The 144,179-nt window shown below is 36.9% G+C and overlaps 3 protein-coding genes across 3 annotated transcripts; 1 reads left to right on the top strand and 2 right to left on the bottom strand.

Moving 5' to 3' along the window:
- Nucleotides 1-42,782: 42,782 nt before the first annotated feature.
- LOC111510748 (prostaglandin reductase 1) lies at nt 42,783-126,282 on the bottom strand. The gene is made up of 6 exons (XM_074170387.1): nt 126,046-126,282; nt 94,162-94,264; nt 76,359-76,541; nt 75,996-76,269; nt 68,277-68,376; nt 42,783-43,057 (listed from the first exon to the last, which is right to left on the bottom strand). The coding sequence occupies exons 1-6, from the start codon at nt 126,149-126,151 to the stop codon at nt 42,828-42,830; spliced, it is 996 nt and encodes a 331-aa protein (XP_074026488.1). The 5' UTR covers nt 126,152-126,282; the 3' UTR covers nt 42,783-42,827.
- On the top strand, nt 46,881-49,330 carry LOC111510749 (uncharacterized). The gene is made up of 3 exons (XM_023166687.2): nt 46,881-47,283; nt 47,604-47,701; nt 48,743-49,330. Exons 1-3 carry the CDS (start codon nt 47,214-47,216, stop codon nt 49,178-49,180), a joined length of 606 nt encoding a protein of 201 aa, XP_023022455.2. The 5' UTR covers nt 46,881-47,213; the 3' UTR covers nt 49,181-49,330.
- Nucleotides 109,102-116,861, bottom strand: LOC141480440 (uncharacterized). Its single transcript, XM_074170386.1, has 2 exons — nt 116,707-116,861; nt 109,102-111,366 (listed from the first exon to the last, which is right to left on the bottom strand). Exons 1-2 carry the CDS (start codon nt 116,718-116,720, stop codon nt 109,467-109,469), a joined length of 1,914 nt encoding a protein of 637 aa, XP_074026487.1. The 5' UTR covers nt 116,721-116,861; the 3' UTR covers nt 109,102-109,466.
- Nucleotides 126,283-144,179: the final 17,897 nt, after the last annotated feature.

Here is a 144,179-nt window from a genome sequence, read left to right as displayed (position 1 = left end):
TTTATTACCATGGAGTCAAGATGTTCAATCTCTTGCTCTCAGATAAAAGACAGGCAAATTTGTCCAACAAAATGTTTAGAATAAGAGTAAAAACATTTTTGGCTGATATTGTTGGGGTTACCCACACAGCACCAGATATTCATAGAATATTTCCTGTAAGTCATAAAACGAATGTATATATTCCAAATATTCATAGAATATTCTTGGAATATATACATGCCTTTAGAATATTCATAGAACATACTTGAATGAATATGGCAGGATTATTCCCGAAAGAATGTGCATAGAATGTTTATAAATGGATTATTCCCCCTTGAATATTCTAAGAATATTGTCGATCGAATATATCATATGGTATATTCTTAGAATATATCCCCGCGGTATATTTTGGAATATTCTATACAATGGAATTTTGAATTATCTTATAATAACGTATTCAAATAATTCAATATTATTAAAAACAAAAAATATTTGAAGATCTTAATCGAATGTATAACCTAATGTATATAACCCTGATAGTGTTAACCAGTTTTTGAACTCAACGAACTCATACGAACGTCAACTCTCAGAAGTTGAGAAACTTGTGCGAGCTAAGGACTAACGCGGTCTTACCTTTTAACGTGTGATTCCTAACACGGTTGCAGAATCATTCCAGCTTCAACCAGATAAATTCTCTCGAGAAAAATATCTGGTCGAAGCGGAAATCGAACACACGACCTTCCGATCGTGAGTCGAACGCACTACCACCGCGGCCAATTCCACAACAAATGGGCCAATAAATGAACCAATTGCATCAATAAATTGGTTAATTCTCATCCTATTTGTCTTTGAAATTATTCAATTACAAAGCAAAAAATCCTGGCAACAGAGAAATGGGGAAGTGAAGAATTGGAGTAAACGTTTCTTATTGGTCAATTGAGGTATAGCGACAGTCGAATAAGCTCTATGAAAGCAGCTGTCCCTTAATGCTTGGTACCTTTGCCTTAAATTCGACATTTGATTTAACATGGCCTTTGACGTGGCAGGTTCGCGTGTGTAATGCATGGGGTATTGGTGTTATTATCAAAGTATAATTCTTTCACGTTCAGTGTACCATTTATAGTTTGGGGTTGTCCAATTTGCACTACAGCGAATAGTTTGATTTTGGATCTTCAAACAGGAGAGTTGCATATATTCAGTGTTATAGAGAAAAGTAAGCGAATGACACATTCTTTTGTATAATTTGTTTTCATAATTTTTATCACTCGTTTTCAAGATAGTATCAATTTGCCCAAAAGAAAACAGAGTGGTACCTGGAACAGGCAGGTGCGCCAAGGAACTGAAAACGTAATGAGTACTTTTCAACAAGACAATGCAAGTTGCTCTCCAAGTCATAAAATGTTGTAAATGTTCATGAGTAACCTATGCGAAAAATATCTATTTGATTTTTATTCCAGTTTTATTGTGCCACTTTCAAATAGTGATAATGAACGTTAAGGTACATTTTGTTCCAGGTATTACTATTGAAACACTGGCTGATGCATTGTTGGACAAATATAAGGAAAACTATTCTGGTGAGCAAAGTTTGGATAACTTTAGGTAAGTGAAATTCATTGAAGAACCCATCATACCTCTCATTTTAGATACTTCATTTGTGGGTTTATTTTTTGAAGTGAGAAACCTAACCTAACCTATGTCTTGATGTAATACATTTTTTCTTTTTCAATGAAATGATATATTTATTAATTAGTGCTGATGAATTCACTGAGTTGTTATTTTAGTAGGAGAGTAGGAACATCCTAATTTGAATACATTTCTAATATTTGTAATTTGACAGTATTCAGGAATATTTTATTCAGTAAATATTTTGAATTAGATTTTTTATTTTCCATATTGGTTGAAACGTCAAATAATTCAGTGTTTTTGAAATATATTTGTTTATAAATATTATGTGTTTTATTACTTGTGTGAATCTTGCATCAAAATGCATCATATACATGCCTAATAGTGTTTACTCGTCACATTTTTGGAATATTCCAAATATTCCTAGAATATTCATAAAATATATTTGAAGAATATTCTGTGGTGTTTCCCTATTGTATATTGCTATATATTCCTACAATAAACTGAGAATATCCTGAATACTTTATGAATATTCCTCGGGTTCTATTCCTGGAATATTATTAATAAAATATACCTTACTATTCTAAGAATATTATAAGATATTCCAAGAATATTCCCAAGGGATATTCTGAAAATATATCAAAGGTTCGCCAGGAGCACTTCCAGGGAATATTCTCCAGAAGATATATATATATATATATATATATATATATATCCATGGCATATTCATAGCATAATACAATATCCTTAAATGTATATTCATGAAATATACCTGGAATATCTATTGCTATGTGGGTATGCAATTATGATGTTTTATTCAACATGCCATAGGTTTATGGAATAAAATAATTTATATGAATATACGTTTTATTAAATGATATAACTCTAGAAACGCGCTTCACAACAATATAGACCCTATTATAATTTGTAAGAGTTCTATAATAATAAATTTACGTGACAAAATGTGCATATTTGAATAAAGGTTGAATAAGATTTTTGTTTATATTCTTGTGTGGATATAAATGTTTGATTGTCTGGTGAAATGGGTGTGTTTATTTATGTTTATATGTCTATTATGTAAGAGTAGATGAACAAGGTCAGTCCAAGCACAAAATCCCATGTATTTTCTTATGGAGCTGAATTTTTTGCAATTTTTGGTTCAAACAGGAGTGGGTTAAACGTCTGACGTCATCGACGTAGTATGGAATGAGTATCGGAGTGATTCAAATATCGTGGAACTCCGCCACTAGGCCCTTTGCGACTCCGCTTCTCGGGCTCCCTTGTCATGTGATTCTTATTAAAAAAAGTATACATATAGGTATGACAATCGAACCCCGGTCGTCCGCGTGGTAGACGTTGTCCTTAGCCTCGACACCAATGTAAATTATTGAAAATAATTGCGAATGGTTGGTATTTATAGCGTTTGTTTTGTCGGGATTGAAATCGGCTCATTCATTATACTATTACTTGACCGCATTTTTTTATTTCCGTAGAATGTTAGGGAAATTGTAATCGCCATTTCCTTGTGAAAGATAGGAAAATATACATCGATTTGTCCTACAATTCGCGAATGGTTTTTTGATACTTTTCAATTTTATTCAAGAAATCATTATCCATCGTTAAAGTTTCTTCGTAAAATAAATGATACTTTTAATTTAATTTCTCAATGGTATCTTCTTTTTGTACACTTTCAATTTTTAGCTCTTCAATGAGTTTAGAATAGAACTCATAATTGTTATCGTCACTGTCCATATTAAAACTCGCACATTCTTTGCATATGATTTTATTATTATTTGTGTCTATCCAAAGTTCAGCACATTTCTTCAATGGTTTTGGCAGCATCACTGAATCTCTCACAAAAGATGTGTGCTGTTTGATGATGGGGATTTGCGTTTTCGACTATCAATAGAAAAATGGAGAAACAGAGACTCAGGAATCGGAGCAGAATTGGTTTTTAACGGAGTGCGAAAATCTTGACATGTCACTTTGACATGTCAAGTGACATATATATTATATTATCCTTTATGTATCTGGGGGTATCAAAATTACTGGTACGAAACCAGATTAGGATATGGACCAATAAGAAGCACACAGAGTACTGGACAAAAGTATCTGGCAACAAACACAGTAGAACCTTCATTGTGGAACCGTCCGAGAAAAGAACCGAAGAACTACTTCAATATAGTAGAGATCGGCTCAGAATAATTACAGGGTTACTAACCGGTCATTGTCCGCTCATAGAACACCTGAATAAAATTGGGCTGTACAATGGAGACCTCAGCTGCAGATTATGCAACGAAGGGATAGAAACAGCTCTACACAACTTATGCTAATGTGAGGCACTGAATCACAGGAGGCAGGCAATATATGGTTGTATGAAATTACGTCCAGAAGAATTAACGAATATCCAACACGGAATCTGCACAAACTAGTACAGTGAACGAGACTGATGGAATGGGTGTCATGAGAAGATGGGAGAACAAACGCAATAAGCCCAAGAGGCTGCAGTGTTTCCTGGAGACTTGGACTAAATGGACAAGTCAGACAGCACCCAAGGCGGTCTAAGCAATGAAGCGCCATCGCCGAGAACGCGACTCGAACGCGAGCAGAACCGTGAGGGCAGACGTCGTTGACGGTTGTGTTAGTTTTGCGAATTTCTTTATAGGTAACAAATTCGCTCTTATATTAACGTACAGTCGAAGCTACTGAATCTAGAATCTTGATATATACAGGTAGTTTATTTGTATAGCGTGAATAGTCATCATGAAAGGGAACATGGAATTTTCACCCCCAAAGGGAAAAAAGGGGTTCAATGATTGTATTGAATTTCGTCAGTTTTGAAGTTGGAAACCTGAAGTTTTGAGTTGATGAAAAAATATTGTAACTATTTATTTAAAATGGTCTGTCACGGAACATAATGTGACAAAGCAAAGCCGCAGACAACAACTAGTCTTAGATAAAGTACAATCAAACTTTTGTGGAGTCTAAACTACATTGACATTGTGTTCTATTTTTGTTATTATAGAAATATCGTGGGAGCATTTTGATTTCTCATTCAGCATTGAGCCGTAATAATAGCCGGGGATGAAGTGAATTGCACTCGTTAGTGGAAAATTCAATTACCAAAATCTGTACATCCGATGGTTTCACATCGGAAGTGGTAGACACGATTGTGAGTTATATTCAAGAAAAATATGACAAACAACATGAATCACTTACACAAATAAAACAGGAAGCTGAATGATCAAGTGAAAAGTCGAAATGAGGAAACACTATCACTCAAAGCTAGTCAGAATAAATTACGTAATACATCCTCAGCATTACTCAAAGAAATGGAAACTCTAATGGAAAAGGTGAATAGTCAAGGCATTTCGATAAATGTATTGAAACATAGTCAGGACCTGACGAATGAAATACAATACAATATGGGTTTTTATGATTCCATTTTAAATATTCAAGCAGCACTAGGGCAGTGGAGGTTTAATACAACTATTTGGTTTGTGTGTGCATTTTTATCTTCTTAAAAAAGTTCCTTATCAAGAATACAGTTTCTTTTCTATTAATTCATTAATTCTTGGGCCTTATTGATGAATAAGTGACGTGCAGATTACTAATGGGAAATTTAAATGTGAGATCTATATTACCATCATTTCAAACAATAAAATCAATAATAACTGATGATAGCTATGATCTTTCGACAATTTGTAAAACTAGGTTGACAGGACAAATCCATAACAGTTCACTTCGAATTCCAGCTTACTCATTATATAGACTAGATAGAAATAGCAGATCAAGCTCATCCTCAGTTCAATCAGGTTGGAGCCTAGCTTTCCTACCCTTTTAGCTGATTTTCGTCAGAAAGACAAAATGGGTTCATGACTAAAGATATGGTGGCGGTATGAAAGTCCTCAGACATCAGTACCGCCCTTCACGGGGTACCCCTACCTGGCTGGGGTGGGATGGATGAAAAATTTGTTCATCTATTAACGGGGGACATGAGGGCCTCATTCGACAGAGTGTCGGGGCCTTCTATATCGTGAGAGGTCGTCTACAGCATAATCTATAGCTTCCCTAACTAACAGATTTTCGTGAGTTTCTACGCTATCAAAAATTCGCCGATTCCTCGACTGCAGGCAGCTGCAAATCACTGTGGATGGCTTCGTTCCGCACGAACCACGGAGCATTCACAATCATCCGTATCAACTTATTTTGTAATCTCTCCAAGATGGAGATGTTAGACGGAGCCGCTTGTCCCCAGACGCCTGAAGCATACATGATGACAGGATTGAACATCATGTTGTAGATGGTAATTTTGTTTTTAAGGCTCATTTTTGATTTTCTGTTGATCAGAGGGTAGGTACAGACTAGCTATGCGACCCTCGATCTTTGATTTAACGTACATAATGTGCGGGTTTCAGGTGAGCCTACGGTCTGGTCTATTAGAAGACCGAGGTACTTTACCCGCACCTGCCATTCGATCTCCCTTCCAGAGATCCTCACTTTTCTGGCAGGAGAAGATATCGTTCTTCCCATGGTTATCGCTTTAGTCTTTTTTGGATTCACTCCGATCTTCTATTCAAGGTACCAGCGCTCGAGGTCGTCCAATGCACGTTGCATGTAGATGATCCCGAGCTCCCGACCCATGGAAGATGAGAGGAGAGCCGTGTCGTCGGCGTGTAGAGATATCTTCACACGCTCAGACCTCGGAAGGTCACTGGTGTAAAGTGAGTACAGCGTGGGAAAAAGCACGGACTCCCGTGGCACTCCAGCGAGGATCTCTCTGTTGTTAGACAGAGAGCCCTCTACTCTAACCTGAAATATTCTGCCTATCAGATAAGACCCAATCCACTGGATCAGGCCCCGAGACAGGTCCAACGCAACTAGCTTATGCAGAAGACCTTCGTGCCATACACGATCGAAGGCCTTCGAGATGTCTAAAACTACGACATGGACTTTTAGATTATGATTTAACTCTGCGATGGTGTTTTCAACCAATCTCAGTGTCTGTAGCTCAGAGGAGTGTTCTCTCCTGAAGCTGATTTGTTCGTCAGGCAGAAAATTGCGGTCCTCAACTTCTTCGTTGAGTCTTTGCAGAACGACTCTTTCAGCCAGCTTAGCTGCCGACGAGACACACACTTATCGGGCGATAGAAATAGCAGGAGTGGTGTCTTACTTATATATCTGAGAAGTAAATTTTGCTCTGAAGAATAGAATATACGGGGTGTATATTATGAGCAACTGTGGGTGAGAATAAGTATCAAAACTGAGTCAAGAGCACTTGGATTGATATATCAACTTCCTAGTGGGGATATAAATGATTTTTTGAGAGAATTTGAGGACACATTGAGTATAATTTATCCAACAATAGATAAGGTTATCTATACAGGTGATTTTAATAACGATGTTATTAGGACACCTTTCGACTACCTGCCGACAACAACAAAAACGATACTGCTACAAGTGTGGTTACCAAAATGTCACGGTGCGCAATTGCCCACGTTGCAATAAATTGCAGGGAAACGATCAATCGAGGCGCTAGGTACGGACCAAGCCACGCCTCCAAGAGAAAAGTTGGTCGATGATTCGTGTAATTCGGTCAAGTTCGTTTTAGATTTTGTTTTATCTCATGCTAATGGTGATGACCGACCTTATGTGAATGTTTCAATTTTTGGAAAAAATTTGCTTGGGTTCTGGAGCAAGCAGAATAATTGTAGGGAATAAAGGGTGGCAATTACTCAAAAGCATTGGCTTAATTGATATACAACCTGCTGAGTTACAATCAGTAACGGTAGCAAATGGAAACAATTGCAATTGTCTAGGAGTCCTTAGGGTTCCTATTAAACTTCGGGAAGTTGAAAAAATTATAGATGTTTTGGTGGTTCCCGATTTGAATCATACCGTAATTCTTGGGATAGATTTTTGGGTTCGCATGGGAATTATTCCTGATCTACGATCAAATGAATGGAAATTTGGTATTATTGACGCTGTTGATACTAGTCCATCTCAAGAAACTTTACGCCTACTTGGTTGTTTGACTCCGGAGCAATATAATATTTTGAACAAATTAATTGAAGACACCTTTGAAAAGATGGGTGATGGTATAGGATGTACCGATGCTGTGGAACACAATATCGAAATTCTTAATAACGTACAGCCAATAAAGCAACGCTTTTATCCAGTATCTCCAACTCTGATGAAGTACATGGATCAAGAATTACAGAAAATGCTTGAGCAGGATATTATCGAGCCGTCAAATAGTCCTTGGAGCAGCCCAGTAGTCATGGTGCGGAAGAAGGATAATTCATATCGATTTTGTGTGGACTACCGGAAGGTAAATAGTGTTACAAAGCGTGATGCATATCCGCTCCCGTTCGTATCAAGTATTTTGGATCGCCTCAGGGATGCCAGATTTCTATCAAGTTTGGACCTTAAATCAGCCTAATGGCAAATACCAGTTGCCAAGGCATCTCGGCAATATACGGCTTTCACTGTACCGGGAAGAGGACTTTTCCAATTCAAACGACTACCATTTGGTCTCCATACTGCATCAGCTACTTGGCAACGACTTATAGATAGGGTTGTAGGAGTGGATCTTGAACCATATGCTTTCGTTTATCTGGACGATATCGTTGTTGTCTCTGAAACGTTTGAGAAACATGTAGAAATACTTTCTCAGATTTTTAATAGGCTCATGTCCGCTGGTTTAACACTAAGTAAGGAGAAATGTCAATTTTGTCGCCCAGAACTACATTACGTTGGATATGTTGTTGATGTGAATGGACTTCACGTAGATCCTGCGAAAGTGCAAGCAATTTTGAATATTCCTTCGCCCACTAAAGTGTCTGATGTTCGTAGTATCATTGGTACTGCCTCATGGTACCGCAGGTTCATACCGAATTTTTCCTCTCTAATTCAACCTTCGACAAAACTTTTGAAAAGAAATGTAAAATTTTGCTGGACAGACCGACAGGAGGACGCGTTGAAACTCATAAAGGAACGACTGATATCAGCTCCTGTGTTGTCATGTCCTAATTTCGATTTGGAATTCGTCATTCAGACCGATGCCAGTGCCTATGGAATTGGAGCTGTCCTAACTCAAACATATCCTGAAGAAGGTGAAAAAGTCGTGTGCTACCTTTCGAGGTCTCTAACTAAGCAGGAAAGGAAGTATTCCACGACAGAGCGTGAATGTCTGGCCGTGTTGTGGAGCATCGAGAAGTTGCGACCATATATCGAGGGCTCTCATTTTACAGTGATCACCGATCATTGGTCATTGTGTTGGTTGAATAATCTTAAGGATCCGACGGGACGTTTAGCGAGATGGGCGCTGAAACTTCAACAATATAATTTCACGCTAGTACACAGAAAGGGAAAGGAGCACGTTGTCCCAGATATGCTTTCGCGATCTGTTCCAGTTGCAGATACCGTCGAAGAATCTGACATCAAAACTGATAGGTGGTACTTGAAAATGCTCGATAATGTTTCAAAAAATCCTCTTAGATTCCCAGCCTGGCGTATCGTGGGTTCGAACCTTTATAAGGCTGTGGATGCCAAGTGTAAATCTTCGGAACTAGTAGATGAAGGAGACAGATGGAAGAGCGTGTTACCCAAAAATAGTAGGAAATCAGTGTTGAAGAAGTGCCACGACGAACCAATTTCTGGTCATCCTGGTGTATTCAAAACTCTTCGAAGAGTTGCGCAGTATTACTATTGGCCCAAAATGAAATCGGACATTTCTAATTATGTCCGAGAATGTGTAATTTGTTGTCAAAATAAACCGGAACAAAAGAAACCTGCTGGTTTACTGGTTCCCCGCAAGGTGGCTGACAAGCCTTTTCAAATCGTGTCTTGCGATCTCATAGGACCGTTACCTAGGTCGAGTCGCGGATTTAAATTTATTTTAGTTATAGTAGACAATCTAAGTAAGTTTACCATTGTAGTTCCACTTCGTAATGCTACTTCAAAGTTGGTATGTATGGCAATCGAAGAGAATCTTCTCTTAATGTTCGGGAAGCCGGAAGTACTCATAAGTGATAATAGCCCCCAATTCAAATCATGAGTCATATAATATTCGACAGTCTTTTACTGCTTTCTATCATGCTCAAGCGAACCCTACAGAACGTGTCAATAAGACATTAGAAACAATGATCCGGTGTTATATCTCTGAAAACCACCGAGAATGGGACAAGCATATTTTTAAACTGGCTTGTGCATTACGTACGCAAGTTCATGAATCCACGAGACATACGCCGTATTTCACTATTTTTGGACGAGAAATGCCATCGAACTTATTTTCCCAACAGGGTGAGCAGCCACCCATCTGCCAAACGGAAGGAAACACATTAATGCAGGATAGGAGTAAAATGTTTCAGGAACTCTATGCAGATATCAAGAAAAGATTGGTTAGAGCGGCAGAGAAGAATAAACGTCTTTATGATTTACGTCATCGTCCCGTCACCTATAATTGTGGGGATCGTGTTTATCGAAAAAATTATGTCCTATCAGATGCGGCGAAGAATTATTCGGCCAAGTTGGCACCAAAATACCTGGGGCAATTTATCATTTCAAAGAAGGTCTCAACCTGGACATATGAGCTGAAGGACTCCGATGGAAGATTCTGGGGAACTTGGCACGCCAAAGACTTGAAGGCGTCACCTTAATAAGTTAGAGTCATTTTTTTTTATTTATTTTTTTTTAATAGGTTCAGGTGGAATTTGTAACGGCTAGTTTGGCTTTACAACAAAATGAGCATGACTATTCAGGAACACCCTGTACTAGCCATTGAACAAAATGAATTTGTGGTTGTCTACTGACAGTTGAAGATTGTAGGAAGTTCGGCAAGCAAAACATTCTACGCACTCCACAAAAAGTGTTAAATGCCAGGGGATTAAAAAAACAACAAACAAAACGAGTTTTCGAAGTTTGAACGATAGAATAAGTCGAAAAAGTAGCGAACGGTTCACGAAAAATTTGAAGTGATTTCTTTTCATCCAAGTTTTGGGCTTTTTCTTTGCTGAATCTTATGTTACACTAGTTTTCATGTTTTCTTGTGTAGATACGTTATAAACGTATTCGTGACATTTGGTTGAAAACTAGTACCTTGAGAGGGATTTACATTCGCTGCTTGTTCCCGCAAAATCGCAGCACTTTCCAACAAAATCGAGTAGCTGCCGAATTTCATATATGATCGGGGACCCTCATCAAAAGAGGTAGTTTTACTCTTATTAGTAATTAAGTAATAGGTTTCAATTTATTTTGTTGTGCATTCTAGGGTCTTACTCAAGGGTCTCACTCTAGGATCGTACTCTTACTCTTAGTCTTGAGTCAGTCTCAGTTAGTTGAATCCGTGACACAATTCCGATGTACCTCGATGAATTTGAATGAAATACCTTTTGTGTAGTTGGATTGGAGAGTGCAGTGATGCTGTTCACCCGCCGGTTACCAAGTTACATCTGAACCTGAATCCTGAATTATGTGACAGATAAGATGCATGATATTTGTTTGTGACTGTTGAGAAAACATATATATTTATGATACTTACATTTATATCTATTATATAATTCTCCATATTCAACTATATAACACCTTACCACTCATATATATATATATATATATATATATATATATATATATATATATATTTTATAGCTACATCACTAACCCTATTTTGACTGATAGGAATTTCATATGTGGTAAACTCATAAGTAATCTCGAGTATGATACAATGCTGAAATCAGTATTTACTCGTTACTATTAGTAATTAAACTTCTTCACTCAACTCACTCATAAATTAGAACCTTAAAGAATTTTAGTGTACTTATCAATAATATTAATATACCTATTTTTTTTGTCATCCAAACATATATCATTTTTTTAATTTTTTTCTTTTTCTTAATAAATAAGTGGTTCAAGGTGAAGCTTGCTATCTGTCTCTCCCGACAAATCATCATAGTCTTTCCAAACCAAATAAGCATAATTGTACTTGTATCCAAGTTTTCAAGGTATAGTACAGGACCAAATCCAAAAGAACTGAAGGTTTTTTTTCTTTATATATATATGTATATATGTGTATATATATATATATATATATATATATATATATATATATATATATATATATATATATATATATATATATATATATATATATATATATAGCGCGTTCATGCATTTCGTCCTGGGAAAGCTGTTGAAAATTCAGCCGTTGCAAACAGATCATAAGATTTCATTTTATCCCCTAATTAATTTTTTTATGCTCTTTAGAGCTCTTCTGCCACTTTCTTTAATGTTTTATGCTTTCAAGCGCATTTAAATGATCATTGCATTTTATGCTCTTCAGAGCTCTACATATCTCTTTGTTCTTCGTGTTAACCTTCAAGTAAGTCTAACAGTTCATCAGTACTGTTCATCTCACTGTCAGACTCGCTGTCTGTTATCATTCCTCCTTTATACTTCTTCAGTTGATCAACTGGTACTGTTGCTGTGTATTTCTTATACCCTTTCATGCCCTTTGAAGAAGTTATCTTATATCGATCATTCTTCTTTACTGTAGATATTCCCCTAGGGCCCACCAAATTTGACACCTGTTTTTCTCGCGACTTCTTTCTGAGAAGTTTCGCTGCCTTTCCACAGTACCAGATCACCAACCGATAAATTCGGTGCTTGCTTTCTTTTTTTGGCAAACAACTTTTTCATTTTCTTTGCTTGTCTGTCCATTTTCATTTTGACTATTACTCTCATGATCTCTATCTGTTGCAATACTATTGCCTTGACCTAAGTCCACATATCTTGCTTGATCAAAACCAAACATAAGTTTATGAGGTGTGAATTCTGTGCTAGTATTAGCAGTATTGTTTATGCCCCATACTACATCCGGAAGTACAGAATACCACTCGCATTCGTCACTTATACTAGTGTTAATTGCCGATTTTGATGTTAAGTTATATCTTTCGACCTGGCCATTTGACCTAGGTGATGCAACACTGTTCAAAACGTGTTTGAATTGATATTTGATAGAGAAATCTTTAAAACTTCTACTCGTAAAAGCTTCACCACGATCAGATATAATTCTTTTGGGTACCGCAAACATGCTAAAAGATCTTTCAAAATATGTATCACTTCTTTTGATTCACTAGTTTTTGTTGGCCTGGCAAATAAAAATTCAGAAAAAGAGTCAACGATCATAAATATGTAACAGTATCCGCCAACACTCTTGACATATGGACCCAAATGGTCAACATGCCAGGTGTGCAGGGGCTTTGAGGGCTTATCGATAGAATACAAGAAACCGTGTTTCTTACCATATTGGTCTTTTTTGTACACATATTTTCTTATAAAACGAGTCATACCCTTAAACCAAAATATACTCTATATTAAAGAATCACATTTGCGGTATCCAATGTGACCAATATTAAACATATATCCTTGTTGTCGGAGGTTTTCCTGTATAATCTATTGTCTTTAATAATATATGTATTTTTCAATTCTACATCACAATTTTTTTGTTTGAGTTTGTCAAAAATTACTTTCAAGGTATGATCTTGGAGTTGAATGCACAATATCCAGTTATCAAAACTATTAATTTTTGAAACAGTATACGAGGGTGGATTTCTGCTTAGGGCATCTACATGTTTCATTTTGTCCCCCGGTCTGTTCTTGATTTCAAAATCAAAATCTTGAATTACAAGCCACCATCTTGCAACGCGGGCTACAAGATCACGTTTTGTAAAAGTAGAACGTACAGCAGCACAATCAGTTACAATAACGAAATGTATTCCCATTAAATAAACACGAAATCTCTTAATTGATTCCACAATTGCAAGGGTCTCTAGTTCGTAAGAGTGATAGACTGTCACATCCTTAGAAGTCATTCGACTGTAGTACATCACTGATTTGGAATGCCCCTTATGTTTTTGTAATAAAATGCCGACTATTCCTTTACTACTGGCGTCCGTATGCAACTCAGTTTCGAAAACTGGATTATAAATACTAAGTAAAGGTCTAGACGTAAGACGTTTCTTAATTTCACTGAAAGCAAAATCTTCTTCCGAAGTACATTTCCATGGCACTGATTTTTTTAAAAGTTTTGTTAGGGGGGCTACAATGAGTGCATGGTTTTTTATAAATTTTCGGAAATAAGAACTAAGACCCAAGAATTGTAATTCGTGAAGATTTTTGGGAATAGAAAATTTTGAAACAGCTGTCACTTTGTGCTGGCTTGGACGTATTCCATTACCATCTATTTCGTATCCCAGGTAATTAATAGTGGTTTCAAAAAAGAAGCATTTATCTATGTTTAGTTTTAAATTGGCATTTTTCAATATTATGAATACAGTTTCTAGCAAATGGAGACCTTCTTCGATTGTTTTTGAAGAAATGAGAATATCGTCCAAATATATAGTAATATTTTCGTGACGCGGTTCGTAAAACAAGTCATTCAAAAATCTTTGAAATGTCGCTGGATCGTTTGAAAGCCCAAAGGGCATTCGTAAAAACTCGAATTGTCAGTCCTGCGTTACGAAAGCTGTTTTATCTATTGATCTAGAAGCAACAGGTATTTGGTAATAGCCTTGGGTTATATCAAGACTACAAAAATATTTTTTTCCTTCAAGACGCCCGATTTGATCCTCTATGTGAGGTAGTGGATACCTGTTCTTTCGTTTGATAGAATTCAATTTTCTGAAATCTATGCACAATCTGTGATCACCATTTTTCTTTTTGACCAAAATAGCGGGACTCGAACAGTTTGAAAGAGATTTTTGTATGATCCCATTTTCTAACATCTCTTTGATCTTACTACGAATTATAGCTTTCTCTTTTTCAGAGTATCTATACGGTTTATAGAAAATAGGTTCACATCTTTCTGAATTCATTTCGAATTCTATCAAATTAGTTACACCTAATTCGGATATACCCTTAGCGAAACAGTCTTGGAACACATTCAACATATTATAAAACTGCTTAAAGCTTCTAGATTAACTTTGACCTCACCTAAATTAATAGACCACATCTGTTTGATGTCATTGGACAAAAAGTTACTAATTTGCAAAAAATTCACTTCCACATCCCTTGTCAAAACTCTACCCTTATGCCAAACAAGTGTTTTCGAGCCTGAATTACGTACTTTAAAGAACGAAGAACGTTTTTAAAAAGACGAAATATTTTTATTTGGACAAGTTGTTCGTACAAAAGTTACATCAAGACTGCTTTTTAATATATAAATATAAATAGTGAGAAATTATAATGTTGGCTTTTTCTGGAATGCCGGCTATTTGATACTACAGCGTCGGCGCTCCTTGGCCGGGTCGTAGACCTAGTCGGCTGGTTGAGCGTACTTATTCGGTACGTAACTCCTCCCTCCTAAGATGAAGTTTTAGATGGGACAAACAAAACTTCTGGAGACTGTTGGTATTTTTCCTTGGTATTTTTCTTGAATCTTCTGAACTTGTTCAGACAAATATAAATGATCCCTATAATGGCGAATATATATATATATAAGAGAATCGTCCAGGGGTGGTGGCTGGAAGAAGTTGAACCTGTTAAGTCTAGGGGTTGAAGTCTATTTCCTTGGAGTTGCACTTCACGTAGTTCGTCAAGTGAGATATCGTCGACTTGGAGTTTGGTTTTCTCGATTTTCTGTTCGTGTATTGTAATTTCGGAAGAAATAATGGTTTTCCCTTGGTTTCTCCCTTCTCGTTGGTGTATCCATGTCCGGAGGTTTCGATGCTGCATTGGTATGGGATTTCGATGAGGAAGGATCCTTTCAGCATCACGAAGTCGGTTTCGTCACATTGGGTTTGGACTTTTTCTTGTTGAGGGAATATGGCGATATAATTCGATTCGCTGACTTCCTCGATTAAGGGCTTGTTCACCACTATGGTTGCTGTTTGGCATACAGCTTCGTTGTATTTCACTTGTAAAATTGAAAAAATACAATCGCTTTCCTGGGTTCCATCTATCAGGTAGTTGCTCGGGCACAGGTAGTTCGGGTTCAGATAACGACATGGTCCAGAGTCGCATTGGAACATATCATTACTCATTGTGAAAAAGGAGTTCTTTGGAATAATTGTGATAAAATTCTGAGTGGGTATTGAATAAAGGTGGTAATGTGAGAAGGTTTCGGGATGCACTAAAGGGATATGCAATGCAAAAATGAGTTTTGTATTCGAAAAATATGCGTCAACAGGTGTTATATCATATTGTTCATTGCTGTCCTCGATTTCTGAATATACCAATTGATCTTTAGAATGATACTTCAGAAGTGAATCGAGTATTGATTTTATATCGTCGATAGATATTATACTTTGATGTAAGGTGCCAAGTTTAGCGAAAGAAATGGCGTTTTCAATCTTGGTGAGGTTGTCCTTCAGGTTCGTTATTTGTACGTTCTTTGATGATGTTAGGTGGATTATCGTCAAGAGTAGGAGGGTCCTGTAACAAATTCGACTTTGTTACGATTTTTCGTGTTTTTTTGAAAATGTTTTTGTGGTAGGTATTACGTTTTGTTTTTAGTTTTAGTCCTTGATCGGTGACAATAGTTTCTTTTATGAATGGAACGTTCAGTTTTTTCCCACGAGTTTCTACGTTATGTCTATAAACTTCGCCATCTTCAGGATAGCTGACCGGGTTTTCGCGAGTGACATTTTGTTTTTCTATTGTCTTTTCTTTTTGTTGTTGGAAAGTCTCGTAAATGTAATTGAAAATCAATTGAGTTCTGTCTTTGTGTTCCTGAATATAATTATTTAGAATTTCGTGGTTTATATCTATATCAAATGGATCTTTTGTATCGATATGTCCACTCACAACATCTATTGGTTTTTGTTTTGTCAAGGAATGTATGGAGTGGTTATATCCAAAAATAGCATAAGGCATTAGGCTCGTTACTTCAGAACGGGGATTTTCAATTTTCAAAACCCTCAAATGCTCAAGCAAGGTTGAATGAAGGCGCTCTACGGGGGCGTTACTAGTTGAGTTTTTTGGGATGATGAAATGAATGTCAATTTTGTGAAGTTTTGTGAAGTCAGTCAAAGTAGAGTTTTTGAATTCTGTTCCACTATCGGCTATGATTTTTAGAGGTAGTCCATTGAACGACATGAATGTGATGAGACTTTCAACAATAGAGGAAGCGTTTGCGGATGTAAGAGGAAAAGCCTGTGCATATTTAGAAAAAGTTTCTATTATCGTAAGGAATTTTTGACCGTTGGCTTGAAAAACATCGATATGAACGATTTCAAATGGTTTTTTGGGTGTTGGTGTTATTTGAAAATTAATTTTTGGTGGGTTTCTATCATATTTAGATATTTGACATACTTCGTATTTGTTGATATAATTCCTGACATGATTAGCAATGTTGGGCCAATAGTACTTTTTCTTAATTTGTTGTATGGTTTCTTGAATTCCGCGATGGTTTGTTTTTGTTTCATGATTATAGACTAATAGTTCTTTCTGTCTGTCATCGTTTGTTATATTTTCAAGTTTCAAATTGCATTTAATTAATTTGAATGTGTGGTTTTTGAAAGTTTGTGTCATTAGAGTGCAAAGATTTTCGTACATTTTGTTTGATTCATCATCATTGAAATAAAATGCATAAGTTTTTCTAGGCTGACCAAAATCACTGAAAAATGTTATGATTGGAGAAAGGTCATTGTTTACTATGTATATGTTCCATATTTTTTATGTTTGGCTCCCATAGAGTTTTTCTGGTTGTTTTTCTTGGCAAGGTTGATTTTGATATGTGGATTTGATTTTGAAAGACATTGATAGGTGATTCACTTGGGTTGATTTCTTGTACGGGATTTTCAGCATTTATATGTACAGTTACATTATTTTCTTCGGGTTCATCAGGTTCCTCGGGGTTTGAAATCAATTCTTGAATCTTATTTTCTTGTACTGAGCTCGATGTGTCGGTTTCTACTCCGATTTCGGCTTCGTTCGGGGTTTCGTCAAGGTTGTTAGATAATGAGATGTTGTCTTGTTCTGGGTGTTTCTGTGTAATGTTGAATTTTTTCATATATTGTAAAAACGGGAAGGTTTCTTCAATATCTTCTAGATTTGTCCTCGCACTGCATGGCTGTGGTTCTACTTCATTGGCGTGGATTTCAATTCTTGAGAGGGCGTCTGCATTGGTGTTTTTTTTCTTTTTTGTACATAATTTGATAGTCGAACTCTTCTAATTTCAACTTCCAACGGACGAGTCTTGAATTTGGTTCTTTCAAAGACATCAGCCATTGAAGTATAAATAAAAAATTTTCTACCAAAAATTTAGGGCCGGAAATACTTCGTGGCCCATACAATAGCCAAAAGTTCTTTTTCTATTGTGCTATAGTTATGCTCCGCGTCGTTCAGTGTCTTAGATGCATATGCATCGGGACGGTCAGAACCAATAGGGCCCTGTGATAAAATAGCACCAATTGCCGAATTTGAGGCGTCTGTAGTAAGGTTAAAAGGCTTGTCAAAGTCTGGGTACTGTAATATTGGGTCATTTGTCAAAAGAGTTTTGCAATGGTTGAAAGCTTTGATGAAATTTCCATCATGCTTGATTGTGGCGCCTTTTTTCAAACAAAGTGTAAATGGTCTTGTTATTTTGGCAAAGTCTTTAATAAATTTACGGTAGTATTCCAAAAGTCCAAAAAATGATTTTATTTGTTTCGTAGTTGTTGGGATGGGATATTACATAATAGCTTTGATTTTATCCGGATTTGGTTCAACACCTTCTGATGTTACAATGTGCCCAAGAAAAGAAACTTCTTTCTTGAGAAATTCTGATTTGTCAACTTGAATTTTCAAGTTTGTTTCGAGTAGCCTCTGAAAAACTTTTTTCAGGTTGATTATATGTTCTTGTAAGGATGTTGAGTATACAATAATATCATCCATGTACACTAAACAAATATCATTCTGGAGACCTTTCAAAACGTCGTCCATCACCCTACTAAGGGTTGCTGGGGCGTTTCGCAACCCGAACGGTACCCTCAGGTACTCGTAATGGCCATTCTCGACATTGAAGGCTGTTTTTTGAATATCTTCTGGGGCCATCTCTATTTGATGGAAACCACTTGCCAAATCTAATGTAGAGAAATACTGGCACCTGCCCAGTTTATCCAATACATCGCTTATATTTGGCAGCGGATACCGGTCTTCAATGGTTTTCTCATTGACTTTCCGGTAGTCCACCACAATCCTTCATTTCTTTTCCCCACTGGCGTCCGGTTTTTTGGGTACTACCCAAATAGGTGAAGACCAGGGCGAATTACTAAATCGGATGATATTTTGATCTAGCATTGAATTTATCTATTTTGCAACTTCTACCTTATGGATAAAGGGATATCTGTAAGATTTAGTGTATACAGGAAGCTCATCTTTCGTTTTTATTTGATGTTTGACTAAATTTGTGAAAGTAAGCTTTTCTCCTTCATGGTGAAAAATATCTGAATATTTTTGGCATAATTTCACAATGTGCAGTTTTTCCTCATTATTCATATGCTTAGTTCGAACGAGATGTCGGATGTCATGTTTGTCTGTTTGTAAGGGGTCAATATCTGCATGGTAAAGTTCATAGTTTTGAACAGGAAATGAATATGTATTAAGTGGCTCAAACAATTCAATTTCACAATTTTGATCGTTCGGATTTTCTAGCTCTACCATAGCGTATCCATTATTGGCTCCAGTTAGTGTTTCTCTGATGAAACATCCATTGATTTTTGTAGGGGGTACGATTATATCACCTGATAATTGATTCACAGGGATTTTTATTTTGGTCCCTGTGTTTGGTTCCAGTTCGACAAAAAATGATAGCTTTTTCTGGGTCTCATAGTACTGAATGTAGAGTTGAGAATTTGGAGTATATAAAATTGAATTTGAGAAATCGATTTTAGCATTCATTTCTTTAAGTATATATAATCCATCGAAATATTGATGAAATTCAAATAAATGAAACTCCAAATTTTGCTCTGAGTTCAACTCTTCGAAAGATGGAATGCTAGCACAATAATCACGCTGTGATTGTTGAAAAACTGATGTAACTACGAAGTGTTCTATAAAAATATTTTTACAATACATTTTTGCTATTTCGGGATTCAGGAAAGATTTGGTTGCTCCCGTATCTATCAAAAGTTTCATGAGTGGATTTTCGATTTGAATGTAAGGTAATTCTTTTTGTCATATATGGTATTGAGGTCGATTATGTTTCGTTTGGGTTTGGCCCCGTTTCGTGAAAATTTTGATCGTCAGTCTCGTCATAATAGGAGAATTGTTGAGTTTCGTCAATGTATGGTTCGTTTGAAAACTCTCCCTGTGGAAAATCACATGTTTCATAGTCTTTATCGTATTCAATATTATGAAGTTCTTCGAAGACGAAGTTACGTCTCTGATTTGGATTATTCCGGAAGTGATTTCGAATGGGTTGTTGAAAGGAAGGTCTATTTTTCGAAAAATTCTGGGTACTGACAATGCTCATCGGGGTTGGTTGGGAAGTGGATGGCCTATTGTTGGGTTTCCAAACATTTCGCGGTGTTCCGAATACTTGGCTGTTGGTGAAGTATTTTTTTTGGGGCACATTTTGACGAGGTTGTATTCGAATTGGTCCTTTAGGAAATTGAGGTTGGTTATAAAAATTTTGATTCTGTTACAGTTGTCGAGGAATATTTTGTTGCATTTGGGGTCTGTTCGGCTGAAAATTCTGAGACTGTTGAACAAAATTGAAATTTTGGGGATTTGATATGGTTGGTGACTTTTGAGGGGTGAAATTATTGAATTGAGATTTTTGTAAATACCGAATGTTGTTATCTTCGATGATATATTGTTGTGCTTTAGCTAAATTATTCGGTCTCATTGATCTGATCATTGAACTTTGGGGTTCTCTCAAACCAACAAATAATGTATGCAATGCATGTGAATCATAGAGTAATTTTTTGCTTATTTTCATTTGCTCGTTTACCTCGTGTGAATTAACATAGTTTGGATTTTGTCTCAAGGAGCCTAAATGTGATAATAAACTACCTACTTTCATTTCTCTGATCGCCAAAGTGAGTGATCAATACATTTTTAATGGTGTTCCAATCGTTACTACCGCTAATAGAAAAAAATTTCTTCTGCCGGTCCAGTCAATTTGGAAAAACTACTGTTGAGTAAAAGTTTATTTTGTGCACAATTATTATTTGCGGGAGTGGCGTCCCAATAGGTGTTCAATATATCGGTACATGTTGAAATAAATCGATAAAGTCTGCAAGGGTTACCATCAAACTCTGGTATGATTTGCAAAAGTTTCAAATCAAAAACTGGTGTTACTGCCATGATAAAATCGACTATATTTCCTAATTGTCTAGTTTGATTATTATTTATACTAAGAGCTTCTAGTGATTGACTTAAATCTAACTCAATTTCTGCACTGATTGAGGAAAAATTGAGGAGCTTGATATATAGGATCACAAAAGGGAACAATGAGTAACTCACGAAAAATTCCTTTCCATCGTCTGGTGCTGGAGATTTCGGGTACTGGGATCCGCCTCTGGAACCGTAGTTGATCCGATGATGATACTTTCAGCTTCAGAGTTTTTTCGTTGCCGAACGACTCATCCTGTTCTTCTCGATGAAGAGTTGAAACTAAAGGATATCTAAATCGATAGATGCCTTCGAGAATCCTACGGACTGCGCCAATTACGTACTTTAAAGAACGAAGACCGTTTTTAAAAAGACGAAATATTTTTATTTGGACAAGTTGTTCGTACGAAAGTTACATCAAGACTGCTTTTTAATAATGTAATATAAATGGTGAGAAATTATAATGTTGGCTTTTTCTGGAATGCCGGCTATTTGATACTGCAGCGTCGGCGCTCCTTGGCCGGGTCCTAGACCTAGTCGGCTGGTTGAACGTACTTATTCGGTACGTAACTCCTGTATTGATAACGCGAGGAGCATTGTCAGTTTCGAACAAAAAACAAGATGGAATTGAATAATGTTCTAAAAAATCATATATTTTCGACAGTACTAGCAAACATTTGTTTCTTTTCGAGCTTATAGGTACTAAAGAGGTTCAGTGAGGTTCAATTGTGACATCCTCGTCTAACATTAATGAAGAAGTGTTTCCATGACTCATTTTGCCAATATATATTTTGTTGCCTTGGATCTGCATTATTATATCTTTATGAATAATAATAGGTTGACCTATTATTACGTCAAAGTCGCCTATTTCGGCATCAACAAAATGAATGACAGATTCTATTGAGAAATTTTTGAAGTTAAATTCACATTCCCTCGGGGGATATTATGCTGTTTCCGGAACCTCGAACCACAATTTGAGATGTTCCCAAACCTATATTCAGCTTTTTAATCAATGAAACATCCGCTACATTTATTTGGCTTTCGGTGTCCAAATATCCTCTACAGCTAATATTATTTAAGTCAACATTCACAATGTAACTATTATTTGGTACTTGCCTTTGTAATAGTCGTACTTTAGCAGAATTCAAATGCCAACATTCCTCTGACCTTTTCGGTTGCAGTGAGTACACTCCTTCAATTTGGGTTTGGCACCATAGTCGTTATTCCCCTGATCTCCAGTTTTTCTTGACGGTCCAGGTGATCCGACGTTGGCATCTCTGAGGAAACAGTTCCTTGCGATATGGCCACCTTTTTTACAAATGAAACATATGATTGAAATGTATTTTGTAGGTTTTTCACGTTTTTGTGGCTCAGATGTACCAGTGTCCAGTTTGCACAAAAATTCTTGAAAGAGTTCTTCGGGAGTTTTGAAGCTTGCAGATTTTGCGGTTCCTTGATACTCTTGTGGAAGTCCATCTATTATGCAGGAAGTTGCGTTCAGATCCGATATATCACATTTCCTTATCAGAATACATTTGGAATAATGGTAATGTAGCATCGTTTCAGTTTTCTGTTTTTTCTATCCAACATCTGCTTCAAATCATCGACGAAGTTCTCATGATGCGATGGAAAATCACTCAACAATTCAGCTTTCCACTCTTCCCACGACTTATTGTAATTCCTAAGACCATTATACCAGAGTTTGGCAATTCCAAAAAGCTTGAATTGCATAAAAAATTATTTTGTAGCATCGTCCCAGTAATGAATTGAGGCGAGTTGTTCGATTTTGTTGAGTCAATTTCTTGAATTCATATCCCCGACTTCAGGGTTAAAAGTGGGTACAATATGCTGATACTACTCGATTTAAGTTGATGCACAGGATCATTTGCAACGCCACTATTAATTGTGGGCTGCATTTGACTCAAAATTTCACTCATTTTTGAGGTAATTAGTTCCTCTATTCTGCGCTTTTTAGCCGCTTTTCTCCGATCAACTCGTTCATCCTCCGATCAACTCGTTCATCCTCCGATAAACTTGAAGAATCGTCAGTCACCTCTTGTCTGCGTGATTTAGCCTTCGTACCTCTCTCCATGTAATCGTTGTGGTGGAGGCGACGTCGCTTCGGAGATTCATCACTCCCAATATCACTTTCCATTGCAGTCACACAACACGTGGATTACAAAAAAAAATTTAAAGAAAATCTCACTTCTGAAATGTAACAGCGAAAAATAAATTAAACGATGTTCGATTACTCACGTTTACATAAGAATATAAACACAAAGAAACAAAGCGTATGTCTGACTCAACCCTAAATGACTAATCAACTGGAGTAGAATAAAATATACAGGATCTTCCGTTGTTCTGAATAATAACAGCTTGAATAAAAACAGAAATAGTGATAACAATAATAATGGTAATGTATAATGTAATGTAATGTATACTCAATCAATAATCAAGTAATTTCGTTACACTACCTAGAAAATTTGCCGCTGGTTGATCATAGAAATGTATTCTACCAACACGATGGGCAGCCTCTCCACATAATGACCATTTAATCAATAAACAGCTGCCAAATATGTTTTATGATCAATGAATATCCAACATTTTTTTTACCTGGGAAACGGTCAAACTGTCAAGGAAGATTACATGCGGAGGATCAGAACTGCATTTGAAGAACTCAACTCTCAGTCAGAAAGAAGAGCCACCCATGAAGAATTACTAAGTAGGTGCGGAAAATGTCTAGATAGTTTGGGTCACAATATCCTTTTTTTTGGAATTGTCCATGGGCACCGAAAATTATGATCCAGGGCTAATTCGATTGGGAATGACCTCTAGCAACTTTTTGAAAAATTTCAAGAGGGGCTCGAATAAAAAATTTTGTGAAAAAGAGGGATTTGGTATTTGCAAATATCTCGGAAAATTTTGAAAATATCCGAAATTTCAAGAAAGACCTGTAAAGAAAAGGAAATTTACTAAAAAAAAATCCCATCTCCCGGAACTCTCTCACCAATATTCATAATTTTGATTTATAGGCGGAAATAGAGCTGAAAGCGGGCGATGCGCGTCCCGCACGCGCTGACCGATACGGACTTTTGAACAATAAAAATTATTTCAACCTATCAAATATAATTTTTAAGAAAAAAATATCACATACCTTCTAGACATATGAATAAAAGGAAATCCATGTACAAAAATGTTTTACTGGGATTATTTCATTAAATATACTTTAGTATATCTAATATCGGTAGCTAAGGGGTTCGGCGTGGGTGCTTTGTTCACTCACTCGAATTGACTGCCGTGTTGGTCGGTGGTTCAAGCCCTAGTCTGAACGATAAATCTTCACATGCTATCGTTCAACCCGTGTTAGGAATTACACGTTAAAAGGTAAGACCTCGTTAATCCTTAGCTCGCACAAGTTTCGACTTCTGAGGGTTGTCGTTCGTAGGGGTGCGACAGCTGGTTAACGGAAAAACAGATTTTTTTAAAAACAGTTAAGCAACTGATTTTATTAGTTTTGAACTTACATAGAAACCCTGATAATTTTCAAACTAAAAACTTCAAATACTGTTTTTCTTAAAAGCCCTAAAAAAATCCCGTTCGGAAAATTGAAAAATTTTGATTGTTCACTTTATTATTAATAATCAAAAACGTTAAAAAGTGAAAAATTCAATTGAAGCAATGACCAATTTTTTCTTCAATATTAAAATCTATTCGTATTTTTATTATTTGAAGTTACATAAAAATGATTTTTCATAATTTTTAGCTCTGTTTGTTTAAAAAATTGTTATAAACAAATGTATTGTTAATTTATTGTTTATAAGATAGATATTTGGAATTTTTTGGGAGGATTTTTATCAGTGATTAATATTATGATTTTCAGAAACAAAATTAAAAAACATTTTTTTTGTTTGCTTAAAAACGCATTTGTTGATTTACAATTTATTTTGCTATTAAATATGAATACTAAGGAAGATTTTTTTACCCATAATCTCTATTTCTCTTTGATATTCTCGAAACTTTTTTCATTTATATTTTCTTTATTTATTTAATAAAACATTTGTGTGAAAAAAATATCGAAAAATTTGTTAAAACATAAACAAAAAATTTTTTACACAAAAAGTTACACATGGTTGGTTTTGTTTGGTTTGGTAGTATCTAAAAAAATATATCGTGAAAATTAATTTGTTTAAAACAAATTGCTTATTGGATGAATAAAAAAAATAGAAATAGAAATCATGATTGGGAAAAAAATAATTCCTTAATATTAATATTTAGTAGCAAAAAAATTTGTTAACCAACAAATGCGTTTTCGAACAATAAATAAGATTTTTTAAAAACGATTTTGTTTCGAAAAATCATAATATTCATCACTGATAAAAATCCCCTCGAAAAATTTCAAATATCTTATAAACAATACATCTGGTTTTTTTTATTAATAAATACAAAGTGAAAAATCAAAATTTTTCAATTTTTCCTACGGAAATCTTTTTTAAAGGCTTTCAAACAAAGCTCTAAGGAGTAAAAAAAAATTGAGGTTTCTAGTTTAAAAATTATCAGGGTTTCTATGTAAATTGAAAACTTGTGAAAATTAGTTGATTAACTGAAGTATATCTAATAAAATAATCAGGGAATAAAAATTTCATGGATTTTCGCTTATTCAAATGTCTGAAAGGTATGTGATTTTTTTTCTTAATAATGATAATTAATGGGTTAAAATAATTTTTATTCTTCAAAGGTCCGTTTCGGTCAGCGCGTGCGGGGCGCGCATCGTCCACTTTCAGCGTTATTTTCGCCTCTGAATTGAAATTATAAATATTGGTGACAGAGTTCCGGAAATTGAGTCGCAAATGTATCGCATGCCCTTGAAATAACTTTATCACATTCTCCGTAAATAATAAATAAATTTAAATAATCTCCGTTTGTGTAATTTATTCGTCCCGGCATGATTTACTATTGACAATTCGCAAATGACAAGTAGTGATATTATATTATCAATTGATTGTTTTCTAACGCCGGGCTGTCACGACCAACTGACAGAATTTAATAACACTATCCTTATACAAAGTTACTTAATACGATTAAATCATGAAAATTGGGGGTTTCCATTTGAAAAAGTCACTTTGGAAAATGTGTCGCAAGTTATTTCCCACTATACAAAGCATAAATTAATTTCGTTTGGTCGATCCGACCAACCCATAGACCGGTTTCGGGATGTTTGCCTCATCATCATGTTTGCCGCCTGATAGCGACTCTCGAGGGTGGTCTCTGATTCTGCTTAGTTGGCCACCTGTGTTTGTCCCTCTGGGGCATCCCTGTTCAGTGCATTGTGTAGATCGCTTAGCGCTGGGTTGTCGTGCGCTCGAATTCTGTTTTTTCATATATGCGTCTACGTAGTGTATGTTCAGGTCTAGATCCCGGAATATGTACCTGTTCAGTACATATTTCGGAGTGTTTACGGCGGTCCTTACGAACGCGTTCATAAACGACTGGATCTGTCTTCTGTATGTCGCTGCGCACTGGCCCCAGGCAGGGCATACATACAGGATTATCGGTAATATTACGGTCTCTATCATCAGCAGCTTCACTTTCAATCCCATGTTGCTTCTTCGACCTATTATTGGTAATAGGTTTTGTTAGGCAGATCTCGCCATTCCTATTCTCTGCCATATGTGAGACCTGAACGTTAATCTTTTATCTAGGTTGACTCCCAGGTATCAAGCTTTGTTGGTATACAGAATCTCTTGTCCGTTAAAGGTGACGTTCCCTTCTGGGTGTACCATCCGGCGGGTGAACAGTATTGCTTGACTCTTGTCAGGGTTTATACTGATCTTCCACAGGTTGGCCCATTCCTCTGAGCTATCTGCCTGTTGCTGCAAGTATCTGGTGAGGTGCGCTTGGCTCGTTGATCTCGCTAGAGCGCCGCGTAGAGCGCCAACTTGTTAAAGTTGTTCTCCGGCTTGGGCACGTCTGCTGTGTAAAACGAGAAGAGGTGTGGCGGAAGGACTGCACCTTATGGGACCCCTGCTTCCAGTAATCGCATGGTTGAGAGTTATTGTTCTACTCTGCAGCGGTATTGCCTGTCAGCTAGAAAAGACTCGATTAATCTTACCACTGGTTTGGTGTAGCCCAAGTGAACGAGACGTCCTTCTCTCTATACTTCCTTTTGAAATTATCCGCAAATGCTTTGGCTTTCTCTTGGTCCTTGTACACGATTCCTTGCACGGCGTGAATTGGCGGGCATGGCTTTCGAGGTCCCTTCCTAAGAGTTTTCTGTATTCTCTATGCAGATGTGTCTTCGGTGTTCAGTTCTTCCATTCTTCCGGTGTCCATTGTAGATTTCGGATTGCTTTTACTTCTTCTCCCAGTATTCTGCCGGCTCTTTGCATACACCTTTTTTTCATTGGTGCGCGAATCCGTTGATATCGTCGTTTTATGCGTTTTCTGATTCTAATGAGCTCCGTTGTTTCTGGTAGAAGATGCTCTTGTAAGTTGAAGCGCTGGGTTGGGACTTTCTGTGCGCTTCTTTCCATTGTTTGGGTGATCGCCTATGGTAGCTGTTGTGTGGCGTTCTCCAGATCAATCTTTGTTTCGATGCATGGTATGTCTCCTATCGCATCGTGAATGGTACGCTGAAATCTTTTCCAGTCGATGATTATCTTCGTTGGATTATCTGGTTCCACTTCACCTCTTCCTATTGGGGGTTGTGGTCTGATGATCCTTCGTCTAGTACTTCCATTTCCGTTGTAGTGATGTCCTGCACTATCGCGACGTCAAGAATGTCTGAGACTTGGATTTCTCATGGGTAATGTGTTGGGGATTCTGGTGCTACTACCACGATGTCCTCAAATTCTTCCAGTATTCTGGCTAGATGTCTGCCTCTTTGATTTCTATTCCTGCAGTTCCAGTCGCGTGACTTTGCGTTGAAGTTGCTTATGGTAACTGTTGGGTGAAGATCTGTGAACAATCCTGCTATGTCGGTTCTCTCTAGTCTTGCGGAGACAGATATACCGACGAAATTCACAGTTGTTCGTAGCATTTCAGTTTCACTCTGACCGTTACTGCTTCTTCTAATTGTATTTCTGGTTTTCTATCTTCATGTTGCGCTAGTTTGACTTTTACTAGTTATACTAGTTTTACTAGTAGCAACGTTCCCCCTCGCGGCACGATGCCCCCCTGGCCGTCTGTCCTATATAGTTTGTATTCTGGGATGCGGTAGTTATTTTCACTCCTTATCCTTGTCTTCTGCAGTGTCATGACGTCTATGTAACGCGCAGTTGCGTGACAACATCGTTGAATGAACGAATGAATGAAAATCGTTTATTACAAATTTTTACAGGTTTTTGCAATTTTAGTCTGTGTGTGTGTGTTTGTGTAGGACCCTGCTATAGGCTTATGCCTCTTCAGGGTGAGTGGGTTGTGTGTGTGTGTGTGTGTGTGTGTGTGTGTGTGTGTGTGTGTGTGTGTGTGTGTGTGTGTTGTGTTTTATGTTGGTGTTTGTGTTGTGTGTTTTTTTTGTGTTCCAGTTTTCTTCATTGTTTTTAACTTGATCCATGTGGTAGTCCGGGTTCGTTGCGGTGGTCAGTGGTCCAGATGTTAGGACTCGGTACGGGTTTTTTGGGCCGGGGTTGTGTTTGTTAGGATTTCGGTTTTTTCCGGGACGCTGCTATCAGGTATCCGCTATCTGTATCCCAGTGGGAAATCCTCTAGGATGTCCTGAATAGGCTCCGGTGGGTCTTCCATTGCTCCCAGGAGTCTAGCTGGGGAAAAGGGAGCTTTTTCCTGGGTTTCCTTCGGGATCCTCCACGGGGGATCCATGGCGATGTGAGCGTGTCGATGGCATCGGTGTTGTTGCTGCTCATCGTTCTGGTCGCATATCGTCCTTGGAGTTCCTGAAATCTTTGGTTGATTGGTGTAGTATTTATGAGGTTGTATAGGTCTAGGGAAGGGTATCGGTAGTGCAGGTTGTGTTTGTTGCGTAGGATTCTTCTCTCGGTCGTAAGGATGCGGTGGGACAGTCTCGGAGGAAGCGTACAGTATATCATTGCTTTGTAGTTAAGGACTGGTCTTATAAAGGTTTTATAGGTATGAAGCAGAGTTCTACTGTCGCATCTCCCAATCTTTCCTCTCAGAGCCTTTAGTAGGTTAGCTCTCTTCCGGACTCTGTCCAGTGTCGATCTCCCAGTTGAGGGTCCTCGTGAAGGTGACCCCCAAGTAGGAAACCGAGTCCTGGAGTATGAGGTTTTCCCACAACAGTCTGAGATTTAAGTTGTCCGGGTTTAGTTTGGGACGGCTAGAGGTGTTAGGATGTCGGAAGAGGATTGTTTGGGTTTTTGTGGGGTTGATTTTGATACGCTATTTGTTGCACCACTGCTCGAAATGGTCGATCATATTTTGGGCTTGAATTTGCAAGCGGCGGGTGTTGGGGGCGGAGGAGTATAGGATGGTATCATCGGCGTATTGAAGGATTTTATGGGTTGTGGGAACGTCATGTGCATAGATGAGGAATAGGGAAGGGGCGAGAACTGATCCCTGAGGGACTCCGGCTTTTGGGGAGAAAGGGGTGGATAAGGCTTCGCCGACTTTAACGCGGATATGTCGGTTGGATAAGTAGGAGGCAACTAGTCGGATAAAATGATGAGGCAGATTGATTTGGATAAGCTTCCAGATCAGGCCCGCGTGCCAGACCTTGTCGAAAGCTTTTTGGATGTCTAAGGAGATTGCAATGGTGCAAAAGGATGCGTTGATATTTTGGGATATGTGGATGTGTAGTTCGACTAGTGCGTTCTGGGTAGAATGTTCGGTCCTGAAACCATGTTGATAGGGAGGGATAATGTTGTGGAGTGTGAGAAAGTCATTCAAACGGTTATTCATCAATCATTCCAGCAGTTTTCCAAGGCAGCTAAGCAAGCTGATGGGTCTGTAGGAGTCGGGATTAGTAGGATCCTTGTGGGGTTTAGGGATTAGAATTGTGTTAGCCTGTTTCCAGGAGTTTGGAAAGTAGGCGTGTGCGAGACACGCATCTAGGATGTGTTTGATGAATGGGATTGCTGAGACGGGGAGGTTTTTCAGAACACGGCGGTTAACCGAGTCTGGTCCAGGAGCGGTATTTCTACCGCTGTGGATGGTATTGAGGATGTCTTCCTCGCTGAATGGGGATTTTAAGGGACAGTTGGCGTCGAGGGGGATTTGACCTGGGTGACTGCCCAACTGCGCTGGCACCTGTTGGTGAATGTGGTTAAGAAATAGGTTGTCGAAGTGTGGGTCTTTAGGAAGACGGAAGGTGTTTTCGAGATTTTCACGGAAAGCTTCGGCTTTGTCGGGAGGGGTGGAAATGATGTTACCGTCAATCACTAGGTGACTGTCGGTTTTCCGTTTTTGTCCTGTTAGGACTTTAAATTTGTTCCAGAAAGCCATTCCATCTTGGTAGTCTAGTTTTTTAGTCTCCTCAATCCACCTTTTCTGGGTGAATTGGTTGATGAGGAGGCGTATACGAGCATTAAGACGGTTTCACTCGGTTTTAAGGACAGGATCCCTGGTACGGACGAAAGTTCTATATAGTTTGCGTTTATTTTTGATGAGGTTAATGAGGTAAGGGGGAAGTGGGGATTGATCTATTCGTCGGGTGGTGGTAGGAGTGGATAGGTCGTTAGACTCTGAGATAATTTATTGAATTGATTCGATTTGGGAGTCAATTTGTCTGGAATAGTTCAGTGGAGGATTGTCGAGAGTAGATAGTTTTTGGTTAACGAGAAGTTGGAATTGTTTGACGTCTGTGTATCTATGGTTTTTGTATGAAATGGTTTCAGGAGTGGAAGGAGTAGGGAAGTTTAGGAAGGTTTTGATGATCAGGGGTAGGTGATCCGCCGTAATAGTGTCCCCGATATAAGCCAGTTCATCGACCATCTCTATCAGGCTCTCAGAGCACAAGATGTGGTCGATGATAGAGGCCCCGCGGTGGCTCAGAAACGTCGGGTCGGGGCAGGGAATTCTATAAAGGTTGTGTTCTAGAAGAAGGTTGGCTAGGAGACGGCCGTTGGCATTGGAGGTGGAATCTCCGAATTGAGTGTGACGTGAGTTGAAATCGCCTATTAGGAATGCTCTAGGGAGAGAAGATGCATATTCAATTAAGTCTCTGGAAAGAGCTTGGGTTGGATGATTGTAATAGGTTATGACAGTTATGTTGCCAGTGTTAGATAGAAGATCTATCGCTAGACAGTCAAGTTCAGATAGGATAGAAGGAAGGGTGTGTTGTTTGTGGGGAAGTCCTCGTTTAGTTAGGATAGCGATGCCTCGGGAGTGAAGATCTTTTGGACGGTGGGTTGTATTGAAACCGGAGAAGTTAAGAGGGTTTTTGGTCAGTGTATCGGTAATACACAGGATTTGGATTTTATGGATATGGAGGAGTGTTTTAGTGTGGTATCTTTTTCTGTTGAGGCCCTGGGCGTTTACAGTGCCGAGGATTAAACTCCCGTTATCCTGTGAATTTGGTCCTTCAGCCATTAAGCTCGGTTACCAAATTGGTGAACGTGTAGTCTACTTTATTGCCACTGGCTGTGGCGAAGAGGGAGTGACCAAGAACTATTTTGCATAGATCGTTGGTGAGGGACAGAATTTCTGTTCTCATGGCAGGTATGAGATTGAGTAACAAGGTTATTTGTATTTTGATAACAGCCTCGATCTGTTGTGTTATTGTTATGATTGTATTGGGAGTTTGGACCTTGGCAGGAGCAACCTCCTTGGGATTTTCGGGGGTTGTGACCCTTTTAGGGCATTTTAATGAGAAGGCGGGATGGTCGCATTCGCAGTTTGGACATATGGGGGTGGATATTTTGGCACATTTGGTGGGAGGGTGTGCTTCCCCGCAGTGTGGACACTTGGGCTTGTGAGTTGGACATTCGGTGGCCGAATGTCCAGTTTGACTGCAAATACTACAGTACTTGGGTATGGGGGGAAGAGGATTTAAGTTGGAGGCCTCGCATTCATGTGTTCGGCCGTATATGTTGACGGCCGTGAGTCAGACATTTGGTGTATTGGTCATTATTCGCGGTGATGATGCGAATAAGAGGGGTAGGTTTCGAAGTTTTTTTGTTGGTTATTCTCCAGAGTTTGAGTACTTCAATTATGGCGGCTTCTAGGAAGCCACTTATTTCTTCGATTGTGAAGTCAAGGTGTACACCCCTAATCACAAATGATAGATGCGGCTCTTTAGGAGCCGTAGATTGAGGGCTTCTTGGTCTTAAATCGACCACTTTGAAAGCAACGTGACCATTGCGGTCACGTAGTTGCTTTTGGAGTTGTTCCGCAGATTTGGTGCAATTGGACGTTTTGAGAAGGGCGGTTTTATTGAAATTTACTTTCAACTCCGTGATTTGTCCACGGAGCAATTCGTTAGTGTTCAAAGTGCCAGTCAAAGTGCCCTTTGTGTCAAAGTGCCCTTTGACTGGCTAGGTCATCGGGGATTTCTCGGATGTTGAATAGGTTATGTTTAGATGTCTGAACTAGTGTGGATGTTGGAGGGGGGATCATAGATGGCTGGCGCTCGGGAGACGAGTCGGAAAAGGATGGAGAGGGATTGGTGAAAGGGATTTGAGTGCGTTTGGATTGGCGAGTTTGTCTCGCCATAGTTTTTTAGTAAATTAGTATTGAGTTGTACAACCTCATGCTTGGAGATCCTTTGATAGTAGCACCTCCAGGTGCTGTCTCTGGGAGTTTAGCTGCACCTTCGCCTTCTGGATTAGGCTCTGGTGTCTCTATCGGAAGAGTTTGATTATAATAATCAGTGACTCCTCACGCCGGTAGACACTTATGAGGTAATCCTCTGGGTTTAGGTACTCACTTCACTTCACTTTACTTCACTTCACTTTACTCCACTCACGCTTTCACTTCACTAGTTAAGGTTTCAACCTTTGCAGGTCGAGCTCTACCACTTGGAATGTGACAACATCGTTCACGACCAAACAAATCTAAGTCCAGTTAGTCATGGAATCTCAGTGGGATGTCCACTGCGCCACCTGCAGACAAAGCTAGGAAACAACTTCACTAGCATACTCCGAGGTGGGTGTCGGAATAATGATTAATATTCCGGAGAGGTGCATTATGACATGCTCAAGGTTGCCCTGTTCCTCTCATGCAGACCTACGACTTTGTAGGTACGTGTGGCAGATACTATGAAAAGCCCAAATTAATGTCGCTTGGTCGATCCGACAAACCGATAGAACGGTTTAGAGGGGTGTTTGCCCCATCATCAGTACCGGGCATGGTCCCTTCAGAATGGTGTGAACCGTCTCAGTATCACGACCAAAGAAATATAATTTCAGCTAGTCATGGAATCTCTCTGTAGTTGATTCAGTGGGATGTCCACAGGTGCCTGATGGATTTACTTCAACTCTCTGAGCGGCATTAGCTGGGTTAGTTGTTGTTTTTCCTTTGAGTATCTGCCACACGTACCTACAAAGTCGTAGATCTGCATGAGAGGAAAAGGGCAACCTTGAGCATGCCATAATGCACCTCTCCGTAATGTTAATCTTTATTCCGACTCCCACCCCGAAGTATGCTTGTGGAGTTGCTCCATGACTCTGTCTGCTGGTGGTGCAGTGGACATACCACTGAATCAACTGCAGTGAGATTCCATGACTAGCTGGAATTATATTTATTTGGTCGTGATACTCATACGTTTCGCACCGTTCTGACGAGACCATGCCCGGTACTGATGATGGGGCAAACATTCCGAAACCGGTCTAGGCTGTTACAAAGAAAACTCTTTGTGATATGTCAAGCTTTCGATATATTTCACTCCTTCGTCAGGACAACTACAATAATAAATGGTAAAAATGATGCAATATTCATAATGTTTAACTGTTGTTGAAGAACTTGCTGAATCTTTGTGAAACAACAAATCTGATAATTTTAAATGAAATCAACTCATCTGACAAATTTCTAAACAAAATATTTTTAAATCGAGTTCATACATTCAAGGAACGGAATTTCTATTGTTCCCTGACCTATTTCACAGATATCAAACAAAAAGGCAGCAAGTTCATAATATATAGAAAACTTGAATGTTACTTCAAGTCGCTCAACACACATTTTTTTTTTCAATAGTTATTCCTTTAACTATGGTGGACTGTTCAAATATGCATAGTACAACTACAACTAATGATGCTTTTTTAGATTGTCAACAACAGATGATAACTCCCCTATAGTTCATACGGCTGACTGTGCTGATGGGGGAAAAAAAGTTTCAAATTCTCTCTCCTTTTGACATCAAAACATATAATGTATTAGTAATAAAATGGTAAGGTTGTATGATGTGTTTAATAGCTATGAAAAATTTGATGTATTGTTAATAACAGAGCACTGACAAACAGAAACACAACTAGATGTTCTGAAATTGAGAAATTTTAGCAACTGTACTTCATTCTGTCGAATGAAAACCCATGGAGGTGTTGCTATTTACAAACATGACGAGTTGATAGATCATGTTAGTCAGTATGATGTAAAAGAATTTAGGGTCGAAGGAGTCTTGGAGTGCTGTAGTATCAGACTAGCATCGAGGAACATTATCGCTGTGGTTTTATACAGACCACCAGCAGGAGACTTTGAGGAATTTTCTGAATTACTTGATGGTACGTTAGAAAAATGTGTAGCGAAAACCTGGATATAATCATAGGCGGAGATTTTGATCTGAATTTTATGCTCCCCAGCATAATTCACTCAATACTAACGGACTTGTTAGCATCCTATAATATTGAGGTTTGTGTGAAAACTGTAACTAGAGTAACTCCTCAGTCGGATACATGCATTGATAATTTTCTGATCAGATGTAACAGATGCTTTGAAGTAGTGGTGGAGGACCTGCATCTGTCTGACCATTTTGTGCAGTTTGTGTACATGAAAGATGAGACCGAAAAAGATAAGCATAAAAACCCTTACTATTACCGCAGGGACTATTGTACAGAAAAAAATTTCAATATTTCAGAATAACTTGAAACAGGAAGACTGGTCTGGAATGTATGCAATAGAGTGCCCAAATCTGGCGTATGCATAATTTTCTGAGACTCTTCTATACTATTTTGAAGTCTCGTTCCCAATGAGAAGATTTTCTATTAAAAAAAGTAAAGGAAATAACTATATCATGACACCACCCTACTGTGTAGGGTGTTGAGACTGGCCTGAACGAATTGTTCTTTTAGATGATTTGAATGTTACTTTAAATCGCTCAACACACTTTTTTTTTAAATAGTGGACTGTTAAAATATGCAAAGTACAACTACAATCAATGATGCTTTTTTAGATTGTCAACAACAGATGATATCTCCCCTGTAGTTCGTACGGCTGACTGTGCTGATGGGGGAAAAAAGTTTAAAATTCTCTCTCCTTCTGCCATCAAAACATATAATGTATTAGTAACAGAATATTAATGCTGGATGATGTGTTTAATAGCTATGAAAAATGTGATGTATTGTTAATAACAGAGCACTGGCAAACAGAAACACAACTAGATGTTCTGAATTCGAAAGATTTCAGCATCTGTACTTCATTCTGTCGAATAAAAACGACCCATGGAGGTGTTGCTATTTACAAACATGACGAGTTGATAGATCATGTTAGTCAGTACGATGTAAAAGAATTTAGGGTCGAAGGAGTCTTGGAGTGCTGTAGTATCAGACTAGCTTCGAGGAAAATTATCGCTGTGGTTACATACAGACCACCAGCAGGAGACTTCGAGGAATTTTTTGAATTACTTGATGGTATGTTGAAAAAATGTGTAGCGAAAACCTGGATACAATCATAGGCGGAGATTTTGATTTGAATTTTATGCTCCCTAGCATAAATCACTCAATACTAACGGACTTGTTAGCATCCTATAATATTGAGGTTTGTGTGAAAACTGTAACTAGAGTAACTCCTCACTCGGAGACATGCATTGATAATTTTCTGATCAGATGTAACAGATGCTTTGAAGTAGTGGTGAAGGACCTGCATCTGTCTGACCAATTTGCGCACTTTTGTGTACATGAAAGATGAGACTGAAAAAAATGAACCCTTACTACTACCGCAGGGACTATTGTACAGAAAATATTTCAATATTTCAGAATAACTTGAAACAGGAAGACTGGTCTGAAATGTATGCAGTAGAGTGCCCAAATCTGACGTATAAAAAATTTTCAGAGACTCTTCTATACTATTTTGAAATCTCGTTTCCAAGGAAAAGATTTTCTATCAAGAAAAGTAAAGGAGATAGCTATATCATGACACCAGAATTGGAAGAACTGAAAAATAAAGTAACATTATACACCTCAATTACTAGGTATGATGACACCTATAAAGAAATCAGTAAATATTCCAATAAGAGTTATAAAGAAAAATTGATATGAGCAAAGAAGGAATATAATGATTTTCAGATTCTGAACTCAATAATCCGAAAACTACCTAGCAAATTATCAATAATATACAAAAAAATCCAGAAGAGAGAAGGAAATTGTTGTCAAGAAAAACGAGGTCATTATCGAAGATACAATACTAGCTGAAAAATTTGATTAAAATTTCTTGAAAACACGAAAAAAACACAAATGATTCAAAATTCCTTGAGAATAATGTACCGTCAAACGTAAACAGTTTCTTTATTACCGCCGTTTGTGAGAGTGATGTAATAGATCTTTTTGCCCAACCAAAAAAACTCTAATGGCATATGGATACCACTATATTTCTAATAACCTGCTGAAAAAATGTCGAAATGAACTCTGTACCTCTTTAACTTTCCTCATGAATTTATCATCTACAAAGGGAATTTACCCAGACAATTTGAAACTCTCAACAGTTCAACAGTATATCCCATTTATGAAAAAGGTGATGAGAACGATTTAGATAATTACAGAGCAATCATTCTGCTGTCAAGTCTCTCCAAACCATTTGAACTAAATATAAAAAAACAATTAACCAACTTCTTTGAGAATAATAAAACTCTGTCGACATCGCAGCATGGGTTCACAAATTCAAAAGCACAGAATCGGCATTATGTGAGTTTCAGACCAGAATTATCAATGCCCTGGACAGAAAGAAGTGTTTTCTAGGTCTCTTGATAGACTTCTCTCGTGCCTTCGACTGTCTAGATCATGAATTGTTACTCTCAAAACTATTCAGATCCGGTATAAGAGGAGTACCACATGACTTAGTTACATCATATCTTAAAGAAAGAAGACAAAGAGTATATGTTGGCAAATGCATTAGTAGTGAATCTGAAATTAGCCAGGGGGTACCTCAAGGATCTAGTCCATTATTCTTCTTGGTGTTTGCTAATGATCTCATAACGTTTATTACCAATAATACCACAACATATGTTACTAGTTACGCACACGACACCAACATACTAATAATAGAAGAAAACATGGAAAGCTTGAGGAGAACCACAGAAGATATATACAGTGAAATGAATCTTTGGTCGAAAAAGAATAACTTGAAACTCAACAAAGACAATACCAATATCATCTTATTCTCTAATCGCAGCCTAAACAACGTGGAGATATATTTAAATGATAAATTGATAAGCCCAGTTGAAACAGTAAATATGCTGGGAATTGTTCTGGACCGAAAACTGTCTTGGCATCCCCATATTGACGCACTCTGTACTGAATTGAAAAAATGTTGCCTCTCCATTAGGTTCATGTCTAATCACTGGAGTATCAATGTATTGAAAACTTTGTATCAAGCCAATTTTAATACCCACATTCGTTATGGGATTCTGAAATCGGTCACTGGTGCAGCTGTGCAGAGGGTATTCCTAATTCAAAAATATGTGATATGAATAATTGCTCAACTAGGTTGTAGGGAGTCATGCAGGAATGCATTCAAAGAACTGAATATTCAGACAGTCGCCAGCACATATACATTAGAGAATCTTGTGTATATGTATTTAGACATGAATCTATCTTTCAACCACATCAACATGTTCACAATACTCGATCAAAGGTTCTCTTGGTGGGGTAAGTGATTATTGGGTCTGAGAATCATATTCCCTGAGCAAGTGCAGTGAGCCAAAAATGACAGCCTTCTGCATCTGTGTGGCTAAGATTTCTGCCTTAGTGCGGCAAGCCGATATGATTTTAAGATTCGAGAGTAGAGAGGGCATCATTCCACCAAGGACTTCAATAATCAGAACAACCATCTTGACAGAGTGATCTGGACAGAGTCTACGGGGTTCGAAGAGAAAATCTCGATATTTTATCCGTTTTTCCTCCTCTTTTCTGACGATATTCATCTCGCCAGGAGCTGAAAACTCCACGACAATATAATTGTTTTTTTTTTCAGCTATTCATTTTTATTCTTCTTTTTCAATTTTTAATTTGTCTTTTTTAGTTCTTTCTGGGATTTCAGATCATTTTGTATAATATCGGCTACTAATTAAATTCGTCATGAAACATTGTCAATCACCTTCAAACAAATATATTTTTTCAATACATTATAATGGATTTTCATCAAATATCGGTCAGTTCTATCATATTTTTGAAGTTGTACAAGATGACTAATCAGATTTCGAGAAAGAATTCCTTGATGAAAGAGCTACACGAAGTGAAACGAATAGTTGGTTTAAGCCGATTTTAAAACCTCCCATACCACTTTTAACCTTGAATTGACCTCTACATACGTCACACGAAGTAGCCAAGATGACTTTGAGGAGGTGTTTTGAGTTTGACCTTGAACGACCTTGATCTACGTAACACAACGATGTAGGCAAGGTGACTTTGAAGTAAAGTTTTTTTTTCAACCTTGAATGACCTTTATTCACTCCCAATTTCGACTTCGCACACCACTTCAAACCTTGAAATGACCTCTATATACGTCACACAAAGTAGTTAAATTGACTTTGAGGAGGTGTTTTGAGTTTGACCTCGAACGACCTTGACCTACGTCACACAACGCAGACAAGGTGACTTTGGGGTAGTGTTTTAGGTTCGACTTTGAATGACCTTCATTCACTTCCAATATTTTTAACAAGGCGACTTTGACTTTGACTGAACTCGAGCCAGTTACGTGACTTTCTTGAAGTTTTGAACCTACACTTTACAACGTAGACAAGGTGACTTTGGGGAGTATTTTGTGTCTGACCTTGAATGACCTTCAACTACGTCACACGACGGAGACGAGGTTACTTTGGAGTAGTGTTTTCGGACACCCAGCTTGTGGTAAAGAAGTACCCCCCTCTCCTTCAACCAAGTTCTATAAATGTTCGGAGGATCGCCATTTCACATTCAGTTTGAATAACTCAAAGTACTCGAATAGATGATCGAAAGTAATACTGCAAAGTGACAGAAAGTATTACGTCAGGAGTATACACAGTAATCCAGGTGAACATATTTTATATTTCCATACCATAATTCCACTATATTCGAAATGGATCTTATGAAATTCAATATCGAAAAGATCGATTCTGCAATAATTCAACAAACTGAGGCTATGGAGCAGGGACCTTTGATATCTTTAACTATTGATTAATATTATAAAATTGAGATGTCGATGCTGTCCACGCGATATGGTAAATTCATTCAAGTAGTTTTTTTGGACGAGGAAAATAATACTTCTTTTGAATCATGGCTTCCAAAACGTGCCACAGAATATTTCACGGAAAAAATTATTCACGAAGTGACTTCATCCAAAGCCAAATTGATTTATAGATATATGGGTCAAAGTTCTCAGGATTATTCTGGTGTCAAAATTCGCTCCTTAGTCCGCTCAACGGCCACTTGCTCTCCACCCATTTCATAGCGAATTCCGTCGAAGAGGAAGGTGAGGGCCTTATTGGATATGTAGCACTGCTTCGTGACATCAGATGGTGTGAACTTCCCGTCGATATAAATGTGACTGTCTGCAATATCGAGTACATGATTTCGAAAATTGATTGGGATATCACTTGTGGTGATGGTTGCCATGTTAATACTATTTTTTATATCGCACCTTCAAGCCAGTGGATTTGAGAAAGTTTAGACTACTAGCGCTCAGCCTATATCTTGACCGTTTGTCAGGCATACGTGGAATGAATCGACTTTTAGATTTTCTCTTCTTTAAATGCCCATGATCATATCCTCCACCAAATGCATTACGATTATTCATTTGCTGCCGCTGCCACAATCGCTGGCTATTGAAGCACATCCCCATTTTTAGAAACAATTATCGTGAAATTTTGCATTAGCTGATCAATTGAGTGATGTGGAAAAGCGAATTGGTGTTATAATCGAGTTGGTTGATACTTTTACTGAGCGAGTTATTGAAGTTCAACAGTCAGTCGTTAAACCTGCACGTGAACAGTAGCGAATTGAATCCTCATCTTTATCACTTCGAAGAAGCCATATAGAAGTAATATGAGTAATGCAAAATGACAGGTTGTGAAGGAAATACACAAGCCGGCGTATCGAAATACAATAATAACGGAATTTTCTGACTTGTGGCGAATGGATTTGATGGAAATGCAACCATATGCTAAAGAAAACGACGGTCATAGGTACATCCTTATGGTTATCAACTGTTATTCGAAGTTTGTATGGTCAAGGCCATTGAGGAATAAAACTGCTGATTTATTTACTGTAGCTATGTAGCTATGGCGAGTGTGTTGAAAGATGCAAAGCATGTCCCGAGGAACTTACAATCTGATTACGGTACCGAGTTTTATAATTCAAAATTATCATCGCTAATGATGGAGCACCGTATCAATCATTACTCAACATTTAGCACATAAAAGGCTGCAATTGCGGAACTAGTTTATCAGGACGTTGAAAAGTTGGCTTTATAGACAATTTTCACTTTAAGGTCATTACAGTTGGTTGAATATTCTTTCTAAAATCACCAACCAAAATAACAACAAAGTTCATCGTACCATTGGCATGAAGCCTCCAGGGGTACAACCACCATGGAAAACGTGAAAAAAAAATTGGAGATATGGTAAGTAGGTAAAAAGGCGTATTCAAAAAAGGTGTCACGGTAAACTTCACAACTGAACTTTTCAAAGTTGTAAAAGTAAATAGAACAGAGCCTATAAGTTATGTGCATGATCCCAATACAATACTGTGACACACTAACCGTGGGCCTTCTGGTGAGAATAAAACAGCCCTTTTCAGGGCTACATTATTCATACAAATAGTAGAAGACGACAAATTTTGTCTGATAAAATTGAAAGTATTTTGAAATTTGGTCGAGCGATGAGAGAAATTTTGGAAAATATCGCATAAAATCAATACATCTGATTTCAAATACAGATCTGAATAGTCTCCTAATGTTTCACAATCGAACAAGGACCATACACGTTTTGCGCTCTCATAATCATCGTCAGATATATGTTTCTCATTCAATTGATCATGAAAATCGGATTTTGATAGAAGCTCAGTACAATCTAACGTGATCAAGTCTTTAACAAAACTGTAGGGAAAAACTCTTTTCTGCCTCATCAAAAGGATTTTTTTATTTTCCGGAAAACACCTTCGTGTTTTCATCACTGTTGCAGTGATGACGCCATTGAATCTAAAGCTATCGATAAATCTCAGCTTCAGGAATTGTTTTTTCAATTCACCAAATGTATCTATTTTGGTACTCAGCAATAGATGCTTAGTGAAAGTAATGTGATTTTTCTTTGTTTGACCGATAACATCCACCTTGTTTTTAGTAGTGCATAACTATTTTATGAACAAGTGGCTGTCATAGCCGGTAACTTGTAATTCAAATTACATCGAGAATGTGCAGCTCCATATCTTTTCCTTCCCGTCAAGTGACAATGATCTCTCACTCTGACATCACCCAATTCGAAGGGTTTCTCAAAAATACCGCAACTATCTGCAGTTGTAAATTCATTCTCCTCTCGGCGCTCGGGTCAGACTTCAGTCCGGCTACAAATACTTTGTAGCGATATAGAACAAATTTGGAGGCTGAATCATCGAAAGAACAATGAATTCGGTATGAGAATGAGTATGGCTCGTGAATAAATGATTCATTTGTGAAGGAACGTGTTGGATCCGGTTCATTTGTATGTATAGGCTTCAGAGTTGATTCAAAATCATCAGCATATACCACGAAGGGGACTACCACATTTATCAATCTTGATTTGTGTTGTCGAAATGGTGGTACAAATAAAATTGCAATCATTCAACTGAAAAATACATCAAGCACTCATCACAAAAATACATCCTATGCCTGTGGGATGAAATTTGTGATGAAACTAACCTTGATAGATCTTTTATCCAGCAATAGTGGCTATTACCAGATTCATCAGTGATGATGACCTATTAATGGTCTCTTATCATGAAAATAACTTAGTCATTACCCTAATATGAATGTGGATACTAACAAGCGAATTATCGATTTGGAATGTATACTTTCATAACTTATTCATTTTTCTTGTATGGTCATCTCCCTTTATGAAAACGCCATCTATGGGATCGACTCAGTCGCAGAATCGAAGATAAACGAGATTTTGACCATATTATACTCCTAGTGTCTGATTACTTCATTTTATGTTCAGATTATATTTTATATTGCATTACCATTGTACATTTATTTCGAGTCACCGAGAAAAAATAGATTAGTCCGAGGATTAGTTTCTAGAGGAAAAGACGATGAACAAATGAATGCGACAATTGAAGTATAGTGTTCAGTTGTAATTTTGAATAATTAAATAACGTTATTGAATTTGAATAAGCATACTACATATTTTTCGAGAACACATAGGTATTCCATTGGTGACAGCGATAACCAATAACATTATTATATCCAAGGAACAACAACAGTTCATAAAAGGTATAACAGTTTATAATAGGTATTTTTCAGAATGAATACTGAACACAATATGCTCTATGGTTCATTGAAAGATTAAAAAAGAACAAACATTAAGGTTTAAATTTTTTATTAACGTACAATGGAATTTATAAAATCTATACTTTAACAACTGCTTTTCCAAAATTTTTCCCACTGAGCATATCCGTGAAAGCAGTAAACATGTTTTCGAAACCCTCAGTGATAGTTTCTCGGTATTTGAGTTTTCCTTCTTTAATCCATTTCAAATTTTGTTTGATTCCTTCGTCCCACCTATCTACCCATCTTGCAACCAAAAATCCTTCGAGAGTTAGTTCATTGCTGATGATAGGGCGGTAAATAGATTTCACTGAAGGAGAATAAATGAATCAATATTTCATTGTATTAATAAAATATTCAGTAAATTGGCACTCAGTAAATAGATAAGACAAGTTGTCAAAATTACAGTTCTTGACAATACTTTTTCAATGATATTTTGGTTATGATTATATTGAGTTTTATTGTATTAGTTTTGAAAATGTCCATATAGGACTAAACTGCAGTAACGATAGTTACAAATAAAAGTGGTGCAACGGAAAAAAATTTCAACAGTTTTCCCAGGACGAAATGCGTTAACGCGATGCAAAATGAAGTGCACGGCGCGCAGTCGGAGAGTAGGCTGGGCTTGAAATATGTATATATAAAAAAAGAATAATGAGAAAATATAGAATGTTGAGGGCGCCACCAGTTTATTTTCGCAGATTTGAACTGGGGAACCTCCAGTTCTTTTGGATTTCGTCCTGTACTACACTTTATAACTTGGATATACAATTATGCTTATTTGATTTGTAAAGACTATGACGATTTGTCCGGAGAAACAGATAGCAAGCTTCACCTTGAACCACTTACTAATTCAAAAAAGTATACGTTTGGATAACAAAAAAAAATAGGTATATCAGTGTTATTGATAAGTTCACTGATATTCTTTAAAATTAAAATGTATAAATGAATTGAAGAAATAAATATTATTACTAATAGTAACGAGTAAATACTGATTTCAACATTCTATCATACTCGAGAATATATATATATATATATATATATATATATATATATATATGTGTATAGATATTTTACTAATTCACTTCACTCAAACTGAGATGATAGCACGACCAGAGTTTTAAAGCTCCAAATCTTTTTTGAGACATATATTATTAATAAAATAAAGGAAAATTGGTTGCATCATATATATATATATATATATATATATATATATATATATATATATATATATATATATATATATATATAGTCACAAACGAATATCATGCAAATAATTCAGGTTCAGATGTAATTGCATTACTGCACTCACTAATCCACCTGCACAAAAGGTAGTTTGTTCAAATTCGTCAAGGTACCAACTTTGAAGTTGCATTCCGAAGTGGAACTATAAGGATAAATTTACTTAGATTGTCTACTATAACTATAATGTATTCAAATCAGCGACTCGACATAGGTAACAGTCCTATGATGTCGCAAGACACGATTTGTGCGGGGAACCAGCATGTTTCTTTTGTTCCGGTTAATTATGACAACAAGTTACATATTCTCGGACATACTTAGGAATGTTCGATTTCATTTTGGGCCAATAGTAATACTGCACAACCCTTCGAAGAGTTTTAAATACGTCAGGATGACCAGAAGTTGGTTCGTTGTCGCATTTCTTCAACACTGACTTCCTATATTTTTGGATAACACACGCTTCCATCTGTCTTTTCCATCTACTAGTTGAGAATATTTGCACTTGGCATCAACAGCCTTATAAAGATTCGAACCCACGATACGTCACGCTGGGAATCTAAGAGGATGTTTTGAAACATTATCGAGCATTTTCAAATACCACCTATCAGTTTTGATGTCAGATTCCTCGACGGTATCTACAACTGAAACTGATCGCGGAAGCATATCTGGGACGATGTGCTCCTTTCCCTTCCTGTGTACTAACGTGAAATTATATTGTTGCCTAATGCCGTAGGCACTGGCATCGGTCTGAATGACAAATTAAAAGTAAAAATTAGGACATGATAATACAAGAGCTGATATCAGTCGTTCATTTATGAGTTTTAAAGAATCCTCCTGTCGGTCTGTCCAGACAAATTTTGCATTTTTTTTTCAAAAGTTCCGTTAACGGTTGGTATGAACCTGCGGTACCATAAGGAAGTACTAATTTTACTACGAAGATAAGACACTTTAGTGGGCGCAGGATCTACGTGAAGTCCATTCACATCAACAACATATTCAAGGTAATGTAGTTCTGGGCGACAAAATTAACATTTCTCCTTACTTAGTGTTAAACCCGCGGACATCAGTCTATTAAAAATCTTAGATAATATTTCTACATGTTTCTCAAACGTTTCAGAGGCAACAACGATATCATATGGATATACGAAAGCATATGGTTCAAGATCCACTCCAACAATCCTATCTATAAGTCGTTGCCAAGTAGCTGATGCTGTATAGACCAAACTGATTGAATTGGAAAAGTCCTCTTCCCGGTACAGTGAAAGCCGTATATTGCCGAGTTGTCTTGGCAACTGGTATTTGCCAGTAGGCTAAGTTAGGATCTAATAGTGGATAAGAACGGAAACGGATATGCATCATGATTTGTAACACTATTTACCTTCCGGTAGTCCATACGAAATCGATATATCGTCAACTTTTTTGAATATGTAACGGAATTTTGCACGAAGTATCTTGTACTGTATTTGATTTTCTATAGTTCTCTGTCTTCTATATTTATTAAATGATTTTTTAGCTTGTTTTAGCGCGTTTTTACAGTCATCATTCGAACAGGGTATGGCAGGACGTTTTCTATCATATGATGTTTTTCTAATAGCTTGTTCTACGCATTGTAGTATTATATTTGAAAATTCTTTTAGAAAATCGTTTACATTAGGGAATTTCAGATGATCGAATTCTTTATATTTTTCGTTAGTTAGTGCTGAATTAGCTTCCCTCAAACGCCATTTTGAACTTGCGATATGAGGTTCTATGTAAGTGGTATTGCTGATAAGTACAGGAAAGTGGTCGCTGTTATATAGATATAGGAGAACTTCCGAGGAAAGGTTGACGACTGTTGAAGCGTCGCATAATGTGAGCTCTATGTCGACTGTCTCTTCGGAAGCAGAATTGAAATGTGTGCCTTGTCCATCGTTAAGAAGAACAATATTGAAAGTATCTGTTGCTATTTCGATAGTGCGGCCAAATATGGTGGTCTTCTTTGAACCCCATATGTCGTTGTGAACGTTTAGATTTCCAAGAATAATGTTAGGGGTTGGTATTTTTTGAAGGAAATTGTGAATTTTTGTAGTATCAGGAAAGGAGTTCGGACCTTCAATTGATATTGCGACGGCTTCTAGGTCAGTTTTGTTTTGTTATCGATAGGGTTCAGCATCAATAACTAGTATCAACAATAATTATTGGAATTTATTTCAAGACTCCATCAGCTAGTTGCACCGACGGTCGAGCCTCGAGGGAGAGCGAGGTGCCAAGGTCCCTATTATGACAGCTCACCTTCGCCGTGTCTCTGAACCCACCAAAGGTATCACATCTTGAATGATAGAACAGGTTAGAAGTTGAATAGTTTTTACATCGATTGAGACATGTACGTAGATAGCCATCCCATCGCTTGCATGATTGGTATTTTCTCTATTTTTCTACAAGCACTGATAGTTTTTCAGGTTATGTGCTGTTCTTGAAATGTATTTCAAGAGAAGAGCTATTACATTTGGGTTGTAATCTGATAAAATGCATTTTAGCATATCTAGATGGCAAAAATAGCCACCCGGATTCCATTGTGAAATTGATTTGAATTTAAAAAATAAATTTAAGGATATAGGTAGATTTTAGTATGTGTTGTCAAGAGATGATTCGCTATCTTCGTTTTCCTGAAATTATATTTGATTTTTGAATTTATTTTTTATTTCAGTGCATATAGTTTTCATTTTTTATCTGTGAAAAACGGGTATATATCTTGTAACATGTCTAGTAGTCCATCTATATTGTCTGTATATATTTTTGCTACACTAAAGGTGCGTACCTATTCATTTGCAACAAAACAGTCCGAACGAACAAAGCGCAGAACAAATTTCCCTAATGAGTACGTCGCGCCGAACGCGCCAAACATTTTCCGAGATTTGTCGGTAAATGCGGTTTGCACTAAGGAAATTCATTCGTTCACCGGTCTTCAGTTAGTACGGGAGTGTGGAGAATCATGCGCGTTCGTGGTTTTTGCTTGAGTTTTTGCTAGTTATATTATTTTATTAATTTGATATAAATAATATTTTAAAATTAATTGATATGGATTGGAGTAACCAAAAATGTTTGGAACTGACAGATGAGTATGAAAGACAACTCGTGTTATGGGATCCAAAAAATAAATGTCATTATAATAAAATAAAAAAGCATGATGCTTGGGTGGCGATTTCAAATAAAATGGGGTGTCCACAAAAGAGGTGGAAACTGAAATGGAAAGTCTTCTATCGAGTTTTCGACGGGAAAAAGCAAAAGGGATAGAATCCATTGGAACCGGAAGAGGTATTTATTCCAATTTTTTTTAAATTCAAATGTTATTTTGAAATTAGTGTAATTTTACTAAGTAAATGAAATAAAAAAAACTTTTGATATACAGATATGTTTATATTGATACTTAGCTATCAATATGGAAAACTTTTTTTTATTAGTTTTACAAGAAAGGTATTCTTTATGAAAAGTTTTGTATACACAGGGTGTTCCATAAATTTGAAAATCTTTAATAACAGATAATAATATTTCAAATTAATAGTAACGTATAGATTCAATTTTTTGTTAAAATGTGATTTTTCCCCTTTGTATGTAAATATTGTCTTTTTTTGTAGGAAGAGAAGAAATATACATATCAAAATGGTATGCTTTCCAACGTATGGGTTTTTTGTTAGATAAGGATAAACCAAGAGAAACAATAGATTCAGTTGAGGTATGTAAATCTAATCACAAGTCATGTTTAAAAATAATATACTTCAATTTCAAAACTAATTCATTAACAAATATTGAGCAAAGCTATTACGGATTTCTTTAGCTGTAGATGCCGATTTTCTTGGAATATTTTTAAGAGGCAATACTGATGTTTCAGAAGGTTTTTCCTGCCTCCAACTGCCAGGGATAAAATTAATTGCCTTGATCGTCTTCTTGATGTTCAAAACTTCCCGGAGGAGTGTAAATATTATTGGATTGACGGCTTTTCCTCAGATAATTATATAAACAGCAAGCCGCCATTACCACTTTTAGTGTTTTTTCAGGGCTAAACAATATTGGCTTTCTTAGGACCCTAAATATTGCTGATAAAATTCCAAAAACGTTTTCCACTACCCTTCTTGCGCGGCTTAGTCGATAGTTAAATGTTCTTTCAAGATTGCTTTCTTCATGTATTCCAGAAAAGGGCTTCATAATATGATTCGTTAAAGCAAATGCCTCATCTGTTAGGAAAACGTAGGGCATTGGTTTATTCGAATTGCACAACGAAGAATATTCTGGCAAACCTAGATCATTATTTTCTAATTTTCGGTAAAGCGTTGTATTTTTGTATACTCCTCCTTCTGATATCCTTCCTTGGCATCCAATGTCAACAAATATAAAATTGTAGTCGGCATCAACAAGGGCAAGTAAAACTATATTGAAATTCGATTTATAATTATAAAATTCACTTCCACTGTTAAAAGGGGCCTGTATTGTAACATGCTTGCCATCCATTGACCCAACACAATGAGGAAATTGCCACTTTCCTTCATACTGTCTACTAATCTGTAACCATTCTTTGGAACTGCTAGGCATCTAAAAATAATTTTTAACGTAAAATAACTCCCTTATTTGGCAATTTTTATATAGGTAATTTTTGATCTTTCAACTTCTTTTGACGAGTTCTACAAGCCATTAAAATAAATGACTCAACTTTGAAAACATCCTGTATCGACAAAAGTATATATCAGGCGAATCGTCTTAACAATATATTGTGTTTTAGGAAAATGATAATGCACAACCTTCTGAAAGTGATGAAGGAGATGTATCCACAGAAGCCACCAACTCACAAGAAACCGAAATACAAACTGAAAATGCGCCGGTATCTCCAAAACCACGTACATCTGCCATTCCTGTAAAGCAAATCCAAAAACGTAAAAGATTAGTTGAATCATCGCCATCGGTAGGAACTTCAAAAGTTGACCAAGCTTTAGGCTTTCTTAAAAATGCAGCAGCTGATAATGACCTTAGAGACGAATGTGGAGTATTTGGTCAACATGTGACTCATAAGCTAAGGAGCTATAATAAAATAACCAAAGCTATTGTGCAGCACCACATAAATAATATTATCTTCTCAATATTCCAATCAATCAATGCCAATACAAATTTCTGGGCCAAACCCTTCATACTCTCAATCTTATTCTCATCAAGCCTCCCCTAACCTTACTTCTTTACCTAGTCCTTTCCCACAATCACAATCCATTTATTCAGAGCAGCCCTCCCCGAATTTAATTTCTACTCAAAACTCACTGCCACACTCACAACTTTCCTTCTTTAACCAACCCCCTACTTCTCAAAGCTATTTAAACGAAAATCAGGATTTTTTTTAATAACATTTTGTTTTCTGAATAATGTTTAAAATAAATTTAATAAATATGAAAATGTACCTTTATTTTATCCTTAAGTTCTTGAACGAGTGCTTTGCAGGTTTCAATTGATTGTTTTGAAATTCTAAATAAGTATTGTAGGCTATTGTACGAGTCCCCTGTTGCTAAAAAGCGAAGTGTGACTGTCAGACGATCTTGCACCGGAATTGCCTTTCGAAAAAGTTGTGTCTTTTTTGGCTATTTCAGGACCTACTAAACATATCAGATTTTCAAAATCTTCTGCACCCATCCTTGTGAAATTTTGCATATGCATATGATCTAGGTCATTGAGTAATGCCATATTTTGACGACACAAAAAAGGCGCCTTGCCCACATTCTTCGTTGTTTTCCTTTTTTATTTTTTTAGCCTCCGTTAATGCCTCTATTATTAAAAAAGCACCAGCGGCTATGGAAATATCGTTTGCATTCATCCTAAACACCAAGAGACTGATTACTAAACACAGAAATTAAAAGTATAATCGCAGCGAACAACTCAGGCAGAATGCTCCGGGCAAAAATGTTTGTTGCAGGTTGTCCGGCGCGCGCTGAAAAAAATATTGTTGCAGAGGGCACGCGCGCTTTGTTCGTTAGGAGTGTTTTGTTGCAAATAAATACGCACCTTAAGGTTTTGTGAAGATCCGTGAACGTTTTCGAAGAATTCGGATATTTCTTCGAAGGTCAACATGTATTTTTTGTTTTCGTCTGAGAACATTCCTCTAGTTGATTCCATTGATTCTGTGATTGATTATGGATTTGGCTTCGGTTTCTTAGTAGATGCTATGGTAGTCGGTGAAATGAATAGAGGATAGTTTTTGGTTTTAGGTGGGGGAGTTAATGTTTGTGAATATGTTCTTTTTCCAGGATTTTTGTCAGGTGTTTGTTCAGAATCTTGTGAAAATGATGTAATTATTAATGGATTAGATGTTGGTTGATTGGCGAAGGTGGATGGGATTTTGATATCAGATGAAATTTTTGCATTGGCTATTGTTTTGGTGATGGATGGTATTTCTACTGGACTTTGGAACTCATTCAATTGGGACTGATTGGAAGTATCTTCATTAATTTTAATTGAAAGTGGGATATTTTCCGTGGAAAGAAGTGTTACACCATTCGACACAGTTGGGTTGATATTTGAAGGAGCGCATTTTGAGGCTATATGCCCATTTTGCTTGCTTTTGAAGCTTATATGATTGTCTAATGATAGAAAGATACGGTAAGTTGTTTCTTCATGTGTTACAAGTACGGAATCGGGAATTGTAGCATTCGGCTGAAGAGAAATGTAGGTTTGCCTGCCAAAACTCAGGATATGTTTATATTCAGCATTAGAAGTGCCTATTTTGATGAAGGTTATTGGTGTCATTGATTGAAGAGGCTTCTATGATAGAAGGAACTGAAGGACTCACATCAGATTAAACGAGCCTTTCATGTGGAGAGATCAGTTTACGGGCTCTCAAAGAAGTATTGCCTATGTTTATGAGCCCACATTGGTTGATTAAAAAGTCTTCGACAACTTCTTCGTTCGATAAGTAAATACAAATTCTGTTATTTGAAATTCTCGATGAGAATATGTTTCTTGGCTGAATTTTGTTTTCCAATGCGATCAGGTAATCTTCAAGTTTGGTGTTGTCTAAAGAGTCTAAAGAGTTGAAAATAATAGCTTGTATTTTGCTTGGGAATTCAGGTGATGATATGACGGATGAGTATGATGGTTGTTGTGGGATCTGATTAGGTAGATTTTGGGAGTTTTCATTTCCAGAAAACTCCATTGTGATTCCATGATATGTCGATCAGGTCATCGACTTCCTGAATACGGTTAGGTGTGCCTGATGAGCTTATTACTGGGTTTGTTGATATTTCCAGCAGGAACTATTCACAGGTAAATAACGTTTGATACATGTATAAAAAACTCACTTATTATCTCCAGCTGTTCAAATACACTTGAAGTGGATACTGATATACTATATACTTGTAATTACTCGCTATTAACAATTGAATTTGAAAATATTTCGATACTGGTAAAAGGTTCACTGTTCAGTCACCAAAGCCAGGGTCGAACTCCTGATATAATATTTGTTTAAAATATTGGGTATATCACAGATATCTTTGATGGTTTTCTGTACGGAAATTTGAATTTCATTTAAACACACGTGTTTTCGGTTTTGGGTACCATTTCTTTCAATATTCTCCACATTTCATTAGGCCCACTCCCATTCTCCATATTTGCATTTTCATAATAAAGCTTTTTTCGCGCCTCATCCTTTGTTCAGCTACATTTAGATTTTGTTTATATTATTCCCAGTTTTCTCGGCTTGAAGTTCACTCTCTTTCTTATAGCTTCGGCAACACATCCGTTTCACCACACTTTGAATTTTGGATATATTATCATATTTTCTTCAGGTGCAACTTCATCGAGAATATCCACAAGTTTTTTCTGAAAGTACTTATATTTATCAATAATATCAACCAGTCTAAAGTTTCAATTAACCTCTGCTAGTTTTGAATTAATTGTATAAAAATCAATGTTCCTTCCTCGACTTTTAATTGTTTCACTTCTCGCTTATGATCAATATCTATATAGTTGATATTTATACTGAAGTGATTTGTTATTCTGGGTGGATCTGTGATTTTTTTTTATATTTTCATCATTTGTTCATCATTTGATTGAAATTTGTAGAATTTGTAGGGCGAGTACATTCACAACCATGTTTTTGAGACCTATATCATAAATAAAATTTCTCAACCTAGTACTATATGTTGAAATTGAGAGCTAGTCTATACTGATATCACCTGTGATGATCACATTATAGTTCACATCACAAATTGTATTATCACATCAATCTTTAAAAAACTGTAAAAAGTCTATACAGCTTCAACTTGAAGAATATTACTGGAGTTTTTCCCCCAACACCAAATCGTTATTTTTAACACCTCGACACGTGTTTCGATCACCAAGTGATCATCTTCAAACAGTGAATCATAAGTACAACTTTAAGGCCAATATAAACAAATCACAAGGCATACTTTTTTTAATAAACCACTAACTTACACTAACCAATGAAGTAGTACTTCAAAATATTTTAATGTAAATGACTGAACCTCCTGTATGCCTTCTATCACTGTCAGCCTTGTATATGTTATACTCAATGACAGGGGTCGGCAACCTTTTAACAAAGAGGTGTCCATGTGCAATTTTGAACAAAGTCAAAGTGACACTATGAAAAACTGTATAATTTTTATACAAAAATTGTTGAAAGTAATGAGGAAGGTGACTGTTGAATGAAAAAATGATCAGCATTATTTCAGAAAATTTCACTCAAAAAGAAACATAGCAAATGAAACATTTTCAATGTGATCCTTGCTCTTGTGGTTCCCGCGAAAGTTTTTGTATTTCTGGTTCATGTTTAGTTACTTTTAACATTACACACGTCTATACATTTTCTGTTGTTAACCGGCTTCGCTATGGATTCAAAATTATTTTCATATGCTCTCACATATAGGATGATCCGAATACTGAAAGCATTTCAAATGCCACTTCTTTAAGACAAATAAATGTATCTGGCAACCTAGCCTAACAATTCAGTTTTTTGTTTGATTTATCCTGAGGATAAATACTCTTCCTAGTTTCACAAATTTTGTCTTCCATGTAGTTCCTAAATTCGATATGCTGAAGCTCAAAATCTTGATTTTCCATTCATGCGAGAACCATTAAAAGGAATGCTAGTAAAATCCATCGAGTCGGGTTTTATCAAGAAGGAGGATATGTGACCATGTTTATCAAAATCTCTTTCAGCAAATTCTTCTTTCAGTGAAGTCACATAGTTTAACATTTATTATTAAATGCAGCATTATCACAATTGTTAAAGTTGGATAAGTATGTTTTTAGATTTGGAAAGTGGTTATATGTATGGGAGGAATTATCGCCAATAAATACATTTATTTTCATTTCAAAAGACTACAGGAATCATACCAATCTAGAACAGTTTCACCCGATCTTTGCAACTTAAGGTTTAGTTCACCGAGATGATTTGTAATATCAGTTAGGAACATCAACTAACAAATCCATTCTTTATTATCTATACTCGATTTTGATTTTATTTTAGCAAAAATGACCTAATTTCTCCCAAACATTCCAAAAAACTGAAAAGCACTTTACCGCTACTAAGCCAGCGTATATTGCTATGTAATGGACTATTTGAATATGCTCTTTCCATTTCTTGTAAAAATGACTTGAAGTTGTCTGTGAGTTAATGAAGAACGACCAGCAATGTAGTTGACAACTTCAACAATGTTATCCATCACGGATTTTGAAGTTCCGCTCGAGATCTACGCGCATAAACTTTCTTGATGAATGATGAAATGAAATTTCAAAAGTGGTCGACCAATGAGAGCAGTCCTGTGTCCCGATCATAGCGGATGCTCAATCTGTAGTTACGCAAAAAAATCGTAGTTGAGTCTAATCTCCGTTTTTTTTGTCGTTCCTTCCAATGGAATCAGACATATTAGTTCTTCATATATAGGGCTATTGTCAAAGTACAGCGCAACGATTGCCAACCGAGAAATGCCATTAACGACGACACTTTCATCCAACGAAATATCAAATACGATGGCGTCGCATTGGCGTCCATGTTGAAGCACTAACTAATGTCAGTGCTTCAACAAACCCGTCAATTCAGACGTAATTCTGGAATAACTCTTTTCATCAGAAGCGATCTCTCCTGTCAAGTCACGTTAGCTGTCAAACTGACATACAGAATATTTTTCGCTGCGATAATTTCGAAGGTTTTTTCCACAAATACGACTATTTCTGGTGGATGATCAGCCATTCACCAGTAGTTACATATCTCATATTAGTAAGTGCGTTGGTTGTAGTGCGTAAGGACCCTCGAGACTAGAGATGAAATGGATAGTAGTTTGGCCGGATACCGGATATTCGGCAAGCTACTAGGCCGGAGCGCCGGATATTTGGCCCTTTATTGCGTTGACGCGATCAGTTTGATTTGAATATTGGCGCGGTGAACGAGATCGGAAATATTCACGCGCATTCGGGTCGCACGTAAGCGGAGATCGGGTCGACTCGGGGGCGTTCGAGTGTTATCGCGCGTGTCAATTTGTGTTTGTTTCTCAGTTCGTTTGTTGTTTATCTCTCTTTATGTCGCTGAACATGACACACTCACTAATTTGACGATACAACAATGGGGCTTAATGGAGCAGTGCATAAATCTTTTAAAACCATTTGAAGAAATAACGAAAATTACAAGTTCTGGCCTTTCCTGTATATCCGAGGCGATTCCGCATATTTCTGCATTGAAAAAGTATTTAGACAAAAACGAGACTGCACAAAGAACACCAGACTTAGCTCGTATGAGAGCTTCTTTGAAAGCTGAATTGGAAAGTCGTTTTAAATCCTTAGGAGACAATCCAAACTACCTAATTGCTACCTTTTTAGACCCAAGGTTTAGGAGTTCTTGAAACTGAAAAAGCCCGACAGAAAATCATGATAGAGTATATAACAAACTCTTGCGAGGAATCTTCTTCTGACAGTGAAAGATCATCGCCGTCTTCAACACCTGCTAAACGAATGAAAGAAGATGAAACTGGATCCAGTTCACACGTGAAGCTCATGACACTTTTTGGAACTGTTTCAATGAAGTGGCAAAGGATAATAGTAGTGATTGTCGCGATCAAGAAAAACAAAATCCAATTGCTAACAAGATTGACTTTTTTTTTAAAGACATCTTGAATCGATCGCAATCACGACCCATACATTTGGTGGTCAGTTAATCTAAATCAGTACCCGCAGTTGTCAAGGTTTGCTAGAGTTTATCTTTCAGCACCTGGTAGTAGCTTTTACAGCGAAAGGCTATTTTCAGAAGCTGGTCTGGTATACGAAGCCAAGCGAAGTCGCCTCTTAACATCAAACGCGGAAAATTTGGTATTTATTCATCACAATTTGCCACTTGTTAATTTTGAGTATTAAACTGATAATTAATAAAACAAACATTTTTGATGTGCGATTATAAAAATAAACGGTGTCCATAACCTATTGGAGTATGATTTGCTATGTGTAAAATTATGAGATTTTTTTAAATTTTACTATCCGGTATCCTGCCGGATACTGTATTACTATCCGGTATCCGGCCGAATAGTTAAAACAAGGCCGGATACCGGATAGTTACCGGATATCCGTTTCATCTCTACTCGAGACTTCTGGTGAGTGCGTTCAAACTATCACTTTCACGGAACTGTTCATCGCCTACCCTTGGGATATCAAAGGGTGTGAGTTTTTCGACAGCAGTATGGAGGAACTGCTTGACAGCCTGATGGCCAGGGACAAGGTTGAAGTAATTACCTTCATGGGTTTATTGCTTGATCGCCTGGGCCTGAGTCCATCAGAATTGCTAAGAGGCAGCCCCGTGGCGGCAGTTCGGGAGCCCTCTGGCCCTCTACCAGGGGCCAAGGAGCTTCCCGAGCGTCCGTCACGGAATGTATCCTCCAGAGATATTCCCGTCGGCACCACCCTCTCTGCTCAGTCTGAGAGGAACAACGACAATACGATCAAGCCTTAAGAACCGGCCTTAAGAACCGGCCAGAAGAGTTTCCTCCTCTTCCATCCAAACCAGTCGCTCCAGTAAACAAAAATACCGACAACAAGCCCAAAAAAGTGGCTAAAAAGATGTCAAAGCTCCGGGACGAAGCCAAGAACGACAATTCAGAGTCAGAACTCTCAACAACAGAGTCTTCCGTCGAAGGTGACCATGAAATGTTGGTTGACGACAATAGATCTGAAAAATCAATTTCGACTATACAGGGTGTCCCAAAATAGCCATCCCGAAATCTAAATCAGGTTGAAAACTCCAACAATCAGGAAACTAGCTTCCCTCCCCCTCCGCGTCCTGAGATGCCCCAAAGCACCAGACAAACACGCCTTCCCCCAATTGTCGTTCGCCAGAAGGATAAGTTGGTTCAATTCACAAAGCTGGCTACCTTCCATAAAGTGAATTTTACCAAGGCAGTAAACATGGCTGAGGGCATCAAGGTTCAGCCTTCTTCGGCCGAGGACTACAGGAGTATGTCCAAACTATTGGTGAGGGAAAAAATTCCCCACCACACGTATACCTTACCTCAAGATAGATAAATCAGAGCCGTCTTCAGAGGAGTCCCGGAACATCTGGAGACCGCTGACATCGAGGACGCCTTGGTTGAAAAAGGTTTCCAACCATCATCCGTCACCAGGATGATGCGAGGAAATCGACCGCTCCCCCTGGTTTTGGTTCAAGTGAACCAAAATCAGAAGCATATTTATGACATCCGGGATCTCCTTAACGTTAAAGTTAAGGTTGAGCCCCAACACCAAAAAACACTGGTAGGGCAGTGTCACCGATGTCAGCGGTTCGGGCATAGCCAACGGAACTGCCTAGCTATTCCCATTTGCGTCAAATGCGCCGGCAGACACCTTTCAGGTGAGTGCAAGAAGCCACGAGCAGATCCGCCCAAGTGCAATAATTGCAAGCGTGTGCATACTGCAAACTACCGCGGTTGTACTGAGTTCCCCAGGGTTCGCAGGAGGACCAAAGTAGCTTCAAATGCCACCCGAAGTGCACCCACACCTGGAAAGCATCCTGCCGGAGCATCTGGCACACGCCCGGGAATGAGCTACGCAGGAGCGGCTAAGAGCGGTAACTCCTCCGCCAGGCCGACCGAGGCGCCCAGTAGTCCCCGCCAGTCGAAGGTTAGTGACATCTTTTCCGCTCTGGACCAGATGAAGAAACTCTTCATTCAGTTCCCCGTACTCGAAAAGATGTTTACGGTGAACACCAACGTGCTAACTGGAACCTGTTAATGGCTAGACAACCAACATTGCCTAGTTCTCTTAAGGTTGTATTTTGGAATGCCAACAGTATTTCAAACAAAAAATTAGATTTTGAGAATTTTCTAATACAACAAAACATCGATGTTGCACTGGTGCAGGAAACCCACCCGCACAATGAACCTTTTGTTATTCCAAACTACCGTTTTTACCACAGAGAACGCGTTGGACGTGCTGGAGGAGGAGTTGGCATTTTTGTCAAACGTAATCTTCCTCACGTACAATTCGGCATTGACTCGGATCAGTTACATGGCACGGAAGCCGTGGGCGTTGAACTCCAACTGAGAAGAGGTCGTCATAGACTAATCTCAGTTTACAACCCTCCGCGGAATCGTCTACTCCCAGAATCACTGGATGAACTGCTGATGTCGACAAATACACCCACAATTGCTGCTGGTGACTTCAACGCCAAACACAATCTGTGGAGCAGACTCACCAATGCGAACGGCCGAGCGCTCCATGCGCATGCTGACAGGCATGAGTATCGAGTGATGGGTCCAGATGAGCCCACGTTCTACCGTGGGGATTTAAGGCCTGACGTGCTTGATATCGCACTGCTCAGGAACGTCTCCATGTCCTGCGAAGTGTACACTTTGTCGGAACTTGACGCAGATCATAATCCAGTCATCCTGATGCTGGGTGATGATCCCCCTCCCCAATAGTATCGCATGAAATCATCCACGGATTGGGAAGCGTTCAAGGCTCACCTAGTGGAGACACGTAGAGACCGTGAGGCGCTTCAAACTCGCAACGGTCTCGACGCGGCAGTGGCGGATTTCGAATTGTCTGTGAACATCGCTTTCCGCGCAGCCACAACCAGGACAGAGTGTCCTCTGCGGAGCTACAATGAGTTTCCTCCCAGGATAAAGAACCTTATCCGGGAGAGAAATCGACTCAGACGAGTTTATCAGCGTACTCTCTACCCTGGAGACAAGGCTGCGGCTAGCAGGATGAGCAACCAGGTTAAACAGGCCATCACTGACTATAGAAACGGGAGGTGGAGCGAGTGTTTGGAATCGCTCGAACCTGGGGATGGCGAGCTCTGGCGAGTCATCCGCAGGCTTGAGAAGAGGAAAACCGCTCCCTCCCCTCTTCATGGACAGCGTGGCATCTGCTACTCCCCCGCCGAGAAGGCGTTGGCCTTTGCAGACACAATGGAGAGTCAGTTTCGACTTAACGTTGATCCGGATGATGATATTGACCGTGATATCCGGCAGGAACACCAGGTTCGGCGCATCCTTAGGGAAAATGATGACGACGTGATCCGTCCAGCTTCAGAGGAAGAACTGAAGGGGTACATTAGGGCCTGCAAACCCAAGAAAGCTCCGGGAATTGATTCAATTAACAACAGGTGTTGAAGCAGCATCCGGAGAACTTCATCAGATACCTGCTGGACATTATCAACAGCTCAATCACTCTCAAATACTTCCCTCGAAGATGGAGGCATGGCGTAGTTGTTATGATTCTGAAACAGGGCCAGAACCTGCTGTTTAATCACTCCTAAAAACATAAATATAACCCCTTCAAGTCATACATTATTATGTTCTGACGCTTCATAACCCCACCATCGTTCTGATGACGATCGGGAATCGACCGATCGCCGTCACGACAGATCGCGTCCCGACACACTGCACTTTAGTAATATAATTCTAAACATACTAAATGTATGGATACGATACATTTGTGGCTTCAATCGCGCACTTGTACGTTACAGGTTGATAAATAATGTTATGATTACCTATCCTAGGTCCGTCCAATAACAAAACCTGGTGAAACTTTTGCCACTAAACTTTTATTTCAGAACTTATCTTTGTAACAGCATTACTAACTGAAATACTCTAACTGAATACACATTTATATTGTAATGAATCTGAAGCCTGCCCTGACCGATGTCTCAGTCAGCAAACGCATGACGCATCGTGAAACAGCGCGAAAGGTGCGAATGGGTCCCGAAATCCGCAGAGAGATCCGGAACGTTCGTTGACGATATAAAAAGGTCGCTCTCCGTCACGAGGAGTAGTCTGTTCTTAGAAAGTGAATCGTGCGTTTAAAGAAAGGAATCTAATTGTGAAGATAAATTGAGCGTTAGTTACTAAGTGTTGTATATACATTAGTTGTGATAGTGAAATATTGTTAAAAATAAATTTGATTAGGACAGTTGATTCATTAATTCGTTACAATTGGTGATCAGAAGTGGATTTTCAAAATAAATTTGTGAGCGCTTGGTGGACAATTTTTGTATCACAGTGAAATTGACTATAAAACTTTCGCACTTTCGCGCAGATAGACTGGTGATTCATTGTGTTTCGCGAAGCGGACAGTACCGGACGACGGAATTATAAACTGATAGACCTTTCTCGCGAAAAATAGACTTGTGAAAATAAATAAGTGTTTCGGACTCCATTAAATGAGTGGACATATTCAGTTTTGAGTAAAATAGACAGTAAGAGATAAAATGTGTTCAAGGAAAGTGCGCCTAGTGGACTTGAAAGTCGCTGAATTGAAGCAAGAATTGGAGGAAAGAGAACTAGATTCTTCCGGAAAGAAATCGGTACTCCAGAAGAGACTATGGGATAACTTGATTGAGTCAGGAGAAGACCCCGAAACATATTTATTCGAAGTTTCTGGGGGTGATTTGAGTTCAATAATGAGGAAACTCGATGGACTTCAACAAAATTCGAAGTGCCTGGAGAATTCGAATAGCTTGAAGGAAGAACTTCTAGAAAATGCAGAAGGCTGGAAGAAAGAGCTTTGTAGTGTGGCAAGCCTACTCGAAGAAAGGATAGGAACCATCGAGACGAAGATAGACAAAATTAGAGAGGAAATCAAAGGGGAGATCAAAGATGAAATCGGAGCAGAAATGGGGAAAATGGAAAAAAAGTTAGGCAATGAAATCAAAGGCGAATTTGAGGCAGAAATCAACAAGATGAAGAAAACAATTAGCAAGTTGCAAAACCAAATTGTTAATTCTGCCCACCCCACAGAAACGGTTACTGAAAACTCAATTTCGGAACTGAAAGATGTCAAACTCAGTTCTGAACCAGGAAAGCTCCCTATGAAACCGCCCCAGTTCGACGGAAAAACTCCTTGGGCAAATTACCGCCGACAATTTGAAGCTGCGGCCAGAGCGAGAAAAGGCGGTAGCATTAACATTGGCGTTGCGTGGAGAAGCAACGAATATCCTGCAAACCCTCACGGCCCCGGAACAGGAAGACTATGGCCAGCTTGTGAAGTATCTTGAATTGCGGTATGGACAGGCCCACCTAGAGCACGTTTACCATTCACAGCTGAAGAACCGCTGCCAGAAATCAGGAGAATCCCTACAGGAGTTTGAAGCCGACACAGCTCGATTGGTCCATCTGGCATATTCTGCTACACCCGAAAATGTAATGGAGCGGTTAGCAGTTCAGGCATTCTTGGATGGACTTCGCGACCAAGAAACTAGGCAGGCCTTGACGCTAGCTCATCTCAAACATCTCGTGGATGCACTGGCAAGCGCTCTGGAGTTTGAGGCTGCAAAACAATACTGCTAGAGCCAGAGAAAAGTTCGAACTATCAGGAAAAGTAATGAAAGAAGTTTTGCCTGAGAGGAAAAGTATAAGATGCTGGAACTGTGGGAAAATTGGACATGTGCGTAGCAAATGTCCAGCTTTCAAAAGAATCGACACCAAATCAGGAAAACTAGAGGGGGTCGATGAGAAGGGGCAATCGTCGACCTGTACCCAGCAAGCCCCCGTAAAAAACGCATATGTTGCCGTTCTCCAACGACAAGACAAAGGTGTTTTCGTAGACGGCCTCATCAACAACGAGCCTTGCACCATGCTGCTAGATATAGGTGCGACGAGAACCATTCTTGGACCAGCCTTTGCCAAAACTCCGGCAAGAATTGAACCGTCAAGCTGGAAGTTACGCACTGCAACAGGGGAGCCAGTCAATGTACTTGGAGAACTACCAATTGAATTGGTGTTGGGAAGCACAAAATTGAAACATCGTGCATTGGTGGCGGACATCGAGGACGATGCGATTATTGGAATGGACATAATGAATTCCAGAGGGTTCGAGCTGAATTTTCAAGACGGCGCCTTACGTGTCGGCGGAGAAGAGCTGGTGCTTCATGGAAGAAGCGAAGAGATGATTAGAGTCCTGTTGGCCGAAGACGTGTGCGTACCTGAGAGGGCTGAAACCATACTAGAGGCTCGCTTGGACGGTGGTGCGAGCAGTGGGAATGTGGTAATGTTTCAGCCCAAGATACAAGAAAATTGGACGAGGAATCGCACTGGGGAAGACCCTCTTGCGTGTTGATGAAGTTGTGCCGGTCAGGGTCATGAATGTCAACTACTTTCCCGTGACCTTGAAGAAGGGAATAATGCTGGGGCACTGTTCGTCCATTTTCTCTGTCATACGGAGTGTACGCAGTTCAATTAGCCAGGCCAACAATTAACTCCTCCAAAGAGTTGGAGGAGTTAATTGACATCTCCTCCAAAGACATACCATCAACTCACCGATCTAAATTGAGGGAGTTAGTCAAGAGGTACCAGGAAATCTTCGATATTGGAGAAGGAAAAGGCGGCAGAACGAATGTGGTTCAGCATAGAATCGACACTGGGAATGCCCGACCAATCCGGCAATCGGCGAGAAGACTCCCTCTTGCCAAGAGAGAAGAGGCAGACAAGATAGTCAGCGATGTGGAAAAAGAAGGAGTCATCGAACCTTCTGACAGCCCCTGGTCTTCCCCAGTCGTGTTAGTGAAGAAGAAGGACGGCTCGACAAGGTTCTGCGTGGATTATCGCCAACTAAATCACGTGACAAAGAAAAACAGCTACCCTCTTCCAAGAATTGACGACACCCTAGACACGCTAGCCGGCTCCACAATTTTCTCGACCTTGGATTTGAAGTTGAATTGGCCCCAGAAGATCGAGAAAAGACAGCTTTCACCATCGGCTCAGGATTGTGGCAGTTCACGGTTATGCCATTCGGGCTTTGTAATGCCCCAGCGACCTTCGAGAGATTGATGGAGACGGTTCTCAAAGGGCTCTCATGGAAGTCGTGTCTAGTGTATCTCGACGATATAATCGTGGTCGGAAAATCGTTCGACGATCACTTGAAAAATCTGGAGGAGGTGTTCATGCGTCTAAGGAGTTCTGGATTAAAATTTAGTCCCAAGAAATGCCATCTGTTCCAGAAAGAAGTCCGTTATCTTGGCCACGTTGTCTCTGGGGAAGGAGTGGCGGTAGACGAACCAAAGATCAAAGCAGTTAAGGATTGGCCCATTCCAAAAGACATACATCAGCTTCGGAGCTTCCTTGGTTTATGCACCTACTACCGCCGATATGTGCTGGGGTTTGCCAAAATCGCCAAACCGTTGACCCGGCTCATAGAAGGGCAGATCCAGTTCCAGTGGTCTGAGGAATGCCAAGACTCATTCAAGAAGTTGAAAAAAGCTTTGATCAACGCCCCTGTTTTGAGCTATCCCCTACCTGACCGGAAGTTCATTTTGGATACGGACGCCAGCAACGTGGGACTTGGAGCAGTCCTTTCTCAAAACCAGGATGGACAGGAGAAAGTTATTGGCTACTTCAGCAAAACGCTCAGTAAACCCGAGCGTAATTTCTGTGTACACAGGCGAGACCTGGTGACACAGGTGTAGAGCATTTCTACAAATATGTGTATGGAAGACGATTTCTGTTGAGAACGGACCATGCAGCTCTCAAATGGCTTCTGCAGTTCAAAAATCCCAAGGGCCAAGTAGCGCGTTGGATTGAGAGATTACAAGAATTTGACTTCGAAATAGGACATCGAGCTGGGACTAGCTATAAAAACGCAGATGCCCTATCACGGAGGCCTTGCCCCGATGACTGCTCACATTGTCGACGAGCAGAAGAGAAGGAAGCAGCTACTTGTAGAACTACAGCTGTAGACGACAACTGGGAGGATAATAAGATCCAGGAAGACCAAGAGAAAGACACAGATCTTGGTTTAGTCATCGGATGGAAGAAAAGCAATCGAAGACCATCGTGGCAGGAGGTATCAGGTTATTCGCCAGTGGTCAAGTCCTACTGGGCACAATGGAACTTCCTTACTTTGGAAAACGGGGTTCTGAAGCAGATGTTGGAGTCTGAAGACGGTGCGGAAGAAAGGCACCAGACAGTGGTACCCAGGAGCAGACGACGGGAGGTGCTCAAAGAAATCCATGATGGAGTCACTGGAGGAAATCTGGGAGTAACGAAGATCCTCCAGAAAGTAATACAACGGTTTTACTGGGTTAATTGTCAAGCCGACGTCAAGGACTGGTGCAGAAAGTGTGCTGTATTCGCTGCCAGTAACGGACCTAGGATACGACCGAAAGTTCCAATGCGCCAGTATAACGTAAGTAGTCCTTTCGAGAGAATCGCCATCGATATCGCTGGCCCGTTCCCGGAGTCCCACCATGGGAACAAATACATCCTGGTAGCCATGGACTACTTCAGCAAGTGGGCAGAAGCCTATTCCCTGCCCAACCAGGAAGCCTTTACCGTCGCTGACGTCCTGATAAAGGAATGGATATGTCGATTCGGTGTCCCATTGGAGCTGCATTCGGACCAGGGCAGACATTTTGAGTCCAACCTGTTCCAAGAAATTCCAAGAAATATGTAAACTGTTGGACATTCGAAAGACCAGAACCACAGCTTTACATCCACAGTCCGATGGAATGGTGGATCGAATGAATAAGACTATAAACCGCCACTTGTCCAAGGTAGTCTCTGACCATCAAAGAGACTGGGACCAATACCTCCACCTGTTCCTGCTGGCTTATCGTTCAGCAGTGCACGAGTCAACCGACCAAACCCCTGCCAGTATTATAATGGGACGCGAGCTGCGGCTTCCTTGCGACCTAAAATTTGGGACCCCTCCAGAACAAGACACTGCGGGGGAAGACTGTGTCAGCAAGCTTCGGCAGAGAATGGACGACATTCATGAACGAGTCCGTCTGAACATCCGGAGTGCCAGCGATAGGATGAAGGAGGCCTATGACATCAAGGCGAATGCTGGAGGATTCGAAATCGGTGACCTAGTTTGGCTGTACAATCCTAAGCGCCGCCGTGGTTTATCACCGAAGTTGCGGAACTCGGGGGAGGATCCGTACAAAATCATGAAAAAGATTAATGACCTCGCCTACCGAATCCATAAGCCACCTCGAGGAAAGCCTAGGGTCGTCCATTTTAATAGAGTGGCTCCTTATGCTGGAAATAACGACCAAGTTCGCGCCCTCAGACCACCAGAGGATGAAATGACGTTCCAGCAATTCATGTCCTTTTACTGGAACGGACAGAAGGTCGTACATGGGGTAACTCGAGAAGAGCCACGAGACCTTTTCAAGGTTCCAGTTGATTACGCACTAGCTCACTGCGTGGCAGAGGATCTCCAAAATGTCCAAGGGCATCGCTGTGGTATTCAACAAGAAATTTGGTCAGCTTCAAACATTACGAGAACAGAATCCAGAAGTCGGAGGAGTGCTACAGTTGAAGAAGGGTCAGAGAAACATCTTCTACTTGGTGACCAAAAAGCATTCTCGAGACAAACCGTCCTATGAAGATGTCTGGAGAAGTCTTACTAGACTGAAGGAGACGATGCTCGACCAGAATTCGTGGAGTTGGCAATCCCGAAATTAGCCTCTGGGCTCGACAGGCTGGACTGGAGGATTGTGAGAAGCATGTTGGAAACGATCTTCAGATCCAGCGGCATCCAGATTTTGGTGTGTGGTAACCATCTTCCACGACCGAGCATGAAGACTGTGGAGTGTTACTTCCATCGAACTTCACAGTGTAAATATGGAGAGTTCTGCAGGTATCGACACACGCCAAGGATGACATTTCGGGGCGAAACGTCTTTAAGAAAGGGGCAATGTAATGAATCTGAAGCCGGCCCTGACCGATGTCCCAGTCAGCAAACGCATGACGCATCGCGAAACAGCGCAAAAGGTGCGGATGGGTCCCGAAATCCGCAGAGAGATCCGGAACGTTCGTTGACGATATAAAAAGGTCGCTCTCCGTCCCGAGGAGTAGTCTGTACTTAGAAAGTGAATCGTGCGTTCAAAGAAAGGAATCTAATAAGATAAATTAAGCATTAGTTACTAAGTGTTGTATATAAATTAGTTGTGATAGTGAAATATTGTTAAAAATAAATTTGATTAAGACAGTTAATTCATTACAATATAATGGTATATCGCCTTAAAGAAGTTTCCCGTATAACAGTCACCTTCTCGCGTCTCCTTTCTAGAATAGTCTTGTCGCTGTCGCGTCGTTCTAGTCTGGCGTGCTATCACTTAGCTCTACGTTGCCAGCTTGTGTACAGTTCCTTAGATTATTCTGAATTTACAATAAGTATCCTCAAAATTAAATCTTTATTTTATTACTTTTTCACAAAGTTATGCGTGCCATTTTAACCTGCCAGGCGTGCCAAGTCTGGCACGCGTGGCGTAGGTTGCTGACCCCTGCCCAATGATGTCTTTTTTCAGAATTTTACCGAAAGGATATATAAAAAATTAAAGTAATACAAATTATGAAATTATGAAACAAGAACAACATTAATTGCCGCTCTGGGGCGACTTGATTGATTCCAGTGGCGCATTTGCTTTTTCAGCTAAAAGAAAACCCGGAAAAACCTGCAGCATCACATCATCTGAAGATCTTGATCTGCCATTGTCCTGTCTTTCATAGAATAAAAAGTAGGATGTCTCCAGAGGCTCCAACAAATTCAAGAAATTGCCAGAATATTTAGTGACACGACTATCGTCAAACTTAAACCAGTCCGTTTCGTCTTTGATCAATGCGAAATAATGACCAGATTCAACGCCAGAATCACAGTGAACGATGACTGCATTAAGATTATAATAGTGGTCTGCTAGAACCTTAGTAAGAGTTTGGTTCTTCTGTCAGAAGTTGAGTGTTGTTTGAAGATCATCACTGGTATTATTATTCAGAATGGAGGTCTCCGAAAGGCATACTAGAATGGGATTTTTAGTTAGGATCAATTTATGTAATTCGTCAAAATGTGCTGATAAACTTTGTGCATTCAAATATAAAATGAAATTGTTATTGGTATTATTTATGTGTGCTATTTCTTTTCCATTGACCCATTTATTTTTGAAAAATTCATTTCATCATTGAGTTTATTCTCATCTCCTGTGCTTCTGATTTTCTAATGATAATCTTGTCATTAACTTTCTGCTTCAAAACTATTTCTTTTACTATGCAAGCCACTAAAATGTTTGTGTTCAAAAATGAGTTTTTACGATTAATGTTTAATAGTTTGATGTGATTTCCTTGTAAAACGAATGTATTTATTAATTCATTAAATTTGTCAATGAAATATTCTGTTTCATTATCGAATTTACAAAGCAGTGTCGCTTCTAATATAAGATTTGTATCACTACATTTAACTTTGTTATAGATATCTTTTACAGAGGGCGTTTCTTTCCTTTTGAAATTATTCAGACCTACAATAATAATTACATAATCACTTATTGTGAACTTGTTTGTTAACCTAACAACGTCTTGGAGAATATTTACAAAATCTGCTCCCGCCTTAATAAAAGTTTCTATATGGTAATGCCCAAGTTGTCTGTTCATCAGTTTCCCAAGATTTCATCCTATCTATTATATGATTTGTGAAATTTCAAATGTTCCTAAATTCTTTTTTCGAATCAGATTGATTTTGATATATGGTACGGTTTTCCCCTAATAGCAATATCTTCTAGTTTCTTAAGGAGCCTTGTATGGCAGACACTACTGAGGACTTTCGAAAGGTCAACAAATTTACATAAAGGTGGTTTTGAAACATCAAGTTATTTATAAATATGAGCTGTTAGTTTTACAATTACATTCTCTATCAACTTTTCCCCTCTGAATATTTTCGCAATATTCGAAATCAGCGATAAAGGACTGTAGATTGAGATCTGATGTTTATCATCACTTTTGAAGAGTGGTTTGATAATTCCAAGTTTTAGTGTATTTGGAAAGGGTCCATTTTCATTTAAATTATCAATTCCATGACTCTTTAAGTGACATCAGTGATAGTTTCGTTTTCCAAAGAAGACTTGATAAAAATAACTGCAAAATATTGATCGTGGCTATCCTTGACTCTTTAAACAATAGTCAAATGAATCCATTATCCAGTACTTCTGTTTGATTTCACAAAAAAATATTATAAAAAACAACTTGAATAAAAAACAACTTGTCTTATTCATATTTATCCTTACTGAGTTTATGTCCGATCATAGAGACCTAGATATAATATCAAAAATAACTCTAAAAAAATTAAGTAGGCGTAAAAACACTCATTAAAATGTCACATTCTGATACACTGTTCTATAAACGGAACCATTTTCGGTAAAACCGAAACTGACCAAATCTCATTTTGATACACCCAATATTCTAATAATTAAGAATTTGCACCCAACATACATAGTTCTAAAATATTATGGGTTGAATTGAAAGGGGTATATTTTCAGGAGAGATTATTTTCCTGAAAAAAATTACCACATATTTTTTGTAGAAAGATTGAAAAGTAAAAGGCCAAAACCTTTCTTTACCATATTGTGTTGAGTTTTTGACACCACAGCTTATGTAGTCACATAGGAGATATATTCTTGAGTTTGCTATTCCTAAATAGTAGTATTATTTTATACAATGAACCATGATATTTTGTTCATAAATTAAGGGAGTTTTGTAATTTCTTGCTCAATCAAGTGATACATTTTGAAAATTGATGGTATATAATTTTGACCTACAAACTGAATTGATGAAAATGAAAATTATATAAAATGAGAAATGAAACTTTCTATGTTTTTTCACAACTTGTATTTGCAACTAATGTTACCGCAGTTTCGTCCCATAAGAATACGTCAGTTACAATTACAAATAGTAAAAAAACATAGAAAGATTTATTGCTGTCTTTTCATAAAAATTATATTATTTCAAAAAGATATTCTCTACGTTGCAGTGAAATATGATATAGATATACTAATTCACCATTATTGTTTTTACCTTTGGATGTTTCGTTATATCCAGATATTGCACCACAAATTGAGACTCTCCCAAACTTCTTCAAATGATGTATGACAGTACTACTTATCTCACCACCCACCTGTAAATTATACAATACAAAGATTATATTTGGGTTTGAAAAACTTTTTGAGATCTCAACATTTTTATTCGAATATTAAGAATTGAAAACTTAAAACAAAGAAATAACTACTAAATCTTCAATAAAACATATAAGTATCTACAAATGCTACTATAGTTGGCCTGCAATTTTGTTAATAAAAAGTAAAAAACAAAACAATTGACATTACCTTCAGTAAATAATTAATATTTTCAACTTTTACCTTATGTATCAATATTACCACTAGTATCAAATATGAAGTGTCCGAATTATAACGAATTCCTTAAGATGCCAATTATTGTCCCTTAACCTCGGATTTTTTGAAAATATAACTTTTAACTCCAAAAGAATTTATACGATCCATTAAAAGTTATAATAAAAATATTCCACAACAAAATAATATTTTTATTAAATATATATACAAATATAACCCCTGGGTTGGGTCTATATTTTCTACCATTTAAGCTTGTCACGTTGCGGTCGATAGCCAGGCGGTTTGACGTGGGTGCTTTGTTCACTCACTCGAATTGGCTGCCGTGTTGGTCGATGGTTTAAGCCCTAGTTTGAACGATTGATTCTCACTTGTTATCGTCCAACCTGTGTTAGGAATTACACGTTAAAAGGTAAGACCTCATTAATCCTTAGCTCGCACAAGTTTCGACTTCTGAGGGTTGTCGTTTGTAGGGGTGCGATAGCTGGTTAACGGAAAAAAAGATTTTTTTCAAAACAGTTAAGCAACTGATTTTATTATACTTGGAGATTGAATCGAATTTTCGAAATCTAAAAAGTTCGTTGGTAGATAGTCCAATCATGATATCAACTGTGTTGCATCCACATCGGACTGGCAGACACAGCCCTATGGAGGCTTTGCCAAGAGGATGAGGAAACCTCCGTACACATACTATGCTATTACGAAGGTCTGTCAAGGATAAGCTTTGCAACATTAGGGGAGAAAAAACCACAACCCTTTCAATATATGCGGAACTTGAGGTCTGGCCTATGGAGTCTAGTTACAAGGACGGGCCTAGACAAGGAACTCTAGCATACATGAGGCCACACACAATAGATCTGCAAAGGTCGCAGTGTAGTGACTGTTCAGCACAGAAGCTCCATATTAATCTAATCAAATCTAGTGTTGCATCCACGTTCGCTGTCTGTTCACCCTCAATGAGTGGAAAGATCTTCAAGACCATTTCCGAAATTTTTCTCGGCTTGATGTTTGTTTCAGCTTTAATGATCTATAAACTTGTGCTTCTGAAGTTACGGAAATTATTCTATCATCCATGGATGCAAATATTCTTTTTTCAATGAAACGAACTTCTAACAGCAAACTTTGGTTCAATAAAATTTGCGAGCAAGCTGTCGCCACCAAAAATCTCATCTATGGGCAGTTGTGCAAAAATCCCAGAGCCGAAAACCGAACTAGGTTTGTGGAGGCTCGCAACAGTTGCAAAATTAGAATAAATGGAGACGAAGAACGTCAACAATCAGAAAAGTAGGAATAACGGATCTTAATCCTTCTGGTCGGTAGCTGAAGCTGTTAATTAAAACTTCACAAAATCCACAATTCCACCACTGACACAAGCGGATGGTTCAATTGCAACAACAGCGTCTCACTCACCCACTATTTCCTTACTAGAATCCACAATGGCAGAAATTAATTTTCGACAACGTCTAGTCAGGCGAATTTTGAAACAGCTCAATATCAACAAGGCATCTGGTCCTTATGAAATGCCTGTCATCGCACTTAAGAAGTGCGCACATAAACTCGCACCAGTATTTTGCAGACTTTTCAACCTGTCGTACAAGGAATGGGTTTTCCTTCTTATTGGAATTTTGTTCGCGTTCAGCCTATTCCCAATAAGGGCAAGAAAAATTTTACAAATAAGTATAGACCAGTCGCTTTGTTGTCAGTGATATCATGGAGAAAGCCGTAAATCATCATATCTTTAAATATTTGGAAGGACTTAACGTCTTGAGCGATCATCAATATGGTGACTTTCTATTATACGTCACCCCTATTGGTAATAACGCAAATGAGAAGATCTAAAAGACAATTTCGAATTGGGGTGAAACTAGCCAGGTTCCATTGAATACCACAAAAACCCAGGCATAGTTTTTCTCCAAAAAAATAAATGTCTCCGAATCGAATATAATAATGTCAGGACAGACAATTCCGCTTTCTGCTTCGATTAGTTTGTTGGAGGTTAAAATGAACACCAATATGTCTTGGCACAATCATGTCGCTGGAATTGCAAAAGGCTGCTTCTCAAAATCTTGAAACATTGTTCTGAAGTAGAAAACTGTACACACCTGAACAACTCAAACCTCAACAAACCACAGCAACTTTTGATGTTTTATAAAGCTCAGATCAGACCTTCTTTGGAGTAATATTCTCATGTATGGACCTCCGCTCCTAGCATACGCTCAAGTTGCTGGATTCCATCCAGAAAAGAGTCATTCGCCTGAATGGAGACGCAAACATCAGTTGCTACCTTGATGGTCTGGAACATCGGAGAAAGGTTGGGAATTTATCTCTCTTCTATAGATACTTTCATGGAAAGTGTTCGAGTGACTTGAAACATTTGATTCCATCAAGAGCGCTACATATCAGAAATACGCGACGGCCTGTGGCTGGTCATCGTTTTGATTTACAACTCAGTACATCTCGAACTTCCCTGTTTGAGAACTCTTCCATTTGGAGAACTACATTTAGTGGAATGAACTTCATGAGAACGTTTTCCCAAATTAATTTAATTCCAGCGATTGGAATCCAACAAGAATAGCTACTTTTGCACAGGCAATGCTATTAGAGCGCTTTAAGGGGTTTTCTTGTAGTGCTTGTGTTTTGTCTTAACAAAAATTTAAACTCGCTTCAATGAGAACGTACCACGTGTTCGATCTCTTAGACCAGACATTGTTGAGATAAGTACCATATGATGATGAAAAAAAATGAGGGGACCATGGAAACTATGACACAAAAAGCCGTAGTTCACTCTTTCATAAACCATCCTCATAAAAATTATAGGCAGAGGACCGACACTAAATGAGAAACATTTATATATCGAAAACCCTCTCACACAGAGTATCTGAACCAGAAATCCAACCACCATCAATCGACTAAGAGTTGAAGTATCAAGACTCTACTAGACCGTGCTTTCGGGCTCTGTTTAGCCCGCTTTTTAATCTTCTGTTAGGAAGAGAATAATTACTAAGAACTTGCTTGTAGTTAATTACCGAGAAATTCCATATTGGACTTCAGGTATACAACCTCAGGTAACAAATTTTAGTATATAAGGACTAGCCAGACTAGGTATCAATTTTCTTCTCCTGAGGATGCTAACTTTGTTAGCGAAACGCGCGTCGAGTGCAAAAATATCAGTTTGGTGTTAGGGCAATTGATCTCGAAAAAAGTTATTCAAATGTAATTGTATTGACCCAAAATGTTAGTGATGTCTCAAATAATCGTGGTGAAGTTGATGTTATATACACTGATTTTGCTAAAGCATATGATCGACTTCATCACATGATTTGGTTTCCATAATTTAGCTGTACTTTTTATTAAATCCTATTTATTTCAAGGCAAACAGTTTGTATTTTATAGTAGACCATGGCTGAAGCCTACAAAAATGGTAAAAAAGTGAAAAAAATAAATTATGGGCGATCTGAGTTCAAGAACTGGGAGAGGGTGACTTTTTAAGGGTAAAAAATGGTTAATCTCGATTCACGGCAAAACTACAAGTCCTATACAAAAAGTTAAATAGGAAAGTGGTAGGTAATAAAAAGATCTACAACTTTTCTATTCACAAGTTTTTACATAACCTCAAATAACCAAATTTTTGGTTTTTTATTTTCCAACAAAATTTGGTGAAAATTCACCTTTTTATGCCCCAAATAGTCTGTAATTCATTTCATTAAAAATATTTATTTTTTCACCTTATTTTGACTTATTATCAAAAAAACAACCTAATTTTCAATCGAAAATTCTGGCGTTAAAATATCAGATTTTTTCAAAAAGTCGGTGTGCTTTTTGTTCGTTGAAATCTCTACTTTATGATGGTGTAAAAAAATATATTTTACCGTACTAAATGTTCTCAGAAAATGCAGAAAGTCGAAAAAAACTCGAATTCGAAATTTGTTTTATCATTATGTGCAATTTTGGGCTATTTATTAAAATTTACACTTTAATTGCTCAAGAAACATAAGATTTCATGTTACATTGATAAACGAAAAAATCGAAATATACTACAATTAACAAACAAATAAGTTAATAAAGTTAATATTTAATGAGACATCGTCTTTAAAAATTATTTGTAGATGCCTATTTATTACTGTTTTGAAATTATTTATATATCTGAGTACTTCATTTACAGCTCATACTCCATTTCAATTTATCATGATTTTATAGCTAGCTATGTATGCACCCATAATTTAATTTACAAGTTATAATTTATATCTTATTTAATTTCATGTTAGTCTGATAATTTACATCTTGCCAGACAATTTGTTAGAATATATATATATATATATATATATATATATATATATATATATATATATATTTTCTTTTCTTGGGCTGTGTCCCTCTGTTTGTTGAGTAGAATAGCTTTGAGCTAGACTTCGCCAACAGTCTATGAATTACCCAATTATGTACTGTTCTAGAATTTTTTATCAAGGAACGTATGGTACGCAAATCTGAAATTTTCATTGACAAACTATTTTTGATAAGTGAGAAATTTGACTTTATTTGAGTAATTCAGTTCCGAATATATGGAACTATTTTTTTTCGCACCCAAGGAACGTAAGGTACGCAAATCTGTTTCAGCACGTCGGTAGATATACTTTCATAGAATATATTCTGAAATTTTCATCGAAAAACTATTTTTGATAGTTGAGAAATTTGACTTTTTCTGAGTAATTCAGTTTCGAATATAAGGAACTATTTTTTTTCGCACCCAAGGAACGTATGGTACGCAAATCTGTTTGGGGACATCGATAGATATACTTTAGAAGAATATATTCTGAAATTTTCATCGACAAACTATTTTTGATAAGTGAGAAATTTGACTTTTTTAAGTAATTGAGTTCCGAATATACGGAACTTTTTTTTTCGCATCGAAGGAACGTATGGTACGCAAATCTGTTTTGGCACGTCGATAAATATACTTTCAAAGAATATATTCTGAAATTTTCATCGACAAACTATTTTTGATAAGTGAGAAGTTTGACTTTATTTGAGCACCCAAGGAACAAGGTACGCAAATCTGTTTTAGCACGTCGATAGATATACTTTTGAAGAATTTATTGTGAAATTTTCGTCAAAAAACTATTTTTGATGAGTGAGAAATATGATATTTTGTGGATGAGTCTTTCCTGGGCATTCGGTATTGTTCAACGCAGGATATTTCAAATGACATACTTTTTACAAGTCATAAATTTTTTACCAAGAAACTAATTTTCCAGTTCTCATACGCTACCTGTTTCGGTAGCGTATGAGAATATATTTTACTCTTATAATACTTTTTTTTCGGTAATAATGCTTGTATACGGACAGTTTGCTGATATAATGAGTTTATGTAGAATGCTGACTCATTTATTCGACATGTTTCAATAATATATGTGTTTTTAAAATGATAACATCGAAATACAGGTAAAATCCCTAATATTTGCAATCTGGCAACACTGTTCGCAAATCTCATTGTAAATCCTGTTCGATTGTCCTTCGTCATAAACTGTGGATGAAAAGTTTTGTGTAACTTCACACTAATATAAAACTGTCATTGTTGTGGGTCAAGATATTGATCTTTTGGCCCTTTTAAATCAATTAAGTTCAAATAATAAGGACATTTTATTTTCTCAAACCAGGTTTAGAAAATCTAAAGGATCTATTTTTCACGTCTAATTGTTTCAAACATGAATCCTTCAAATATTTACCTTCTTTTCTAATGACTTTCATTCTACTGTTATTTTTTTGTGGTTTCAAAAATTATAGTCCCTGGTCTATAACGGCTTTGATTTTTTTTATTAAAATCCTTCATTTTGAGTACCTCAGGGGCCGAATCTCGGATTACTTCTATCCTTATTATTTTTTAATGACATTAGTTATTATGTCGATTGTAATAAGTTGAAGATAATTTAAAAATATATTTTCCTGTCGAAACTATCGAATATTGTAATACATTGCAACGACAGATAGGAAATATAGACTTGTTGTGAAGTTAATAAACTATATCTTAATGTATCCAAATGTAAAGTAGTGTCTTATAGTAGGAAAATGTCAGTCATCGACTACAATTACCGAGTAGATACCATTCCACTGTTACGTAGTAACTCAATTAAAGATCTTGGTGTATATTTTGATTAATTTTTTTTTTCAATCACATAAGATCAAAAATAAGTGAAGCATTGATAGTTTATTGCTTTATTGTTCACAATTGTAGATGTTTTTCAAACATGTCTGCTCTGTTCGATGGTTTCCATTCTACAATTGAACGTTGAAAAAATTCAACGTTGTTTATGTTGAGGTTCCTTCATTTGAAACAATAGATGGCTGCCTTTCAATTTTCTTTGCACTCATTTTTGTTATCACTTTTTACATACAAGTACAATCCATGGACAAAGCATCTAGGTACAGTGAGTATCACAAATAACTACATTCATGACAGTTTCCTAAAGTTTATATACTTCAAATATTCTGGTATCTATCCTGATAGAGATATTCCATATGAATCTCTTACTATAACATTCAATATTGGAAGTCTTGAATTACGCAGAAAACTTGCTGGAATAATTTTTCTATATAAATTACTGCAGAGCAATGTGGATATTATGAAGGCGTAATATCTTATAAATTTCTGTGTACCTCATTTTAGAACTAGAAGTAGAAAAACTTTTTATGGCCGACTGACCAGAACCAATTTGTACCTCAAATCACCCATCTTTAGCATTTGCAATAATTTCAATTTAATTTCAAATGTCTGAGATATCAACTTTGATTCCCTAGAACATATTGTTGAAGCTGCTTCTCAGTTTTTCATGTAGAATTTTTAATTTTCTGTCATTTTATTATTATACTATATTATTATACTTTATTATTATACTGTATTATTATACTACATTTTTGTTATTCATTTTCTCAAATTGTAACGTTGTAGTTATACGCACCTATAATACTTTTTTAACATACTTAGATAACCCTGTAAATGGTTTTCAACTGTTGGGTAATGAAGGCTATTATTATCATTATTATTATGTCTAACGAAAAATAATCTACGTTTCCATTATTCCCAGATAAGGTACGTATAATTTTCAATTAACTTAACAGTATGAAAGCAGTATTAAATAAACAAAAATTATTTGAATACGTTTTCATATTCCACATGAGACAGGCATTTGTTTTGTTTTTATTGGCCAACTTTGCAGATAATAAAGACTCCGCTATAAATTCTCTCAAGTTAGCACATTTTGTATATTTTTTGTAAACCTTGTCAAACTTCACGTTGACAATCATAAATATTCAATATATGCAATTATTTTCGACCTGAAGACATTATTTCTGGTGGACGCAAAATAAAAATTGAAAAGGATCTATAATAACTCACATTATCAAAATAACAGTCGATTCCTTCAGGAGATAGCTTTCTTAAAACTGCATCAACGTCCTCTGTTTTATAATTGATAGCGTGATCGAAACCTAATTCATTTGTTATCCATTTACATTTTTCGTCTGACCCAGCGATACCAATAACTTTACATCCCTTTATTTTAGCTATTTGTCCAACAATGCTACCAACTGCTCCAGATGCCCCAGATACTACCACTGTTTCTCCCTCCTTTGGCTTACATATTTCGAGAAATCCAAAATAGGCAGAGTTGCTGGCGAGAACAAATTGAATGCAATCAGCAATTGACCAATTCAAATAAAAAAATTATATCTATCTACCTATACACAAATAATTATTTACCCCGGTCTTCCCAAAACACCCAAACTCAATGACAGTGGTAGGTCATTCAATTCATCTGGAATTAAAGTTGATTTTCTATCTTTTTCTGGGTGAATTCCATTAGAAATTGTGTGGGTTCTCCATCCGAAGAATCCTAGAACGTGTTTGCCGCACGGAAACTCAGGATTTTTGCTTTCACAAATTCTGCAAAGGTATAAAAAGTTAATTAGATGAGAAAAACGGTGCTATGGTTATTGTTGAGAATATTTTCAGAATAGTCATGTTAAATTCAGAAACCATCATTTGATTCCATCCTTATGATGATGTATATTTGATCTCTGGTCTGGGACGAGAGATAATTGTTACTGTTTCAGCGAGTGTCAAGTGGGTTGCTCAAATGAGTAACCTTTTGTTCAGTACATATCAACTGAACGTTGCTAGGAATTGCACGTTCAAAGTGAAATTTTGTTCAGCTTCAGTTCGAACAAGTCGATCGTCGAATTTTCGAAATCTGGCGAATAGAAAAAAATCATTCAGAAGCCTTTTATTTCATAAAATTCCATTCTAATATTTCCTTTGAGACATTAGCGATTTTGTAATTGGTAACCTATTTTGCTCAGTTGAAGTTAGTCTCAGTGTAAATCAGATTACATATCTCTTTACGAAGACGTCGTCTATGTGATCGATATTCAACGATTAGCTGGATTTGAATAATAAATTTATGAAGTGAGTATTTAAATAAAATTTATTGAGTTACACTAAAATGGCGATAGACATCACACGTTGTGCTTCGCGTACACCTCCAATAAAAAAAAAAGACAAGCGGCAGAATTGCCAACTTAGACTACGTTCATCAACACCCACATCCAATTTTGCGATGGAAATGAAAAAAAATTAACAATTATAACATTATTATGAAATTATCAAAACATATAAACATATCAAATCGTATTTTGGATAATTTCTACTATGCTCTTTTTTGTCCCTCAAATATTCAAGTTTCCTTACAGTTACAGCTTTTGTTAAAATGTCTGCACATTGTTTTTGGGTGGAAATGTACTGTAACTCGATACTTTCCATAATATATACTTGAGTAAAATGACATTAATATCACAGTAACATCCACCAAAAAAGTTAATGTACCAAATTTAGAGTCATTATTTAACTTTAAAAAAGCAGGATTTCTTAGGTTAAGCCAATTAACTAGAGACGCAGATTGGAAAAAAGTAATAGAGGAGAAAGCAGATGTAAACATGGCTTTACATGAATTTTACAATATTTGGTACAACATAATGAATATATGTGTGCCTAAATTTATTGTTTGTACAAACTCGAAGAGTTTTCTGGTATGGTTTAATAAGGAAATTATTTGAGAGAAAAAGCACGATATAGGAGACTAAGAATAATATCTGATTTTTATGATACAAATTATAAAGAAACGATAAAAAAATTAAAAACTCTAATCAAAGTGGAAGAAAAAAATATAAAAAAAAGTTGTAATTGTTTCTGGAATCACATAAATAATAAACGAGAAAATTTTACAGAATGTAGCGACTTTGTGTATAAAGGTGATCATATCAGTGAGAACCAAATCACGGATATTTCTGCTAACTTTTTTTTGTTGGTGTATTCATCAGTAGGCGCATCAGATAATTTAAATTTTGAACCGGATAACAGTATTTGTAATGATGTTCTAATTGTAAATTCAATAACCGAAAGAGATTTTAAAAAAGCGTTGAAAAAACTAAAACCTAAGAAAGCATCTGGAAGTGATAGCATTCCACCTTATGTACACAAAGCTTGCGGGGACTGGTTGGAGACACTTCTACTAGACATTTTTAATTTGATAATTTCAATTAACACCTTTCCGACTGCTTGGAAAACAGCAATCGTTACTCCAATTTCCAAATCGGGTAATAAAATGGATGTAGAAAACTACAGGACAATATTTTTAATGTGTGCACCTTCCAAGATATTTGAACAAATTATTTTTGCTCATTTATATGAATATGTTGAAAAATATATTATACCCCAACAACATGGCTTAGTAGCGAATAAATCTATCAGCACAACAAATCTGTCCACTTTCACAAATTATGCATATGAAACTTTGGAAGCCAAATCGCAACTTGATGTAATATATAAAGATTTTCGAAAGACGTTTGACACAGTTGATCATGATGTACTCTTGTGTAAATTGAATAAGTTTGAGCTGTCTTATAATTTTCTTAAACTGAAAATTTTTTGCCAAAAAAATTATCCTATCAAATTTGTCTATTTCTAGTCATGTGTGTCGAAATAACCAATGAAACCATCATTACACTGAAAATTTTTTGCCAAAAAAATTATCCTATCAAATTTGTCTATTTCTAGTCATGTGTGTCGAAATAACCAATGAAACCATCATTACACTGATAACTACCCATGGATAGTTTTCACGGGTAGTTATCACTTATGTCATGACATTGCTGAGCAACCAACACAGTTGTTTGACATTTCAGTAATTCAATTTATTTCGAAAATGTCACTTCCTCGCTTTGGTGTTCAAAATGATGCGGCAATTGACAAAATCATTGAAGAAAATACACCAAAAAATACTGTCAATAGTAAAAAATACACTTGGAAAATATTTATGGAGTTTTGTGACGCCAGAAAATATGAATTGGATGGAAATCGTACTCTCGAAGAGCTTGCATTAATACTCAAGGATTGGGCGATTAATATGAGAAAAAAGGATAGCACAGAGTTTAAGGAGGCTACTGTTAAAACCGTATGGAATATAACAAGCAAATTATTACAAGAAAAGTATTACAAGGAGTATAATATCATGCTAGACCCCTTTAAAAGTGTTGCATTAAAACAAGCGCGGAATACACGCGACGCAGCACGAAGAAATTTACAAACAGATCCCACTAAACGCAAAACAAGCTCAGTTCCATTAACTTCAAATGAAATGAGTAAAATTATAAACTTTTGGGATGAAAATACCCCTATAGGACTCCTACGCAAATTTTATCACATAGCAGCGGTGGAATTGGCTTGGAGAGGTGGTGAAGGTGCTGCTTGCTTAGTTGATTATTTTCATATCGAAAAGGACAACAATGGATCTCCAACTAATAGGCTAGAATATAATCCAATTTTCAGTAAAACCTGCCAAGGGGGTTCAAAGAACTGCGCCTCTAGCAAATGGTTAGTTCAAAATAGTGATAACAATGCTTGTCCTGTCAGATTATTCATTAAATTATTATCAAAACGAGGCACAAATATCAAGACAAATAGACTATTTTTAAGGCCAAATCGTCACTGGAAGACAGGAAGCGATAACTGGTATGACAATATGCCTCTGGGTAGAAATATAATCAACGGATGGACGAAATCTTCTGCTGAAGCAATTGGCTTGGATACGAAACAGAGGAAAATAACCAATCACTCTAATAGAGCAACTGCAGTCAGTCAACTAGCTAAGAGTGGAGTTCAAGAACAGCAATTGTTGAAAATTACTGGGCATAATAATGGAAATTCCATAAAACCTTATTTGAATATTGATCAGGAACATCATAACCAAATAATCAATAGTATGCGTGGAAACACCTATGCAGTAACCGAGGCAAATACAGCAAGATCGACGGAATATCATTATACGAATTGTTCTTTTAATAACTGTGTGTTCAATAAATAATTTTGTTCGAATTGCAAAAAATTTTCTAACCGAATATCCCTCGAACATTGATAAATAACTCATAATTTTATCACAACTTCCTCAAGCACGTTATTTTAGGTAACATCCCTCCACCTTCGGCGTCGGGATGTTACCAAATAACGTGCTTTCGAAAACTGTGATAAAATTATTTCGTTAGTTATCAATGTCCTTGGGATATTATAGCTGATAAGAAGTTATTTGCAACACAGATATCAAATGGTAAAATATAATGGCAATAATTCGGGTTAATTTGAGGCCAACGACAGAGTTTCTCAGGGCTCTAATTTGGGGCCCCTTCTGTTCGTTCTCTTCATTAATGACCTACCATCAGTATTAAATTATACTGAAGGTGCTTTGTTCCCTGATGATTTAAAATTTTATAAGAGAATACAAACTATCGTGTTAAAATTAGTGTTGCAATCCAAGTTCTCATTCCAATGGAAATCAAAACAAAAATATAATTATTGTGACAAAAGTTAGTATACAGTTTCTTCACGGACACATCCAAGTGTTATCCTGAATCTTAATACCAGATTAAACAAAATTACCACGTGTATACATAGGAAAATTCCTTTGTAAGTGGATATCTCCGCTAGAAAAAACGCACTGGATGAAGGATAGCGCACTATTTCGCCAAAGGTTAGTTTCGGATTATTGAAAAGAAGATGAATGAGAGTGAGCAACTGTCAAATAATGAAATATTTTCTAAACTACTGGATGCACTGAAGGTTGAAAATGGAAAAATCAAGCAAGAAATAATAAAACATATAGACAGTGAGTATGAGAAATTGATGAGTGTGATTAGGGAGCAAGATAGTAGAATAGTGGAGCTGGAGAAGAAGTGCGATAAGCTCGAGAAAGAAAACACCATTTTGGAAAGGAAGTTTAGGAAAAATAATATCGTTGTATTTGGCCTTGAAGTGGAAAACAACGGAAACCTCGCCTCTATCGTAATGGATAAATTCTGGAACTCAATCTGTCCGAGCAATATCTAAGCGATATATACTTCCTGAAGGCTGGTAATAAATCTGCAATAAAAATCGAGTTCATATCACATATAATAAAAAAGTCGATATTCAAGAACGTACACAAATTAAAGGGAAGTTTCATTACAATTCTACATGATATGAGTTATGAGGATCGACTGAATAATAAAATACTTGTCAAGCATTTGAAGGAAGCCAAATCAAATAATAGGCCAGCATAAATCAAAAATCATAAACTCGTGCTTAACGGTGAAATTTATACAGCTGAACAATTGGAGAGAAGTGGTGAAACCGAGGAAGGAATTCTGGAAAATCCCATATGCGAGCAATCGAAAAAAAGAGATTGGAATCCAGACAGTGCTCCTACATCGCCTGGACCATCTGACGATATTCTCAAATTTCAGGAGAAATATGTGGAAAGAACAAAGAAGATTGAACCCCAATTGAAGAAAATCAAGAAACAGATATTGAAAACAACACAGATCACTGAAAGGAGAACTCGTCAAGATAGTGGTTACTCAAAAAAAAATCTTAAGTATTCGATTGTAATTTTTCTATTCTTTTATACGTACGTATATTTCTCATTGGAAAAAAATATATTAGCATTACAATGGATGGTTTCATAAGAGATTATGAGGCTCCAACCATAGGGACACGATTAAAAGAATCTGTTATGTTCGAGTACAGAATGAATGAAGAGGCCCTAAATCGGTGTTCTGAGGTACTTATGACCATCTACTGTCCTTTTCTACACATATTAAAAATATAGCTAAGTCTGCAAATCGATTGCTTGGTTATTTAATTAGACAATCATTCAATTTTACCAATGTACATTCCCTTGAAATTTTCTATTATAGTTTAGTAAGGCCCAAATTAGAATTTGGTGCAACAATTTGTCATGGAGAATATCATAGTACATTATTCTTGCTAGAAAAAATCCAAAACAAATTTTTAAGATACATTTATTATAAAAAGCATCATGTATATCCCGATTATAATGTAGTTAGAATCCTTAACATTTTGATGTTTTTGTTTGAAATTATTAATAATAGAACTAATTCACCAACGTTACTTTGTTTACTGCGGTTTAATGTGCCTCCAAGGAGAATGCACTCTTCTGTTACATTTAATATCCCTGTTTTACATAGAGCTACTAGAGCTCTATAACACACTCATTGATCTGGATTGGTCAATAACTCAAAATATGTTTAGAAACACAATCAAACAAATTATTAATTTATCATCATAATGCTAACTGATTATAATTACTACTCAAATAAATTTTCTTACTTGTTAAATTGAAACTAATATTGAGAAAATCATGGTGTTAAGTTCACTTTTACTTTTATTTTCACTTCTATTTTTACTTTTACCTTTATTGTTCATGTTTATGGCTTGTAAATTAATATAAATTATTTGTAATATCATATTTGTAATCTAATATATAAAAATGAATGTTTGTTGGTTGGTTGGTTGGTTGGTAAGTGATAAACTTCTACATCGCTCAACCGATCGTGATGAATCTTGACATGTATAGGCTATCAATTTTTCTGTAACTCGCCACCTGATGGCGCTGTAGAACAATTTTTTGAAAGCACTGTTCTATAACGCTGCGCATGCCTAAGTTCGTTGATTCTGATTCTGTCAACAGCGATACAGCAACATAGTACTAGTATCATATGTTTGCATATTTATCCATGTAATTAGACCAGTAGGTCTGTTTGGATACAAATAAATAAATAAAAGTAATGATACATGAAAGTTACATGGTAATTCATCTCATCATATGTTGTTGGAGAAATAGGACCTGCCATATCTGAAGACACCACTTCTAAGATTCTTTTGGGTGTCTTATCAGTACTTATACTCTCGAAGTTACTGCGGGTTTGTTTACTTTTGAAACAAATTTCATATGTTTTCGAAAGATATACTGAGGAATGTACCATTCTTTTATGCACTAATTCAATTTTTGAACTGATAATAAAATAATAAATGATGTTCCAATACTTTGTAAAACTACTTCAATTTGCATATCAAATAATAATAATATAATAATATATGGTCCGTTACATACAAGTTTCCACTTTTGTGCTTTTATTGTTTCTCCTCGCTTCGCTACATTTATTAAGAAATTAACTAATTTTTATTTCATTAAAAATTGGCGTGTTTTCTTGTTTATAATATTGTTTGTAGCACCCGAGCATCGTATAGAAGTAAACACTCTCTACGGTGACCAGAGTCAATGAATAAAAAAAAATGCATCATTTTGTTTGACATTTTGGTTGCCAACTGTTGAAGTGAGAGTTTTGACAGCTGATTCGGTGTTACCACACAAAGTTATGTTGTTTGAATTTGACACAGCAATAAAAGCAATTTCTTCTTCTCTCTACTACATATGCATTCTTCATGTCGGGACAGTCACTTCGCTTATGTCCTTGTATTCCACACAAATAGCAGTTATAACGAAAGGGAATGTTATTCCTACTCGTCCGTGACTACTGTGGGCACTTTCAGGAAACTTGTTGCCTCTGGCATACCGATTGAATGCCACTGAGTTATTCGTTTCCACTACAACATTTCGACGGGTAGTCTATTTTTGACAAGTTGAAAACTCATATCATTGGAGTTCTTGGTGAACATCACATCAATAGTGGTGATTACTGTTCAGTACGATTCGGGCATTGCAGATAACAGCTGTGTTACCATTTCTTCCTCTCTTATAGAACCGCTATTGCTCTATACTGACTGTAATCTACCTTGTTTCGTGTATGTCTCTTTTAATATATCATACATTTCCTTCGCTGTACTTTTGTCCTTTATGGATTCGAAAACATTATCTGTCTACCATTGCACTATTATATTTTGTGCTTTGATATCTTGAATTCCGCTTCCACAGCCCTTGTAGTACTTACTTAATCGATAGCTTCTATAACACCATTTTGTTCCAGTACTATTTTGTCGGAATGCCCAATTTGAGAAACCGACCCCATCAAAAGGTTTTGAGTTTGCTATTTAGGATTTTTCAAAACACAAAAATCTCTTCAAATCACTTGTAACTTTCAGGCTTCGTTTACTGCTTCAACACAGCTGGACTCATAACCTATTTAACGGTCAGCTGGATTTGAATAATAAATTGTGGAAATAAGTATTTCAATGATCTTTATTAAGAAACAGAATCAAAACAACGTCGTCTCTACGGAATTTAGACATATATATTTGTAAGTCAGAAATTAATGGCAATAAAACATGTTTCGAGTGGAGCCACCCATTTTCAGTAAAACAAGAAACAGCTACAAAGAAAAAGGATATGAGACACACTTAGACCACATGGTTGGGTAGAGTATTTATAATCAGTAACAATATGGTTTGAAAAAAGTCTTCAGGTGTGAATCGAACCGTCATACAATACACACTGTTTGACAAAATGGCGTAGACATGTCATGAAGGATCATAAAATCGATTAAAATAAATAAACCTTACAACAAACTCTTCTAGATGAATTTGAGATCTTGAAAAGAAGAATATTCCTTTCACTCTGGAAATAGAATCTAATAACTGTTCACCTTTTCTGGAATAAACTCTAGTTGAGTACCGAAACGACTATAGAATTCTAGAACGATCGTTACCGATATATAAAGCCGGCTTCTCGTCCAGAGAGGGCAGTTGAGTACAGAAAGTGAATCGAGCGGTTAAACAAGGAATTCAAATAGTGGAAATAAATTAAGCGTTAGTTACTGAGTGTTGTAAATGAATTAGTTTGTGATAGTGAAATATTGTTGGAAATGAATTCGTTTAAGACAGTTAATTCTTTAATTTGTGTCAGTAGTGGGATTTGTGAAATAAATATGTGAGCGCTTGATGGACCATCTTTGTATTACGGTGAAATTCACTATAAGTCTCATTTGTTCGTGCAGAAAGTCTGGTGATTCCTTGTGTTTCGAGAAGTGGACAGTACCGGACTACGGAAATATAAACTGATAGATCTTTCTCGCGAAAAATATATTTGTGAAAGTAAATAAGTGTTAGGACTCGATTAGAATAAGTGGACATACACAGTTTTGTGGAAAATTGACAATGAGAGAAAAAATATCTACGAGGAAAGTGCGCCTAAAGGACATGAAAGTGCCCGAATTGAAGCAAGAATTGGAGAAAAAGGAGCTAGATTGTTCTGGAAGAGACTGTGGAATAACTTGACTGAATCAGAAGAAGATCCCGAAACATATTTATTCGAAGTTTCTGGGGGTGATTCGAGTTCAATAATGAGCAAACTCGATGAGAATACCAAATTGCTGAAAGATGAACTTCTAGAAAATTCGAAGTGCCTGGAGAAGAAGCTTCTGGAAAATTCGAAAAGTTTGGAAGATAAATTTCTAGAGAATTCCAATAGCTTCAAGGAAGAACTTCTAGAAAATGCAGAAGGTTTGAAGAAGGAACTTTGTGAGCGAATGGATGGAATGTAGAAGAAAAGGCGGTAGCATTAATACTGACGTTGAGTGGGAAGGCAACGAATACTTTGCAAACCCTCACTGCCCAAGAACAGGACACTGCCCAACTTATTGAGCATCTTAAGCTACGGTATGAGCAGGCTCACCTAGAGCCATTCACCATCCACAGCTGAAAAACCGCTGACAAGAAATAGGAGAATCTCTACAGGAGACCAAGGAACGAGGTAGGCCTTGACACTAGCTCAACCCAAACATCTCGTGGATGCACTGGCAAGCACTCTGGAGTTTGAGGCTGCAAAACAATCCTGCAAGAGCTAGAGCAACGTTCGAGTTATCGAGAAAGATGAACAGGTGCCTGCTGCTACTGAAGCCACCATCAGAAAGGTAATAAACGAATTGTTGCCTGAGAGAAAACAATAAGATGCTGGAACTGTAGGAAAATTGGGCATGTGCGTAGCAAATGTCCAGTATTCAAAGAACCAACAACAAATCAGGAAAACTAGAGGTGGTGGATGAGAAGAGGCAATCGTTGGCCCAGCAAGCCTCAGTAAAAAACGCATATGTTGCCATTCTCTAACGACAAGACCAAGGTGTTTTCGTAGGCGGCCTCACCAACAACGAGCCTTGCACCATGCTGCTAGATACAGATGCGACGAGAACCATTCTTGGGCCAACCTTTGCTTAAACACCGGCAAGAATTGAACCGTTGGAAGCTATGCACCGCAACAAGGGAGCCAGCCACTGTACTTGGAAAACTACAAATCGAATTGGTGTTGGGCAGTACTAGATTGAACCATCGTGCATTTGTGGCGAACATCGAGGACGATGCGATTATTGCAATGGACATAATGAATTACAAAGGGTTCGAGCTGAATCTTCAAGACGGCGTCCTACGTGTCGGCGGAGAAGAGCTGGTGTTTCATGGAAGAAGCCAAGAGATCATCAGAGTCCTCTTGGCTGAAGATGTGTGCATACCTGAGAGGGCTAAAACCATCCTAGACGCCTGAACGAAAGTGCGAGCAGCGGAAAGGTGGTAATGTTCGAGTCCAAGGTACATGATGAAAAAATTGGACGAAGAATTGCACTGGGGAAGGCCCTATTGCGTGTCGATGAAGTTGTGCCGGTTAGGGTCATTAATGTCAACTACTTTCTCGTGACCTTGAAAAAAGGAACAATGCTGAGGCACTGTTCGTGATACGGTTAGCCAAGCCAACAACTGGCCTAAAGAGTTGGAAAAGTTGATTGGCATTTCCTCCAAGGGCATACCACCAACTCTCCGATCAATATTGAGTGAGTTAGTCATAAAGTACCAGGAAATCTTCGATATTGGAGAAGGAAAAGGCGACAGAACGAATGTGGTTCAGTATAGAAACGACACTGGGAATGCACGACCGATCCGGAAATCAGCTAGAAGACTCCCCTTGCCAAAAAAGAAGAGGCAGAAAAGATAGTCAGCGATATGGAAGAAGAAGGAGTCATCGAACCTTCTGACAGCCCCTGGTCTTCCCCAGTCGTATTAGAGAAGAAGGACGGCTCGACAAGGTTCTGCGTGGACTATCGCCAACCAAATAACGCGACGAAGAAAGACAGCTACCCTCTTCCAAGAATCGACGACACCCTAGATACGCAAGCCGTCTCCACGACTTTTTCGACTTTGGATTTGAAAAGTGGATCTTGGCAAGTTGAATTAGCTCCAGAAGATCGAGAAAAGACAGCTTTCACAATTTGCTCAGGATTGTGGCAGTTCACGGTTATGCCATTCGGGCATTGTAATGCTCCAGCGACCTTAGAGAGATTGATAAAGACGGTTCTCAAAGGGCTCTCATGGAAGACGTGTCTAGTGTATCTCGACGAGCTTCTGCGTGGATTATCGCCAACTAAATAACGCGACGAAGAAAGACAGCTACCCTCTTCCAAGAATCGACGACACCCTAGATACGCAAGCCGTCTCCACGACTTTTTCGACTTTGGATTTGAAAAGTGGATCTTGGTAAGTTGAATTAGCTCCAGAAGTTCGAGAAAAGACAGCTTTCACAATTTGCTCAGGATTGTGGCAGTTCACGGTTATGTCATTCGGGCATTGTAATGCTCCAGCGACCTTAGAGAGATTGATGAAGACGGTTCTCAAAGGGCTCTCATGGAAGACGTGTCTAGTATATTTCGACGACATAACCGTGGTCAGAAAATCATTCGACAATCACTTGAAAAATCTGGAGGGAATATTCATGCGTCTGAGGAGTTCTGGATTGAAACTTAGTCCCAAGAAATGCCATCTGTTCCAGAAAGAAGTCCGTTACCTTGGCGACGTTGTTTCTGGGGAAGGAGTGGAGGTAGACGAAACAAAGATCAGAGCAGTTGAGGATTGGCCCATTCCAAACGACAAACATCAGCTTCGGATCTTCCTTGGTTTGTGCTCCTACTATCGCAGATATGTGCTGGTGTTTGCCAACATCACCAAACCATTGAGCCGACAGAAGGACAGATCCAGTTCCAGTGGTTCGAGGAATGCCAAGACTCATTCAAGAAGTTGAAAAGGGCTTTGATCAACGCTCCTGTTTTGAGCTATCCCCTACCGGACGGAAAATTTATTCTAGATACGGACGCCAGCAACGTGGGACTTGGAGCAGTCCTTTTTCAGATCCAGGATGGACAGGAGAAATATATTAGCTACTTCAGCAAAACGTTTAGTAAACCAGAGCGCAATTATTGTGTCACCAGGCAAGAGCTGTTGGCCGTTGTCAAAGGTGTAGAACATTTCTACAAATACGTGTATGGAGGAAGATTTCTGTTGAGAACGGACCATGCAGCTCTCAAATGGCTTCTGCAGTTCAAAAATACCGATGCCCAAATAGCGCGCTGGATCGAGAGACATCAAGAATTTGACTTCAAAATAGAACATCGAGCTGGGACTGGCCATTAAAACGCAGATACTCTGTCACGGACACTATGCCCAGATAACTGATCACATTGCCGACGAGTAGGAGAGCAGGAAGCAGCTATTTGTAGAACTACAGCTGTAGACGACAACTGGGAAGACAATAAGATCAAGGAAGATCAAGTGTAAGACCCAGATCTTGGTTTAGTCATGGGATTAAAGACCATCATGGCAGGAGGTAGCAAGTTATTCGCCAGCGGTTAAGTCCTACTGGGCCCAATGGAACTCCCTTACATTGAAAAACGGGGTTCTGAAGCAGGTGTTGGAGTCTGAAGACGGTGGAGAAGAAAGGCGCCAGACAGTAGTACCCAGGAACAGACGACGGATGGTTATCAAAGAAATCCATGATGGAGTCACTGAAGGAGATCTGGGAGTAACGAAGACCCTCCAGAAATTCAGACAACGGTTTTACTGGGTTAATTGTCAAGCCGACGTCAAAGATTGGTGCAGATAGTGTGTGTGCTGTATGTGCTGCTAGTAATGGACCTTGGATACGACTGAAAGCTCCAATGCACCAATATAATGTGGGTAGTCCTTTTGAAAGAGTCGCCATCGACATCACCTGCCCGTTACCAGAATCCGACCACGGGAACAAATACATCCTGGTAGCCATTGACTACTTGGGTAAGTGGGCATAAGCCTATGCACTGTCCAACCAGGAAGCCTTTACCGTCGCTGACGTCCTGGTAAAGGAATGGATATGTCGATTCGGTGTCCCATTGGAGTTGCATTCGGACCAGGGCAGAAATTTCGAGTCCAACCTGTTTCAAGAAATATGTAAACTGTTGGACATTCGAAAGACCAGAACCACAGCCTTACATCCACAGTCCGATGGAATGGTGGAACTAATGAATAAGGCCATAAACCGCCACTTGTCCAAGGTAGTCTCTGACCACCAAAGAGACTGGGATCAGTACCTCTAACTGTTCCTATTGGCCTATCGTTCGGCAGTGCACGACTCAACCGGCCAAACCCCTGTCAGTATTATACAGTATTATTAGCAAGATTCGACAGAGAATGTACGACATCCATGATTCCAGCTAGCGATAGAAGGCCTATGACATCTAGGCGAATGCTGGAGGATTCGAAACCGGTGACCTAGTTTGGCTGGACAACCCTAAACGACGCCGTGGTTCATCACCGAACTTGCGGAACTCGTGTGAAGGTCCGTACAAAATCTACTTGATGACCAAAAAGCATTCTCGAGACAAACCGTCCTATAAAGATGTCTGGAGGAGTCTTACTAGACTGAGGGACACGATGCTCGACCAGAGTCTTGTGGACTTCACAATCCCGAGAATAGCCTCTGAGTTTGACAGGCTGGATTGGAGAATTGTGAGATGCATGTTGGAAAAGATCTTCATACCCAGCGGCGTCAAGATTTTGGTATGCGGTAACCATCTTTCACGACCGAGCATGAAGACTGTGGAGTGTTACTTACATCGAACTTCACAGTGCAGATATGGGGAGTCCTGCAGGTATAGCCACACGCCAAGGATGACATTTCTGGGCGAAACGTCTTCAAGAAGGGGGCAATGTAACGAGTCTGAAGACGTCCCTGACCGATATGTCGGCCAGCGAACAAACACATGACATCACCGCAAAAGGAATGCAGTCGGTAACCGCCAAATAAACTCTAGTTCAGTACCGAAATGACTATAGAATTATAGAACGATCGTTACCCATATATAAGGCCAGCTTCTCGTCCAGAGAGGGGTGTTGAGTTCAGAAAGTGAATCAAGCGGTTTAACAAGGAATTCAAATAGTGGAAATAAATTAAGCGTTAGTTGCTATGTGTTGTAAATAAATTAGTTTGTGATAGTGAAATATTGTTGAGAATAAGTTTGTTCAAGACAGTTGATTCTTTAATTTGTTAAAGTTTGATGGTTCGATTTACACCTGAAGAATTTTCACAAATTTTAATGTTACTGATTAAAAATAATTTACCCAACCATGTGTTACACAACCATAAGCTGAAGAAAAAGCCGTTTGTGTTAAATCACCACGTATGACTTCGTTATTATTCAATTGGTTCAACCTAAGTTAATTTAATGATTTTCATAATGTAAGTACTACTTTGTCAAAATCACAAAGTGTCTCATATTCTTTTTCTTTGTAGTTGTTTCTTGTTTTATTGAAGATAAGTGGCTCACTCTACTCGAAACATGTCTAATTGCCATTAATTTCTGACTTACAAATATATATTTATAAATTTCGTTGACCCGCCAAATGTCTCATCAGTGGTGCTAGGCTGAACCACAAAGGCAATGCTGGATTCAAATGTCCTTAAAGAACAAGCCTAAGTAGATAAGGTGATGACAAATCCCCTTACAAAAAAGCCATCTATGGGATCGAGAACTTGAACGTCGGATATCAAAGATAAACGAGGCTCCCCAAGGCGGTCAGGTGCAAAACTGAGCTTGGACTTTTCAATTAATGTTTTGTTCATTGTGAAATATTACTAACAAATATTTCAAAAGCTTTATTCGAATATTCAACAATATTGATTTTTGAATAAATGTGAAAAGTATACTTGTTTTGTGAATAATTATTATTGAATCAGAAATCACAGCTGATATTATTTATTTTATTTATTTATTTATTTATTATTTGTTCAATTACAATGAAGTAAAATGCCCAGATGAGCGTAGAACATGTCAGTGTAATAAATATACAGTTAAAAACATTTAAAAATTAAAATCAATTAAATGTGAGACATTTCAGCAGGTAAAATCTGAAGGGATGGTATCTTTAAAATATTCATCAGTTGAGTAGTATGCTCTATTTAGAAGAAAGTTTTTAAGTTTATTTTTGAGTGTTGTTTTAGAGAGGCTTTTTAGTGCATTTGGAAGTTTGTTATAGATTTTTATTAGAGTATACGGTATATTTTTCTGAATAAAAGTAAAATTAGGAATATTAGTAACCAAATCTGCTTTATTTCTTGTTGGGTAGATGTGTGCTTTATCAAAGTCGTTAAAAAGCTTTGGATTGCTTTTAATAAACATTATGCTGTCGAGAATATACTGACTGTATAGGGTTAGTACTTTCTTTTCTATGAATAAAGGTTTACAGCTATCAGTTTGTTTGGATTTATGAATAATTCTAAGGCAACGTTTTTGAAGTGAAAAAATTTTTTTAACGTTCACAGATGCACCCCAAAAAATTAAGCCGTATTTAAGTCTTGAGTGGACTTGTGCATAATAGACAGACATTGACGCTTGAACATTTATTGTTTTAGTGATGACTCTTAGGGCATAGCAATGCCTTGCAACATTTTCTGACAAAGTATCCAGATGAGATTTCCAATCTAGTCTAAAATCTAGCTCAATTCCCAGGAATTTTGAACTTTTACTAGTTGTTATTGTTGATTTACCATCCGAAAAAGTATAATCATTTTCAGCTGACTGTGAGAATTTGATTGCCTGTGTTTTATTAGGGTTCAGCTTTAGGTGATTTTGTGCAAACCAAGCTTCCAGGGTACTTAAAGCATTGAACACATTTCTTTCCAAGTCATCTCCATTTTGTTCTTCAAGGATAACGGTTGTGTCATCAGCAAATTGTATAGTGTTTAGGTTGTTGTCCATTTGTAGTTCATTGGTATAGAGAATGTACAGCAATGGACCTAGAATTGATCCTTGTGGTACCCCTCTAATTATTGTTAGTTCATCAGACCTTATAACCTCATTTGTGATGTGACATTTTTCGACCACGTACTGTTTTCTATTATATAAGTATGATTCTATCAAGTTAGCTGAGGTTCCCCTGATTCCATAAGCCTCAAGTTTATTTAGCAATGTTTTATGATTGACATTGTCAAAAGCTTTTGAAAGATCTAAGTTAATCATTAAGCTATGTTTCTTGTTGTTTTGACTATTTATGACTGAACATAAAGTTTGATAAATTGCTCTTGTCGATTTACCCTTTCGAAAACCGTTTTGTGTATCACTTAATAGTTCGAATGTTTCAAGGTAGGATATAAGACGATTATATATGATTCTTTCAAAAATCTTACTAATATTTGATAATAATGCTATAGGTCTGTAATTTTTTATTTGATCCTTGTCACCCTTTTTGAAGATTGCTTTTATATGAGCTATTTTTAATTTGTCAGGAAATATTCCTTTATTAAGCATCATGTTTATAATAATTGCTAGGGGTGTTGATAGTTCACGTGCAACATATTTCAAGAGTTTTACCGGGATTTCGTCATAGCCAACCGATTTTAGATTTTTCAGTGACATTATTGTAGAGATTACTTCATGTTCAGTTGTTGGTGCAAGAAATAGGGTTATATTTATTGGATGTAAACTTGTATGTTCATTTGTTGTCATGACGATAGACTCAGAACATTGATTTATATAGAAGCTATTTACTTTGTTTAAGATTAATTTTTTATCTTTTTCTTCTTTATCAATATTTCTTAGAATTGAAACGTTCTTCTTGGAAGTCAGTGAAATTGCATTTCCATTAATTGCACTCCCAATGATGTATGAAACATGTATTTTATTGATAATACTTCCCTTCAACATAACTCATTTCCAGCATGTTTTGAAGACTTTAATGTTCACTTTTACTTCAACAGAATATTTTAACAAATAAGAGGAGAGACCTTTAAAAAAGTTAAAAGTAAGATTGAAAATGTAAAATACATACAGTAGAATAGAAAAAAAAAATTGTGGTGAATTATCTACATGATGAACTCATTAAATATCTGTATTGAGACACTTGAATAGACAAAAATCCATGGAAAAACATTTCCCCGTGATTATTTTATTGAAAATACTTTAGTTAATTAACAAATTTTTACAATTTTTAAATTAACATAAAAACTCTGATGATTTTTTGAACTAAAAGCCTCAAATTTTGTTCACTTCTTGGAGCTTTTCTTGAAAGCCTTCACAAAATTTTCCCGTTGGAAAAATTAAAAACTTTTGATTTTCCACTTTGTTAATCAAAGACGTTAAAAAGTGAAAAAATTTCAATATTTGAATTTATTCGTATTCTTATTATTTAAAGTTACATAAAAATTATTTTTCATAATTTTTAGCTCTATTTGTTTGAAAAATTGTTATAAACAAATGTATTGTTTATGAGATATTTGAAATTTTTTTGAGGGGACTTTTATCAGTAATGAATACTATGTTTTTTAAAAACAAAATCGTTTCTTACAATTTTTTTTTATTGCTTTAAAACGCATTTGTTGATTAACAATTTTTTTGCTACTAAATATGAATAGTGAAGAACGATTTTTTAAATCAATATTTCCATTTCTTTTTAATATTCAGAATTTTTTTAATTTATATTTTCTTTATTTATTTAATAAACAATTTGTTGTAAAATAAATTAATTTTCAAGATATATATTTTTTTAAACAAAAACAACCATGTTCCAGTTCCAAATAAAGAATCTTGTGACCCAGACTATTACAGTACAGTTAAAGTGGGTTTGGAACCAACTGTGGGATTTTCGGAATTCTCATTGAAGAACCCAGAGCCATAACAATATATACATTTCAAAGAGAGCTATTGTCACTATTTGACACTGGATAGTCGAAGTTGAAAGTGTTTTCAATTTTTGCAGGCGTTCAAAATTAGATTTCGTGTTTCATATGACATGTTGTTGGCAATGAAGAATTCATTAAAAAATGTGAAAAACAACTTGTGCCTATAAGTAAATATAGGAAATATAATGGTGAACGTGTGAACAATTGCCCATTTCCCAAAACTCAAAATATTACGAAAAAAAGAAACATACTTACTTTGCGATTTGAAATCCAATGAATGGTTCTCCTAACTTCAGAAACTGAGCTCTAGCTCTCATATATGGGTCAACACTAAGGTATACAGCTTCCGCCAAAAATTCTGAAAAATGTTTGCTCTTTTAATATTGAATTGTAGATATTATAATAGATAAAAAAAAGAAATATCGATTCACATGACCAATACATTTTTTTCACGAATTTGAAGTGAATAAAACTTCAAATAAAAAGAACCGCAGAGTTCTCAAAGCTCTTTTCAGTGAAAATTGAAATTTTTAACTGATGTGTACCATGCACCGTTCTGAGAACGTGTCCACCCACTGAAAACCTAAAGGTTATTCATCGGTCGTGCTGTCTTTCAAATCACAAAAAGTGAACGGTCATGAATATACATATTGACTGAATTCTCAATGTTTATGTACACATGAATCTCTATATGAATTTGGACTTCTATTTACACCTGTATATACATATATTAAAATATTCGAACAAATACATTCTTAGATTCATATATAATAATAATAATAGTAGTAATAATAATGTATGTAGTCCTTCTCGACCACCAGAGCAATTCGATATTTGTCGTGGAGTTTTCAGCTCCTGGCAAAACTAATGTCGTTCGAAAAGAGGAGGAAAAACGGATAAAATATCTGGTTTTTTTCTTCAAACTCCGCAGACTCTGTCAAGATGGTTGTTCTGATTATTGGAGTCCTTGGTGGAATGATGCCCTCTGTACTCTCGAATCTTAAAATCATGCCGGCTTGCCACAGGTAGAAATCTTTGCCAGACAGATGCAGAAGGCTGTGATTCTTGGCTCTCTGCGTTAATTCAGGGCACATGATTATCGGACCCATTGATCACTTACCCCACGGTGTGGGGAGTGGTCGTTGGATGATAATGCTGGCTCGCCCTTCCAAATGTATCGAGGCTTCGGAGGATAGGGCCTGACCAGCGCATACTACAGTAAAAAATTATAATAAAAATGATAATAAATAAGCAGGGATGAACAATAAGCAATAAGCAGGGAGAACACTATTCTCTCTTCGGTGCCGGCCGTGGGTCCACAGGGCTAACCACCCGATAGACCCAAAACTTGGTTCTTGGTAATTGAGGAAGGGGCCACAGGGCTAACCATCCGATAGACCCAAAACTTGGTTCTTGGTAATTGAGAAAGGGGCTACAATCGACTCGCTCGAAAGTGTCCGAGGCAAGGTTTTGGGGCCATAACGATGATTTGCCTACCGATGACAACTCTGGCAATGATGACGGATGCTTTGAGTGGACGCATGAGGTAAGATATAGCCTTATGCATTGCTACGGGAGTAGTGAGCCAGCGCGAAGAGGGTACATGGCGACACGGCTATACAGCTTCTTTCCAGCATGCTAACGAAGTGGTAAAAGTGACACTTCTAACACCCGTTGGCACAGCTGGAGAGGAGGCTCGCATCATGCCATCAATGGAGTTAATCAGAACACGAAGGACACTCCATAGAATTAGGCCCCTTGAGCTGGCTTGTTTGGATGCGGAGGTTAATAGTGTTCTAACAGAAGAGGCTGACATCTGGCAAATCAACACCGCCATGTATAGCGTCGTCCAATCGCTTTCCGAATCGGAAGGACGCAATCCTGACCTTGCGATTCGGAAGGTTGAACGGCGTGTACACAAGATGGAGGCTAAGATCACGTCGGCGAGAAACACGTGACTCGTATCCAATGTGTGATGAATTACAGGGCGGCCAACAGGCCTTTCACGCTCACAGTGCGGCAAATAACCGCCAAACCACGACGTATTCATTACACTTTGAGTCACGGCGTGTTGCTGACCACCAAACAGTACTGTATTGGTAGGATACGAATACTAGTGGCTGCTAAGAAGTTACTAGTGAGGCGAGCGAGAAATATTGAGAAAAACCTTGGGTTCCGCAAGAAAACTCCCCGCCTATTCTAAGAGCCTCCACGTGTTGTGGATAATCCGTCGACCGCTGATCAGGTGGAATCCTTCTGGAAGGATATCTATGAACACCCGCAGCCACTTAACTTAGACACTTCAGCCCTAACGCAGTTCGAAGCTTCCAACAAAGAGCTTCGACAGCCTGAGCTCAATGTTGTGGAATTGTCCGCGGTGGTAGTGTGCCCGACTCACGATCGACTCACGATTGATTCCTAAGAACTACAGACCGATAACATGCTTGAATTCGTGTTAAAAGTTGTTTACGAGCAACATATACCCACGAATACTCACCGCAGTTGACCGAGTGTTCTAACGGATATATGAGCAGAGAAGGTCGCAGAAAGGAGACGTTGGGTGTAAAGAGAACCTGCTCATCGATAGATGTGTAACGCCGGACTCGCTACAATATGAGCATAATCTCTCTATGGTCAGGAGAGATTACCACAAGACATTTGAAACAATATCGCATGAGCTCATCTTGCATTTGCTCAGATGCCTTGCGGTACCTGACAAAATGGTGAGATGTATTTATTGAATAACAGATACCACTCCGGCGAACTCGCTTCAACATAACATATGGTTAAGCCAGAGTCCAAACAGGGAGGGTCACTTTCAGAAGGAATGTTTTTCAGAGCGATTCCCTCAGTCCCCTTCTCTTCTGCATCTCACCATTGCCATTTTCCGTTGTGCTCAGGAGTACTCGACGGTATAAATGTGACACCCCTGGAAACCGAAAGCACAAGTCACCCATTTGTTATATATGAATGACCTTAAGCTTTATGCCTGTGGAAAGAAGGATCTTTATCAGTCCTTGACGGTAGTGGAAGAGTACACGTACGCTATCGGTATGAAATTCGGGAAAGACAGATAGTGAGGAATGTGCAATTCATAGATGGAAGCATCCTACACCATTTACAGAATGTAACAGCAGTGAAGAACTCTCTCCGAGGCAAGTATCAGCACAAACTTCGACAGATCTAGTCATCTGAGCTCTCGGGGAAGAACAAAGTTGTTACAACAAATATGCTTGCCGTTCCAATTCTTCTTTACTCGTTTGGAGTAGTAAAGTGGACTCGGAAGGAGCTGTATCAACTCAATGTGAAGATTCGAAAAATGATGCATCTCTATAGGAGTTTGCATCTCAAATCGTCCATTATATGGTTGTACTTCCCCCGACAACAGGGATGCCGTGGACTTTTGAGTTTGGGGTGTCTAGATGACAGAATGGTACTGGATGTAGCCTGTAAAGTCCTGAGGAGTTCGGATCCTCTTCTCTGCATGGTCCGTGACCATGAGAGATCAGGAATTGGAGCATGTCTCCTTAGGGCTGTTTAGTTTTCGACACTGAACGAGGTGATCACAACTTTGTCACCGAGGTGGAACCCGTTCAGCAAAAAGCTCATATAAAATCCGCAGAGATCACCTCACTTCTGCGGAAACACAAGGATGAGTCAATGCATGGGGTCTTCTACAATAACATTGTAGACCTTGGCTTATCAAAGCGTCTGACTTTCGCTTTCCTCAGGTCGAGTGGGCTAAAGTCGGAAACTGAGGGATGGGTATAGAGGTTCGTGACACAAATTGCAGGTCCTGCCGCGAGGCGTCCGATACCCTCATGCACTTGCTATCAGCATGTCCAGCATATGCAGTCCCGGCCTAAATTCATCGACATAATGCGGCCATAGGAGTGCTATATTACCATCTACGGTACACTTACGGTATTGACGAGACACCGGTGTTGCCCTACGCTCTGGGGGATATCGAATCCGTTGTGAAGAACGGGAAGTGCTGAATTTATTGGAACTATTCGTTTCCCACCCTCAGGCTCATACAAGCTAATAAGCCTGATGTAGCAAGACGATATTTGTCGTAGAGCTTTCAGCTTCTGTCGAGACGAATATCGTACTAAAAGAGGTGGAAAACGGATAAAGTATCGAGATTCTCGCTTACATCTCCCCAGACTTTATCCCGACCACTCGGTCATGATGGAATCCTTGGTGAAATGACGCCCTCTCTACTTTTGAATCTTGAAATCATACCGGCTTGCTGCACTAAGGCAGAAATCTCAGTCGGGCAGATGCCGAAGACTGTCATTCCTGGCTTACTGCGCTTTCTCAGGGTACATGATTTTCGGACTCAATGATCACTTACCCCACAGTAAGGGAGTGGTCGTTGGTTGATAATGCTGGCGCACCCAGTAATGGCTGTCAACAACAACTTTCTGAGATCTACCCAGTGAATAAGTCCAGATGAGAAATAAGGCAGCACTATCAAAACCATAATATTGGAGTTTCATGCAAATGAGCTCATGATTGATTGTATCGAATGCTTTCTAAAAGTGTAGTGAAATTGGGGTGATTGGGTAATGAATATTGTTTTTTTGAAAGGTTTTGCATGGAATTTTTCAGAACAGATAAACTTGAGATAGGTCTTTTTTCAATTCTAACTATTGACAAGGTAATATTTCTCAATTTTGTATGTCTCATACGATCATTGATATATTATGTTTTTTTTTATTTTTGGAAGGCTTTATCACGTTCATTCATAAAAAGTCAGAGATTTTGAGTGAGCTAAGGAGCGGGAGGTTTTGTGATTCAAATTTTTTTTAAGCGGGGCATGTCTGTCACTTATAATTTCGAACCACAGCAACTGGTATAGATCTGATAAAAAATTATGCAAAGTGAAATTATCAAAACAGCGGTATGTTACGAACTTGGGCTCTATTTTTAATCTCTCTGTTGAGTATTCAAGATAAACTAATCTGTAATCTATAATGCCTCGGGATGATAAAGTATCAGATCTCATAAGGAGTTTACTATTACTAACAAAAATTAGGTCAATCAGCATGCTAGAAACATTGGTGATTCTAGTAGGCTCATTAATAATATGTTCTAAATTGTAACATTCAAATCAGTTGAGTAGGAGATTGGGTAGTTTGAAAAGGTCAACGTTGAAGTCTCCCATGCAAATCACATCATCAGAAACAGGACAAACAGCGGATTAGTATTTGGAGGCCTATAGAATAATTTTAGAGCCAGCCTCCTACATCCAATTTTCACTTCAATGGCAATAAATTCAAGAGATCCTTCAACCTCGAAATCAAAAGTTATTTTGTTGTATTTCAAAACGTTTCTAAGATAAATTTAGACACCTCCACCTCCACCTCTTTCTTTTCTATCCTCACGTATGAACTTGTAACCATAGATTCGAATCAAGTGAAAATCAATTTGATCGAACAGCCACGTTTTGGAGACCATGATAATGTCAAATTTGTCCTCCTGTATCAGCGCAGTGAAATCATTAAAACCGGTAAATATTGATTCCGATGAGCAATTTTCATGACAGAAAAAGTTGAATTTCCAATACAGAAAAAACATATTGTTTACTCATTGATTATATCTATGATGTAAGCATTAGAAATATAGAAATACAATTAATTCAATGTTTTCAAATACAAGTATGTGAGGGGGAAATAGTATATTACTTATCAAGTGGGATAAGAAGCCACTTACCCATGAGCGAAAAATTGTGAGCACGGGGCGTAAGCAGAGTGCGATAATTTGCGAGTAGACGTAATTGACTTTATCCTCGAAGTGCATACTATAAATCTGAAGCAAATGAACTTCAAACGTGCAAGCCAGTCTCGATATACCTACACAGTAGGTTCAATGGACTGACGCCTATCAGAAAACAACTATTCCTCTTGCTAGTACCACGAAGGGCGTTGGATTATATCCGACAGGCGTCAGTGCAGGAATCTTCACAGAAAATGTCCTGCATATGCAATTGGCAATACAACTCAAAGAGTCGACCTTCAATTTTGGAACGGGCACACTTGCAGACCGGTTTCGGGCTTATTAGTTACTCATCAGTGCAAGATAGTGACCATCATCGACCTAAAGCCAATGATATTCCACAATTGAAAATCGGTATTCTTTCAGAGTATTTCATTCCTCTTCCGAAGTTGGAGCGAATATCACAAAATGTCATTCCATTTAGTGGACGAGGTACTAGCCAATTGCATATCCGTAATTTGCCTTATTCCTCTGCATAAGAAAGAAAAACTTTCTTATTAGTCAGTGGGCTATGCTTGAAGACTGGCAGTAAACAAATCTAAAGCAAATGAACTTCAAACGTTCAAGCCAGTCTTGATATAACTACACAGTACGTTCAATGGACTGATGGACTGCAGGTAATTTTCTGTGAAGATTCTTGCACTGACGCCTGTCGGATATAATCCAACGCCCTTCGTGGTATTAGCCAGGGGAGTAGTTGTTTTCTGATAGGCGTCAGTACATTAAACCTACTGTGTAGGTATATCGAGACTGGCTTGAACGTTTGAAGTTCATTTGTTTTAGATTTGTTTACTGCCAGTTTCCAAGCATAGCCCACTGACTAATAAGAAAGTGTATACTATACTTTTTCTACAATTGACCGTAGAAAGGGATGGTACAATATATTTGTTTGAGATTATGACTTTGGATGATGAACTCATTCAGTCAATCAGTCAGAACTGACCCGCGTTACCACTGAGCTACTCTGGCAATTACCAATGTGATGTCTGATTGTGATCCTTTTGCTTGGCATATGAAATATGGTTGGCTGTTAGTTGGTGGAGTTGACCTTCAGTTTCAACCTTTATGTTGTGTCTTAGTATTTCAAAATTTGTTGCAAAAAGTTCATAAAAAATTAGTAGCTGGAAAAAGCGGAGTTGTGTTGTCTTCGAAAATAAATATTTGCCTCCTGGAGTTTTCTTAATAAATTGATTCATTTGTTCAGTGGTAAGCGTAGACGATTTCTTCGGTTTATAACGATCAGATTTGCGTTTTAGAGGGACTGGTGATTTGAAATATCTGCTGATTTATACATTTTTATTGAAATTGACTGAGTAGAAAAATAAATAAAACAGATCGGTATTGTAGGTACACAGATTCTTGAAATAAAAAAGAGATTATCAATTAATTATTTGCAACAGATTCAATGGAGAATTAAATTATATATCAAAAGTGAACCACAGGAAAAGACAGAAAAACGAAAAACTCATTTAGCTTTCATGAATATATTTCTTACTTATTACAAGCATAATCTAGACTTCCTTCACAAATATAATTGTACGATATGGCATACGTCACTCGAAATGCAATAATACAAACTCTTGACACCCATCAATGATAGGAAATAAGAATATTACTCGTTTTTAAAAATGTTATGAAAGTAATTTTTCATTGAAGAATCAGAGTTTTTATTGACCGTTTCCATGATGATGATTGAACAATTTTCACAAACATTTTTTACTCTAGACGGCGTGTTTTTTGCTAACACCGTAGCTTCATCGGTAGTAGCAGTTCACATTGAACTATAATTGTACCAAAAAATAATGCATCTCCATTGGAGTTTACATCCCAAATCGTCCATTCCATAGTTGTACTTCCCACGACAACAGGGATGCCGTGTACTTTTAAGTTTGAAGTGTCTACATGACAGAATGGCAGTGGATGAAGCCTGCAAAGTCAACAGGACTCCTGATTCGCTTCAATGCATGGTCCGCGACCATGAGAGAACAGAAATTGGAGCATTTATCTTTAGAGCAGCTACCCAAGCGGCTGACGAACTCGGTTTAGTTTTCGACACTGAACGAGGTGATGACGATTTATCACCGAGTTGGAACCCGTCCAGCAAAAAGCCCATATGAAAGCTGGCTTATCATAGCGCCTGACCTTCACTTTCCTCAGGTCGAGTGGGCTGGAGTCAGAAACTGAGGGGTTCATCATGGCTTGTCAGGATGGCTTCAACACTTCAGTCTACCGTAGTCGCATGATGGGTATAGAGTTTCCAAACACAAGATGCAGGGGATACCGCGAGGCGTCTGAGATCGAAATGGACTTGTTGTCAGCATGCCCAGCATATCCGGTCTCAACCTATTTTCATCGACATAATGCAGCCCTAAGAATGCTTCATTACCACCTCTGGAACTTTTACGGTGTTGACGAGACACCGGTGTTGCCTCTCGCTCCAGGGATATTAAATCCGTTGAGGGAAAAGAGAATTGCAGCTTTATTGGAACTATTCGTTCCCGACCCCCTGCCTCATACGAACTAAAGAACCTGTTGTAGTTATTCTCGACCATAAGAGCAAGATGATATTCATTTATCGTGGAGTTTTCAGCTCCTGTCGAGACGAATGTATCTAGAAGAGAAGAAAAAAACGGATGAAATATCGACATTTCCTCTTCGGACTCCAAAGACTCTATCCAGACAACACCGTCAGGATGGTTGGGTTGATTGCTGGAGTTCTTAGTGGAATGATTCCCTCTCTACTGTCGAATCTCAAGATCATCCTGCACTAAGGCAAAAATCAGAAGGACAAATGCAGAAGACTGTCTTTCTTGGCTCACTGCGCTTGCTTAGGCCACAAAATTCTCGGATCTAATAATCACTTATTCCACGGTGTGGGGATCAGTCTTTAGTTGATAATGCTGGTGCGCACTCCCGAATGTATCGGGAGGTAGGACCCGATCAGCAAAACCTCAAGGAAAAAACTAATTTATATCCGGGATGTACAGAGTACAAATAGAAACAGTCATAATATTACCTAATTATGAATTAGGACAAAATACTCAACAACTAAATTTCATGCATTTGAATATTGAATTGAATTAGATTAAATCCCGCATATATTGGAAATGGATAAAGAGAAATGAAATTTAAGAGAAGTTAGCATCTGTAATATAAATACTAAATACGAAAAATTAGTTTTGCATATGCGGTATGAGAAACATTGAATTGATTTTTTGTATATATGTCTGCTTACCGCAAATATTATAGTCTTTCGTATCCATATTACAGACGTTAAATATTTTTGAATTACTCAAGTATGTTTCATATATATTCTGTGAATGATGCAGTGTCTAGGGGAATTGGGGTACCTTGATTCCATATTCTTAAGAATAATGCTTTAATTTTCGTAAAGGTCGATGAGAGTATTGCCTCTGTATGGTAATCTTGATTGAATTTAATAATTTTAGTAATTTTTTACCTTTCAACTCTTTGCTTTCTTTCCTTCGGAATGATTCCTTTCGAACTGCTCTCCGAACTAAACTAATCTGTTTGAATTGAAAGGGGTATATTTTCAGGAGAAATTAATTTTTGGGAAAGAAAGGTTTTGGCTTTCTACTTCTCTGTATACAAAAAAATGAGAATCTTCGAAAGAAAGGAAGAAAACTTTTCATTTAAAAAAAAGTAACTCTATACAACGATGTGTAGATCATGCAAAAAGTAACTTTCAGACACAAACTGGAAGAAAAATCCCTCTCGATGTAGATGATAATGTGAAAGATCTTGTTAATAATGATGATAATGTAAGCAACGATATGGACGAACCTGTAATAAAAGAAAAGGTTATAATGAAGATAAATCTAGTGTCTAGATATGGTGATCCAGTATCACCTTTTATTTATGTGAATTACATTGATGTGAATGCACCAAATACATTTGAGGAGGCAATGAACTTCCATATGGCTATAAAAAAATGGCAAATAGCGGTGGACTCGAAAATAAATACTTTAAACAAAAATAATACCACATGGCAAATTGTTGAAAGGTGTTATTGCAATTGTCGCGTGTCAGTTGTTTGGGTATCTTGTAATACGTCTGACATAGATAGATGACATCAATGTCCTTATGTCGGCGCATATGGAATAATATTCAAGAATTTTCTGTTGTCCATCACAGACAAAAGCACCGAGTATGAAAATGGAATTTCGTTTTGCCGCCCTTGGACTCAGCTGATAAAGCTCTCGAAAAAAAGGTTTGGCAACGAGTGAAATTCTAAAGACACAAACTTTGCGAGAACGCCAGCGCTCTATTCGTCAATATAATAAAAAACTGGAAGCCCATGACGAATGATGTAAAGGAATTCACGGCATCGGCTCTAAAGACCGCAAAAATGGCAGCAAAAATGGCAAAGCTGGAGGACGTAAGAAGATACATATACCGAGAGTAACTTTCAGACACAAACTGGAAGAAAAATCCCTCTCGATGTAGATGATAATGTGAAAGATCTTGTTAATAATGATGATAATGTAAGCAACGATATGGACGAACCTGTAATAAAAGAAAAGGTTATAATGAAGATAAATCTAGTGTCTAGATATGGTGATCCAGTATCACCTTTTATTTATGTGAATTACATTGATGTGAATGCACCAAATACATTTGAGGAGGCAATGAACTTCCATATGGCTATAAAAAAATGGCAAATAGCGGTGGACTCGAAAATAAATACTTTAAACAAAAATAATACCACATGGCAAATTGTTGAAAGGTGTTATTGCAATTGTCGCGTGTCAGTTGTTTGGGTATCTTGTAATACGTCTGACATAGATAGATGACATCAATGTCCTTATGTCGGCGCATATGGAATAATATTCAAGAATTTTCTGTTGTCCATCACAGACAAAAGCACCGAGTATGAAAATGGAATTTCGTTTTGCCGCCCTTGGACTCAGCTGATAAAGCTCTCGAAAACAAGGTTTGGCAACGAGTGAAATTCTAAAGACACAAACTTTGCGAGAACGCCAGCGCTCTATTCGTCAATATAATAAAAAACTGGAAGCCCATGACGAATGATGTAAAGGAATTCACGGCATCGGCTCTAAAGACCGCAAAAATGGCAGCAAAAATGGCAAAGCTGGAGGACGTAAGAAGATACATATACCGAGAGTAATTCCATTTGAAGCAAAATCTGTAGGAATCCTACCACTCATACTCGTATTTGCCGGATTTTCAGCTTTGAGTTCGTTGTCAGTTGGAGAGAGCGTTATCGCAAAAACCGTGATAGATGCATTTGGGTTCCGATTTGTACCTATGCAAAACACTTCGAGGATTTGGACTGTTTCTAAAAAAACAACATCAACGCAAAGGAAGAGGTCTTTATTTGAAAAAGCAAAAAAAACTCCTATTGAAGCTACCCCATAGAGCATTATATGATTCGGAAATTCAAAAATGTGCCCGTCAACTGAAAATTCTGCATTTTCGTGGAGTCTTTATGCGTGACGCGTTGCCAACTTGTGATTCTTGTCAGCGAGAATGTGCTGTATTGAACTAATTGAATGCAGGCGCTCATTGGGAAGCTCACATTTGAAACGGCAATGCTGTACAATATTTTAGTAGCTTCGGTAATCTCAAACCTTCAATGGAATTGGTACGATATTTTGAAGCGGTATAACGATTACATATAACAATGATCGGTATCAAAATTTTGACCAAAGTAATTGCGGACATCTGTGCCTACAGTTTCTACTCCATAATACATTCAAAAATGCTTAGAAATAAATCTTTGCGGGATTTAACCGATGCTGAATTGAAAACTCTATCTTTTAACTATCTGATTGAGAATGCTGAACCTTGAGAATTATTGGATGTTTGGCATAGATTGTAACATTTTTTTTATTGAATTTGAATGCTAATAATACTTGTTTGTTATTCCCTGTAAAGTTTATTTTCTTAACTCATTTTCGTGCCTTTATATTTTCCAATTCGGTAGGGCCATCTGGAAACGAGTAATTGTCCTTCCAAATCGTTGATAGCAATTGACCGTACCCTCATTAGGTACGTTCTAGGTTTCCTGCTTTTAATCATATGTGACACCTAGGTGTGGGTGATCGCACTCGCAGGAAAATAGTACTGCAGGAATCGTGAATGAATGATATTCATTTCGCGAAGTTTTCTCAGGAGAGTGTTGTAATTCGATGGAACTGTGAGAGGGAGGCGAAAATCATCTATTTTTGGAGTGTGTTTCAAAATGAACGACAGGCAGGTCTAACGGTTGAGGGAGTGCAACAATTTTTATTGTTACCCACGTTGGGGATTCTACTTCTGATATCAAAATAGTGATTGAAGTGCCTCTTTGATTTTGGTCATTGATGTAGTTATTGTTGAGGACTATCACGAGCCGTTTAAGGGATTTATTTGACCGGAGCCGGTAAGCCACACCAAAACGTTTTTTTCTATTCGTAACCTTCATTCGCTTTCTCTTTTTTCATCCAGTTCAATTTCAATTGCTGCTACTATAAAAAAAACTACAAAGGTGGGAAAATTCCAGTTACACCTATTGGGACGGATTTCTCAAAGTGTTCACATCACTAGAAGGGAAGTTGAGAATTTTCTCCATTCTTTTTAAACGATCCATTGTGAGTTGGAGGTGTTATTTGGGACAAAAAAAATAATAAACCAACGCCCAGGAATTTCGCTGGTCTACTTTTTTTTCCTCTTTGGAAGAAACAAAAAAACCCTTCTGAGAAGGTAAGAATAGTACAGTATTTCACTACATTATTTTTCCCAGTTCCACATATGAAATAAAAATTATCAAGTTCTTTTATTTTATTTCAATTTTCTATTTATAGAAAAAAATAATAAAGTTTTTTTTTATTTTTGCTAATTGAATTATACCAAGTAAATGTTTTCAGAATTTAGTTGACCTTGAAATTTCTACAGTACGAATCAAATACACATTTTTGTTCAAACTTCTTGAGTTAGCTCTACATGATTTATATGGTGAACATTTGATTATTTATAATATAAAGTTGTGGGTATTCGATTTTTTTTGAGATTCATTGCAAGATCAGCTAAGTGTACAATTTAATTTATTGATTTTTATTATAAATTTCACTCAATAATGACTTGTATAATTCGCTAAATAATATTTACAAAATATTTTTCGATATTTGATCAAGTTGCATATGGGGTGATACAGATATTTCTTGTTGTTTTTGATTTAATTATTATTGGGAAACATTTTGGGGATTTCATATTTGAATTCACTTACAGGGTGGGAATTCAATATAAGGAAAATATGTTAATATTTTTCGTTCTTACTTGCGTTTTCTGAACTGCCGGCTACAGTGGATATCGTTGACCACCTTAGAAGTCAAACTCGCCTCACCCCTTTGCAGAATTCCAGGCTTAACGCACTCGTCCAACGTAATTTGGAACTTATGGGTAAGAACTTAGGATGTACAGACCTGGTGGAGCATAAGATAGTAACTTCTGCTTCTCCAATCAAGCAAAGATACTACCCAGTTAATCCGGTCATGCAGAGTCACATCGACAGAGAACTTGACGAGATGCTCAGGTTAGGAGTTATTGAAAAATCGAGAAGTGCTTGGTCCTCACCTATTTTACTAGTGAAGAAGAAGGATGGCAAATATAGATTTTGTGTGGACTTCAGGAAGTTAAATGCCGTCACCGAAAGGGATAGCTACCCATTACCATATATCTCGAGTACACTAGACAAACTGCGCGATGCACATTATTTGTCTACCATCGACATCAAGTCCGCGTACTGGCAAGTTCCAGTGGCAGCATTCACAGTACCGGGGCGAGGTCTTTATCATTTTAAGCGGATGCCATTCGGCCTTCACAATGCTCCTGCCACCTGGCAAAGACTGATCGACCAAGTCCTGGGGTCCGAACTTGAACCTCACGTTTTCGTGTACCTCGACGATATAGTCATTGTTACCCAGACGTTTGAAGACCACTTAAAAACTTTGGATGAAGTGTTCCTCAGATTACGTAAGGCCAGATTGACTGTTAGTTTTGACAAGTGCCAATTTTGTCGACCAGAACTGCGCTACTTAGGGTATGTTGTCGACCGAAACGGTTTGCATGTTGATCCTGAAAAAGTACAAGGTATGCTTCAACTGGCTGAACCTAAGACAATAAAGGAGGTGAGAAGAGTTATAGGTACTTTTTCGTGGTACAGGCGATTTGTGATCAACTTTGCAACCCTAATCTCTCCGATGACGGCTCTCTTAAAGAGAGGTCGAAAATTCACCTGGACTCCTGAGTGTCAACGTTCTTTTGAGAAGCTCAAGGAATGCCTTGTGGCGGCACCCGTGCTAAACTGTCCTGATTATAACCTTCCCTTTGTCGTTCAATGTGATGCCTCAGCCTATGGCCTTGGAGCAGTTTTGGTGCAACCTCACCCAGACATGGATCGCGTCATCAGTTACTTAAGCCGATCTCTGACCAGACAAAAGAGAAATTATTCGACGACCGAACGAGAGTGTTTAGCGGTTCTATGGTCGATCGAAAAGCTAAGACCTTACCTAGAGGGTGTACCATTTACCGTGATTACTGATCACTACTCGTTAGTATGGCTGCAAAACCTGAAAGACCCGACAGGGAGATTAGCTAGATGGGCGGTCAGGTTGCAGCAATACAACTTTAAGATAATACATCGAAAAGGGAAAGATCACGTAGTCCCGGATACTCTCTCCAGATCCGTACCGGTAATAGACGACATAACTGTGGTTACGAGGGATTCCTGGTATAGGGGAATGTTGGATAAAGTCAACAAAGAACCGCTAAAGTATCCACAGTGGAGGAGTTGCGACGGACGACTCTATAAGTATATTCAAAGTTCCCTGTCTAGTTTGGTACCTGAAGTGGAAAAGTGGAAGGAGGTTGTGCCCAAAGAACAACGTGATACGATTCTGAGAGAGGCTCATGATCCCCCAACATCTGGACACATGGGTGTATTGAAGACTTATGGTAGAGTTTCAGAACGGTTTTATTGGCCTAAGCTAAAGAGTGATGTGACAAGGTATGTAAGACGGTGTTCAGTTTGTGCAGCACATAATGGAGATACTGGCGGACCTAGAGGGCTGATAATACCTCAGCCTAGAGCAATTCACCCTTGGGAGGTAATATCTACAGATTTAATGGGACCTTTTCCCAGATCTAGTCGTGGTAATCAATTTATCTTAGTGGTGATGGATATTTTCAGCAAGTTCGCCTTGGTGTTTCCATTGAGAACAGCCACAGCATCTGCTGTCGCAAAGGAGATAGAAGAAAACGTATTTTTGATTTTTGGTGTTCCTCGTCTCATTCTCTGCGACAATGGTCCACAATACAAGTCGAAGCTATTCTCTAATTTGATAGAAGCATATGGAGTGGAGATCCGGTATAATGCCTGTTATATCTTGTTTTTCACAATTCACTTTTTAAAAATTGGTTTATTTCTTTATAAACACTTTATTACAATTTGAATATAACGTGAAAAACTTGGAACATTAACAGAATAAATATGAACTGTACTTGAGAATGATTTCTAAGTTAATGAACATCTTTCTGACCTCGCAGGGTCTATTTATACGTTTTGTATGAAAACAATATTTGAACAGTGTCAGCAATTGCTTTGTCTGGAGCACAAGTGTTCATATTGCTGATACTGCACAATAAGCACTTTTAGCAGGAAGCTGTTATCGCTTTGTAATTTAATACGTGTGAGACGCTAATTCGCATATAACAACTCCCCTTTTATACAAAAAGTTGTTGCTTTTTGCTGCAACTTTTCACAAAACATTTTCCTTGTGGAAACTGGTGTTGAGTTGGATTTCCTCTTCTATAGGTTCCTGGAGGTTGATACTTGGTCTTCTCCTGGGGATGAATCTCGTTAAGATACGGGATGGTTGTCTGTCTGATCTTGGATGATCCGGGGGTGGTTGGTTCGAAGTGGATGTAATACCGATTCGTATTGGTCCTTTTCGTCTACATTTGCAAAAGATGTAAAGTATGATTAATACAATGATCAATGTTATAGTGCAATATGTGAACCATGATATGTGCTTGTTCACAAACGGCTCATTGATAAGTTTATCCAATTCTTCGGAATATTGGTTTAATTTATGTTGAGCGATGTTCAACTCGTCAACGTTGATTTTGTTGAGTTTCAGCGGTTTCAGTTCTGGAAGATGTCGTTTTTCAGGAAGATGGTCGCAACAGCTGTATGGTATTCGAACGGCATGGTTTTTGTATGTGACGTTCTTATATCTATCGACGAAGTATTTGGAGTGAATTCTAGTGCTTCCAACGAATGAGCTGCATCCGGGTTGGAGTTTTAGCAGGGAATTGGTTTTGATCACTCGTGTAACTGGTTCCATATTTTCGCAGTTAATGGTGATTGGTAGAACTTCAGATATTGTTATGAGCCACAAATTTAGACTCAGTTCCTGGATATTGTATTCCGTAGCGTAGATCAGTGAAGACTGGCAAGTTTTCGGGAGGACGGTCAATCTTCTCAATAGTTGGGCTTCGCATATAGCTTCGCTGTCAATCGGGTAGGGTAGTAGATCGGAACAGATTCTTACGCCATGATTCAGAGTTTTACAGTTTTCTAAATTTTGAAGTGAAATGTACAACAAGGATTCGTCATCTCTCGCAATATATTTTTGAACAGTTAATAATATGTGATGAAGTCCCGTTCGGTTATCTGGAATTGGTATTGGTAGAAGTCGATACAGAGTGTATGTTTCTGGTTCGACCAATGGAATTTTTAATATGAAAACAATTCTTTTGTCCACTTGATATGCTTCAAGTTCAATGATTTCGATATATTGAGCAACATGTGAGAGCATTGTGGGTAAAGGTAGATTGTTTTTATGGAGTGATTGAGAAATTTCCTGAAGTGAGTTCATTAGGTCATTAGGAGTGATAATTGAACTGTGAAGTATTTTCAACCTAGCGAATGTTATTGAATTCAATATGTCGTCAAGGGTTGATTCCAGGAAAAGATAGCTTTCCATTAATGTTTCACATATTTCCAATGTTTTCAATTGTGCTTCATAATATGCAAGATCGTCTGAAATGTTATAGATTGATTGTTCTATTTGCTTGATATCTCGATTGAAGGTTTCTTCATCGATTTGAAGTTTTTGAATAGTTGTGTTGAAATTTCTAATTACTGATGTGGTCACCGATATTTGATTTTTCAAAAGGTTTTCTAATTGGTGTTCATCTTGAGTGAGTTTATTAATACAGTTGGTGTAATATTCGCCGTCTGACGAGTCTAGATTACCAGTAATGGCTTTCCAGAAGGTGCCTATTCCATTAATTAATCCTCGTTTGGATCTTTTATAATAATTTTGGGTGTCTGCAAATATTTCTCGATATTTCAAGTCGAGTGAGTCAGATATTTGGGTCAATAAACTAATGTGTGTTTTCACTTCGGTTTTGAAGGATAACATTCTAGGGTTTGATTGATCAAAAGTATATAGCATGTTTTCCAAAATTTTGTTGTTGTTATTTAAGGCAAATTCTATGGAGTCCAAGTCTTTGTAGACGAGAAGAGTCCATTTATCATTGGAAATTTTCAAAGTGCTTTCTTCGTGAAGAAAAATTCCTATTGTGTTATTAATGGGTTGAACGGAATATTGGGAATGTGTTGAGTGCGTTGCTGAAATCAGCAGGAGAATCCTGAAAATGGAATCAATTTTCAGTACAAGGTCGTAATCTGTCAAAATTTACTTTTGTTTTTTGTCTTGTCTTCCAATTAACTAGCATTGCTGAGTTTTGGTAAATTTCTATAATTTCGAATGGGCCATTAAATTTGTTTTCTAGTTTATTTTTAATTTGGGATTCTTTAACGTAAACATTGTCTCCTACCTTATACTCAGGTATATTTTGTGCAACGTTTCTATCGAATCGAATTTTGGATTTTTCTTTTTGGTCTTGTGTTCTTTGACGAGCAATTTTATAATAATAAGAGATTTTATTATTTAAATCTCGTATGTACTTAGTTATGAGTTCTTTTTGGTTGTACAGAGTTTCGGGTGGTCTACTAGAGGTGTGTCCGAATAGTAGCTCGTAAGGGGTGAATCCGTGTGTTTTGTTTTTGGTGTTATTGTAACAAATTATTGCGTATGGTAAAATACTTAAGGGGTGTTCATCAGGGTTGTCGATTTTATTTGTTCTTATCATTTCTAGAAGGGTCGCGTGAAAACGTTCTAAGGAACCGTTTGATTGCGGATGGTCCACACTAGAAAATGATTGTTTAATGTCATAAAGCGTACAAAGGTCTTTCAGTAGGGCGTTGTTGAATTCTCGACCGAAGTCACAATGAATTCTGAGTGGAGTTCCGTAGTGTTGAAAATATAGCAGTAAAGTGTTTACTACTGATTTTGCTGATTTATTTTCAATTGGGTAAGCTTGGGTAAATTTTGTGAGTTCGTCTCGAATTGTAAGTATATAATTTTTTGTGGGAATTTCAAGAATGTCAATGTTTATTCTCTCGAATGGTGTTTTCGGAGTTTCTGTAATGACTAGAGGGCTTTTAAGGTTTTGTCTGCAAATTTTTGCTTTTTTGCAAGTTTCGCAGTTCTTTACAAAATTTTCTACGTCTTTGATCAGATTTGGCCAATTATATTTTTCTTTTACGCGTCTAACCGTTTCGTTAATTCCTCGATGTAAATTATTTTTTCCTGAATGGCATTGGTCCATTACGATGGGAATTTGGTCTTCGTCGGGAGTTCTTGTTAGATTTTGGCATACTGTTATTTTAATTTCTTTTTCAGCGAAAATGAAAGAAAGAATTTCCAAAATTGGTAAATCCAAATTATTTTCGACAAAGTACGTTTTGGAAATGTCTATTTCATCTGTCCATTTATAAAGGATGAAGAATAGAATTTCTACGGCTGAAGTATGATCGAAGGGTAAAGCGATTATGAAATATTTTCTGTCTTTAACGGTTTTACTTGAGAGAATATTGATTCTATCGTTGTAAAATTCGACATTTTCCTCGAATATGTCATCTATGATTTTATGATGAAGATCTTCTAATTTGTTTTGGCAGAAAAAAGTGAGGATGTATTTATGTGATTTGTCTAAAAGTTGCGAATTGTCAAATTTGATTTTTGAGTAATCAATCAGGGATCGAGTTTCATATAAGTGACTGAAATTCTCGTATTCTTGTAAAATTTGTTCGAAGGGGGTTTCTTCGTGTTCAGGTGTTTCTTTGTTTTGTGTTTCTGTGTCTGGTGTTTCTGTGTCTTGTGTTTCTGCGTCTGTTGGTTTGTTCGTTTCATCAATTTCGTTTGAAGCGAGTATCGTAAGTTTTCTGTGAAAATTTACACATTCTCTGAAGTGATTAATTTTGATCCGTGATAGGGCATCGGCATTTTTGTTTATTTTGCCAGGTTTATACTCTATTTCGTAGTCGTACTCTTCTAATTTGAGTCTCCAACGTGCTAGCCTACTACCTGGGTCTTTTATTGAAAAAAGCCAAGTGAGGGGTCTATGGTCAGTGATGAGTTTGAACTTTCTTCCGAACAGGTATGGTCGAAAGTGTTTCACAGCCCATACAATCGCTAAAAGTTCTCTGTCAATCGTAGAGTACTTTGATTCAGCGTTGCATAGTGTTCTGGATGCGTATGCTATTGGGAGGTCTTTTCCTATCGGTCCTTGTGAAAGAACAGCTCCTATTGCAAATGCGCTAGCATCTGTCGTTAAGAGGAAAGGTTCTTCGAAGTTGGGGTAAATCAAAATTGGACTAGAAGTAAGGGCTAATTTCAATTCGTTGAATGATTTCAGACATTCTGAGTCGAATTTAAATGGGGTATCTTTTTGTAGTAATTTTGTGAGTGGTTTGGAAATTTTGGCAAAATTTGGTATGAAGCGTCGATAATAACCAGCTAAACCTAAAAATGATTTGATTTCTTTTGGGTTTTTTGGTTGGGGAAATTCTTGGATGCATTCAACTTTGGAGGGGTTTGGTTTAACGCCGTTTTTCGTGATGACGTGTCCAAGATAAGCGACTTCTTTCCTTAAAAATTCGCATTTGTCCGGCTGAATTTTCAAGTTAGCTTTCCTTAGTCTTTTGAACACTTCTGTTAGTCTTGAAATATGTTCGTGGATCGTTGGTGAGTATATAATGATATCATCCATATATACAAGACAGCGCTCGTTTTGGATGCCAAGGAGGATGTTATCCATCACTCTTTGGAACGTGGATGGTGCGTTCTTTAATCCAAAAGGCATACGGGCAAATTCATAGTGACCGTTCTCAACAGAAAAGGCTGTTTTTGGAACGTCTTTTGGGTCGATTTCGATCTGGTGAAATCCTGACGCAAGATCGAGGGTGGTAAAATATTGACATTTTCCAAGCTGATCTAGCAGGTCGGAAATGTTGGGTAACGGATATTTATCGGCTACTGACAGTTCGTTCAGTTTTCGATAGTCAATCACAACACGCCATTTGGGTTTTCCTGAAGCATCTAGCTTTTTTGGTACTACCCAAACAGGGGATGACCATGGGGATGTCGAATGTTGAATGATACCTTGATTAAGCATTTTGGAAATTTGGCTTTTGACTTCTTCTTTGTGAATATGAGGGTATCTGTAAGATTTTGTAAACACAGGTCTCGCATTGTTAGTTTCGATTGTGTGTTTAATTTCATTGGTGAAGGTGAGGTTGTCGCCTTCAAGATAAAATATGTCAGAAAATTCTAGGCATAATTCGGTTATCATTTGTTCTTCTTCATGGTTTAAATGGTCAAGTCTGAGTTGGTTTTTTATCTCTTGAGTTCTGTCAATTTGTTCTAAATTATCGTGAGAGGTGTTAAAGTTCAAAATTGATTCAAAGTTTGTTATTGGTTCGAGAATAAGGTCTGAAAAATCTATTGTTTTGGGGATTGCGTTGGCGTTTATGATGGATGTCAAAAATTCACCATTGTTGTCAATTTTTACTAAAGCATTTGGTATTCTGACTTTCTCTTTTTCTTGCGCTAACAGTATAGCGTCGGTATTTTTGAAGTTACTTTTGAGTTTGAATATTCTTTCTGTTCTGGGTTCAATTGAAATTTGGTTTGGTTTCGAATTTTCAGTTACTTCATTATCTATAACTTTGAACAAAGGAACTGTTTTGAAATTTGTAATTAATTGTTTGTTTTTCAGATCAATAATGCAATTATAATGTTCTAGAAAATCGGATCCTAATAAACCATCGAATTCAATATCAAGGTTGTGAACATAGACTTTGTGGGGATCATTATCTTTGAAATTGATCAGAGTCGATTCAGTGATTAAAACTTTTTGGTCCGTGATTCCCTGGACTATTACATTTTCTGGGAATCGGTGAAGGTATTTTTCACAAGTTTTTGGTTTGAATATCGAAATTCCTGCACCAGTATCTATTAAAATTTTGAAGGTATTTGAAAGGTCTTTGATGTAGTATAAGTTTTTTGAATTCATGGAGTGAAGTGAACTTACATGAAGCGTTGTTCCGGGAAGTTCAGATCGGGGTGATAATCTTCTAGGTTCATTGATTGGATTTGAGTTTGAATGTCCGATGTTATGTCTTGGGATTGACTGAAATCTGGAGGGTGATGTTGTGTTGGAAGTGAAAGAAAATCCTGGTATTCTGAGATGTTTGGATTGTTTATATATTGGTCGTGTTGGTCATTTTGATCATATTGATCATATTGGTTGTATTGATCGTATCGTTCAAGTTGTTCTTGCGGGCATTGACCATTATCAGTATAATAGTCATTTTCTTGGCTACTAGCTGTATAGTAGTTCTCATACTCCGTGTTATAATCTTGAAGAGGTTGAGATTCTTCATATGTAACGCAATGTGTTCTTTGTTGATTTGAGTTGGGGTTGCGTTGAATTACTGAGGGACGATTCTGGTTTTGGTTTTGGAAATTTGGCCTAGGTGGGGTATTTTGGAATTGCGGTCTTTGTTGATTGTTTTGAAATTGTGGTCTTTGTTGATTGTTTTGAAAATTCGTTTGAGGACGGTTTTGTTGGGGAAAATTTGGTTTCGGAAAGTTCGTATTTTGAAAGGAATTTGTGTTATTTGGTGGTGGTCGTTGTCTTTGGCGGCATTCGTTCGACAAATGACCAAAGCGTCCACAAAAGTTACACGTTCTTGAAGACTGAGGTTGTTGGGGTCTTTTGGAAATGTTGTTTTTCGGTTGGTTATGTTTGTCATGCTTTTGGTTTTCGAAATACGAAAGTTGGAGTTCTCTCCTGATTCGCATATGTGCTTCGAGCATGTCTCTGGGGTTTCCAGCGCGTATGATTTGTCCTAGTCTGGGTTCAAGTCCGGTAAGTAGTGTATTCAGTGTCATTGTTTCGATGAGTCTCGATTGAGCTGTTTTTTGATCGGCAGTGAGAGTAGATTTTTGAATACAAGCGTGCATTTTGGCGTTATGTACTTGTAATCTGTTGAAAAATATCAACGCGGTTTCATTTGGTAGCTGTTTAAGTCTTTGTAGGTCTTGGATTAAGGAGGTGAGATCTCGGGTATCACCAAAGTTTAAATTCAATAGGTGTCTGATCTCTTGATATGTTTCGGGGTTTCGAGAGCTTATCAATTGGGCAGCTCTTCCGCGAAGTTTGTTTTTAATGTGTATCGTCAAAAGATTTCTTTGGTCGCGAGTTGACATTTGGTATGCACAATCGCAAGCATTTGTAAAAGTTGTAAGAAATATTTGGTCTCCTTCAAATTCAGGGACGATCGAAAATATTTCCGACAGTTTATATGGTTCAATTTCGGGAAAAGGTTCAGGGATTGGTTCAGGGGCATTTTCGTTGTCAGGCATATCGCTCAATTAATCGATTCACTGGACTATAATAAATCAATAATAGCAATACTCAATACCTCTGAGATAATCGAACAGTACGATTATTTTGATGATAATTGATCTGTGCAATTATCAACAATTGGTTTTACAATAAGCCAATAATCAATCTGTATGATTATTGCAATGAAATAAAATTCAATACAATAAACGAGATGAATCTTTGTTGACTTACAGTATTTGTTTCATGGGTGATTCGTCTTGTTCTCGAAGTTTTCCACCAGGGGCTTCACTAGGTGTTCCTTCCGTGGTTTTCTTCAAGTGATGACTCCTCGGGTTCTCTTGGTTCTCGCTTTCTCGAAGGGCTCGGTCCTTTGTTTCCTTGAAGGGCTTGGTTTTTTGATTCCTTGAAGGATTGGAATCCACCGCTGCCAGTTAGAATTTTTCTTGTTCTAGCAACGTTCAGGAATCCGCACGACTGCGCCAATTTGTTATATCTTGTTTTTCACAATTCACTTTTTAAAAATTGGTTTATTTCTTTATAAACACTTTATTACAATTTGAATATAACGTGAAAAACTTGGAACATTAACAGAATAAATATGAACTGTACTTGAGAATGATTTCTAAGTTAATGAACATCTTTCTGACCTCGCAGGGTCTATTTATACGTTTTGTATGAAAACAATATTTGAACAGTGTCAGCAATTGCTTTGTCTGGAGCACAAGTGTTCATATTGCTGATACTGCACAATAAGCACTTTTAGCAGGAAGCTGTTATCGCTTTGTAATTTAATACGTGTGAGACGCTAATTCGCATATAACATGCCTACTATCACCCCCAAGCTAATCCTACTGAAAGGTACAATCGGACTCTAAAGAAGATGTTAGCAGTTTACGTCTCTGATAATCATCGCAAGTGGGACAACAGTCTATCAAAAGTGGCCTGCGCCACCCGAACCGCAATTCATGAGACAACTGGCAATACGCCGTATTTCATAAACTTTGGGAGAAACATGGTACTTCATGGTAGTGAATTCGATAAGAAGAAACTGAAGGAAAAATTATATCTTGAAGATAATGGCATTCCAGAAGGTACGACTAGGGAAGACGATTTCAAAAACCTATTTGCAGATGTCAGGAAACGCTTAGATAGGGCTGCAGATAAAAATATGAAAAATTATAACTTACGCCGGCGACCAGAACAGCTTTTACCCCACCAATTAGTTTGGAGAAAGAATTTTGTACTCTCGGATGCGTCCAAATATTATACCAGTAAACTTGCTCCAAAATTTGTGGGACCTTTTTTAGTTAGAAAGAAAGTTTCCCCTTGGACGTACGAGTTGGAAGACTCCAACGGAATCTTCAAGGGGGTTTGGAACATTAAGGATTTGAAGCCAGCTAGCGCTAGTGAAAATTTACCCGAGTAAATTTTCTTGAAGTAAGGGGGAATTTGTAACATTTTTTTTATTGAATTTGAATGCTAATAATACTTGTTTGTTATTCCCTGTAAAGTTTATTTTCTTAACTCATTTTCGTGCCTTTATATTTTCCAATTCGGTAGGGCCATCTGGAAACGAGTAATTGTCCTTCCAAATCGTTGATAGCAATTGACCGTACCCTCATTAGGTACGTTCTAGGTTTCCTGCTTTTAATCATATGTGACACCTAGGTGTGGGTGATCGCACTTGCAGGAAAATAGTACTGCAGGAATCGTGAATGAATGATATTCATTTCGCGAAGTTTTCTCAGGAGAGTGTTGTAATTCGATGGAACTGTGAGAGGGAGGCGAAAATCATCTATTTTTGGAGTGTGTTTCAAAATGAACGACAGGCAGGTCTAACGGTTGAGGGAGTGCAACAATTTTTATTGTTACCCACGTTGGGGATTCTACTTCTGATATCAAAATAGTGATTGAAGTGCCTCTTTGATTTTGGTCATTGATGTAGTTATTGTTGAGGACTATCACGAGCCGTTTAAGGGATTTATTTGACCGGAGCCGGTAAGCCACACCAAAACGTTTTTTTCTATTCGTAACCTTCATTCGCTTTCTCTTTTTTCATCCAGTTCAATTTCAATTGCTGCTACTATAAAAAAAACTACAAAGGTGGGAAAATTCCAGTTACACCTATTGGGACGGATTTCTCAAAGTGTTCACATCACTAGAAGGGAAGTTGAGAATTTTCTCCATTCTTTTTAAACGATCCATTGTGAGTTGGAGGTGTTATTTGGGACAAAAAAAATAATAAACCAACGCCCAGGAATTTCGCTGGTCTACTTTTTTTTCCTCTTTGGAAGAAACAAAAAAAACCCTTCTGAGAAGGTAAGAATAGTACAGTATTTCACTACATTATTTTTCCCAGTTCCACATATGAAATAAAAATTATCAAGTTCTTTTATTTTATTTCAATTTTCTATTTATAGAAAAAAATAATAAAGTTTTTTTTAATTTTTGCTAATTGAATTATACCAAGTAAATGTTTTCAGAATTTAGTTGACCTTGAAATTTCTACAGTACGAATCAAATACACATTTTTGTTCAAACTTCTTGAGTTAGCTCTACATGATTTATATAGTGAACATTTGATTATTTATAATATAAAGTTGTGGGTATTCGATTTTTTTTGAGATTCATTGCAAGATCAGCTAAGTGTACAATTTAATTTATTGATTTTTATTATAAATTTCACTCAATAATGACTTGTATAATTCGCTAAATAATATTTACAAAATATTTTTCGATATTTGATCAAGTTGCATATGGGGTGATACAGATATTTCTTGTTGTTTTTGATTTAATTATTATTGGGAAACATTTTGGGGATTTCATATTTGAATTCACTTACAGGGTGGGAATTCAATATAAGGAAAATATGTTAATATTTTTCGTTCTTACTTGCGTTCGATTTTTTTTTCAAACAATCACTGGTTTTATAATTGAATAATTTGTTCTTGTTTTGTTAACACAGAAGGGATTTTAAGAAAGTATGTAAGAAGAACAAGGATAATATTTTTTTTTAATTTCTCAGTTTGGACTAGGGCACTTTAGGGTTTTATTGAGTAAATCATACAGAGTGATTAATATAGGGCAATTTTTGGGTTTTACACAAGGAATAAGGAACTCTCAATTAATTATAATTTCAATTATAATTTGTTTACGTTAAGAGGGTTACATTGAAACGGGACTCAGTATTTTGACTAGTTCTCTGAAAATTCAAAAAAGGAGTCAGTTCCTGATCATCTTTTTTTCTTTTCAAGGGTTTTTTTTTTGGTTGGCTTGGGATTTGATCTACACGATTTGATATAACCTTGAGCCATTCCTACCGGAAACGGAGTCAGCGTCTTATGCCCCAGCACGCAAGTACCTAGATAAGAGGGTTAAGAATTTTTTTTTGTGATCTAGTGAAATACTTATTAAGATCCATTTATCAACTATACCACTAATTATTTCATGGAAAGCGGAAATTACGTATTTATCATTATTTTATTTTTCCTGCGCCTGAGTTTAAGCTTAAGCTTTGGGTTAGAGTGGGGTTTGATTCCATGGTTATTCAATCGACAATTTCCGCTACATATCCAAAATATATTTTTTAATGTTTATTTTGTTTAGGACCTGGTGATTAAATAGGCCTTATTGTTACTATTTTTATATCCGTTGTTCACTAGGTGAATATTTTTTTTGTACTATAAGAATACAATATATTCTGCAGTGTCATCAGCTTTTTTTTTTATAAATATATATATAAGATTCTACCTTTCATGATTTGTCGGGACTTATAACCATCTTTTATTCTGGGCAATCAAATCATGTGGCGCCCTTGAACATCTTTTATGGACCACCCCGTCTTCACTGTGCTAGTGGCATTTGTCCAGAATAATAATAATATACTGACATAGGGGAAGATATTTGTTTGTTTTTGTCATTTTTTTTTTGTTTGTTATTTATTTTTGAACTTATCTTGAAGCGGGAATTTAGAGCGCTACAAGATTACCAAAGGACTACCAATTCACTTTGCAGATTCGTTTATCATGTTACATCCATTACCGACATGAGGTGCTTACATCAGCTGCGTCATCATAACAAAAAGCGATGTCCTGTTAGCTTACAAAGAGAATGTTATTATTGTAAAAAAATATTCAAAATATTGTGGTTTATGATCATTATTTTAGGTGTGTAGATGTGGGAAACGTATCAGCCATGTCTATGATATTAACTCTAATAGTCGTTCTTCGATACTTTCCATCGATTTCAATCCATCCATTCGATTGGATTCCGATTCAGAATACAGTTTAGCTTTGCTCAGTTTCCATTTGTGCAACAGTATACCGAACATTGAAGAAGCCATGAAATTCTATTATTACGAAATTGACGACAAAACTAAATAAAAAAGTATTGATATCCCTTTTGGATCTTATGGAATTGGTGATATTGCCTAAAATGTACAAGGAAAATCCCCAAGAATTTTTCCATCTCAAACCGGACATTCACACGCATAAAAACGAAATATTTTGTTTGAAACACTCGATTGATTTTCAACCCGCAAATAGCTTGGCTAACATTTTGGAGTTTTTGTCTACTCTTCTCAAGCACAACTTGCATTACACATCCGATCTACCTGCAGATATATACATAGATAGCAACATTATGTTTGGAGCCTTCTACAACGACACATCGTCTTATATGATATAATAATTTGCCGTTGATGTTGATCAATCCATCTACCCATTTCTCATACGAATCAAATAAACATTACATTGCGAGTGCTTGACCAGCATTCTAGGCGCATTGATTTCAGAAACGAAGAAATGATAATTCGTTTGGAATTGAAGCGATAGTATGGTGTTAATTATCTATAAGAATAACTCATCACCAAACCCTACGTCGTCTTCACCAAGACCTTTAACAACTGTCAAAGGGCAATGCATTATTTTTGGAATCTCTGGGTTATCATGTTGTCTAATTGAGTGTTCAACATTTTCCGAAAACCACAAAACCACAAATCCATACAAAATGTAGAATGGCGGACCTACTACCCGTATGTGAAATCTTTCTGCAACAATGATGTCACTGAAATCAGCATTAATAAATCCGATTCCTGTGATGCTTTGTACGACAGCTTGCTATTCATCAGCGGAAAAGTTGAGAGGATTGAAGGAGATGGTCGGGTGACCTTCGTAAAACAATGCTGGTCCTTTCATGTTTCAATCTGCCAGCTATGAGGAGAATAGTAAAGAATTAGAAGCAGTTCGTGAAATTGGAATTGTTAGTACTGTCAGAGGCTTTCTCACCTACACCGATGAAGATATCAAGCAAAGATGGAAATATCTCGAGAGCCTAGGCATCATTCAAACTGCATTTTCAACGTTCAACATGCTCATAACAATTAGACATTTCTAGAAAATTTCCAATGATTATCACTGTGTTTCCTACGGAAAACACGTCATCCGATTAGTACGAGCTGGAGATGATAGCAACTGTTTCAAAATAGATGAGATTTCTGGCACAGTAACGTTAAAGACGGAACTTAAGCTGAACATTGAAAAGATTGAACTCAAAGTTAAACGAATATTTCCTCATGGTCAAATTAAATTGCAAGTTTTGAAAGCTCTCTAAGCTGACACTCCTATTCTCATACTGTTCAGAAAATGGGAACTCCATATAATGCCATACAATGAAATATTGGCCGTCGAGACTTCCTAGTTTCTCGAAAGTCCTCGCTATGTGATTGTATCTTTTCAAAGAAATGGTGATTACACTAAAGTCAATAATGATCCAACAATATTATTCGATAATTTAAATATCATCAATATCACAATGACTCTAAACGGTGAGAACTATCCCAAAGAAAGTATGCATCTGAATTTTGCAAAAATTAATTTTTTGCCAGCCTATTTCAACTAAACACAATTCGGTCTCAGCTACAAAATGACTAATCAACATAACCCTCTTATCAATACCGCCGACTTCACAGAAATATCTTTCTTATCGATTATTCCAGAAGGGACGAAAGCATCAAAAGTTCCAGTGTTGATGTAAAACTTAAAATCGAAGCATCTGAAGGATTTTCCCATAATACAAAAGCCTATTGCATCATTGTGCAGGACACTGTCATTGAACACCTCCCACTCAGCGAAATTGTTAAAAAATGGAACTAATTTATAGTTTTTTATCAGTTGAAAGTTGCACATCATGAGACTAGCATTGTTGCTATACAAATATTTGTTGTTGAGCAACAATTCCATCCCGAAGAGATATCCATCAAGACGGTAATCAATGTAATGATTTCCTGTTCATGCCGCCAAAACCATTCTCCTCCTTGTACAGAGACGATAGAAAAGGCGTTGTCTATGTGGAAAAAACAGTCATGGTTTGAAATATCATTCAGGCTTCGTGGAATATTATTTACTAGACAATATTCTCAAAGAAAATCTTTATAAAGTCAACATCATTTATATGCGTGGTCATCAGAAAAAAGTCTTTCTGGATGACAGACTACGCCTATTCAATGAATACACAGCAGTTGTGAATTTGGAAGACATTGAAGATGCATGGTGGACGAAATTCGAGAAAAAACGTACTTTTCTGTATGCATCATTCCAAAGGAAGTCCGTTCAACCGCAGTCTTAATAATGTTGATATTTTATATAAAGTGTTCATTTTCCGACGAATCGTAAAGATCCGACACTTCGTTAATTCATATATTGATCACCATCATGATGTATTCCCTCGTCGATGATAGTGACACAATTCACTGAATGACAACCGGAAAACTCCATGCCTTTTCTCATAATAATGAATACATACACTCTGTATCTATATGCATATATATTTCTCAATGACATAATACACGTGCGATCAATGTGAATCTTTCCGTGAATCTTTCTGTTATGTTCACATACATCTGAGATTTTTTAGTCTTGGTAATCTCCTGATGATGATATCTGACCAAACGCGCGTCAAGAGACCATAAATGACAAATGGTAGACGGCCATTGTTTTTTCTCGAGTCAAATCGATGATCAAGTCGAGAACCGATTCAAGAACCAATTCGAGGGCCAAACCAAAGACTAAATCGAGGACCAATTTGAGGACCAATTCGAAGACCAATTCGAGGACCAAATCGAGGACTCAGGCACACAGCTGAACTTTTAACCTTAATTTCTGTGCCGCATCTCCAAGCGAAAACCACCCCCAAGGGTTGCTCTTCGCGGGATCTCTCTTTTTGGCTTCCTCCCGGCCATCCACCTAGCCATCGACCTGATCTTCGACAGTTTATTCCCGCCGTTTGAGGCCGAATCGCTATAGTATACCTACTAATTGCAATATGATTGCGCCTTAAACTTTTCATCTAACCTGAAATATTTCACCTTGTTGAAGTATCTGTATTTCTTTTGAAAATGTATTTATTCGCTATCGCTAACTTTTCTGCAAAGTTCATTTTGCTTTCTCTCCCAATGGTGGAGTATTTTCAATTTTTTCGTTTATTGTTGTTGTAGATGGTTCAGAAATGTTTGTTATTCTTTTACTTATTTTCACCTTTCATTCGAAGAAAACATCGATTTTTCCACTCATGAGTAATTGTTTATTTATTAGCCCAAAATTGGATTGTTAATTCACATATTGGTATATGAGTCACAATTCAACATGGCATACCTGAAAGCAACTTCAAAATGTTTTCAATGACATTTTCAGGTTAACTATTCCACTGTACTTACTTTCGGGTTAACTATTCCACTGTACTTACCTTTGATTTGCAAAGCCAATATTGTTGAGTAGCGTTTATTTGAACGATATCATATCAAAACTAGACAAGTGACATAATATTTACATAGTCAGAGTGCTATTCTATTAAAATATAATTGAGAGATCTAATTGTATAAAAAAAATGCTGAATTTTTGACAGCATGTTGTTTTTAGTTCAATCATTTGCAGGTTGGGATCTGCTTTTTATTTTTTAATTTAACTTTTAGAGGTTATTTTAATTTATTATGTGATAAGCGTTTAAGAAGATTTCAACTATGGGTTTGGTAGGGAAAACTCAATTGGCCTCTTCTTTTTCGTGAACAGTAAATGGATATTTTACCTCACAATCACGTGAAAAACTTTCAACTTTACAACCTAAGCAGCTTCAATAAGGTGGGTGGATCGAACGAGTTTTGCGTTAACCAGTCGAGTGTTTTTAAAACATAAATATATTTTTTTCTGTTTCCAACACTCGACTACTTTTTCATCCAAACTTCATTTGAAAATCGATATACATAAACAAAAAAGTTATTAAAGTTATTTAGGAATGGTGCTTTTGTAAAAGTAATTATTTGTTGAGTTTCACTTGTCATTGAATTATGATTAACTCCTGTATGCGCAAATTCCTTTGAAACTAAATATACAATTTTATTAAATACTAGTTGTTGCCCACGATTTGGTTCGCGTGGACTTCACTTTTTCGGTCTTCCCAGATTTTTTAACATCATAATGTTCTTTTGTACTTGCACGACTTTGGTTTAAAAGAAAATCGATATACAAATTGGGTGACAAAACAATCTGTTGAAAACCGATACAACAAATAAAATAAAGTCATAAATCGAAATGGTTATTGTTTGGAATAGATTCTTGAATCCAACCAACCAGATACTTCATAGTATTGTACAGCTTCTCGGTTGTAGCAAAGCCTAAACAGAATATACTTGAAATTACTTTTTTTCACACCAAAACTCTGCCTTCTACCGCTAAACATTCGAACGGATAGCTAATCTGTGTGAAAATAGTCATCAGTAGCAATCGATTCCTGTTGACGCCAAAACGAGTCAAACGTGTGTCGAATGATTTCATGTTAGCCCCATATAGCCCCACGGCCGGCACCGGAGGAAGGTGGGTTCTCCCTCCCGGGTGCGTTTGGTTTTGGACCAGTTGCTCGGATAAGTGGTGGCGCAACTCATCAAAGGCTTAAGGTGTTAGGTGGCCATGTATATTATTATATATTATTAATATTATGATTGATAGAAATGCAATATATCAAAGAAATTCAAAAAACCTTATATTGGTGGATAGAGAATCAACAAACTTCTCAAATGATGTATCATATGCACCTACCGTTTGCATATGCACTGGATATGCGTTGGATAGAAAGGAATAATCCACAATTCGATGTTTCCATGAGATTGTGTCAGAAATAATTACAGTCGAAAACTGGTATTACCATTATTTTATATTAGCTTGTTACAATTTGTTTTTTCACGAATTAGGTTTTGGTATTCACATTTTATTCATTGTATCAATTTAATTCCTTTTCATATTAATTTTTTGTGTAATTTACCAATTTAGCCAATTACATCGGTACTGCAATTTATAATTTATTTATTTCCTCACCCTTTGGTTTTAAAGATTTCAACTGAACATAAAGTTCATAAAATTCATCGTTAGTTACGCTACTGTGCAAAGAGGTTATGTTTGTAAACACTGGAAAGAAAATTATTTTACACGATCCGTTTTCTATACAATCACATGTTTATTTTAGGTTTCAAAATATATTATTCTTATTCGTATTCAACGATACTATAAATAATCAATTTCTTACCTCCATCTTTGATAGGCGGCAATTCTTCTTCAATAATTTTCAGATCTCCTGATTTGGGAAATCCGTCAAATTGTTTTTCGAATATGTAGACTTTTGCTTTAACCATTTTCGGAACTGTATCCAATTGCTACAACATGCAAACTGAGAAAACACTACTATTTTATCAAATATATGGAACTGAATCGTATCGGATTGTTTACTTTATATTTACAATGAGTCCATGAACATTATCAGACTTAAATGAAACCAGTGGTGTAGGTAGTGTATCTTAAAAAACGTTTTGAATAAGTTATCATTTTGTGAGTAATTTTTTTTATAATTTTGTTACATGTTTGTAAAATATTATTTATTCAATAAGAGAGAGAATTTATTGAGTAAAGAAGAAGGTTTTACTTCAGCGTGAATTAAACATTTCCATATATATATATATATATAGTCCTTCTGTTAAGAGAATAACTAATTATTTGAAGTTTATAGAAGGAATTAATATGTTATATGGTACTAGCGGTGACATTCAAATTCTCTTTTCCAAAAACAAAATAGAGGATGAGTAATAGGTATTATCATTCTGGAGGGTATTCAAATCCTCACTCAATCAGTTATTATTTCGACTACGAATACTACGAATGAGGGTTTTTTGAATAAGTGACAGACAATTGTTAATTAACCTCTCAACTGGTAAAAGTAACATAAATACTTTTTATTTTGGGGTCAGAAGAGCCATTTATTATCTTCACGTCTAAACTTGGTGTTAGTAGTCGTTTAACTGATCTATATATACTTTTCAGTGATTTCTAATAATTAAAATAATGCGAATTTTAAAATTCTTATCTATTTCTGTTTAAAATCTGTTTTTCCGTTAATCAGCTGTCGCCCCCATACGAACAACAACTCTCAGAAGTTGAGAAACTTGTGTAAGCTAAGAACTAACAAAGTCTTACCTTTTAACGTGTGATTCCTGACACAGTTTCCTAAATGAAAATTTTGAAAACTGGTCATTTATAAACTCTCCGCTTGGTCAACAACTATACATATAATATGGAGGGATGGTAGCCGATATGTGGAAAGGTGATTCGAGCCCGACATCCTCACGATCGATTTTTACTACGTATCGTCCAAACCAAGCTAGGAATTGCACGTTAGAAGATTTCGTTTATCCTTAGCCCACACGGGTTTTGACTTCTGATGATTGTCGTTAGTAAATTGACGATAGCTGCTTGGCAGAAAAAATATTTTTTTAAGAAATATTGTCTTCAACATTTTTTTTTTCAATTTTATCGAATGACCACCATTTTCTATCCATGTCTCAACAGTAATATATAAGCATGCAACCATCAGATCAGCATCATCCGGATTCAGAGATATGTAGGTTATGAATCTACTGTTGAATAAATACTCTGTTTACAAAAATAAGGTATATGAAATATATCTTCTGAAGTTTTTTCTTGATTGTGACCAGCAACACATTTTTCACGAACCGGGATTATAATTATAATGATAATAATGATGTGCAGAATATGGGGTCTCAGCCTATATCCATCGACATAATGCGGCCCTAAGAGTGATTCATCACATCTACGGCATTTTTACGATATTGACGAGACATTGGTATTGCCTACGCTCCGCGAATATTGAATCTGTTTTGGGGAATGAGAAGTGCCGAGTTCATTGAAATCTTGATAATATACTGAATGATAGGTAAAAATTTCACTTATATAGAACACTGTCATCCTCACTGGTAGACACCGATGTTTCGACGTAAGACACTTACCTTAAGGCTCTTCAGTACATTATAACATTATAAGAAAAAATCACACAATTCAATTGTAAATTTCGATTTTTATGTCACGGAATAAGTTATGTCATCGATGACATCGTAATGACATCCATTCACTCATTTGATTAAATCCCAGCCAAAGTCGTTTAGGCCGTCTTCGTATATTTCATGATGAACAATGTCATGTTGGATACTAAAAAACATACGAGTCGATTGCTGAACATTTTTGGTTTCCACGAAAGAGGCAATTCGTCAAATGTTACATTGAACATTGCGTTATTTGTGCTGTGAAACAGACAAGGACTATACCCTCACAGGGATTTGTGCATCCGGTCAAAATTCCTAAAGAACTATTTCATTCGTTGCATTTGGACTGTTTGGGTACATTACTCGTGTTAACGGAGGCCTCAAGCATATTTTTGTAATTGTAGATGCGTTCACCAAGTATTGCATCCTCACACCCATGAATCACTACTGCCTAGTACCCCGTGAAAAGCTACAACACGTTTTATCTGCACTACCTATAAGGTAGTATAGAATTTGACAAATGATTGGGTACGAAAATAAGAAAGTTGGCACTGGTATTATCACCAAAGCAGCCAAGAAGCAGCTTTTACCATGGCCTACACAACGTTGACCTGAAAAAGATTTTAGAGTTTTTGGAGTCAGATAGTGGCTCAGAGGCAAATGGTGGTAGATGCTGGTCCCACCCGTCATCGTCCGATGATATATCATCGCAACGGCTCAGGCAGCGGTAAGTTGCTTCCGCTCCTAGGGTCAAAATACTCCGGAGGGAAAATAGCTCCCCAATCGGATCTCCGGGTGTGGGCTGATTCGAGAGCATCATCCTGGCAGTCAACATGGGTCTTCCTAACATCAGTCCACAGGGAAATATCATGATAACTGCACTTGCTAAGAGGCCCACTAGCAACTTCACAATCGATGTCTGCAACATCAGAGGACTCAACTCAGATCTGAACTTAGTACACCAACATCGGAAAACAAATAGTCCTCATATTCTTGCACTCACAGAAACCAAAGTCAGTGCTTCAACAAACCTTGTCAATTTTCTGTATCCCGGCAATGATTTCCACTCCCGATTCAGACGTAACTTTGGAATATCAAGGTCCCGAAGCTGATGCTTTTCAATAAGCAGCGGACTTACTCAGATTATAAATGATCCGAACAAGATTCCTTACCGTGATGGAAAATATGCTAGTCTTCTGGATCTATATTCAACAACCTATCCAGAAATTTACACAGTCACGGTAAGGTTTCCATTGAGATCTTCTGATTACAAACTGATTTCAGTGTTGAGTGGATTGTCAATGAATGATGGGGAACAATCTAAGCCGTACAAATTTTGGAATTACAGATCTGCTGAATGGAAGGATCTTCAAGACTATTTCCGAAATATCCTCTGAATAGATGTTTATTTCAGCTCTAAAGATCCATCTATTTATGCTTCTGAAGTCACGGAAGTTATTCTATCATCCATGGTTGCATATATTCCTTTTTCAAAGAAAACCTCGGTTCAACAAAAATTGCGCCTCCAAAAACCTCGCGTGTCGGCAGTGGCTCAAAAATCACACTGCCGAAAACTGAAATAGGTTTGTTAATGCTCGTAACTGCTGCAAACTCAGGATAAATGATAACAAAAAACTTCACAATCAGAGAATTAGGGATAAACTGCTTGCCAATCTCAACGGGTCTAGATCCTTCTGGTCGGTAGCTAAAACTGTTAATCAAAACTTCACAAAATCCACAATTCCACCACTAATACAACCGGATAGTTCGATTGCAATAACAGCCCTAGAAAAAGCAAATCTACAAACTGAATAATTTGCGCCCCAATCCAGTTGATTTTCTGGGAAAGGTACTACCCACTATTTCCACACTAGAATCCACAATGCCGATAATTACTTTTCGACAACGTCTAGTCAGGAGAATTCTGAAACAGCTCAATATCAACAAGGCGTCTGGTCTTGATGAAGTGCCCATCATCGTATTTGAATAGTGCGCAAATGAACTCGCACCAATATTCTGTCTTACAAGAAAGGGGTTTTTTCTTCTTGTTGGATGATTGCTCGAATTCATTCTTTTCCCAAAAAGGGCAATAAAAATCTTTTAAATAACTACAGACCAGCCGCTTTGCTATCAGTGATAAAATCATGGAGAAAACCATAAATCACCATATCCTTAAATATTTTGAAGGCTTCAACATCTTGAGTGATCAATATGGTTTTCGGAAACAAAGATCAACAGGCGACCTTCTATCGTATGTCATCCATACTTGGAATAACGCAATCGAGAAACATGTCGAGAAACAGTCAATAACTGTAGCGCTTGATATTTTTGAGGCCTTTGACCGTGTGTCTTTGCTGGCCAATCTTCGAAGTTATGGCTTGTCGGATCATTTTTGTGTATTGTTTGTCAGCGTCCTGAAAGAAAGTTCCCTGCATGTGGCCGTCGACGGATATCTCTCGAATACTTTTACTTTCATCACTTTTACTTTCCCCAGTGATGTATATTGTTCTTTTGTATATTAACTAATCATTGGAAAAAACCAAGAATCCAATATATTGCTTTGTTGACGACAGCACACTTGCTTTTCATTCCATTTGGATTCCAGGGCATCGGTGACGGATGCACATCTTCACCGACAGCACGAAATTGCATATCTTTATGAGAATATAGAAGTAATTTCGAATGGGGGTGAAAATAACCAGGTTCAATTCAATGCCACGAAATCCCAAGCATCGATTTTCTCCAAAAAGATAAATGTCTCCGAACCAGATATAATACTGTCAGGTTGAACAATTCCACTTTCTGCTTCGATAAGTTTGTTGGAAGTTTGAAATGGACACCAATATGTCTTGGCACAATCATGTCGCTGGAATTATAAAAGCCGCTTGGAACACAGTCCGAACCAGAAAACTGTACACACCTCAGCAACTTTTGATGCTTTATGGAGCTCAGATCAGACATTCTTTGGAGTATTGTTCTCTGTCATGAAATACTGTAGAATCTTTAAAAATGTTGATATTTATAAGGTTTGCTCTGAACTGGAGAAAATGAATTTACATAGAATATACTATACTAAAAATATAGATAAAAAACTGAAAATACTCAATGAATCTATCTTAACAGTAATTGATCGTCATGCCCCAATGTGGTTAGTAAAATTAACAAAAGCACCTTCTCCATGGTTGAACGATAATCTCAGAGAATTAATGAACCTCAGAGACAAAGCCAAACTGACATACAAGCAAACTAAATCAGAGGACAATTTTCGTCATTATAAAAATCTACGAATTATTATCAGCACTTATATCACTATAAATCATGAAAAAAGTTTATTTCAACCATGTTTGTGCCAATAAAGACCAGAAGCAACTATGAAAAGAGCTGAGAAACCTGAATGTTACAAGCAGAAAACCTTACGTTGTAATCCCAAAAAATTTTAATCAATCAGATCAACTCCCATTTTGTAAACAGTGTCCCAAATTTCAATAATGACAACAAAGAACTTATTGAATTTTATAATAACAACTTATTCCCGAATCTGAACGGAAATAATTTTGAATTTTACCTTGTATCTGAAGAAGATGTTGAAGATGCAGTAAATTGCTTGAAAACTAATACAACTGGGGTAGATTGTATTAATATGACAATGATAAATATATGCTTTCGGATAATAAAGAATGCTTTTTTACATATAGTCAATAGCTGTATTCTTGAACATTTTTTCCCAACTCATTGGAAAATCGCGTATGTTATACCTGTCCCGAAGACAGCTGATATTTTAGACTACAAAGATCTCAGACCCATAAGTATATTACCCACCATGTCTAAGTTATTATTGAAACTCATTTTGAACGAACAAATCAGGGAATATATAAGTAACTTTAATCTAATGCCTCTCTTTCAGTCGAGTTTTAGGCCTCTACATAGCTGTACAACAGCTTTGCTTGAAATAACGGATGACATATTGGCAGCAACAGATACAGAAGACATCTCGTTATTGATCTTACTGGACTACAGTGAAACATTCGACTCATTGAATCCAGAAATAATTATATCTATGCTCAATTATATTGGCTTCTCTGAAACAGCCGTTAAGATGATGCAAGAATACTTCACAAATAGACATCAAATGGTGAAAGTCGAAGGCGAACTATCTGAATCGGTGAGATTAATGCGCGGTGTTCCGCAAGGATCTATACTTGGGCCTTTGCTTTTCAGTTTATATACCTCAAATATACTGACTAAGATCAATCTTTGTAAGTATCATGCTTACGCTGATGATACCCAACTTTATGTATCGCTTAAACCAAAATTGCTGAATGAAGCTGTTGCTGACATCAATACTGAACTTCAAAACATTTATGATTCTTCTGTGAAATACGAACTGCAACTCAATCCTAATAAAACGCAGGTTCTTATGTTTGATCCCAAGTTATTATGCTGGAGGTATTTACCTCAAGTAAATATTTCTCTGAATGGTGTAACTCTAAATATAGTATCGGAGGCAACAAATCTTGGCTTGAACTTAAGATTAATTTACCCTCACCGAGCATACCTAAATACTCGGACAAAAACCAATTTATGCCAGACCCTCATCCTTTCACAGTTCACCTACTTTCTTATTATTGCATATGCAGGAAATTTTCTGTGAAGATTCCTGCACTGACGCCTGTCGGATATAATCCAACGCCCTTCGTGCTATTAGCCAGGGGATTAGTTGTTTTCTGATAGGCGTCAGTCCATTCAACCTACTGTGTAGGTATATTCGAGACTGGCTTGAACGTTTGAAGTTCATTTCTTTAGAAGGTGAACATTATTCACCTGTATATTTTCCCTGTTTGGATAGTCTAGATTTATGTAGGATACAAAAAGTCCAAAATTCCTGTTTACGCTACATCTATGGCATCCGTAAGTTCCAGCATATTTGTCATAAGCTTTCTCAGTCGCAATGGCTGTCAATGAAGAATCGTTTCTTACTACAATCTCTAACGTTATTTCTCGATATAATCATCAACAAATCACCTCAGCATCTTTATGATAAAGCTCGATTTCTTGAAAATGAACGTGAAGTGAATATCCGATACAAAAATACAATAACTGTCCTCCACCACAGCACAGCACTGTTTGAGAGATCGTTCAGTTTTTCTATCTACACTCATTACAATAGTCTTCTCACACACCTAAAAAAATTGAAACTGCCACTTTTCAAGCTGCAGGCTTGTAACAGGCTGTAACTGCATGAAAAACAACTATCGTGCAACTAAAGTCTCGCATAAAATGCAAAAATTCAAGTTATTCTGTAAGCATTATGAATTACCCCTCTTTTATTCCTTTCATTTTTTTCTCTCTCTTACTACATAGGTACTATAATTTTTTGTACATTATATGTTCGATGAATACTTTTAAGATTTGTATATTGTAAAGGAGTTGAATGGAAGAGCAGGAATCGGCGTGTTGCTCTTTTGAATTCCGCTTCGGGATTTTACCAAACCCATTGTATTTTCCTTTGTGTACTTTCTTTTTTACCTTGATAAATAAAAGACATTATTATTATCATTATTATTATTATCTATGGAGCTGCGCCCCTAAGCATACCCTGAAGCTACTGGATTCCAGCCAGAAAAGAGCCATCCGCCTGATTGGAGACTTGGATGTCACTTGCAATCTTGATAGACTGGAACATCGAAGAAAGGCACACTTGATTCCACCAAGAGCGGTGCATATCTTCTGTGGCTACTCATCGTTTTTAGGTTCAACTCAGTACACTTCGAACTTCATTGTTCAACAACCCTTTCATTTGGAGAACTGTGTTTATGTGGAGAACGTTAATGAATTTAATCTCCAGCGATTCAAATCTAATGTGAATCACTACAGGATTTTCCTGTAGTGCTTGTGTTATGTCCTTAAAAAAAAATTGTCACTGTCCCGTAGTGGTAGTGTCGAAAGAGATAAATCTTCTGTTTCTGTTTATATTTAGCTCTACTCCGCTAGTGATAGAGTCCGATAAAGGCTGAGGTCTTTACACGTTTTAAATAAAATTCGTTTTTAGTCTCCACTCCACTTGTGATAGAGCCAGGTAAAGGCTGAGGTCTCTTCATGTTTTCAATAACATTTGTTGTTGGTCTCTTGTCTAGTGATAGAGCCATGTGAAGGCTGAGAACTTTACATTTTTTAAATAAAATACGGTTTTGGTGTCTACTCCGCTAGTGATAGAGCCAGGTGAAGGCTGAGGTCTTTACATGTTTTAAATAAAATTCGTTTGGTCTCCACAGTATGCATGCATCTGTGCATTGAGCCCGCATATATTTTGTCTCTCTTAAGGGTCAGTAAATGTAAAATCTACTCTCTTAGTGGATTAAAAACTATTTCCAAATTAATTATCAATTAATTTTAATTTCATTCTCATGAAAAATAAGGCACTGAAATACTTTCTTGAAGAATAATTTTCATAAAGACTGACAAAATCGTATAACATTGAGTAGCCCACAAATGTTTTCGTTATTTGTTATCAACAGGAATATCAAAAGAATAATTAGTTAATTAATTTTCTAATGATGGTGGCAATTATATTGAAACATTTTTATTGATATTTATAATTAAAGATCTTCAATAATACATTGCAATAACTATTTAAGATTCTCACATGAGAGATTTCCATACGGTCACAGAGAGGTTCGATCATTTTCAAAACCAATAAAGAAAAACTATACCATTGATTTCAGCTGGAAATTTCAATGTAAATTTTGCAAAAGTTTGATCAATGCCATTAATTACGTTTCTCTAAGGAGAATTTCAATTGGAAATCAACAACAATCTAAGAAAACCTATTACCAGATAAAGAACAACAATGGATGCTGTATTTATTAGATATCTTATTTTTTTTTATTTTTTTGAATAATCAATTTATTTTTATGTTTGGATATCTTGATAATATTATGTTCAATACTTTTGTAACATACTTCAGTTATCATCGACCTATTGTCACAGTAATACCGTCAGAGGCAATACCGAATATAATCATTATCGAAGTCACTGATTGAACAAATTTGTTTGTTATTAGAAAATTCAAATCAAACTTATACAGAGTGAGTCAACAAGATTTCCTCGATCCATTGCTATCAAGAAAACAATTTTTCGAATTGCTCATTTTTTTTCGCAGTCACATACTGGGTGATTCAGCCAAGCGTGGCAACCAAAGTTATATTGCTTTTATGGAACATCCAGTATATGAATAGTCATTCGATTTCATATTTTTTTATCTCTCTAAGAAATTTGTTTTCGAATTTCAATTGCGGCATTGACGCAATGGAAAAATCTATTTTGCAGATAAATATTTTTTTGATTCACCACCCGCATGTCTGCAGCAATTAGGTGGATTTTTTGAAGAATAGTTAGTCAATATCACTATAATAATTTCGGGAATCTCAACTTTCGGATACATTATATACATAATTTAACTTTCTCAAATGGAACTTCCTATATTTTTTCATTTGTATGAAATGTTTCAACATTCCACTACCTTTTTTATCAGAGGTATACTATACGAAAAACAGATGTTTCACAAATTGTACCCAGTTTCATTAATTGTTGTAACCACCAAAAATTCATTTATTTACGTTCAATCACTCAATTTTTTTTTCAATATTAACAATAACGCCTAAATGTTTTATTGAATAGAGGAGTCCAAAAATGTTCAAAATGACAACCATTTTTTGCAACATAGTCTTTTTTTAATCGAATTCTCTACATGTTCCAGCATATCCTCAGGGATTTTCCCAAAAGCTCTAGTGATTTTTCGTTTCATGTCTTCTATAGATGTTGGAGGAGTTTGGTAGTTAATACATTTGATATACCCCTATTAATAACGATTTATCGTTATAAAAATTGAGGTTCGCCTTTTGTTCCCAACTATTTCATATTTTTGTCCATACCGTTCATTAACTGTTGAACCTTATTAGTTGTAAACAATAAAGACATTTATTATTATTATAAAAAAATCCATTTTGGTCTGGTCAGGTTATCTGGGTGGCCACGCCAAAGGCCCACCCCTACCTATCTATTTTTGATTGAAACGATCGTTGAGGTATTACCGTACCGCAGTTTTAAAATGTGGTGGTGCACCATCTTCTGGTAGCCACATTCTAAGCCTTGTTCCATATGGAACCCCGTCCAATAAATTCGAAAACTCATGCTGATGAAATCTTACTACTTTCCTTCCAATGAGAAACCCATCCAAAAATACAAACCGATAACTCTTCTCCGAGAATTCCATCCCAAATATTCAATGACCAACGCTGTTGATGGTTCAGGCAATGAACAAAATGGGGACTTTCCGTTGCATAATAATGCATGTTATGCCGGTTCATAGTTCTATTTATATGAAACGTCGCTTCATCAGAAAATAACATGAAATTGAAAAAATATTTTTCCTGATTGATCTTTTCTAAGCCCCTTCGGCAAAATAAAACATGTTTTTCAAAATCTCTTCCTGTGGTAAGGATAAAATTTGCTTGCTCGTATCATTCGAGACACGCTGGTTTGAGAAAATCCTAATTCTCTTCTCAGGTCTTAGGTACTCAACAAGGTGAAAAGAAATTTGTTACAGGGCAGACACGTTCGAACTTTTCGAGATTGACATTACCAGTTCTTTCACATCTTGCATTTCATTAGTTCCGACTTCCATTGTCTAATATGATATAAACTGATTTGAAATCCCTGAAAGAATCTATGAAAATTAAAAAGATTAGCCATCACTTGAATACGATTATGGATACTAACAATTGAAACGTCATGAAGTAGGTAACTTTGCTTGGAATCTTTCAATTTTTAATGAAGAAAAGAGAAATGAAACTTTCTATGTTTTTTACCACTTTTATTTGTAACTAACGTTACTGCAGTTTCGTCCTATACGGACATTTTCAAACTTATATTTTTATTGTATATTGTATAAGTTATATTGTATATTATATTGTATGTATGTATATATATATATATATATATATATATATATATATATATATATATATATATATATATATATATATATATATATATATATATATATATATATATATATATATATATATATATATATATATATATATATATATATACCGCCAGCTATCAAAGTGAGGACACAGTTCAGTCCTAACCAAGTGAGAACCGGGTAAAGGAGTTGACTGGGAATGTTCTAACTTTCAACCTAGCCGCGGCCTCTGTTTTCCAATAGAAAAATGAAAAAAATACTCGTAAAAATCTGAATAGAAAATTATTTATTTTTCTTCAATATACATCTAAAGAGTGAGGACTGTACTATTCTCCTAGTGAAGTGAGGTTTTCAAAGATCCTAACAATGTGAGGACATATATACACGTACTAATTCATAATAAAGGCAAAGTGAGGTCCATTGAACGTTGCCGAGTTTTTCACATGTGAAACAGATGGATGCAAGGTGGATAAGAGATAAATGTATATTAGCGAAGATTCATGAAAGTTTGATTGTTGCGTCCTGGAAACTACTGCGTAATTTAAGTTGGTTTTGATCAAAATAAACTAAAAAATACATGTTGTTCATGTTTTGAGTATTTCAGTTTCACAAATACATTTTTCAGGATGGACAGAAAAACATAAATCTTGGTGAAAAATAATAACGAGGTTTTGGACCGGTTGTGGATTCCAAAATATGAAAGTACCAAGGGACTTGGCAGGAATGAGATCAATAGTCTAGTTCGAAAAGGCACTGAAACAAATTACGAAAGTCATAAACAAATTAGTTAAAAAAAATTGATGTTAGTTTTTTTCTGAATATTTCGAATAGTACTCTAAATTTTTGAATTTAAAAAAAAGATCAAAAAAGATCATCAAATATGCTAAAAAAAAGTTTCGACTCTCGGAGCAGTACTTCTCTTATTTATAATTTTTACAGAGCCCTGAAACTAGAGCCAAAAACGGGTAGCCTGGCTTCCGCCCGCGGGGCAACAAATTGAGGAATGAAAAAATTCATGTAGCTAGCAGAGTCCAATAGGACTCTGGTCCTATGGACTCTGCATGGTCCTATGGACCATGGCCACGTGTGGCCATTTCTATTTGAATATGGCGGTACTATGACGTCAAACAACTCGATATAAAGAGAAACTAACGACGAAATTTTCTCAGTTTTTGAATAAAAGTCAACAATTGAAATTTTTCACTTATCAACGAACTCTTTAGGGACTTTTGTTATATGCCAATTTTCACTTCATTGATCTCAAAAATCTAAATAAGAAGTGGTATTTTCTGAACTTCGACATCGAAGTGTACCTGTTTTACTACAAAAAATGATACTGTGCTGTTCATTCATCTGTACCGGTGAAAAGTGTAATTTTTATGAAGCTATTATCCCATAATGAGAGCTTTGACACTTTCACTTTTTCACTGGCAGAGAAAAATAAACAGATTACTATCTGCGACACCTTTTTGTAGTATAAGAGAGTCATTTCGAAGTCGAAGTTCACAAAATACTAATTTATACTTAGATTTTCGAGATAATTGATATAAACAATGGCGTTTGAACAAAATTGATAAAAAGTACGTGGGTGAATCAAAAACTTCAATTTTTAAACTTTAAACAAATTTTAAAACCGAACAGCGTTCGGTTTTGTTGTTTACAGTTCGTATCATTGAATAGGAGGAAATTTAATGAAAAAAAATTCCGACTCCCGAAACGGTATCTCCATTATTTATAATTTCAATTTAACGCTGAAAATAGCTGTCCGCGCGCCATTTTTAGGTTGCGCACATGAACTTGAGAATACTTTTTTGAGGTACTTAAAGTAAATAGAAAAATTTTAAAAATTAATGATATAATCTAAACACCATAGAGATCTGATTCCTGTTGGAATTTTTCATTAAAGTAAATTTTTCAATAATTTAGACAATTGTTAATGCAGCTGAAAAAGCAAATGCGCCACTGGAATCAATGAAGTCGCCCCGGAGCGCCAATTAATTTTTATTGTTGTTTTTATTTTATTTTTATCGTTGTTTTAATAAAATTGTTAATTAACAAAATTTTCTAAAACTTCCTTCATCGTTCAAAGTGAAATAAATATTTAAATAATTACCGTGAAATTATTTCGCCTCTTGGAGCCCTTCTTAGATACATACAAAAGAAGATTGCATGATAAAACTCCTGAAAATTTTAATACTTTGTTTATAATAATTTTTAAAAGTAAATAAAAACACAATAATGTTATGAACATTTTTTTTCCTTATTTATCATTATTCAATCGTTCTTATATCGATAATAGTATATTATGCAACGATCATGTAATGATTGTTATTAAGACACGAGCATTAACCGGGATACGAAACGAGCCGAAGGCGAGTTTTGTATGGTATATGCGAGTGTATTAATAACCTATTTTTTCTAAACCCGATAAATAATGAAAAACTATAAATATTATATTTGTATTGAACACATTTACAGTAATTAACTCATATTTAAAAAAAAACAGAAACTTAATGGTATTGTCATGGATATATGAAAACTATAAAGATTCTAATTATATTTATATTGAATATAACAACTCTAATTAATCTGATCTTTCAAAAATATTGGAGTCGATGGTATTCCTTCTATATTGCTGTTTTCAGACATTTTGATAATATAGGTAGGTAATATGAAAACTGATTTTGACAAATAAAGCAATTAGTTACTTAGGTTAGAATCTAGGACAAACAAAGGAACAGGATTCTTGATTGAAAAATTATGGGTTTCTATTGGTTGATAATCTGTATCGTTATGAAAAATATGTATCATAATGGATATCATTATGAAACGGATTATGGTCATATAAGTGTATTGTTAGAGTACGGGTGTAGCAAAAAGACATCTATAAACTGAAACAAATAATTTGTTTATAAATCTTTCATAATTTCAATATTTTTCTTTCTTTTTCTATTTCAATATTTAAAAAAAAATTCAACTTTATAGAAAACGTGTCAATTATGATTTGAAAAAAAAATTCTTAATGATGATATTAATTGTTTTTAATCGTTTTTTTATATGTCTACTGTTCAAATTATTAGTAGAGACATTTTTTCTTTTCTAAAATGATAATTAACAGTTTTCTACAAAATAAAAAAAAATCCATTAACAATTTTATTGTTTATTCACTCAATAATTTGTTATGAACAAATTCGCAACAACCAAGAGCATAAAAATATCGAAGAAATTTTTTTTCCATTATTTATTCAATTTTGAAAATACACGTGCTGCATAAGTTGCACCAGCAAATCCATTTGTTGAATTTAATGCTTATATAACTTTTAAACTAGCAGAGATACGACAATAAACATTCAGATCATTTTTGTAGATGATTAAATTATCTTTCAAATGTCATCTTGCATATATTTTTGGTAATTGTTAACTTGTTGTTTTCGGCATTTGTTTATGAAAATTTCCTTGGGTTTTTACAAATTTTCAGGCTCACAGCTCAGTAAATAATACGAATTCGGATATTGAACTTCATACCAATTGTGTTATCGAAATGAAGATGAAAATAATGACTCTGATGATGGAGATGAGGATTTGGAATACGGCATGGTCACTGAGCAACAAAATAGAAAGAAGTCAGCTCGTCAAAAAATTAATAACGGAACCTTCGGAGCAGATTCAGACTCCGAATCTGAAGAAAACACGGAGCCAGATGAGACAGGAGAAGAAGAAGAAAAAATGGAAGAATCTAGAGATCAAGAAGAAGAAGATGAAGCAGAAGAAAAAGAAGAGCAAAAAATCGAAAACCTCTCGAGTAACAAAGGAAAAAGAATAGCACGTTTACTTCCAATCCTAGATATTGCAAGTACTTACTTCAAAAACTTCTCCCCCCAAAAAACAAAGGAAAAGACGAAATTGATGAAATAAATTGACTGCTTTATTATTCTTGATATGATAATAACGAATATTATCGACGCTAATTGTGATATTTCGATTAAAATTTTGTATTTGAAAGGAATAAACTGCTTTCAGTTATATAAATATCATATCTACTCAACAATATTATTCTTACCTCGTGTCCTTATATTTTTTAATGAAATTGTTGCATGTCTAAAGCATTTTTTCAATTACAAAGTAGAATTCAGTGAAATAGAAGTAAGCAATTAGGTGGGAATATAATAATTCCCAAAATTTACCGAAATTCATCAATAGCTTATGAAAAAATGAACAAATAAACAAATAACCAACTGCAACTGTAAGATAATTTATACTTTAACAAAATTGTTCTGAATTTCAATATCCCAATTCGCATTATTCACTGAGCTGTAAGCCTGAAAAGTTGAAAAAACTCGAGGAAATCGTTGATTTTCATCAACAAATGCCTAAAACAACAAATAAACAATGAATAAAGGATATATGCAAGATGATATTTGAAAGATAATTCAATTATCTTTAAAAATTATCTGAATGTTCATTGTCGTATCTCTAATAGTTAAAAGCAAGTGTATTTTCAAAATTGAATAAATAATGTAAAATCGTTTATGGAATTTTTATGCTCGTGGTTGTTTTTGTAATTTTATAACTTTTTCAAAAAAATAAAGCTAAGAGTTGAAATTGTTTATAACAAATAGTTAAGTTAATAAACGATGAAATTAATAATGAATTTTATTCTGTTATTTTGTAGATAACTGTTAATTATGATTTTAGAGAAGAGAAAAATGTCCTTACTAATAATTTAAACAGTAGATATATAAAAAAACGATTATAAACGATTAAATATCATTATTAAGATTTTTAATTCATATCATAATAACTGACAGTTCTCTATAAAGTTGTAAATTTTTTTCTTGAATATTGAAGTAGTCTATTTGTTTATAAAAAAATATTGAAAAATGGAGATAAAAATTATTTGTTTCAGTTTATAAATGTCTTTCATTGATATAAAAACGATAAAATAATGATGAATGAAGATAACATTTTTTTACAACATTATTGTATTTTTTCTTCTTTTGTTTACTTTGAAAAATTATTATGAACGAAGTATTAAAATTTTCAGAACTTTTATCAGGCAATCTTCTTTTGTATTTGAGAAGGGCTCCACGAAGCGAAAACATTTTACGGTAATTATTCAAATATTCATTTCACTTTGAACGATAAAGTTTTAGAAAATTTTGTTAATTAACAATTGACTAGATTATTGAAAAATTAACTTTAATGAAAAATTCTAACGGGAATCAGTTCTCTATGGTGTTTAGATCATATCATAAATTTTTTAAATTTTTATATTCACTTTAAGTACCTCAAAAAAATATTTTCAAGTTACGTACTCGCTTAGAGGCCATGCGCGCAACCTAAAAGTGACGCGCAGATGGCTATTTTTAGCGTTAAATCAAAATTATAAATAGTGGAGATACCGTTTCGGAAGTCGAAACTCTTTTTCAGTTAGTAAATTTCCTCCTCTTCATAGACCTCTTTTTCAAAATTCAAAAGTATTTATAGTTCATGAACTATAACCAACAAAACCGAACACTGCTTTCTAGGGTTTTTAATTGTTTATAACTTTTAGAATTTTTTATTAACTAATTTACTTTTTTTCACAATGATCTAGACAATATTCCGGATCGAATGAGCCTAACCACTTAATTTTACAAAAAGTATGTCCATTTAACACGAATCTAAACTTAAAGCCCAGACTAATTCATACTAACGTAAGTATTTCTGAATTCGTGAACTCATATACTAACAAAGTCACCGACAAAGAGAAGACAGCGCTATGTTGCGACATCTCCGGGTCTCACTTTGCATGCAGCAATAAAATCGAAGGCACCTTTGGAATACACGAATGAAAATATACGGGAGGAACAGCGACCTCAAGCGTCCAACCATTGAACTGAAATATATGCGGTGAACGGGTTTTCATACCAAATAAGGTCCAATTTTTTTTTTGCGAAATGACAATATCTTGTAGTGAGACACTCATTAGAACTATTTGATTCACGAAACAAAGTGAGGTCCGTATATTGGTCCTCACTTTGTCGCGGACCTCACTTCAACCGTACTTTGGCTCACTTCCCACTCTGGGAGACTATATATATACAGGGTGTCCCTGGACTTCCTCTTTTCCTCTCGGGAATGTATAGATGGGGTCAAAATATCACCAGTACTTCATATAACTTTTATTCCTAAAATCCTTCGTTACCAAGTAACGGGCCCTCGAAATTACAAAATGAAAAATGTTTTTCTTTGATAACTTTTCAAGTGAATATTCAAAATCATCCAAATTTTGGTAATTGACTAAACAAATGAATTCCTTCGATGAGCTTTCATGCAGGAGTCAGTTGTTTTGCTACAAAGTCAGGAACGGACTACCCCCGATGGTCCACACCCCAAAACTTTGAAATGACAGATATTTTTCAATATTTTTCAACAAATTAAGGTTACTTGGACAATTTTATGAATAAAAGTACTCGTGTGGAAAGTCGATCGGAGCAACGAGTCTTGATAAAAATGTAGTTTCACTCGACGACATCAAACCCGCTCGTCCACCATTATTTGAAATGAATAATTATCAAAGCAGAAATAATAATGATAACGTTAATTCAACAACATTTATCCTGAGATGTCTACCATTATTCGAAAATATTAGTTTTTAAGGAAAATGGAAATGATAGGTAAAATGTTCATAACGAATTTTTATAATGCAAACACGTTTAACTAACGAAACTCAAGAGCCTCAAGAGCAAACAGAAATGAAAAATCCGCTACAGAAACTGCTCGATATGACCACCTTCTCTCTCTATACATTTTCTTAGTCTGCGAAGACACCCTCTCTGTACTTGAAATAGCATTCCAGGGTCGTTTCGTATGGCTTCACAATGTAATGTTATTCTATTCAACAATGCATCTCTTGTGTGAATAGGTGTAGCGTAAACAAGGCTTTTTAGATGCCCCCACAGAAAGAAATCCAATGGATTTAAATCCGGAGACCGCAATGGCCATGAATATGGCCCACCTCTACCAATCCATCTATTGTGGAAAATATGGTTCAGATGGTCACGCACAATCAAACTAAAATGAGGAGGAGCGCCATCATGCATAAACCACATATCTCTTCGGGTTTGCAATGGAACATGTTCCAAAAGTCCATTCAAATCGTTCTGAATGAACTCCAAATAACGTTCTCCATTCAATCGGTCCTGTAGAACGAATGGTCCTATAAGATGGTTTCCTATGATACCAGCCCAAACATTCACGTTGAATTTCCGTTGGTGTTTGGTTTGCAATATCCCATGGGGATTTTCTTCGGCCCATATATGGAGATTATGAGAGTTGATGACTCCATCTCTACTGAAACCT

This window comes from Leptinotarsa decemlineata, unplaced genomic scaffold (assembly GCF_025532065.1).
Source record: "Leptinotarsa decemlineata unplaced genomic scaffold, Ldec_3_MD MMD2_P_RNA_scaffold_9, whole genome shotgun sequence".
Taxonomy (NCBI): domain Eukaryota; kingdom Metazoa; phylum Arthropoda; class Insecta; order Coleoptera; family Chrysomelidae; genus Leptinotarsa; species Leptinotarsa decemlineata.
This window is presented reverse-complemented; position numbering and strand designations above follow the sequence as displayed.

Excerpts from the sequence above, each read along its gene's own strand:
- LOC111510748 (XM_074170387.1), bottom strand. The coding sequence starts at position 126,151 with ATGGTTAAAGCAAAAGTCTACATATTCGAAAAACAATTTGACGGATTT. Across the intron at positions 94,265-126,045 it reads GCCGCCTATCAAAGATGGAG|AATTTTTGGCGGAAGCTGTA; the intron begins GTAAGAAATTGA and ends AACATTTTTCAG. Across the intron at positions 76,542-94,161 it reads ATTGGATTTCAAATCGCAAA|AATTTGTGAAAGCAAAAATC; the intron begins GTAAGTATGTTT and ends ATACCTTTGCAG.
- LOC111510749 (XM_023166687.2), top strand. The coding sequence starts at position 47,214 with ATGGAAAGTCTTCTATCGAGTTTTCGACGGGAAAAAGCAAAAGGGATA. Across the intron at positions 47,284-47,603 it reads ATCCATTGGAACCGGAAGAG|GAAGAGAAGAAATATACATA; the intron begins GTATTTATTCCA and ends CTTTTTTTGTAG. Across the intron at positions 47,702-48,742 it reads AAACAATAGATTCAGTTGAG|GAAAATGATAATGCACAACC; the intron begins GTATGTAAATCT and ends ATTGTGTTTTAG.